Source organism: Rhipicephalus sanguineus, chromosome 10, assembly GCF_013339695.2.
Source record: "Rhipicephalus sanguineus isolate Rsan-2018 chromosome 10, BIME_Rsan_1.4, whole genome shotgun sequence".
Lineage (NCBI taxonomy): Eukaryota > Metazoa > Arthropoda > Arachnida > Ixodida > Ixodidae > Rhipicephalus > Rhipicephalus sanguineus.
The window spans coordinates 149347400-149491578 of record NC_051185.1 but is presented as its reverse complement, the minus strand read 5'-3'; the positions used below and the strand labels follow the sequence as shown (position 1 = coordinate 149491578).

The 144179-nt window shown below is 46.0% G+C and overlaps 3 protein-coding genes across 3 annotated transcripts in view; 2 read left to right on the top strand and 1 right to left on the bottom strand.

Moving 5' to 3' along the window:
• LOC119372573 (heat shock 70 kDa protein 14) overlaps nt 1-19659 on the top strand; it is a 57151-nt gene extending 37492 nt beyond the window's left edge. The window contains exons 11-13 of the mRNA XM_049420221.1: nt 14686-14844; nt 17470-17528; nt 17850-19659. Of these exons, the coding sequence (XP_049276178.1) occupies nt 14686-14844; nt 17470-17528; nt 17850-17958 (327 nt within the window). The 3' untranslated portion in view covers nt 17959-19659. The remainder of the gene's footprint in view (nt 1-14685; nt 14845-17469; nt 17529-17849) is intronic.
• Nucleotides 19660-24679: 5020 nt separating this feature from the next.
• Nucleotides 24680-55334, bottom strand: LOC119372572 (quinone oxidoreductase). The gene is made up of 7 exons (XM_037643051.1): nt 55144-55334; nt 49771-49923; nt 46858-47033; nt 35878-36082; nt 33365-33466; nt 28256-28351; nt 24680-25730 (listed from the first exon to the last, which is right to left on the bottom strand). Exons 1-7 carry the CDS (start codon nt 55237-55239, stop codon nt 25563-25565), a joined length of 996 nt encoding a protein of 331 aa, XP_037498979.1. The 5' UTR covers nt 55240-55334; the 3' UTR covers nt 24680-25562.
• Nucleotides 55335-55778: 444 nt separating this feature from the next.
• Nucleotides 55779-138861, top strand: LOC119372571 (POC1 centriolar protein homolog A). The gene is made up of 13 exons (XM_037643050.2): nt 55779-55817; nt 55955-56050; nt 67463-67542; nt 70318-70409; nt 78408-78516; nt 80463-80533; nt 83278-83385; nt 123648-123763; nt 124821-124954; nt 127563-127631; nt 129454-129621; nt 137642-137752; nt 138483-138861. Exons 2-13 carry the CDS (start codon nt 55966-55968, stop codon nt 138597-138599), a joined length of 1260 nt encoding a protein of 419 aa, XP_037498978.1. The 5' UTR covers nt 55779-55817; nt 55955-55965; the 3' UTR covers nt 138600-138861.
• Nucleotides 138862-144179: the final 5318 nt, after the last annotated feature.

Sequence of the window (144179 nt, the reverse complement as noted above, 5' to 3'; positions counted from 1 at the left end):
GACGGCAGTCTCGCCGTCGAGTGTGAAGCCTGTGTGGCGAAAACAGTTCCGCAGAGTCTCTTGCGTAACCGCCTTCCACGATTCCGCTAGCATGCCGACGGCAGACCTGAGGTCAACAGCGTAGCTTTTCCCGCTGTCGGAGCAGAGCACCATGCAGCTGAGCACGCGTGATTTGTGATGATGCTTCAAGTTACGAATCACGCCTTGGTCCATCGGCTGCAGGATTGCTGTTGTGTTCGGCGGCAGAAATTCACTCTGTACAGCCTTTAGGTCCTTGATGTGGCCATGCGCAGTTATCCACAAACAGCAGAACTCTTCGATTCTGCTGCTCGAACCTTCTGTCCAGCTTGCGCATGTGCGCTTCGAATAGCTGCTGCGTTACCCACGCCTTCTTATTAGCTTCATAGAGAACAGGCAGAGTTACTGCCCCCTTGAAACATCTTGGATGCTTTGACTTGCCTATTACTAGTAACGGAAGCTTCTCGGTGCCTGACATGTTGCTGCCAACGAGGACAGTGAGCCGCTCCTTGCTGTGCTTTCCGCCGTGGCAGGGGTCACCAGCAAATGCAAGCGTTTTCTCTGGCAGCAGCTTTTAAAACAGTCCAGTTTCGTCGCAGTTGAAAATATTGCTACATGTAGGCTGCCGGAATTCATATGGTCGACGCGCGTGTGCGCCCGACGAAGAGGACGAAGGTCGCTAGCTGCTCGAGCTCGGAGCCGGTCTGGTCAGCGCTGCAGCCGCTCTTGCAAATATATCGTGTGAATAACGACTTGTAAAAGCGACTCGTCACTCACGTAACATATTTGGTGGAGGTGGAACGTTCCCCGTCCTCACCACGCAGCTCCGCAGTGGCCGCGTCATTCAGCGTCTCGCCATGGCTTCCAATGACAACCCGTTCCCATCTCCATCTGCGGCTCCTACGGCAACCTTTGTCGCGGTCCCCACCCCCCGCGACCCCGGGACATTCTCCGCGCAACCTGGCCTCGACGTTGACTACTGGCTTCGCCTGTATGAACGGGTCAGTCAAACTCATCGGTGGGACCCTACCATGATGCTCGCTAATGTTCTCTTCTACTTGGACGGAACCCCGCGCATCTGGTACGAAACACATGAGACCGAGCTCACCAGCTGGGACACATTCAAGGAGAAGCTACGTGACATCTTTGGGAACCCGACCGGTCGCCACGCAGCTGCACGACAAGAGCTCGCTACCCGTGTCCAGTCGCCTACTGAGTCGTATGTCTCCTACATACAAGAAGTGCTTGCTCTTTGCCGGAAAGTGGGCGAGGCAATGCCCGAAACTGACAAAGTGGGTCACGTTTTGAAAGGCATCGCGGACGACGCTTTTCATTTGCTGGTCTACACCAACGTCTCGACTATCGACTGCATCATTCAAGAATGCCGCCGTTTCGAAACGGCCAAAAGCCGTCGTGTGCACCCTCAATTTTCTCGGTTGCCAAACACGGCTGCCACGTCCACCTGCTCCGATTCCGCCGCTACACCGCCCTTTGAGCGGTGTGTAACGCGTATAGTTCGACGGGAACTTGAAGCGGCAAGTCCAGCGTCGTTCCAGCCCTCTCCTTTCGACCATGCCACTATACAACCAACCCCCGCGGTCTCCGTTATTCAGGCGGTCGTACGACAAGAATTCGCCAACCTCGGGTTCCCTGTCGCCTGCCCCGTCTCTCGCCCCTCGTCCCGACCAATGCCCATGAATGCATCTCGAAGTGACCCATTCGTTCCTCCACGATCTCGCAACCCAGCGGAATGGCGAACTCCCGACGACAGACCAATCCGCTTCCGGTGCCACCGCGTTGGTCATGTCTCCCGCTACTGCCGCGCCACTTGGACGCCGCCCTATAGGACCCCACTTTTCTCGCCTTCCCGACCATATGAAGATCTTCGCCGGTATCCTCCCAGCCGTACGGACCCTACTTGTGACACACCTAACAGCCGCCCTCCTGCTCGTTCACCGTCCCCTCAACGCCGTCGTTCCCCGTCGCCCCAACCACGCCGCCACCCCTCGCCGCCCAACTTTGCATCGTACCCGACGGAAAACTAGATCGTGCAGCTCCTGGAGGTAGTGCTGCATCATCTCCTTCTGAACCAAATCCTCCGTTGACGCTTCCTACGAACAAGAACCTCATCGATGTGCATGTGGACGGTATTTCTTTGACGGCTCTAGTCGATACTGGAGCTCACGTGTCCATAATCAGTGCTCGCCTTTGTCGCCGACTGAAGAAAGTCCTCACGCCTGCTACTACAAAAGCTGTACGCGTCGCCGATGGCGGAACTGTTCCTGTCACTGGAATGTGTACAGCTCGCATAAGCATCGCCGACCGTTACGTTCCTGTCCTATTCACGGTGCTCCATAATTGTCCTCATGACCTCATCCTAGGGATGGACTTCCTATCGACCCATTCTGCCCTGATAGACTGTTCCGCTGGTACTCTTTGCTTGGACCTTCCTCTTCAGCCAGATATTCACCCCGACCTTCCACACAGCCTCTGCACCACGGATTTCATCCGCCTACCGCCTAAAGCCCTAACATTCGCCGAATTCACAACGACTTCATCCGTGTTGGATGGGCACTACGTCGTCACGCCGATTACTGATGTACTCCTGGCACGTGACATCACTGTGCCTCACTGCGTCATTACTGTAGCCGCTAACCGGGTACATCTCCCCGTCATAAATTTCGGCTTCACGAAGCAAGTCCTCCCTCAAGGCATCTTAATCGCCACGTTGCGGTCCTTAGCCGATGACTACGTCACCTCTTTTGCAGCAGACGTATGCTCCAATCTTCCTTGTCGCCCACCCGATGCCACAAGCCTCGACATGGCATTACGCCCCATGATTGCCCCAGACCTCCCCCCAGCGCAATCAGCTGCCCTCATCCGCCTTTTGGCTTCTTACCGCGAGATCTTCGACCTTGACAATCGACCACTCGGCCAAACTTCTCTTGTGCAGCACCGTATCAACACAGGTGATGCTGTTCCCATTCACCGTCGACCGTATCGGGTGTCCGTATCGGAGCGCCAGATTATTCAAGAAGAAGTAAACAAGATGTTAGCTAAAGGCATTATTGAGCCCTCATCAAGCCCTTGGGCGTCACCCGTCGTCCTGGTTAAAAAGAAAGACAACACGTGGCGTTTCTGCATCGATTACCGGCATCTAAATCGAATTACGAAAAAGGACGTGTATCCTTTGCCCCGCATTGATGACGCTCTCGATTGTCTCCATGGCGCACGCTACTTTTCATCCATAGACCTTCGCTCCGGTTATTGGCAGATTGCCGTGGACGAGAAAGACCAAGAAAAGACCGCCTTCGTCACTCCCGATGGCCTGTACCAATTCAAGGTTATGCCCTTCGGTCTATGCAACGCCCCAGCCACGTTCGAGCGCATGATGGACTCTCTGCTACAAGGGTTCAAATGGTCAACATGCCTTTGTTACCTAGACGACGTCCTCGTATTTTCACCTACATTTGAGACCCACCTTGAGCGTCTGTCGGCTATTCTCGACGTCTTCCGCAATGCTGGCCTCCAGTTGAACTCGTCGAAGTGTCACTTCGGCCGCCAACAGATTACAGTGTTGGGCCACCTCGTTGATGCTTCTGGTGTGCGGCCGGACCCTGAGAAAATTCGTGCCGTCACCAGTTTCCCAGTACCCCAATCTGCCAAAGATGTTCGGAGTTTTGTGGGACTCTGTTCATATTTCCGGCGGTTTGTGAAAGACTTTGCAGCAATCGCTCGACCACTTACTGATCTTCTGAAGAAAGACGTCCCATTTTCGTGGGGGTCCACTCAAGCTGCCGCCTTCTCTCACCTCATCACAATTTTGACGACGCCACCTGTATTGGCCCACTTTGACCCATCCGCCCCGACTGAGGTCCGAACTGATGCCAGTGGTCACGGGATCGGAGCCGTCCTCGCCCAACGTCAGCAGGGACACGACCGCGTTATCGCCTACGCTAGTCGCCTCCTTACACCTGCGGAGCGCAACTATTCGATCACCGAACGAGAATGCCTTGCTCTTGTGTGGGCGGTCTCCAAGTTCCGTCCATATTTATATGGCACTCACTTCTCGGTAGTCACCGACCACCACGCGCTCTGCTGGCTTTCATCATTAAGGGATCCCACAGGTCGACTTGGTCGCTGGGCTCTGCGACTGCAAGAGTACACTTTTGCAGTGACGTACAAGTCTGGACGCCTGCATCAGGACGCCGACTGCCTATCTCGCTATCCGGTTGGCGAGTCGCGCACCGTCCCTGACACGGAAGCTTGCGTGTGCACCGTTTCCCAACTGACCCACATAGCCGATGAGCAACGCCGTGATGCATCCTTACGGGCTATCATCGAGTGCCTCGAATCCTCACCTTCGGACCGATCTCATCGCTCGTTCGTACTCCAGAATGGTACACTATACCGCCACAACTTTCATCCAGACGGACCATTTCTGCTGCTTGTTGTACCCAAACACCTCCGCTCGGCTGTACTCCACGAACTTCACGACGTTCCAACTGCCGGTCACCTTGGTGTGTCCCGCACATACGACCGAATCCGCCGTCGCTTCTATTGGCCAGGTCTCGCACGCTCGGTCAGACGATACGTCGCGGCGTGTGAGAAATGCCAACGCCGCAAAACACCGTCGACGCTTCCGGCTGGGTGCCTTCAACCCCTCGACATTTCGTCTGAACCCTTCTTTCGCGTCGGCTTGGACCTACTCGGCCCTTTTCCCCTGTCTTCTGCTGGCAACAGGTGGATAGCTGTGGCCACAGACTACGCCACACGCTACGCCATCACACGAGCTCTTCCAACAAGCTGCGCCACAGATGTCGCCGATTTCCTTCTGCGCGACGTGATCTTGCAACACGGTGCTCCACGCCAGCTGCTCACGGACCGTGGCCGCACATTTCTATCGAGAGTCATAGCGGACATCCTGCGTTCATGTGAAACGCGGCACAAGCTCACTACGTCGTACCATCCGCAAACGAATGGCCTCACGGAGCGTCTGAATCGAACCCTAACCGACATGCTTTCAAAGTATGTCTCCTCAGACCACTCCGACTGGGACCTTGCTCTACCGTACGTGACATTTGCCTACAATTCCTCGCGCCATGACACGGCTGGTTACTCCCCATTTTTCCTGCTGTTCGGCCGCGAACCCACATTGCCCCTCGATACAGTCATTCCGTTGCCAGCAGCTCCGACCACTGAATACGCCCTGGACGCCATCAGCCGGGCCGCTCATGCACGCGAAGCCGCTCGTACTCGCCTTCTGACCTCCCAAGAGAACCAACGCCGTCGGTATGATCAACGACACCGCGACGTACACTTTTCGCCCGGCCCCGCAGGGGCGTCTGCGCAAGCAGGCGTTTGGTGTGTAGCGACACCACGGACCCGAGCTAACGGGGGGGTTTCGACCCCCTCCCACGCCTAGCCGTGCGTGGCATTGCCGTGTCCGGGGAAAAGGGGATCCTGGGGGTTGAGCCGACGCCGGGTGATTGGACCTTTAAGGCCCCCCGGCAGAGGCAACACACCTCTTTGGCCCCGGCTTCACGTAGACGGCACCCCTGGGCTGACCCACCCAGGGGAAACCGGCAGTCGCCTTTTCCTGTCTCTCCCCCCCCTCATCTTCGTCTTTCTCTCTGACTTTTAATCTTTCCTGTCTTCTCGTATCTTCAGTTCATTTCCTATTTTCGCGGCGGCAAGGGTTAACCTTGTGTGGCTAACCACCCTGAGTTAAGCCATATTTGGTTATAGTCGCGGTATACAGCTGGCGCGGGCAGGACTTGCTCGCGAGTTCCTGTCCCGTCCCCTCGTTGGGCTCCGTGGTGGGCGGCTGGTACCGAGGCCGAAATACGTACAAATTTTATGGACACTTCGCTTTCTTCGCCTGATCGCCATCCTCAGAAGAGGACGCGCACCGATGTAACAGCCAAGTTCTTTACGAACAGCAAAAGCACCTTTCCTAGATTCCACGTGATTCACAGCGAGCACTCAGAAATAACAGCAAGGCATGTTTCTCCCTTCAAAGTCTCCAGAACCCTAACAGACACCTTAGGCCAAGGATATAAGATAAAGAAGCTGGCTAACGGGGACCTTCTTTTAGAAGTGCTCTACCAACACCAGTACGAGAACCTTTCAAAATGCACAGCCTTCGAAGACATTCAAGTATCCATTACCCCTCACCGATCACTAAACACCGTCCGTGGCGTAATTTCTGATGATGACCTAAAATACATGAGTGAAGAAGAACTCCAAAGCGGATTGAAGGACCAAAACGTCACGAATGTGTACAGAATCAAAATCAAACGAGAAAACAAGGAAATCGAGACAAAGCACTTCGTTCTCACATTCGCATCGAGCATACTGCCGGACACTGTGGAAGTTGGTTACACCAAACTCAAACTACGTCCGTACATACCTAATCCGCGACGCTGCTTTAACTGCCAACGATACGGCCACGGCTCACAGAGCTGCAGGGGCCAAACCACATGTGCCAAGTGCGCTTCTCACGAGCACAGTTCTGAAAACTGCAAAGTTGAACCGCACCACTGCGTAAACTGCGAGGGCAGTCATCCTGCATACTCGCGTGCTTGCCCGACATGGAAACAAGAAAAAAGCATGGTCACACTCAAAGTTAAAGAAAACATCAGCTTCAGAGAAGCGCGAAAACGTCTTTCGTTCATGGAAAGCAGAAGCTACTCCGTTGTGCTGCAACAGGGCGCGGCAACACAGCGGCCTACAGCGCCTGCCCAGGGCACACCTAGTGACGCCGGGGCAGGGCATCCAGCGCCCAAAGTGGACGCAGCTCGCGCTGCACCACTACCTCGAACTCAGGCTACGCGGACCGCAGGGTCAGCGAGCCTGAAGGCCTCTCTCCACGCGGCGAGGCTAAATGCTAACAAATCCGTGCATTCAGCACGGACGTCCAGCGTGTCAGGCGATGCGATGGACACGAACCAAGGTAGTCCTGAGCCGTCGACGTCAGGACGGCGGGGCTCCTTGGATCGGAAAAAAGACAAGCCCAGGATCACTGGGCCTGAAAAGAAGACCTAAGTTCTCACCCTACCCATATAATACAACATGGCTTTTATACACTGGAACTGCAGGGGACTCCTACATAACCTAAGCGACGTAAAGGACATACTAGCCACTCTTTCACCGGTAGCCTTGTGTTTACAAGAAACAAACTTAGGTCCTAAACACCGAAACATCTTAAAAAACTACAAAGTATTCCGGCACGACCGAGAGCAGGCAAGTAGACTCTCAGGGGGTGTTGCTATTATAGTTAAGAGTGGAGTTCCAGCGCGGGAACACAAACTTAAAACCAGAATAGAAGCCGTCGCGGCCATCATACACGCATTTAAAACTATTACAGTGTGCAGCGTATATTTGGAGCCGCACCTTAAAGTAACTATCTCTGATTTAGAACAGCTTATAGAGCAGCTGCCAGAGCCGTTCCTGGTAGTCGGAGATTTTAATGCGCACTCCAACTTTTGGGGTAGTGAAAGAACTGACAGTAGAGGCCAAATAATTGAGGATTTTATCTTAAGCAATAACCTTTGTCTACTAAACACAGGGAAACCAACATACTGTTCTCCTAGCTCAAGAAAAATGAGCTGCATAGACTTATCTTTCTGTTCACCGTCCGTTTTCATGGATTTCAAATGGGATATCCTAAACGACCCATACGGAAGCGATCATCTACCCATAGTAATCAGCCTAACAACCTCACCTGAAGTCATCCAACGAAAACCACGACGTTGGAAGCTACATTTAGCCGACTGGGCCCTCTTCCAAGAAAAGGCTAGCCTAGAAATTATAGCGTCAGAAAACCTCAACATAGATGAACTAAACGAGTGTATCACAAACTGTATTATTACAGCTGCGCGCCTATCCATCCCTCAGACCTCTGGACTGGTAAAGCAAAATCACAAAACATGGTACACATACGAATGTAGAGAAGCAAAAAAGAAGCAAAACAAAGCCTGGGGAACCTTCCGCAGGTACGCGACGGCGGAAAACTTTGTAAATTTTAAAAAAGCCAGAGCGAAAGCCAGATACATCCGCCGATGCGCTGAAAAATCTTCGTGGCAAAAGTACGTCTCTTCTATAAATAGCACCACTACATCAAAAGAAATGTGGGAACGGATCCGAAAGATAGACGGCAGTTTTTCTCCGTTCACTGTACCCTTACTCACAACCCCTGGCGTACAGACAAGTATCGAAGAACAGGCAAATATTCTAGGTGAATTTTTCTGTGCTGTTTCCAGTTCGTCACATTACACACAATCATTTCTGAAACACAAACATACAGCCGAAAAACAAAGGCTTCCAACAAGCGGCAATACAAACGAACCCTACAACTGCTTAATTACTTTTCAAGAAATCCACTCTGTATTGGCTGCAGGTAAGCAGACTGCACCCGGACCTGATGACATACACTATCAAATGCTAGCCCATCTCTCCGAACCTGCCACAAGAACACTTTTGGCTTTCTTTAACAAAGTATGGATATCTGGAAAATTACCTGAAGCCTGGAAGAAGGCCATTATCGTTCCTTTTCTGAAACCGGGAAAGCCACCAACAGATCCTAGTAGCTACAGACCTATAGCTCTCACCAGCTGTTTAGCAAAGTCCTTTGAAAGTGTTCTTAATATTAGGCTGTCATTCGTGTTAGAATCCTGCAAACTTCTCGACATTCATCAGTGCGGTTTTAAAAAAGCATGCTGCACAATCGACCACCTAGTACGCCTCGAAAATACTGTCCGTGAAGCGTTTGTACACAAACAAAACTGTCTGGCCGTCTTTTTTGATTTAGAAAGGGCGTACGACACCACCTGGAGGTTCGGAATCCTCCAGGACCTGGCTGAGCTAGGAATCCGTGGCAGGATGTTGAACTGCCTGAAAGACTTTCTCGCTAACCGTTCATTCCATGTGCGTCTAGGCTCGACATTATCGAAAAATTTCACGCAGGAAAATGGAGTGCCGCAAGGATGCATTCTAAGCACAACACTATTTGTCGTGAAAATGAACTCGATCAGCAAAGTAATACCGAAGTCAATCATGTATTCACTCTACGTAGACGATCTCCAGATAGCTAGCACATCTTGCAACACATCAACATGCGAAAGACAGGTACAGTTAACAATTAACAAACTGACAACATGGGCAGACAGAAACGGTTTCCGCTTTTCTGCGCAAAAAACAGTGGCCATTTTTTTCTCTCTTACACGAGGCATACAGACAGACCCTACCTTACACCTAAACCAAACTGAATTACCAGTGAAGAAAGAACACAAATTCCTAGGTTTAATTTTTGACAAGAAGTTGACATTTCTTCCACACATAAATGCGCTGAAGAAAAAAACATCCCAGTCTCTCAACATACTAAAAGTGCTGTCCCGCAAACACTGGGGTTCAGATAGGACAAGCCTACTACAAATTTACCGTTCAGTGGTACGATCCTGCTTAGATTACGGCAGCATAGTATATGGGTCAGCGAGACAATCATACCTGAAACGACTGGATCCGGTACACAATCTCGGCCTCCGCCTCTCAACTGGTGCATATAGAACTTCACCCATAAACAGTCTCTATGTAGAAGCCAATGAGCCACCATTGACAGACAGAAGAACAATGCTCACATACTCATATGTTCTAAAGATCCGTTCAATGCCGAAACACCTCTGTCACCCTATAGTAAATCACTGCCCATCTAGAACACTATTTATCAACAAGCCCCGGACAGTAAGGCCACTCATTCTTCGCTTTGAAGAGATGTGCCGAGAGTTAAATATACAGGATACATTGCCTAAGATCGCAGAGAGACCCAATGCGCTCCCACCTTGGTACTGTCTACCCTCTGTATGTGACTTCACGCTGACACAATTTCAAAAAAAGCAAACACCCCGCGAGCATATATTACAGGAATTCTTAGCACTTCAAGCAAAATATGCAAAATACACAGCATTTTACACCGATGGTTCCAAATCAACAGGGTACGTTGGAAGTGCCGTACTACACAATCAATGGGAAAAAACAATTCGGCTGCCCCAATGCGCATCCGTCTTCACCGCAGAAAGCTATGCAATCTCAGTCGCTCTAAAAAAAATAACAAATGAAAATGTCGAGAACAGTATAATTTACACAGACTCATTGAGTGCACTAACAGCACTTCATCCCAGAAACGCGTGTGTACCAATAATTGGCGAAATCCTACACAACATAATAACAGGTATAAGACAAGGACGTAACATAAAGCTTTGCTGGGTGCCGAGCCACGTCGGAATCTGTGGAAATGAGAAGGCAGATGAATGTGCAGCACAAGCAAGGCATAAAGAAATCAAGAATGTCAGCATCCCCTACCAAGACGTCATAAAATCAGTGCGCCACAAACTCAGAAATAAATGGCAGTCTAGATGGCAGTTACAAGTAAATAATAAGCTCCACCTTGTAAAGTCCACCATAGAAGAATGGAAGTCATGCTCACACCAAGAACGTTTCACAGAAGTTATATTATGTCGCTTACGCATCGGCCACACACATCTCACACACAATTTTTTACTAGCAAAAGAAGACAAACCTCTGTGTGAGAGATGCAGATGTGAGCTCTCGGTGAATCACATTTTACTGTCATGTACAAAATTGGAAGAACTAAGAAAAAAACATTTTGCCGTATTTTATAGTGAACATGTGCCCCTTCACCCTGCACTGCTCTTAAGCGAAGACGCGTTAGTCGATAACTCGCACGTTTTTAGCTTCCTCAGAGAAGCAGGCATTTTAAACAGACTATAAATTCATACCCTGCGCCGTCTAAATATAGTGACACCTCGTTAAGCTTCTCACTATTGAGAAGAAGATCGAGGTCTTTTTAGCCTGTCGGTCTCCTCGGGGCCCTTGCCTAGACAAGGACTCGGCGAGGTATTCCGACATTTTAAGAGAACCATACCATGCGTTTGGTGCATGATAGCCTAAGTTGCTTATGCACCATTAAAACCAACCAAACCAACCAACTTTTCGCCCGGTTCTTTGGTTCTGCTGTGGTCTCCGACCCGGCACGTTGGCCTGTCCGACAAACTGCTCTCTCGGTACACAGGGCCATACCGAGTGCTTCGTGCGGTGACTCCCGTCACCTATGAAATCGCTCCTGCTGCCTCGCCGTCTTCATCCACCCCGCATGCCAGCGACATTGTACACGTCGCACGCCTGAAGCAGTACCACTCGCCCAATGACGCTGACGTCTAGATGCGCCGAGACGGCGCCTTTGCCGCCGGGGGTTATGCTACATGTAGGCTGCCGGAATTCATATGGTCGACGCGCGTGTGCGCCCGACGAAGAGGACGAAGGTCGCTAGCTGCTCGAGCTCGGAGCCGGTCTGGTCAGCGCTGCAGCCGCTCTTGCAAATATATCGTGTGAATAACGACTTGTAAAAGCGACTCGTCACTCACGTAACAATATCATTAAGTGGAAACTGCTGAAGCAAGGACTGCAGCTTTCCATCCCGATATTTGGCGACAACGGAATCGTCGACGGCGCCGCTTTCTCCGCACATCTTCTTGAACTTCAAGTCATTGCGACTCTTGAAATTGCGAAGCCAACCATCGCTGAACTTGAAGTCCTTCACGTTCATCTGAAGCGCGAAAACCTCCGCCTTCTGCTTCAGGATGTCACCTGACACCGGGATTTTCTTAGCAATCATGGCACTGAGCCACACGAGGAGCGGGTAAACACCCTGACTCGCATTCTTCTTTCCAGCCCCTTTTGATTTGGCAGCCACTTCCAAGATCTTCGCCTTGTTTTTGATGAAGTCCGAAACAGTTTGCTTCGAAATTCCGAACTCCCTCCCCACCTCTGTCTGCGACTGACCGCTTTGGACTTGTTCAATGATGGCGGCTTCTCCATCGTGAGCCTACGAGGGAGCTTTGTGCACTTCGAAGGCGCGGACGAAGATGAAGGAGCAGTCGGTGCCATCGCTGTAAACGGCGAATCTGCTCGACGAAAAGCGCAGCACGAAACAGCTAGGAACTCGGTGGATGCTGAAGGTTGGGAAACGTGATCACTGAAGATAGCGTGCAGCAGCAAACGATCAACCGCAGACACGACCGCAGAGCTGGCAGAGCTGACAAAACAACACGTGAACGAACACAGTGAGGTTTGGCTTGGCTAAGCTACGGCTGGCAACGGGTTGACTGGTGCGGTTTCGAGGTTACGGCAGCCACGGCGCAATGCGGCGGTGCTGCTGGCCACACCTGCGATGCGAGTATGGTGGGTTAGAGGATATGAAAACAACCAAAATGGCGGCGTCGGTGGTGACTTTGGGTAGGCGGTTAACAGTAAAATGTCCGGGAAATCGAATGGCGAAGGCTATAAGCATCCGGAATTTCGGACTTTTTAATACATTGACTCTATGGGGAACTTGACGGTGCCACAGATGAGTCCGGGAAATCAGGCATGTCCGGAATTTCGGGCGTCCGGGAAATCAGACGTCGACTGTACACCATATTTTTACTGTGACCATGTCTGAAGTATTCGTTGTAAAAGTAGGAGGCTTTGAAAAATGTTCGCTATACAGTTGAATCCCGCTATAACGAATATCGCTACAACGAAATTTCCGCCACAACGAATAATTTTGGATTCCCCGTCAGCCGCCCATAGAAAACAATGCGAAAAATGTCTCGTCACAACGAATACTTTTTCTGGGTATTTCTGCTTGAACGAAGTTTTCGCGAGTGCCACCACGTAAGGAAAAGAAGCTTGCCTAGGATTGCTGCGAAATTCCGCTAGACACTCGACCATTTCTAGTTGCCAGAGCCGTGCGGCCGCATCGCAACACCCGTGTCTTCATCGGAGACATGTTTTCTGCCACCACACGCACATCCCAGTAAATTATTCGCCACTGAGATGCTCGGCAACAGATCGTCCACCCGCCATGATGGTGCCGGCGGGTTTGATGCGCATGCGGGCCGCTCGTTCTTCAAAAACTCCCGCCATTGTTTAGCACGTAGCACTGCTCGTCGTCACAAGCTCTGCGATCGTGAATGACATCCACGGCGTTTTGAAGGCCAGCACGCACCTAGTCCAAGCGTAACTACATTCTGCCGCAACCGCTGCGAAAACAAATGCGGTTGTGTCGACGCGATCATGGGCGACCACGAAAGTACGCGCACCGACTCAAAGCAATGCTGCGGTCAAAACCACGGTAGACGTGATCACAGATAGCAACGACGCAGTTTTGAAGGCACGCGCACGGCCAGCGCGCACAGATTGAAAACGGAACTACCGTTTGCCGCAACTGCTGCGCCGAAAACCGCGGTCGCTATCGTCGCGATCATCGATAGCGAATACGCTCAAGTACGCAGCTAACACACCGGAAGAAAGATTAGAGGCAATAAAGTCGTGGAATGGCACGAAGCGTTTCGGCTTTCCTTTCGCTCGCTTGTGACTGTGGCAGTGCGGAGCTTCGGCACTTCGTTTTCAATTAGCCTCTAGTGAACTTTGGCACGCTCCTTCGCGGCGCTACGCGCTCGGCAAACTTCGAGGGTAGCCTGCATATCGTATTTGCTTGCGTATAACCCACGTGTACAACTCGCGTATTGACGCAAGGCCGCCTTCCTTGCATTACCGTGAAGCGAACTTGCGCACCAAAATTCGCGTATAACCCGCACCCCGAGTTTACCACTAAATTTTCGGTATATTTTGTGCGTGTTATACGCGAGAAAATACATTCACTCGGTGTGCGGCCAAGTACGTTCGAGTTAGCGAGAGTTAAATGCAAAGGACAATGCATGCGCTTGCCGGGACCAAAGGACGAGTCATGATCATCAGATCTTCCTAACTTTTGTGGTCTGTAGACGAAACTTTGCTGCAACGAAATTCCACAACAACGAATTTTTTCACGCAGCCCGTCAATTTTGTTGTAGCGGGATTTCACTGTATGTGGACGCAATTTCAATGGGTAGCATAGGAAAATCGAAGTGCACCGAAATATAGTCGTTATAGCCGATAGATCGTTATATCTGGGATCGTTATGAATGGGTTCGACTGTATTTGCATGCCGATTTCAAATATGCAATTACTTTTCTGTTATGTTGTGTTGTTTTTAAAATACAAAATATTTCATGTGCCGTTTGGGGAGCAAGATTATTTCTAAACTGACTGCGTTACAAAGTAAATCAGCATATCACAATAATCTGCAATCGCAACTGTGTGCAGTGCAACAAAAATGGATGTTCTAAACCCATTTGAACAAAAGTTATGGTATGTTGAACATTCACGAGCGAGTCAATTTCAAGCCGGGATTTTACTCGGGACCAAACCTGCTTTTCGTCCACTTTACTTCCTTCACATTTACATCCTAATTACTGCAAATAACTTCCCCTATACTTTCCTTGGCTTTCTTGCCTGGTAGTTCTAGTTAACGTCGTCATCGACGAAGGTTCATTGCAGCGCCCCCCCCCCCTTACTAAGTCAATGTACGAGGCAGATTTTGCACCCCTCCTCTTAGGCGACTAGGGGGGGGGCACCCCCACGCGCACGCCTATGAATGTTGTGTATAGCAAAAAAAAAGATCCCTTAAAAATCCCCCATCTGTCGCTCTGTCAAGTGTGTAATTTATTACAAGACTTGAGGTTTCCATCTCAGTACAGTCTGGTTTGCGGCGTGGACGCTTTTCAGACTGGTGCAGAAGGCTCACTGACTGAGGTGCTAGGCCAAGGAACTCCAGTGCCTGCACGGTGGCAGCAACCGGTGGCTCGGGCGGAAAGCGAGAGCAGCGCCATGCTTGAAGTGTACGAAGGGCGTGGCGACGGCCAAGATGCCGCCCTCCTGGCTCGGGTGAGCAATCACATCACCGCCAGTATCTCTAGGCTCTCTTTCAGGAACAAGGCCCCTCATGGCAATTTCTGATTACAAATCTTGCATTGGTCAACTCCGTCTGTTGCGGGGAAATTTTCTCATTTGAGTGCAATGCCTAGGACAGTAGAACCCTGCTACAGTATTAGGTTCCTCAGTGCTGCATTTTTTTTTTTTTTTTGACTGTTAAAAGGGCCCTGCAACACTTTTTCAGCATGGTCAGAAAACGCTGACAATCGGTAGCCAAGGCTCCCAAGAACATGAGCCAAACATTACAGCGTAACATGCAGCCTGGAATTTAAACACAAATCTAGCAAAACTCAGCTAAAAATCGCCTCCTCTTCTCTCGGCAAATGATGCTATTTACTCAAAATCACTGCGTCATTGACTCAAGTTCCATGCCATTGGCTGATTTGAGCATGGTGGGCTCGGTAGTTACTGCGTCCGCTGTGGAAGGCCACCACGTGTGTGCATGCATTTGCACTGAAAGTTATGGCACGTTCAAAGAAAAAAAAAGAAAAAGTGCTCAAGGTCACGAGGCACACTTGACGTCACTTATTTTCCCCGTGCCATCGCTCCCTGCTTCTAGTGCTTTCGTTGGGACAAGAGAAGAGAGAATGCAATTGTAGCACGCGACAAATCTTTGTAACTCCGCTCATACTGTACGGATTCTAAAAATTTTTGCGGTGGTCGATTCGTGCGGCAATAAGCCCCCTTACCATTAAATCACGAGCAAGCGCCCCCCCCCCTCCTTTTTTCGAGAGATTTGAAATATGCATCAATGACAGAGCAAGCACTCCCACCCTCTCCTCCCGCCATTTTCACTATTTTATTTACCGTTTTGGAAACAGTGAATGCATGCTTACTCAATAAAGCATTTCATTAGAAGCACGGGTGTGCATTTTTTTTATTCCTAGCGGCTCTTCTGCCGCCATCTTGAATTTTGATCTGTGACCGAGCAAGGCCCCCCCCCCCTTTAAATCTTTTCGGATTGTCTTTCACTGAAAGGGGGCGCTTGCTCGGGATTTTACGGTAAGTCATTTGCAGCCAGTCTATAAGTGTACACTCAAATACCTTGTTATGACGAAGCTGATGAGAGAGCCAAGGTCAGTTCGTTATATCCAATATTTCATTATACTCTTGAGTGCCGTGCCTGCCCTCTATTGCAGTATCTTGCCAGTAAGGCACAAAAGTGTAAACATGCAAAGGAAAAGACGCCATTGTGGCCTACAGTAATATTGTAGAGCCAAGTATGCAATGAAGTTTGATCAAAGTAGCAAAAAAAAAACAACGACAGCATGAGCATTGTGAAACAGCCTATTTGATAGCTGCATTCTGTTTCTACGCGATGTTCTTTCGCATCTGTTTTATGCTTGGCTCGCCCAACATTGCCACGAAGGCAGTGAAAGGGTGACGCTGTCAGAAAGAGACGAGAGCAACATAATATCTGTCCTGAAGAAGCTGCATGCAGCATGTAACTCAGTGCGCAGACTGTTCTGCTGATCCAGCCCGCATGGTGTAGCTGAGGCTTAAAGGACCCCTGACACCGAAATTGAAACCTCGAGATGTTTGTTTTGTTTGACTTTCCTGTATACGGGGGCACATCTGACCAATTATTAGTGACGAACGTTGCCTTTAAGATATCTTAATTTGGTTTTAAAGTAAGCGTGAGTGCTCATTTGAGTTGGCTGCACCTCGCGACATCCTGGTATGACGTAGATCGAGGCCACGCGTGACGTTCCACGAGTAAAGCAAGTATTGTGGACGTCACAGAATGTTTGCGGGGCGCACACAATACGACGACTGGCATCCGGCGAGGCCTATTGTTCCTCACCCCTCTCGCTCTGTTGTCGGGCCGCTGTCGAAGTAGTTTTCGTGAGGGGACACGCGCTTGATAGGTTTAACCCATACTCCATACCCATACTGAGGCACCCACATACTTTCAGTCTCTACCGTGCACGGGAGCCCGAACGTCGCCACAGCTTGTGTGCACGTGATCTTTGGTGCTCCATCGCATATTTAGGCGTGCGTTTTGAAGTGACGCTAAAATGGTCAAAACTAACTACGATAGAATTAGTTATACGATACGTTCGAGCATTTACGATTCAACTTGGGGATTACCAGACACAAAGCTACAAATTACAGTAAAAAAGTCACAAGCAGAAATTTTGCTGTCAGGGGTCCTTTAAGGCAATGCTGACTTGGATTAGCCAGCTTGCAACGCCCATGGTTGATCCTATGTGAATGCAATCTTGGAGGCGATGCTTAGCCTCATTGGCCATTCAGCAGCGTTTGTGGACGGCTGTGGTGAGAGTAGTGGATGTGCTAGTCACTTGTCATTGGTGCACGCAAGCGACCAGTTTCCTACAATAACATAATTCTCAAAAACTATGCGAGTAACCATCGCATTTATCTCTCATCTTTCTACTGCTGGGTGTCCCACTAGTACCTTTGTTATTGAGGAGTTCAGCTGTATAATACAAGGTGACCTTTTCTTTACCTTAAGAAAATGGAACTATAATAATATATATGTAACTTTTTCGCATTGTTAGGAGGAAATTCTACGTCGGGTGAATGCTTTGCATTTTGTTGTTTGTGCGTTTGCAGGTTTGCATGGATGGACTGGAGGAGGAGTCCAAACTTGTTGCCAGTGTGAGCATACGCAGGTGAGTTGGCCTACATCAACCTTGTGAGGGACTGTTTAAAGTATAGGAAGCACTGGCCACCTATGCATTCAGCCACTACAACCGTCGCAGCACAGAGCACGCGCAATGCTCTCCTAAACCTCCCCCTGCCCAGCTTAACCACGCACATGCCTCCTCTGCGATGCCACACTTGCCGAACTGATTAACAGATTTGAGGAGGAGACGAGTTTTCGCTGTACTTTTAAGTTTAAACTTTTGACTACGCTGTCTTTCATAGTACCTGTATTGCTTAGAGAGATTTAAGAAGTCATCGTTCTGATTAGTCGCTGTTCTCGATTTCAGTGATGGCTCAGTCCACATTTCGTGCACGGACAAGCACAGTGGCCGCACTGAATCTGTCACGCTGGATCCAACGGCGACGAGTGACGCATCGGACACCTCAGGAAGCTGACGATGCTGCTCGTCTAACCTAGGTTTCTCGCTTAAGCAGCCCTGCTCGGCTGTTGTAGTCAGTGAACATGTTTTTCGCCAACCTCCCTGTCTGTAAATTGTTCTTTGCACCAGTCAGCGGCGAGGGCGTCTGTGCCCTTTGTGAAGCATGAAAACTTGGCGAAAGAAGCGACGGCAAGTGCCCCAGGAGAAACATTTTTGTAACGTCATTGTGATGGTGTTTGTTGGCTGGCGGTCATGTGTTTTGTTTGTTTGTTTTGTTTTCAGTGTAAATACAGTTAAGCATTGACTGACCCATCAGTGCTTTAAGAAAAGTGGGACGTGCTGCCATTTGTCGTTTGCCTTTGAAGACACGCACATTGAGGACCAGAGCTTGTGATTACATACAGTGCTGAAATGGCCACTAGGTTTTTCTTTATCGTTTTTTTTAGACTTCAGAAAGGTAAAGACCAAAACTGCTGACGGTGACCACCATGGGCAATTGGAGCAGTGCAGGATATCCTTCAAGTATTGGTATTATCTTGTAGACTTGGCCTGCATTGCTGGTCAAGCCTGCATTGAGTCGATAGACGCTGCTTCAAGTTTCTCGTTGTCATGGCCTGGCATAAACACGGAACAAGGCTAGGTCTTTCGTCATTTCATAAAAATTCATTCTGTAACTCTTTTTGTTAGGGCAAGACGTGTGTTTGTCACAAGACATGGTGGATTGATCGACTGATTGAATGCGATGTGTCATGCTTACTGTGTGCAAATTTTGCTCTGTTTAATAATGTAATGTTTCAACGCTCCATATTGCAGATTCTGCACTTTTGCCATCCATGCATACAGTCCAGAGGATTTTTTTTATTTTAATGATGGTCCAAACCCTCCAAGCTCTAAAAGAAATTCTTGTTTCATGCAAACAACTATCGATACGCAGGAAATGGATACATCATGATGATGTAATCAGTGACTAGCTCCTTTCTTGCAATTGCTGTGGTGATTATGCACCAGCTGTGCTGATGAAATACATAGCACTCGCGTTCTTTTTATTTATCATCGTTGTTATCATATGCAGCCATGTAGCTACATGTTGCCATAAAATGCTGATTTCAACAACTGACATCAGTGGTATGTAGTCTGGAGCTTTGAAACTAGCTTTGTAAATGTTTCCTCACTATATTGTCTTTCCAGACAGCCTATGAAAATGCATCATAGGTAGGGATGTGCGAATACTAAATTTTAGTTTCGAAGCGAATATTGATCTGGTTGAAAAATTTTGAATTGAATAGTTCAAATAGTATATATCACATATTATAAAGAAAAATGAGCACATTTGTCATGACCCAGTTAACCTGCACAACATGTTTACAAAGTTGGAACAACGCATGTGTGAATGTCATTCTTTTTTGGTTCGAACTGATGTGGAAGCAATTTTGAATAGTAGCAGGATTTGAACTTTAGTAGGATGCAAGTGAGAACCGGTAAAGTATGTTATGTTTTAAAATTTTTATTTTGCATGGAGCATATAAGCCTGTATAACAAGCTTTTAAACTTAAAAAGTGAGTAATCGTATGGGGGTAATCTGCGCTTATATTTGTTCAAGATGGTAATATGTGCGTTTAACCTTGAAGTGGGGCTTCGCGACAGCGTGGATTTTTCCTTAGTAGATGTTTTCACAGCATAGCACTTCTACAATGCAGTGAAACCACCTTTGCAGGGGGTTTCACAGCATTGTAGAAGTGCTATGCTGTGAAGTGCTATGCAGTCTAATACACATCTATTCGTTCATTTCAAATACTTCGAAATTTCGGATAATTTAACTTCGTGTTGAAGCGAATTCGAATACTGCAATATTCGTTCGAATATTCAAAGTGCTCGAATATTCGCACATGCCTAATCATAGGTGGTCTGGAACATTAAAAAATGTGTGTCAGTGATTAATTTTGCTGCAGCTCGTAAAGTTTAAACAGCAGACGACAGTTCTTTTTCTCTCATCAAAGCATGAAATGCCAGTGCAGAAGAGTGTGAGCAGCCGCAAATATGCACATTGTGCCTGTCACAGGAGCTACTTAGGTTGTGAAATTGTTGGGCTACACAGCGCTACTTTCTCTACTGAAATACAGCCGCCATAGCTGGTACATTTTGAAGACGGTGCTAACTGTAGCAGTAGAAACGTGAAGAAAGTGAAGAGAGAAATGTTTCGTAGAGACACATTTCACGTCTCTCTTTAAATAGTGCCTGTTCTCCAACACCTTCATCACTTTCTTCACCAGCAGAGGAACTTTCGCTTTGCTGCAAACAGTGAAATAAAACGCACAGAACGCGTACTATGTACAAGATATAGTTAAGGGGGGGGGGGACATGGCACTTTTAAAAAAAATTATTTTATTTCTTGATCGATTTTGATGAAACTTGGTGAGTTTATGTATATTTGTGTGCCAATTTCAAATGTGCAATTATTTTTCTAATATAATGTGTAGTCTTTAGCCCTGTAAAACCCAGTGTATCATATATGATACATTAAAAATAATGCCTCAAAAGAGGTAATAAGCCCGTCAAAGCTTCATGGAAAAGCCATTATTGCATATTTAACATGTTATAATGAAATTACGCTGAGTTTTTCATTTAATCAAATTAATTAATTAATTTTAATTAAGAGTAATTAAGTTATGATCGAAATAAAATTTCACCTTTTTTTTTTTCTTAAAATGAACTCTACAAGAAGAGTAAATATGGTGAGTGTTTTTTCAAAATTTTTCTGAAGGCAGAACGCCTTTTGGGGCATTACAGGGTTTTAAAATGCAAAATATTTCATGTGCCTTTTGGGGGTCAAGATTTCTTTCTAAACTGTGAGTTACAAATTAAATCAGCATATCATAATAATCTGAATTCAGAACTGTGCATAGCGCTACAAATATTCATATTATAAGCTCATAAGAACAAAAGTTATAGTACACTGAACGTTTGTGAGTGAAAGCCCAGCTTCAAATTGACTCGCTCGTGAATGTTCAACATACCATAACGTTTGTTCAAATGGGTTTAGAACAGCCATTTTTGCTGCATTGCACGCAGTTCTGATTTCAGATTACTGCGATATGCTGATTTAATTTGTAACTTTCAGTTTAGAAGAAATCTTGACCCCAAAAAGGCACATGAAATATTTTGTATTTTAAAAACTACACATTATACTAGAAAAATAATTGCATATTTGAAATCAGCACACAAACGTACATAAACTCGCCAAGTTTCATCAAAATTGATCAAGAAATAAAAAATAATTTTTAAGTGCAGTGTACTCCCTTAAATGCTTTCTCCCAGCTATAGCTTTCATTACACCGTGCACTTGAACCTGTACATTTTTCAGATTCTGCATTTACGGGTGCACATGCCAAGGTGATGTCCTAATAATTGAGGTCATAATCACCAATGAAAACGGTACGTTTAACAGTTGTCAAATAGGGGTTGTCTCCGGAGCCTATATCAGAGCATCAGCTTTAGGGATATCTCTTACTCGATCACTTGTGATTGCCTGAAGTTTTCATCTTGCTGTGTACCTCTGTCTTTAACTAAGCTGAAGCACCTCTTAGTTTTTGTGCTCCAAAATTTCTTGATATGTGCCAAGAGTGCTTCAGTGCATTCATACTGGCAAGTTATGGCCATATGGCCAACTCAGTCTGAAATAATAGCTGTGCTATGTATTATATATCATGTGTGGCAGATGCTCTTGTCTTTTATGCATTTTGACAGCAACTATATTCGCTGCAAGCAAATTTCTGAAGTGACTCGCTGTTTTTGAAGCACATCATAAATTAAATTATCATTCCCAATCCTCAAATGTTTTTTTTTAATTAGGGCCTAGTGTTCACGATGGGGAATGTGACAAAGCTCACCGATAACATTCTAGATTTGTTCTGCTGACGCGCATTTTCAGTGGACTGTGGAATATAGTTAAAGCTTAACAAATGCTTAATCAACACAAGAGAGATGTACTATATTCACACGAGAGCACCATAGTGAGTGTTGCAAACAGTTACACAAACCAAACAAGCCATTCAAATACGCCCTCGTATACTATATACGTATGACATCTATTTCATCACGTAATAAAACTTCCGTTGGGAATTGGCATTTGATTCTTTTCTTTTCATGCGTGCCACTTCTAGGAGTACAACCAAATGCCATTGCACAAGTGTTTCTATTAGTTTAAATGAGAGCTCTCCACGCGATGACAAACTGATAATGTACGCACATAATGGAGATATTTCCACAGAGAGATTGCCACACCTCAGTAATTGTTTGTAGGTGAAAATCTTGCAGAATATGTGAGAGAGCAGCTGTCGCAAAATCGGAGTGTTTCTGAGAACATGCTATTTGTTGAAATCGTCTTTCTGACAAGTTTTGTGTCGCTCCTGTTACAAATAAAGTACATTGTGACTGAACTGTGACGTCTTTTCTTTTTTTTTTTTTCAAGCTTCCTGCCTGTATTTAGCACTCATGATCATGGATTATGCGAAGGAAATTTTCAAGTTGACATGCCCTGAACTGTCCGAAAGTAACTATTTTGTGATTCTCGATCATAGGGAAATTTCCAGCAAACTACAGTTTCATTAGCATTTTGGTGCATGCGCAACAATCTTTTCCCCTATATAATCACCCTCTTGAGATAATCTAGATAATCTTTCAGTTGGAAGCAAGTCCATGTATTATTTCCCTTCATCTTTTAATCATTTGTAATTTTCGACAAGATCTTTCAAAGGAATGGAATGCATCATTAAAAACATTTCAGTATAGCAACGGCTTAGCATTTTCACCTTGGTCAACACATCTCACTTCTACTATTTACCCAATTATTTCCACCCTGGAAATTTTCTTGCAATTCAAATCATAATCACAGCATATATCACCCACAGTGGTAAAACTGTGCCGTGTGATGTGTTTGTGAAAACTCCATGCAGAATCTTCTTTTAGAATTGTCTAAATGGTATGCTGGTGTCTGCTACTAATCACTTGCTGTTTCATCTCATGTGATGCTGTGTTGAGGCTAGTAGTGCGCTCTTTGTTCCCAGTGACTTCCAGTGTCACGCACTTGCATTTCTGCGATCGCTCTGCATTGTGACAGTAAGAGTTTTGTCGTAGGAAACTGTGGTTGCATCCTTCCCTGGAACATTGTTGTCTGCATCTTTTATAACCTTGCGTCCATCACTGTCTGGAACAACCCAACGGAAGGCACACCTCACGACCAAAACAAGTGTTTTGGATTACATTTTCGCTAAGTTGGAATATCCCTGACATTTACAATGTTCCATGTTGGCTTTAAATCGTCGTAGAGAGAGCTTTTATGCCACCAGCACGAGACAGTTCAAGAAAGCCTTCACAGAAAGTGTCCATTTACAATTGCTTTGTACGATCACCGGTACAATGCATCATTTGTATGGTTCAGATATACTCCACCTTCTGCAAGCATGTGTGTTCAGCCCGGTGGGTAAGACTTGTTTTCTGAGTGTGGGGCAGTAAGTTTGAAACCCACAGCTGCTAACACAACTTATTCAGTTTTATGCATTTATTTATTTATAGTGATTCGTCTTACGTGAGACAGATCTGCAGGTTTCTCATTGAGTCTGCGCAGAAATGTTTACACATTTAAAAATTGACTGTTGGACCACAGAGGAGAACAGTAAGATTCTGTGTCGTCAAAACAGCAAACAGCTTTATTCAAAATACATATTGGACAAATAAATGTGGACAGAAAAAAACATTTTGCACCTTCCAAAAACATATTGCATCAATACATTGATAAATGAAGTTAACATCAAGCAATGTATGTATGGTAGCTCAGCGTCAATAGTACAGTGGAACCCCGCTGATACGTTTTTGAAGGGACCGTAGGAAATAAACGTAAGAGACGGGAAACGTAAGAGCCGAAAAACAGGAAAAACGGCAAAATATTTAGTGGTACAGAATTTTATTTCAATTCTTACGAGCAGCACGAAAATTGGCTCGCTCAGCCGCGATCTAGTCGATGGATAGAAACGCGGAGCTTAGGAGGGCCTTATCCACAGAAATGGTAATCAACGTATGTGATTTTTTTAACACCAACAGCTGTAGGCATGAAAGAACTAAGCACACGCAATCACGACCGGCGCGGCGAGTCCGACCGCGAACCGCACGCACGACCATGCGAGCTCCAACCAGCTCGAACTCCTCCCGTTCTCCGACAAATAACGATGATGATGAGTCTACGCTAACGCGATGGCAGAAGTGAATGCCAATCTCGAAGGCCTTGCTTTCGCAAGCAATTACGTCATACACGCCATGTTTGTGCAATGCAAATCTCAGAGGCTATGCTTTTGTCAATAGTAAATGCCAATCTCGAAGGCCTTGCTTTCGCGAGCAGTTACGTCATAGACGCCATCTTTGCAATTTGAATCTCGAAGGCCATGCTTTTGTTTGCATCAATTGAAAGATTCTGTTGCTTGCGCCTCTCATGCGGTTAATATTACGGTCAAACGAGGCCAAGCTGCGTGAAAATGCACCATGGCCGCTCTCTTTGGTAGTCACTCGGTCGGCTCCGGGCGCACTTCGCGACGTATCATACGGGAACGGTCCGACAGTTACGACGTAACAGCGGGGTTCCCAATACATTGTATCCTATGGGAGCTATGCCGGGACCGGCGGAAAACGACGTAACAGCCGGGAAAACGCAACAGTGAGGAACGTAAAAGCGGGGTTCTACTGTATTTTCATAACCAGCTAGCAGCATGAAATAGTCGCTTGTTTAATGGACATTTTGACGCTTTTTAAGCAATCTACAAATCCCCCCCCCCACCATTCAGGGGCCATTTATACAGTTGAACATTGATACTGAGAATGCAGATATTGCAACAAATTATTTGATAGAACTGATTAAACATGATATGTTTTACAATAGGGTCATGTAACAAACATGTTTGTAATGAATAGCATTGGTACAATGACGATATTTTTGCGCTGGGTACAGCAGGACCACTAGTCAACTCAGCTTGTCACTTTGACATGCAGCTAATAGTTGCTTGTAAGACCAACTAGTTGATTAATAGTGTTCGCTGTAGTTTCTGTGCTTGGTTCTTTACTGGCTGTGGTATCTTTTCCACGCATAGGGGGCCAAAGGGTGAGGTAAGGATACAAACGAATGGTCATTACGAACCCCTTCCTCGTTAGTTTTAACGCCCAGAATGCAATGTTATAAATGCTGAAACAGCAGCATTATTACTGTTAATTGGAATGCAAGCATGGTAAAAATTCTTAACGTGCAGCTTTCTGTACTGAAAGATAATGCTTTTTCATCAAGCGTAGTTTCTTGTCATTCAAGGATTTCATAAATTTAGCACAATCTGAATCGTGTGCCTTGTGCTGTGCCTTCAAAACACGACAAGAGCCTTAACTGTTTCTCTTGTATTCTGGTTTCTAGTACACGGTTAAACTGTGCAAATACTGAACATTATAACACGAACGCTACAATCCTGCAAATCTTACACCTTGCTTCACAAAACCTTGTAAAATAAAAAAAATCTTGATAAATGTGGCAGTGGAGTACAGGAATGCCCGATGCCATAAAAGCATGCAGTGGCTTTGCCAGTGATGACATCACAGATCTGGGTTAATAATGAGCTTGCCCTTGGCGCCCTTAGAGTTGATGATGTCGTGGTGAGATGCCTTGGCATCGCCCAATGGGTAGGTGCGATCCATGACGGGGTCCAGCCAGCCGTCTTCGATACCCTTGACGACGGCTTCCGCTGTGGCTTGCCATTCTTCCTGTAATGGTTGTAACAGGCATGTCGTCAGACACAGACTTACGGGAAGGCTGCTCTTTCCGAGCACTTGGGCGATGGAACCTCGCCAATGTGTCTCGTATGTTGTGGGACCTCAATGAAGGACACTTAAACGTCCCTACAACGAACACGAATATAACCAATTAGCATATATGAAGTAGTGAACATGAATAGCCTCACCAAGGGCCTGCAAACTCCTTGCTCGTAACAAATATTAAGACATATTTCAAGGCAGTTCCATGTTGGATATGATTTTGTTATAGTGAAATGAGAAACTATGTTTTCAACAGTCTTCTATACTCCATGTTGGAAGTTCCCCTCAGCACTGTGGAGGCTACAGGGCCCTTTAGCCAATAGGAAGGGCGAAAATTCCTTGCGATGTATTCATCCGCGCCACGTCGTCTGCTCAGTGTCCCTATGGCGTCTGCGTGCCCGCATTGGGTGTGTAAAGCGAACAGACGGCAAAAGAGAGCACATGGCTCCACCCATCAACGTTGGTGCCGTCCGCCTCAAATTTATCACGTCGACGTCATGTGCTGTGTGGCCCATAAGTTCCAAACTGACGCTTCTATTTCCTTTAGATTTATGTCCTAACGCTTCCACAGCAATGTATTCGCTGCCAGTTCTTTAAGGGTCAGAGGCTTCACATACCAAGTATCAGGAAATTTCGTTGATCCAATGTGGCCAAGATAAGGAACAGCATTTTGAAATCTCTGATGCCACGCTGTGTATGTGAGCCAAATATTGATCCATAATAACAAGATCAATAGTATTTTATATTGATGCAAAAGAATACGCTCAAATCACATGGTCTTCAAACTTTGAACAATGAAAATGTACCTTGCGAAATATTACACCTTTCTATTCAATACTAGTCCTAAAAAAGAGTGAATGCTTAGGATAACGTATTCCTAATGTTAAGTGTCTCATCATTTTAATGTGTTGTTTCTGGGTGGCATAACCTAAAGAACACTTAATGGGGCTCTGCAACACTTTTTCAGCATGGTCAGAAAACGCCGATCGGTAGCCGAGGCTCTCGAGAACATGTGAGCCAAACATTATAGTGCAGCACACCGCCTGCAATTTACAGTTAATTCTCAAATTCAGCTATGAATCACTCCTTCATCTCGACAAATGATGCCATAAATCCAAATGACCATGCCATAAACCCAAAGTCCATGGCCACTGGCTGATTTGAGCATCGTGAGCTGCATAGTTACAGCGGCCACCATGGGATGCCGCCACGTGCCTGCGCTCACGATCACATTGAAAATACGCCACACATTTGAAGAAAAAAAATAAAAGAAAGTGCTCAACATCACGATGCACACTGACGAAAGGACGAATTTTCTTGCCTCCTTTTCATCCACTCCTGCGTAGTTTTCGGCACGCTCGCAGGTACGAAAGGAGAGGGAAAGCGCTTAAAGCGTGTGACATATCCCTGTAACTCCACTCATACTTGACGGATTCTAAACATTTTTGCGGCAGTCGATTCATGAGGCAATAAACTCCTTTAATGAAGCCATTCGATGATTCTTTGGAAAAGTGTTGCAAGGCTTTTTTAAGTAATCTAACTTGGCAATACCTGTAGCCAGGGTGTGTTGGTATGCACTCAGGAGGGAAAAGGAGTGCAAGCTAGAACACGGACAAGGAAGCACATCATCTTTCTTTGTTCATGTCCTAACTAGCGCTCTTTTTTTTCTTCCTGAACACACAAAATCGCCGGAAGTGTTGACACTGAAGTGGCCGTTCTCTTTTAAGCGAAGCTTTCATGATAACAGTAAAGGCATAGTTCGCGAAAGACCCAACACCGGTGAGAGTGCAGAAATGCGGTTGTACACAAATAGGCTCTCAAAGGTGTGCTGGTCGATGCGTATTCGCATGTGCTGTTTTATAATAACTGATGCTCTCTCGATCGTTTGTGATACGGAGACCTGATCTTTTTGTCGAGGTCACTTGTAATTTCACGTTACTTCATTGCTGCCTTCCATTGTTGCACTTCATTGTTTCACGCATGACTGTCGTTGCTGCCTGCAGCAACAGAAGTGTTGCTACAGGCAACATAAGCACATGGGTGAAGGTCCCATTCACGGAAGGAAAAAGCTGAAAGGGAGCATTGTGCAGGTAAACAATAAAGTTGTTTACCTACCCATGAAACAATGAAATGCAACAGAAAGAAAATAAAATAACAGGTCAGGCATGCACACGCGACACTTCATTTGCCCCCATTTTCCTGTTAAGAAAGGGCTCCAGTTTTTTTTCCCCCATTTGCAGCAGTCGATGCATAGCACCAACTTCCACAGTTCTATATCCCTATTCATTAATCCCCATCATCTAGTGTACACTGCTGCTACCCTCGGGCATGTGCAGAGTTGACCACCAACCACTACATGTCGTGACAACAGCAGATGACTTGAAGGAGCACAGCACAGGAGCCGGGCACTCCTGGCATCAATCTCAACGTGTTAGCACATTTAAATAAATCTCGGCTCATGCTAGATGTCTTACGGGAGTAGAGGAAAACAACGATTCTCCGATGATGGATGTCTCCTTCCCCATCATGTGCCTGGCATCAATTTTCGTGGGGCCACGGTTTCCCACGACCTGTGCAAAAGTACGGCACCATGAGCAACAACACCCTGCAGCTTGCACGTCAAACTGTGATACATGCATCACTGTCAGCATCACTGGTAGTACTAAAATGATACGGTGAGTATGAGAGGATTTTACTAGGCTTGTGCAAATAGTAAATTTTAGGTTCGAAGCGAATAGTGATTTGGTCGAAGTGAATTTCGAAGCGAATTGGAATAGTTTATATCACATATTATAGAAGATTAAATGAGCATATTTGTCATGACCCAACTAACCAGCGCAATATTTTTAAGGCTGTGGCTAGGGTTCCAGAGAAACGGCGCAGCGCCGTTTCTCTGGAAGCAACGTGCGTGAAGCGAGCGCTCATAGCTCCCTTACAGAGTTTTCATCTTGCATTAATCTCCGCTGTGTTATCAGCGCCTAGCTGTGATGCAAACAGAGGGCGGATAGAAGAGCGTAGCTCCAGTCACGGCCGGGCTAGACCGCACGTGCGCGCGTGTAGTCTAGCCCGGCTGTGCTCCAGTGCACGTGCGTTCAAGTCACCCGAGAGGTGTTGCTGTTTCGAACTCAAATCGGTCTGAGGACGCGAAAACGAGCTCTCACTGCGCCGTCTCTTACAGCGAGCATCTCGGGTGCGCGCGCGCCTGCTTGGTAGCCCCGCGCTCGTGGCCGCTGCAGTGACCAAATAATTACAAAATTAACGTCTTCAGTGCCGCCGACACCTTTTTCGGTACTGCTGGCCTTTTAATTAAAAAAAATTTTTCGGTACTGCTGGCCTTTTAATTAAAAAAAATTCAATCCTGCCTGCATTTTATACATTTATTGGGCAAGAAGTCGGAATTGCCAATCCTTGCCTAAGGGTCTAATTGGAGGGGCCGTAGCTATTAGTGCAACAAAATTATGCAACATGTTTTCAATGATTGCGAAAGCTGATGTGGAGGAGAATAAGTGGACAAATTTTAAGAAATATAAAAAATGTTTTTTTTTTAATTGTCGTCAGAAGTTTCCACTGTTTGGTGTTTTCTTGAAATTAGTCCGATCGTATCTCTTTACTGAAAAGTTATATAAATATAAGATTCGGCAGTTTGGCAGATAAGTATGCGAAGAACGTAACGCGGAATTTTTGTCGCTCTGCTACAAGGCTTTTTTGAGATAAAGACCTTCAAAGTAAAGAAAATAACGTTTAATCCTTGGCCATTTTTGAGTTTTTTTATAAAAACATCTACACTACACATAAAAACTAAAAATACCTGAGCAGAAGCAAAAACATGCATATATTTAGTTAGAGAAATTTCAGCTACCTAACTTTAATATATTTTGTGCAATTCATAACGAAAGTTGGCCAAAACAGCAGAGTGGATGAGCGCTCCACTCCACCTCTTCGTCATTATTGATTTCCTGTGCTTCGAAAAAATTTTTTTCGGCAAAACAAATTGCGGATCTCTTCTTTCCACTCATCAGGCAATAATATATAAAATTTTGAAATAAATTTGAGAGGTCGACCAGCCATCGTTCATTCGATCTTACGTGGAATCACCCTACTTCGAAATTTCCTAGAATTTAAATTCGTTTCGAAGCGAATTCGAACACTGTAATATTCGTTCGAATATTCGAAAAGCTCGAATATTCGCACAAGCCTAGATTTTACATGTTGGGAAAAATTAGGAAAGCAGATGTTGATCTTCTTTTCTTATTGCTGAAAAAACATCACCTCCAAAATGAACCTAGTAGTCGCATTTTGTAACAATAGGAGCCTGAAAAGACTCAAACAAAAGTCAGCCATAGTGCTTAAGCTCCTGGTGACGCCGCGTGGATTCAACAGTACCTGCTTGTGACCAATTACACTTAGTATCATCATCATCATTATCAACCTGTTTATGTCCACAGCATATTTCATCTCCACTGCAAGACAAAGCGCCTCTCCCAGTAAGCTCAAATTTGCCCTGCCTCGTGTGAGCTGATGGCATTTAACCCCGCAAACTCCTTAATTTTATCACTCCATCTAACTCACTGCCATTCTCGGCTGTGTTTCCCATAACCATTCCATTGATCTAACTGACCACTGGTTGTCCATCCTACACATTACTACGTGGTTGCTCCAGGTTTATTTCTCTCACTTAATATCAACTAGAACAGCTGCGACCCCTATTTGTTTCCTGACCCATTCTGCTCTTTTTCTATCTCTACAGTGACGCTCTCTATAGTCAAGCTCTCTGTCTTCCAATCGTTTACAGTGACATCTATCATTTTATGTTCCACTGCACGCTGTAGTGTGTGGTCCTCAACCTTTTTCTACAAAGAACCTAATTATAATAAACCTTAAAAATGTGATGATTTTATTCTGTTATAACCATTACTTCATTTTATGTCCTTGCTGCCCTCGTGATCAGCATAGGCTGGTTGTGGTGCATATTATGCACCATGTAAGCCAAAGCCAACATCCTGCAATGCACTGTTAAGACTAAAGGAAATGAAGAATTGGAAGTGGGCTTTACTTAGGTAAAGTATCCTATACTACAATGAACGTGAAGCATTCAATGCACTAGGAGATGTTTTCAAATACCTAAAATTCACACTAATTAAAATTAATATTATTAGTACTTGAAACTAGGGGTGTGAGAATATTATAAATTTCGAATATTTTTCGAATAATGTTTGCTATTCCATTCGATTCGCGCTAGAATTTTACTATTCGAACTTCCCAAAAACAAATATAGTCAATCTGATTGAAAGTGACCCCTTCAGATTTTCAATACGCTTCACCTCATTACATTCTCGTATTGCGGCAAAGCTGCCTTTCAAGCTCCGTTACGGTCGAACTTTGCCAAGACACAGTCAACGTCCGATTGGAAGTGGTCCCTAGATTTTCTATATGCTTCACCTCATCACACCCCGGTATTGCGGCAAAGCTGCCTTTCAAGCTCTGCTACGGTCGCAAATGTATTAACTCAAGAAAACGCTGGTTCCAACATGGAGATGAAAGATGTGGCAGAGGTGGGGGCTCTATTAAAGCTGTTTTGGACCTGAAATTTGGGCAGGAAGTCAGAAAAATTGGAAGCCGAAGCTTTTCAGCATCCAAATTTTCAGATGTTCTTATATATTCGAAGTCTATGAGGCAGATCTGGAACTCCGGACTTGAAGGGAGCACTTGTCCGCCACATCAGTTGGGCTTCCACAGAAGTTGAAATAGGAGGAGAGGCTGAGGAAATGGCATCTTTGCCTATCACGTGGGAAATGTTGTCGGCAACACTTTAGTTGCACCAAATCATGTACATAAATAGAATTCGGACTCTACATTGCCTCATTCTTGATAAGAAAACTATGAAACACCAACCTAGCGAAAAGAAACACTTTCATGTTGTTATCTCATAAGAATATGCTTAGGAATCCTCTCTAACTGCAATTTCACTTCGAAGTATTCGAAAAATATTCGATTCGATTCGCACTCACACTTCAATATTCGAATTTGCTTCGCACCCAAAATTTTGCTATTCGCACAGCTCTACTTGAAACCATTTTGTGGCACTCTATTATAGTCAGTACAATTGTGATGCGTAGGGCCAAATGCCATGGTTGTTCTATGGTATGAGGACGCCAAGTTTAAGATTGGCGGTCTTTTGCATCAGTGACTTCAAGACTGTAGTGTGGTTACTAATGAGGAAATGTCAGACTTATGAAAATTAATTAGTTCAGGTGATACATGTGCCCAAACACCTTTTTCTCTATGCTATGAAGGGTGGAACCTTGAACTCGGTAACCTTGAACATCATTGATGTCACAACTTCCAATTCACCAGCTTTGTTTTTGTTTCATTAACGCAATTTTAGACGGTGGTGAGTTGTAAGCAGGACGCAAGCAGGTGCACTTTTGAATGTTCTCACCGATGTATGTCTTGCTGGAGTACTTTAGTCTGCTTAGTGTTGTGTGTTTTGTGTGTGTATACTCTGTCTGTATTACTCTGTTCTAGTATCATGCTGGAAATACTGCCTGGTGAATCTTCCCAGTACTTATTAAGGAACCTATCTTTCTCTAAACAGCACAAAGGGCATATCCTTGTGCTAGCATCTTGCTGTGAGCACTGTGTGAAATCGGAGGTTTGCAGCAAACTACTAAGCAGGTACTCTGCATGAATTAGTGTAAATTACTAAAAAACTCGTGGTGCCACCTTTCCTTAGAATTTAAAAACTCGCTATGCAAGTGCAAATTTTGTTTAGGCACTTATAAAATGCCACACTTATAAATGTCGCACCAGACAGGTTGCTTGATTATAGGTTATCATATGATTCCACGAGAGATCAACATAGGTCTGAAAATCGATCTTTTAGATTTGAATGAATCTTGTGCACATACCACCCAGTAGCCCAAAAGTGAACTTTGTTTTTTTATTAACTGCACAGCTGATGAGGGAAAAAATACTGAACTTATTCAATACGGAGGGACCAATTTTGTCACCTGTGATTCTTGCCATTATGATGTGAAGAAAGCGTACAGTGCTTTATATAGGCCACGTGTATGAATACAAAAGACGCATGCATCCAGTGGGCCTGTTAATTTGTCCTCGTGTTATTTGCACTGTTCGGCATGTTGAACAAAAACCTGCTAGTCCAGTTAAACTCTAGTTCTGGCACGGAATCATGCTAAAGTTTTATTCACCACAATATTTTGCCAAATAGGTCAGTGACCAATGCCATGAAACAAAAGCTTACATTTTGAGATCTGAGCACAGTTACGGAAGTAATGCTTCCAGATCTGTGCGAGTCTCCAATTGTCAACTTGCATTTCGTGACATTCGTCAAGCGAGCTATTCCACTAACGATGCCTTTGCCTCACAAGACAGGTTATATACTTGAACTCCTCATTAGCTCTCAGCAGTAGTGCACAGTATTTCAAATCACACAAACAGGTCTGTGTTTCTCATCTGAAAGTTGTTATTGGCACACTTCACTAAAACAGTCACTGCTCAGTAAAAACAGTGCAGTAGATTAAATGAAGAAAGCCACTGTGGAGGTGCTATGGTGCACTCACAATTACGACGCCGTTCTTGCCCAGGAGAGTGAGGTCGTTGTCCAGGTTCACATTCGCAAGCATTTCAATGATGACGTTCAGTCCCTGTCCTTCGGTCCATTCCTGAGCAATAAGCAAGGTGCCGTCAGCCACAAGATGCCACATTCTTGCCTTTACAGCAGTACTTTAATTGACCTTGCCACACATTACATACAAAGTCGATTCCTGTTGCTGTGGTGGCTTTAAAATTGATTTAAGGTATTATTCCATAATCTTCGAACTCAATGTCAATATCAATATACAGTCAAAGCAAAACTTTACAATTATTTTTATTTGGCAAAGTGCTATCAACTATAGAAGAGGTGTTTCATAGAACCTGAACATCTTGAAAACATAGAACCTAAAGCATAGACAAGCACGGAAAAGCATTGAAAAACATGTTTCATAAACCTAAAGCATAGAAAACCTTTAATAACGAAGAAAACTCAACCACATCTCACATTTAATGAAGCTTTGGTAAGAAACACAGATGAAAGATACAGAAGATACCCAGGTTTCAGATAGGGGTGTCGTCTACGAACTGCGTCGCGCAACCACTAGGCGGTTCCAATGTAAAAATGCTGCCTGATCGTCTGACTTTGCAGTAACAATTTTAAGTAAATGTGCTCCTAATTATGAAAGCTAAGTGGTGCTGTTGATGTCAACCATCGGTATACCAACACAAATGGCGACAAAGGATTTAAAAAAAAACCATAAGCAGGCAAAACATTCCACAAACACAGCTAACTGCTAACTAACTTTGGTGTCTTCAAGTGATGGCCAGATAGAGCACTTATGGATTCATATTAGCTATCCCTTTGTTACAGTGAAGACATTCTCATTATAGTAACTCTTGGGTTTCCCCTTATCACTTTGTGCTATACTTAGGCAATTTCCGGCATTCTTTGATGAATCTTCTACCGTTGTGCAAGTTACAATGCACCCATAATTAGTCGATGTTTCAGCACATAAAGTGTTGTTCAATTCACTCTCACACTTCAATCTGTGCTTCCTGGAAAAGTATCATCACGGAGGACATGCACTTGTTCAACTTGTATTGCAGTCAATTGAGTGAATGTGCATCTTATATACAGACACACACACACACACACAGATATATATATATATATATATATATGGTGGGGTGAAATTCAATGGATCCGGTGGAAAATGCGGTAGAAAAACAGGTTGACAAACATGCGAAACACAGGTTTTACTAACGTTTCGGCAGGAGGGCCTGCCTTCGTCAGAGTGAATGGTTACAGATGCCACGCAGGGCACATTTATAAGCCGCTTCTTTGCGTATCACACGGCTAAGTCGTTATCAGTCGTTTTAGTTTAAGAAACAAGATTATACATCACCAAAGGCACGTGGCTGTAGAGTACATACAACTGAACACGCGTATCATTATACAGTAGTGAATTGGCACGTATTAGATACCTTAGAACTTGTGTGCAATGAACTAGGTCTACAAGATAAACTGCGCACGCAGTCGCTCACTTGGCCATAATTGCAGCGGGATAATCGCAGTCGAAAGACATTCAGCAGGCCTTTAAAAAAGAAAAAAAGTTAGAGAGATAAAAAGAAAATCAAAAAACACGCAAAGCGAAATGGATGCGAGTAAAATCATGAAGCGATAAAGGCCACGGACATTATGTACGTAATAACTGACAATAGGTCAAGATGATGCAAAAAATAGACACCAGCCAGTAACACAAAACGGCGATTTACTAAGGCAACATGGAAGTAAGCGTACCCGGGCTCTCGTTCATGCCGTCAGAAAGTGTTTTGAATTTATGAATTAGGAATGACTCTTTCACTTCACGTTCATGGTGGGATTTAAAACTCGATTCCAGTATTGTAGCCATAATGTTACTGAAAGAATGACCTGCCTCAGTGACAGTGACAGTGACCTGCCTCGATATATATATATATATATATATATATATATATATATATATATATATATATATATATATCGAAAAATGTTTCTGTGGATCCAGTGCTTTGTAAACGTTCAAAAATGACGGATGAACGCCGTGTGAAAATGTTTATTTCTTCCAATGTTTCGGCCGTGTCCGGCCTTCGTCGAGGTATTCCCTGACATTATCACCTGAACACATCAGAGGTCCTGATGCAAACATGGCCATGCACCTGCGTTTGGTGGGCACATTGAAGAGGAGGGTTTGCCCATTAAACAAATAACCTTTTCTCAATTACTTTGTCCCAAATGGAGGGCATGCAGCCCTTATTTGAGTATCTTCTACAGTATATAATGCAGTAGACCTCGCAATTCTTTGTCTGTTAGCAGTTTGCACAAACATTCAGAGGTGCAAATGATGATTACCTTCCAAGAACAAAACATGTCTTGACACCTATGCTGAACAATGTCATGAAATTTGGAGGTCAAACCAAGCACCCTGGAGCAGCCATGCCCTTTGAAACAAGGCAAGCAAGCTGTCTTTGACAAAAAAACATGTAGGCACAGACAAACCGTGATTTTTGACAGGTAATCTCGCTGCTTGTGGCAGGCGGTGAAGTCGGCACCCAGACTTTTTACGAGCTCCATGCCATAGCTGGTTCCCGCCGTGCCAGCAACGCGGCAGCCCACTAGATGTTTGGCGATCTGAACGGAGGCCGTGCCCACCGACCCGCTTGCACCATGGACAAGGAGCCGGTGAGAGGCCTGTGCCTTGGCCCTGCACGTGTCACAATTGAGACGAAGAACTCTTTGGAAAGAGACAAGAAATCACGCAAGTTCCACACGTCATGGAAGTCGGTCTAAGCGAAGCTGCGGTTAGCTGGTAAGGCAAGAATAGCGCATCTTGGCAGAAAATTAGCAACCGTTTGCTGGTCACCTGCCAAGGCCCTAGAGAAATGTGACAATAGTGCAACCACGTGTAACAATCGAATGGTCGGGACACTGCAAAGTGTATGATGTGAATTGTCCGTAATGATTCAAAGAAATCCAAAGAGCCAAAGAAATGTCCTAGCTGTAAAAGTGTGAGTGGTTTGGCGGCAGGAGTTAAGAGAGATGCGACAAAACAGGTGCTCACTGATAAGTGACATGCATTAGAAAATTGTTCACGAGAGCACTGACTCATGCATGCACAGTCAAACACATTTTTCTTCACTCCTGTCGTCAGCCCGCTCATGCTTTTACAAATATATGTTGCACCAAGTGGCCCAACAGACAACTATCTCAAAAGGTGCTTGCTTTATCAAATAACGATGCATTTCAAGGCAAATATTTGTTGCAGTGAGGATATTTAAGTAGCATTTGATTTCACTGCCACAGGAAACAAAATCAGCCTGTGGCATATCTGTAGGTGTAGTAGCACATTTAAGCCAAATCATATGGGCGCTATCCCATGTTGGGCTATTGGAAAGACGGCTGCAGCATCCTGCAACAACAACCACATTGAACGAGTCCAGAAATGTTTGTTAATAAACCATCACTTTTAGAGTTGAATCTTTCGCAACTTGGTGCTTTGACAATACATTTTGACAGCCCAACATCACTTTTTACACTGACATTACTTTTTGACAGCGCAATGAAACAGCACATCAGAAAGGAAGCTGAACATTGCACCTGTGTTTGTCTTCCATTCTGTGGTCCCTTTTCACTGCGCTATTTACAATGAAATGAACATTACTTTTAGGTGTGTGCAAATGTAGTAGTATGTATAATTTCTGAGATTGTTTCGAATACGAATCAAATAATGCTAGAAGCAAGTGAAACAAGATATTGAATACTTTTCTGACATTGAACAATCGTTCTCACAATGTTCACATCGAAGAATTCATAATATAAGCACACTACAAACATAAAAGCAGCTTCTTCACATGCACAGAGAGTGCGAATGGTTGCAATATATAGCCAGTAAAACTTTGCTTCAGGATGGATGCAACCTGCTGCATTGCACAAGCTCTCAGGTTTTACGCCCATGCTATGCCCTCAGCAATAAAATTCATTGTACTGTAACACCGATTTTCTGTTTATTTGGGTACAGTTGATGTTTTGAAATATTCCAAAAATATTTATAATTACATAGAGCAGCTATCCTATTCAAAACTGTATCCAATAGGACACTATTTGATCCAATAATCAAGATTATTATTACTTGCATGCCCTTAATCACTCAAAAAGGTGGTCGTAGGTGTGTTGCTAGATGTGACCATTTCATTCAGGACTTTGGTTCCTTACCAGTGTTACAGGGACACTAATGTGAAGCAATGATAAAGTGTACTCTGAGAACTCTAATGCCATTCCTTTCACCATGATAAGTTTATTAATAGAAGAGAAAATCAAGGTCAAAGTTTCATAGAAGGGTCTGGCGCTGGGCCTGCTGGTACATAGGTTGGAAAATTGACAAACCCAGCCTTGAAGGACGCGTACACAAGAGGAGAAAATTTGATGAACACACACATGTTCGTCAAATTTTCTTCTCTTGTGTACGCATCCTTCAAGGCTGGGCTCGTCAATTTCTGAAAGTTTTGTTTTTAAACTTCACATCGAAATTCCCACGTGTGATGTCACGGATTTTAAAGCGTATTTGTAATATTTTGGTGACATTGCCTCAACAATGAGGCGATGTCACCTCAACTTATGTTACTTCTGATAATGTTATAGTGATATTTGTATATGTATGTATATATCTCTGCAACGCGTTCCTTTTTCTGGTTATGTTTCTGTTCCCCCCCCCCTACATAATGCCTCTATGGCGATGTAGGTAATCTGTAAATAAATAAATAAATAAAATTTCCTGAAACTTGGTATGTCAAGCAAGTCTATGGCCCCCTTAGAGGACAACATGTACTTAATTTTTACCGATTAGGAACTACTACGTAGGAAGTCACGGCGTTTGGTGTGGTTATTTGAAGGCGGCGGCGCCATCCGCATTTTCTTTTTGCATGTTTTCTCGCTTACCAAGCATATTCTCACGGCAAGTGTGGCGATTTTGGAATTGTCAATGTGCAATTGTGGTTTTGAAATAGGAATTTACTAATATGAGAAAAATCATTTTTCTCTTTAGTGTCCCTTTAAGATGTATGTGTAATGTGAACGTGAACTATTCGGCAACTTTCCAATATGAAGAATCAGCATGAAGGGGAGAGGCCAGTATGAGGTGCTTAGTAGTAATTCACTCGATTCAAAATCTTGCCCAACCACACCTTCTGCATCTTCAGAATTGTCACACACATCTGCCGCAGAAGTATAGGTTATAAGTAGGGGTGTGCGAATATTCGAAAGTTTCGAATATTCGTCGAATATAACATTCGAAATATTCGTATTCGATTCGAAAATCGTGTATTCGAAAAGTTTCGAACATTCGATAACTTCGAATATTCGAAAAATTCGAATATGCAATTCGATTATCATGCATAAAATAACTCGTCTTCCACATTTCTGCTGCGTTCGTATAGCTAAAAACGTTGCCGAGAGGAGCGATACACATAGTAAGTACACGGAGGCACGATATCTGCCTGCGACGAGCGCCCCAATTCGTCTGATTTATTGCTGGTGCATCTCCGACGTGCAGCGCTGTTGGCGATCATGTAACCGTACATTTTCAATATTATGCGGCCGTAACGTGCCGCACTACGACTCGTGCACTATGCGGGACCACTTCTGAAGAAAGACAGTGACCCATGTGACTGGTGGCGGACTGTAGGCACCTTCAGATACCCAGTCTGGCAAAGCTTTGCCCCATGTACCTCCCTATACGAGCCACTTCTGTTCCGAGCGAGCGTGCCTTTTCAGTGGCAGGGAGGGGGGGGGGGATGTCTCTGTTAGAAGCAGAGTGTCGGAACGGAACGAAAACCGAAAACGAAAAACGAAAAAAACGATATTTCTGACCGGAACGAAAACGTAACCGAAACGTTATTTATTATTTCGTTCCCGAGTGAAACCGAAATTTTTTCAATAGTTTTTTCGGTTCACGAGAAAATTTCGCAATCCGGAACAACTGAGCTCATGCAATGTGAGCATATCTCAGGGTATAGTATTAGCGCGTACCTCAGACAGGAAATCCAAAGCAAAGATATGTTGAAATTGTGCGAAAAACGAGAACAGTGGCAACCAGATATGTTCATATTAACGCAAGTGGACTTTTGCGCGCCTGTCAAGCAGGCCAAAGTGGAGAGGAGAGAGCATTGTCGGCGCTGAAGTTTGTTACAGCGAAAGCTGTTATGAGATTACAACAGCCGATTTTGACTCCATAGTTGTCCGCAGCCGCCGGTGTACGTGACCGCTATCGCGTTGTACAAGAAAAATTAAATGAGAAACAAATTTCTAGGATCCGCGCCCTCTGCGTGGCAGTCGGGTCTTCCACCACAGTGTCACTCTACACAGGCGTCATGTCGCGCAAGGAATCGCGTTAACATATGTAATATAGCGTGGCAGAAGAGTAAAATAACAACCAGTCATCACACAATGCTAATAGCGCAAAGACTGTGTGGTTTAACGCTTCCCACCAGTGTTGCGGAGTTAGCATTCCGGAATTGGAATGACTCCGGAATCTTCAACATATTCGCGACCCCGTAATGGAATGGGGACAACGCTCGGAAGAATGGAATGGGAATGGATTACGTCTTTTTTCCGAAAATAGAGGACGTTTTCGTCTACGTGGTGTTTTTCAAGCTTCAAACGTTACTAAGTCAGAGCCTCGCAAGTTAACACTAAAGCAGTATTTTTAAAATGGCTTAGCTTATTACAAGCACGGTACATTTATAAGCAACGCGCCTACTACAAACGGAGGCGTAAGTTAGTGTACAAACAAATGCATTGTCCCAGCAGATACCGAAGGGAGAAACAAATTACCCCTGCGCGTTGGTTCCCATTGATACCCTCACACGAAAGTGGCGAATACTCTATGCACAGCCTGATCTTTATCTCACGAGCAGTTTAGTACCTGACACACGTAAATAACCTTTGCGACAAGGAAGACATTGCATGCCTGCGCACAGGCGAACACAGAAAGTTCTCCTCACCTCCTCCATGCTTGCGAGGCGCGCTTGACAAGCGTGAGTGCTGACGGGCAGTGCGGCCCAGTGCTCCGTATTCGATGCAAAGGCGCTTTTGTCAGCATAAAAATACGCTATGTCGTCATTTTAGCATTAACAGATTTAAGCTTAAACAATATTGAAACACCACCATTCGTTCAAACTTCTTGACCACGCAAATACTACCGGTAGCGGGAGAACTGCCCCTATGGGAATTAGTAGGGTGGTTGTACTACACGAGATATGTCACCAAGCTACTATTCCTCGACCTTGGCAACGTGTTTTGCGTACTTTTCCAGTTCCTAATGCATTCGATGACATCAGCTTTATGGGGCGTTCATTCTCAACTCGATAAAACTATCAAAATGCCTTTCCTACGTTGAGGAATTACAGGAATGGAATCGGACTGCCAGGCCATTCCCTTAGTGCCAATGGGCTAAGTTTTTTTTTCATTCCGAGGAATTGAAAGGAATGGAATTGCGGCAAGTTCTAATTCCCCGGAATGTAATTGGTATCGAATGGAGGCGCCCATTCCGCAACACTCCTTCCCACCCACTGCAAAGTGCTCAGTCATAATTCTTCATTATCAGCCACAGCACAAAGTGCAGATAATGCCTTACAGATCTGTAGCGGGTACCGCGATTCTCCGAAGAATGAAGAAAAATGGCATAGTGGGAACTTCGCTACTTCAGAAAACTTGCGACGATTTATAACGTAGTGGGTACGTTGCATGTTTAATTGTATTAGTTGCCCCAAGAGATAACAACAGGCTCTACAAAGTCCGCTCTTCTAGCTTTTGCTGTGACTTGCTGCGTGTTTCACGCAGGCCTGGCGATCTTTGTTATCAGAACAGCGATCTCGCACATCAGAGAGTACACTCAATGACGTGCTACTTCTGCGATCGTGCTCACTCCCTTGACAAAAAGAATTAAGCCAACTAAAAAAATTCGTATTTGTCTTGTGAGAAAATAAATACTATGACTTTGAAATTAATACTGGTTTGTGCTAGTTGGTAGAAATTCGTGGTACAGTTACTTCCGCTCCTGTGAAGAACGTGTTTTACCCTTGTCCCACTTTCTTAAGAGGAGGGCAAGTAACTACATCACAAATCCAATGTTTTTTTAATGATTGCTTTACCTTTTTCATACTTTCTTTTTATACAAAGAAAAAAAAACGTTACGAACCGTTACGGAACGTTTTTTTTTTTTCGTTCCGGAACAGAAACGAAACGGAACTTTTTGCGGTGAAACGAAACTAAAACCGAAACGAAAAACATTTCGTTCCGACACCCTGGTTAGAAGGGAGCGCCTGCTGCCTGATCATGTGGAGCAACTTATATTTCTTCATGATAACATCTAGTCATTACTTTCATTGTGCCGTGATATTTGCTTGTGTTGTGATGCGCATCGTGCTAGCCTGGACATTGTGTTCTGGAGATAGCAGTGTATGTTATGTTGCCAGTCAGACTGTTAATCCCTAGCAAAAATTCCCAATAAAAAACCAATAGCCTATTGGGTTATTGACACCTATTGGTCTATTGGTTCTATAGGTCTATTGGAACTGTATTTGGCTATTGGTCTATTGGTTCTATATAAGCCTACTGGATCTATATTGGTGTATTGGTTCTCTATTAGCCAATTGGAATTATATTGGCCTATTGGTTCTGTATTTGCCTGCTGGCATTGTATTAGTTTTGTATTTGCCCACTTCTCAGCCCCATTAGAATTAGTCTTGCGCAAGTGTTTTATGGGTGTCTTGTCGTCATGCAGAAGGCCCACACTGTGGCAGCGCCCCTGCAATGATAATCACAGTGGATGAATGAGACATATGTTCAAATATATTCTCATAATCAAAACTACAAGTGCTTCTTCTGGCCCTTGATGATGTTGGCGATCTTGCGGGCCTCATCCGCACTCGAGGAAGTGCCTGAAAGATTCTGTAAATAAACAGAGCCATGAAATCAGAAACAGTAACACATGTTTAATTAAAGTTTACCTTCAAAGCAATGTAAGTAGACGGCACAGTGAGAAATTATCTAGACCTTAATTCACTGCACATGTTCACAATGTTGCAGGAGCTGAACTATAGCAAAAAACTGAGTGAAATATTACACACCCAACTGAGGCTTATTGCGTGGAAAGAAAACAGTATATCGGCAAAATTTTGCGGCAAAAAAGGAAGGAAAAGAAAGGGGCAAAATTTTTTAAAAAATTAAGCAGCACCTTATCCCGTTTACACGCTTGCGTCCTGTGTTTTTTGAGCTGTACCCAAGAATGAACTGCAAACTCGTCCTTAAATTACAGCAAACTCAATAATCACTTACTATCTGTGACGTGCTCTTTTTCACGATGGTGGTGCGACTATCATACTAGAGCATGCCACTAAATCTCAACTTAAAGATGGCATGAAATAAATTAAGCTAGGGTAGATTCACGATGAGGCAACGGTAATATGTAAGACAGTAGTAAAGGCAGCCTAGATTCCATATCGTTGCAAGCCCAACACAGCAGTCAGGCTGCAATGAGTTGGATATAACACACGTGCTGCATGCTACGTGCTTATGCAATTAAGCCAACAACATTAATAAAGCCACTCCTGCGATAGCCCTAATTGGGCTGCAGTATGTAAGAATAAAAAAATATGAAATAAAAAATCGCACCAGTGCAGTACATATGCTATGCACATTTTGTATAATGAATTATCATGTGGCCTTCTGTGGTTCTTGTGACATTATGTCGAACAAGTATGATAAGCCGATTGGCGCGCACTACAACACACAAACAGCATCGACTAGAGCGTTTTACTATGAGGCGATAAACGCGTTTTCGGCTTAACACGCACGTTGTAAACACTTACAAAGGGCTTGCGAGACTCCAACTACACTCACGAGCAGGGCGCCTGTCCTTTACCTCTAATCTATGCTACGTTTTTTTGTGCATACTGACAAACACAAAAACAAACTGCAATAATATATGCGCTCAATCATTCAACTTCTGAGAGCGTGTGGACTTGCAATCGAGGCGTTGCTGGTCTCGCTGTCATCAAATACCGGAGACAAAGGACGAGGGACTTGTTTTCCCGACCTTTCAGCTTCGTCCCAAGTTTGAATAAAAAAAAAAGGCGATATCAAATAAATACTAAATAGGAGTAACTACCATGCCCACTCAACTCACCAAACAATCGGAGCACATGGGCCTTGTTGCTCGTCTTGCCATTATTCTTGGTGCCACTTTGTAGAGTCGAAATCGGTCGAAATCCAAGACATTTATGGCTCAGAACGTCTCCATCTGGTGCACGCTGAACACAGTCTTCACGTTATCGTCGCGGAAGCACACTAAAGCAAACATCGTGTAAGCAGGCTTACGTGAAGCATCGAGATCACACAAAGCGCGCGTTATGGCGACAGACACAACGTTTTGGCTTAGCTTGGCCGCAGGCTGGGCTTGTCTTCGTATCGGCCGAGCGCGGATGGCGCGCCAAACGCACGGTCGGTCGCGTTTGCAGATCCACAATTCTTTCTCCTGTATCTTTACAGCACTACTTATATTGCTTAGCATAAATAGTTATAAACTTTACATATTATCCAAAGCTTATCTTAAAGCTTAGCACATGGCTTAGCCTGCTTAACCAAGGAACGTGTAAAAAAAAATGTTCACACATGCAGCGTCGCCACGCCGCGCACCGTCTCACTTTTTTTTTTTTGTTCGTCACCTGGCTGGTTCTATGCCGGTTGTGATCTCATGGCGGTTTCTTTATTATTATTCTGTGGTGTCTGTGTTGCCGATTCGTTCGCAAGTTCTTCTTTAGCGTGTTTTACTATAGTGCCCGTTTACCGCACGGCATGTACGGAGACACCGTACCGCCGTGGTCGACACGCAGCCTTTTTATATAACTCTTTTACTCGCGTGAGTTGCACACGGTGTCTCACGGTGTACGATTAAGCTCAATCGGGATCAGACTTATCAAAAGTGAATTGATCCCGTCTGCAGCTTGCGTATAATATAGCCAATCATGATCAAGAAATTTGATCGGGATAGGGTCCGACGCGCTCAATCAGTCATAAGATGTTATAAACACCTACCAATAGGCGGTAGCTGTTTGAACAATAAAACTCCTGTTGGCCTTATACATCTTCTGTTAGTACATTAAGAAACCAATAGGAGTACTTATTTGACCAATACAACTCCTATTGGCCCAATAAGTCACCGATAGGCAGCACCGATTTGACCAATACAACTCCTATTGGTCCAATAAGACACCAAAAGGCAGCCCCTATTTGACCAATACAACTTCTATTGGTCTAATAAGACACCAATAGGTGGTGGCTGTTGGTGTCTATTGGTACCCATAGAAGTCTTATACAACCAATACAGCTCCAATAGATGTCCTATAGAACCAATAGTGATTTCCTATTGGACCAATAGGAAATCCTATTGGCATTTTTGCTAGGGATGTCTTTTTTTTTCAAAAAGCTACATGTTAAATAAAATATTGTTACTGTGGAGGCATTTTTCCTCTGATATTCGATATTCGATTCGATATTCGAAGGTGGATATTCGTATTCGATTCGTATTCGAAAAATTTGATATTCGCACACCCCTAGTTATAAGTTCTCTACTCTTTCTTGAGCTTTGCCAGGTCTTGAATGAGCTCTGTCAAAATGTTTAACGATGCAACAAACATCGCATAATCTCACAGGTCACACAGAGGAACTGGGCATTCCAGGTCATGAGTCACCACATGATGTAATGTCTAAAACATCGCTGATGTAGTGTGAAGAAAAATATCCACATTGTGTGCACCGAAATTTGCAACATATTCCACACTGAAATCAAATCTAATAAACATGATTTATTCCGGAAGAATCGGCTAAAACGGAAAAGCTGCAATCCAGAACTGCAACAGCAAAATGCAAACAATGCTCTATGCTCGAAGCAACTGCACTGTTACATTAATGTTTAATTCCACAAAGAGTGGCAAGATATATTTGCGATACTCTCATCGCTGTGATCGTCAGGTTCCACAAGTGTACTTTTGCGGTGCTTGAGCTCTTAATTGGTGGCGAAATAGGCCCATAGAAATCAAACTGTTTGCACCCGGCAAATACTGCAGCAGACAAGTAACATCAACTGTACTGACACGTACGTCAGATGAATAGCCATCAGCCAGATTTAATGTGATTTGACTTGACGACTACTGTATGCTATTGCCCCTGCTATTGCACAAGTGTTATTCTTTTTTATTTTTTTCACTTCGCTTTAGGCAAACTTTTCTGCAATACAGTTCATTTTTTTTTTTTAATTTGTCATTTCTGCCACTGTTTTTGCTAAAAGCGACACTTCAGTGCCCCCTTCTTTTTTTTTCTTTATCTCATACAGCAGATAGCAGTCCCCTTTTGAGTGGATTCCTAATGCACAGAGTGAGATAAGAGGCGTAAAAATAAGGAGTTCCCTCATATCTTTTGTGCTTGCTTGCACTTCGTGCGACTTGGTTCCATTCACCCATGTGTTATCTTGACAAAGAGTATTACCCTATCTAATGTGCCAGGCTCGTTGCAGTAAAGGACTTTGCTACAATGGGAATGTTGTCTCATAGATGAACGGCATGTGTCTATGCTTAAAAGCACTGTGAAAGCGTACTTGAGCTACCCCTTCAAGCTGTTACCTTTTATATCCACGTATGTTTATCCTAGTCTACAGAACATGGGCGCTTTAATTGTTTCAGCTGATAATGTTGGATATACTTGTACACGAGACTGAAAAACAGTGCTTCAAAGGCTTACAAAACACACGACATGACTATGAGCGAAAAAGTGTCCTGTTGTGTGCCTTGTGGAACTATGCATCGCTTTTTCCCAATCATGCCATTTTAACTAGCTTGTATATTGTACAAGCTTTTAAACAGTGCATATGAAAAGTTCTAGAGTTTGTAAAAAAGAGGATAAAGTAAAGAAAAAGAACAACACTTAATTGGCACATAAGTAGACCTAAAAGCAAACAAACATCAACGTGAATGTAAAAACTCTGCAACCTCAACTGGCAGGTGACCATTCCTCCAAAGTGTCCCAAACTACAAACAGCATTTTACTACCCTATTTTCTCGCTTATAAGCCGCACATTCATAAAAACTATGCCCCCGAATGCAAACCGCCAAAATAAAATATTTGAAAAACAATCCCCGCATATTTTCATGAAGCTGCCTTTCTTGAATTACCGTGAAGCAGTACCATGGAGCCAACTTGCACACCAAAATTCATTTACAACACTCCGCAGATTTATACCCCCCAAACCCCCCCCCCCCCCCTCCAAGAAAAGAAAAAAAAATCAAAATTTCGGATAAACCCCTGCAATCCACACCCCGAAATCAGCTCCAAATTTTCCGTATATTCTGTGCCGGTTATGTGCGAGAAGATACGGTAATCCAGGAACTAGTGTGCGTATAAAATAACACATCACACAGGTAATCTTACTTGAGCACGATCGACCGGTAAGCGGTGAAGTAGGGGATGCCGAGGGCGGCCCCCTTTTCGAAGGACATGCGCTCGGGCAGCCTCCACACGTCGGTGTCGTTGATCAGGCAGTACTGGGCGTACGTGCCGTGCGTGTTCTTCATGTCGCTGTTCGAGAAGAACACACGCTCGCCCCGCTGCACAGTGCATTCGGGAAACATGCTCAAACTCTCCAGCAGTGACACTGCCATATCAGTGATTCCACGTACCGTATTTTCTCGCATATAACTTGCACCAAAAAACTAAAAAATATGCTTAAAAAGTTGGATGTTGCTTATGTGCATGTTTTCTTTTCTTTTTGTAGAGTTAAAGTTAGGGGTGCGGGTTATATGCGAGAAAATACGGTAATTTTTTAAAGGCGAAAGCCTTAGATGCCACACCAAGCACAAAAATTGACTGTCGACGTCAACACAAGTGATGCAAAAGGTCATCATGGTGTGACGACATCACCATATGATGTCACTATGACGTCACATAACGTGACGTCACACAATTACGTCATCACGTGACATTGTTGCTTGGTCAAAGATGGCCCAATCACGGAGGCAGTGCAAAAGCAGGCGAGGTGCAGAAACCCTTTGCATGCGGTTGAGGCAGGACAGACACATCCACTGAAGAAAAAAGAAGAAGCAGATGGCTTTTGCCTTCGAGTCGTCTTAGGCAAACGCATAAGGGACTTTTTTTTAGACGTACAAATAAATTTTCACTACATGCATACTCACACACTACGCACACGCACCTTCCCTAGCAATACATGTCTATCATTTTTAAAAATCTGTGCGTCTCCGAAATGACTTATTGATGACTCGATAACTTCAACATTACTATCGTAGCACTTTGGATAAATGTTGAAGAAAGTTGAAACTTTACATGATGAACAAAGACATGATAAATTGTTGTATAGTATAGTGAAATAATTCCAAAAAATCTCATGAAGACCATGTTGATGTGACTGTGAGCAAAAAACAACCATGATGATGAAAAACACAGACACGGCACTGAGCCATTTTTTTGTGCTGGTCGCACTAGAATGCCATACAAGTTCACCCGGTACCAGCAAACCATACTTCTCATAAATAACAGCATATAACAAATATCTACTTTTCGGAGATGAAGCAGAAATATTTTTCGTATGTATGATGTGAGTTATTTGTTATCATTAATTTTAGCTGTGCCAGTTGCATGAACGGGCTCCCCACTAATTTTCTGCCATAAGGGTTCTGCATTATCATGTGTATCATGTTCCCCCAGATGTGTTTACATGTATTAATAACCCTTTATTGTGATCTTAACTATTCTTACTGTCATGGTTTGCTATGAGAGACAAGACAGCACCTTAACTGGGCGTAGCAACTACTTATAGAGCAATTTTTTTTTCAAGAAAAACAAGCGACGACCACAGCACAAAAATAGCAGCAAGAATGGTGTTGTCGGTTGTCAAAATGTAGTCTAGGGGGTCAAGTGCGTTGGTTATTTATACACAGCTTTCCTGAGCTTACCAACATTAGCTGCAAGTCTCTGATAAGCTAAACAATTCAAAGATGTCAGTTACTTTCTCACAGATTCAATGCATGAATTTTCAAGCTAAGCCTCTGATAAGGCAATCGAGTCATTTGAGGTCACATCATTTTCCACTTAATTTGAAATTCACTAATGAAAACTGCATAGACATATCACAGGTGATAAAGGAATGACAATGTCAAAAAGTGCATAAGAGATAAAGGTAAAGATAGATCAAGATAGAAAAGATAAGGCAGCCATTATTAGATGCAAAGCAACAGTTCCTTTCCAGCAACTCTTTTTGTTTGTGTTAATATAACCTAGGATAACTCATATTGTATAGTTATTGCAACCTATAGTACAATAAAAAAACTGTGCTGCCTTTTTTGTATTTCTATATATATTTCTGCTCTAACGTGTTACTGTACTCTGTCTCTTGATAACTATTATTGCATAACTACGACCATTTTATGGCTTCTTTGTATTTATATTCTTGTTTTACTGTTTCTCTTTCTACTCCATTCTCTGATGTGTATTGACCCTGGGGCTATAATTAATTAATGAACTTGCTAAAATGCAAAAATATGCCATCACCTATAAAAGTTGTGCCCACTTGCCCATGACACACGCTCTTTCAACAAATAGAGGCAAAAGCAGTCGTACCTTCATGTCAGTACATGATGCACAACGTGAAAAGCATGCCATTTATGCTATCTGTTCAATGTGCTTCCCTGCTGACCTTACTTACTAAGCAAGCAGTTGCACTGACTGTCCCTGCCAAGTGCCATATGACATTGAAAGAACATAATGGCCGACGTTTTGTAAAGACAATAGCGATTATTAGATTGATCTACCGAGGCGACAACCGAATGCAGGTTTGCTGATGACTTTTGACCGTGTGGTATTCCTTAATTCTCAATTAAAAAAAGACTTAACGTCAAGGTGTTTTCCGATTCTGTTTTCATGAAAGTATGATTGTTATAGACGGGAAGCAAAAAAGAAAAAACAAGGACTGCAAGAAATAGAGAAAGCAGCAACTTCTTTCACGGCAAAATCTAAACCCAGAAAAATTTAGTGGGCCATAAAAGTTAAAATAATCCTGGAGCCATCCATAAAAAAAAAAGAACTTCCTGACAGTCAAGGGACATAGTATCTTGATTCAATATAAATGTTCAACTGTGTCTCTGCGTTTAATGTTCACATAAAGTATATGTCGCACACCAGCACTGTGCATAAATGCGCAAGAACAAAAATTTTGTTCTTATTGCACAGCCAGCTTTCACAATCAGTTAGTGCAGCCATGTACGGTAAAGGGCAACGCAGTTCAAAGCTTTCGAGCGAGGCTGACCGCACAACTGCTTCCAGGGAGCGTACCTTAACATTGCTGACTCCCTCGCCAACCTCTTCTACCACACCTGCACCATCCTTTCCCGGTGTATAAGGCAGCGGAAAGGAGTGACCAAAATTGCCTTCACGGATGTACGTGTCGACAGGGTTGACGCCGGCCGCCTTCACACGAATCAAGACCTGCACAGAAGCAATTTGCAGTGTAGACTAAAGTTACAAAGCATACAACAATCTGCGACATGATGTTTAGTGTGGTTTGCAAGCCTGCACACTTCACACAACACTGTATACTGCTTTCATTGAAAGCGAGCTGCACGTGCATTGTGGAGGGATAACCAGAGCTCAGACTTGGCTCAGTACCAAAAAGCAAATGACATGTACAGCAGTGGACACAGAAACGGAGCCTTATACTATTATACTACTATTAGATTTATATTACTATACTATTATGTCATTAGATGGCATGAGAAGTGACACATGTGACCATGTACCACTGCTCCCATCCTGACAACAAGAGGCCATGTAGAAAAAAAAAGTAAAATTATGTACTTCCAAAATATTTAGTTTTATGACTGTTACAGTAGAAGCACTACATGTACAGGTTTCTAGATGTTTTTGTTAATCTGTGTGACTGAAATGTCCACAAGTGTTTTGAAGCAAACTGTATTACAGTAGGCAAGCGAAGTACAAATGTATCAATTCAAACAAACAGCAGTGTGATTCATTTGCACTTCTAAAGAGTAGTAATGATGGAAGGCACTTACTCCTGAGGTAAAGTCAGGAGCGTGTGGCACAAACAAACAGCAAGAACTATCCAAAAGCAACACTGGTGGTCTTGGCCACACTGGTGGTCCCAGCAAACTCACTCATGAGCCAACTCGCCCAGACTCAGATCGAGCCAGGAGTCTGAGTGAGTCCGGGTGAGTTCGCCTGAGGAAGATTTTGGCGAGTCCGAGTCTGAGTGAGCCCTAAGCGCAAAATATATTTCTGGGGTAAGTCTGAGTGAGTTCCACATTTCTTGCCAAGCTATGGTCCTATCTACTCAACTTCATCATTACTTCCAGCCTTATGTCAGCTCACGTTTATACTCACGTCTACTCACACATACTTCCATGCACTAACATCCATACGCTAGCTCAACATTTATTGATCAGAGGCATGAGTTACAAAGGGAGGGGAAAGGCACCTTGACCTCCGCACGCAAACTCTCTTTCACGGCAAGTTCTTTATAAAAATATCTTGTGTGAGTCGTTTCTTTCAATAAAAATGTCCTTACTGGATTGCAACCATATCCAGAGCCCTCCACTACGGCATCCCTCATAATCATATCGTGGTTTTGAGATGTTAAACCCAAATAATTATTAATTGGATTGCAACCACTGATAATTCGTACTTAAAAGCATGAGATCAAAAGGTGCCAAGTATAGCACCAATTATGCAAGATAATGGTGTTAACAAGCATAGACACAACGGTCGAAAAAGATAATTATACGCTAACGGACTGATGAGTCAACTCATTCAGACGAAGCCGTGAGTCTGAGTCTGAGTGAGTAATATTTTGGTGAGTTTGAGTCCGAGCAAGTTCAATCGAGAAAAATTTTAGTGAGTCTGAGTCCGAGTGAGTCCACTTGAGGAAAATTTTGGCGGGCCTGAGTCCAAGTGAGCCCAAAGGGCAAAATATATTTCACGAACGAGTCTGAGTGAGCTACACATTTCTTGCCGACCTATGGTGCTGGGACATGTCCATAACTCGTGCCACCAGTTAAAAAAAAATGTGGCCTGGCAGTTCTGTCCTCAGTTCTAGAGAAACTGGCCTTCATAGGTTCAGTCGTCAATGGTGCAACCATGAAGCTCCCCAGTATTAAAGAGGCCCTGAACCGGTATTCACAATTTTTTTCACAAAACTAGTGTGCCTGTAGTGCCAAATCCTCGGGTCATCAAGTGACCAGTTGCAATGGCCTGCATAAAGTGTACTTTATTGTACGGTCTTAAACATGTTGATTGCTGCAGATCACAGCACACCGCCAAGTTAAATTTACAGCTGTCCCTGTTTTAAGAGACTGCATTGTTTTGGCACATCACTTGTGGGATCGATGTGACTGGCTTCTCAGCATTCATACACACATGGTTCTGTGAGAGAAAACGCAAGCGGCCTAAAGTCACTGGAGCGACTTCAGAGTGGCCACCTTTGCAGCAGCACGCAAAGCTCAAGCAGAAAAACACGGATAGTGGACTCCTAAGTTACAGCATGTTGGCAGAGGATCGCAGAAAGTAGACTTTAGCTCCAACCGCTTGGTGAAGAGTTGAGGGGAAAAATCACGGCTTGGGAGACGGGTAATCTTGTTGCATCCGTAGCTCCCTTGATATAAAAGGTGCTTTGCTGATATTGTGGTGTAAATCAAGTGCTTGCGTTGTAGCCTACCCGCTCACATACCCGATTGCAAGAAAATGTTTCAGCGATCCTTTAAGAAAAAGCCACTGTGCTTGAACCCATGTAGTGCTGATAGTGCCTGGAGTACAAGATAGCATTCTGGCGTGACAACTCGTCATATTGGTCAGGCTATAAGGTGCCTTGGCATACATGTCGAAGCAATAGCAAGTATAGGGCACCTTGGTCATGACCACTGTTGCAGATGCCAGTGCAGCCTGCTTTTTGAAAGCACTAGCTTTAAGTGTGCAGGTTAAGTCAGACTGTCATAGATTAATTATGAGGTGCTTTGCTGAAAAAAGAAAAACTATGAATTGATGCATTTACAGCACATATAAAACCGATATTAGAGTACACATGCCCTGTATAAAAATCATAGAAAACCACTTTGATTTCTCCAATAGAACATACTCAAAGGAGAGCAGCCAGATATGTCCAGGGCAAGTACGGAATAACAGAAGCCGTGGTGAAGCATGAATTGAATTGGGAATCGCGGTATTTGCAACAAGCTTAGATAACTAAGGTTAAAGCTGTTTTTAGTAGTATTCAGCAATAAACTTAGAATTAATAAGGAAGTTTATGTCAAGACCAATTTATATTTCCAAGTGCAGTGATCATAGCTTAAAAAGATGTGAATGTCAGCCCAGGGTGGGCGAGTTTACGATTTTTTTGTTCCACACTGCAAGTGGAACAAAATGCCTGAAGGGGATCACACAGGCTTCATGTGGAGTTTTCTTCAACTACCCAGCTGGACTAATTAACTCAGCCTGCCGCAAGTAAGTCAAAATGAATTGCTGTTTCTGTCTGTGCTGTCATTCTTGAACAAACTAAAAAGAATCAAAGGAAAGACAACAGTATGAGCACTGCTTCCACTGACACTGCACAGAAAGAAATTTACTCTCAGAGGATGAGTGGCACATATGCACGGTGAATGTGCTGTACATTTTATGGCCATCGTTTTGCGCTGTCTGTTGTGTATAGTAAATTTCATCTGCAGTCTCCAGGATTGTGGCACGGGTGTGCGTCTCCTGCTCCCTTTATTTCGCGCAGGCATAAAATGTTAACCGGGAATACGGTAGCAACAAAATAAGGAAACGCATCGGCCCTCCTATCTAGGCTGTGCAATAACTGCCGCAGCTGGCACCTAAATTCCTCTTGACGTATGAACTATTTACATTTAACTGCGTGCTTGCAAGTCCACATGTGTTTTACTGCTCAGCCGTTGGCACACTTATTTTTTATATACTATGTATATATGGTGGTACAGTTTACAGCACATCTTTCATATCAACCTGCTGAAGCAGCGCAATCAGAGATGCGTAGCCAGAATTTTTTTTTAGGGAAATGGGGGGGGGGGTCTGACCATACTTTTGTGTATGTCTGTGCATGTGTTTGCATGCGTGCGTGTACATATATAGATGCAAAATTTGGGGGTGGGGGGAGGGTTGAATCCTACTAACACTACCTGGCTACATCAGCACAGTGCAAGGTTCAATTTCAATTTGGCAGAGCGATGAATTGGGCCAGTTGGTTCATGATCTCTCGTTGCACTCCGGCTTAAGAGATGAGGACGAGACAGGGACTACAGGACAGGTGGTGCGCACCACCTGTCCTGTAGTTCTTTTCTCATCCTCGTCTTGCAATGCGAAGCGCAACAAGAGATCATGAATCAATTTCAAGCAAAAGTAAACATTCGACGTGTGACATAAGGCTTCAAATGCACTGCTATTTAATCTATTTTTAGACACTGAACATTACTCTGTACTTGCAGAAATCTGCAAAAGCAAGACAGTTGTACCCATGTACAAATTTAATAGTGCCACCATGCAACTTTTTTTTCCAGAAAGCCTAGAAATAACCCAGACCCCACCCACCACAGTCACCCGTATATGTGATGACTGCAGATTGTGTGTGTCGCATCGGAAGCGTTATTCGAAAGTCGCAGGTTCGGTCCCTGCAGGCAGCAAGTTATCTTTTCGTGCACTTTACTTTCTTCACATTTGTATCATAATTACTACAAATAACATCCCCTATATATACGTTCCTTGGCTTTCTTGTCTGTTAGCTTTAATTAATGTTGCGTCTAGCAAAGAAAAACGAGCCCTTAAAATTCCCCTTCTTTCGTTTATATGTATACATATAGATATTACAATTAATATTTCGTTTTTGCTTAAATATTCCAAAAGTGGCTGATAAACAGTCCTCTGCGAAAACATAATTTACCTGGTACCAACCATCGATATATCAGCCGCAAAAACCCGTCCAACACCTCCTCGCGCCGTGCATACGCGATCGCACAAGCGTAATGAATGCATGCATGGTCCGTGGAATTGCTCTTTCCGATATAACAGCAACGTAATGCAATTATAATTGCCAATCACGAGTCGTTGTTGTGCATAAGCGCTGTGCCTGTCCCGAAAAGGCATGCATCCGCCTTAGCGATTGCCAATATAATCCTCGTCAGTCGATCTGGCTCGAGAGGCCGGCGAGGCCGACGCGCGCGTTACGTTAACAATATAACGAGGTCATATTTCTCCAGAACAACAACCTGCACGCCAAGAATTATCGCTCAAGTTTGCAGCCCAGTATGCATCGATCCGTTCCAAACTGCAGACCTTGGCACACGCGTTAAGTGCGCATTGAGTAATAATAATAATAATTTTTATTTGCACAACAATGTGAGCCCTCCGGTGGCGTGCGAGGCTAGACAGAAAGGAAAGACCCTTACGCGCGTGCGTCTGCTAGCCCCCCACTACGCGCGCGCAAGATGTTTACTATATACATATGCGCGCAATTACACACCGAAAAGTAGACGCACGGCGTTATCGCAGAGCTAACTGGCACGACGTCCGCATCAAATAGCGCAGGTTTGGCCCAGAATTTGCGTCAATTGCACTAGTTGTAGTTTTGTGCAATTTAGTGTCTGCTACGCGTGGAGTCCACTAGCAGACGACACAGGTGGCCATTATTACCTTGCGTGGTTCCACTTCGGGGATGGGCACGTTCTCCGAAAGTTGAAGAACTTGGGGACCGCCCAGCTTGCTCACTCTGATCGCTCGCATCATCATGTCTATCAGGCGATCGTCGAAAAGAGAGCGCTCAGTAGACGGGCGTCCTCGTTATATTGGCGCCGTAAAAAGCGAAAATACGATAACAACAGAGCCAACGCAGCTCGAGACGATAGCGATACGACGCTCGCGAAACGATCATTTTTTCTTGTTCTTTGCTCACGACCATTTAGTGGGCTACCGCAACATACGCACGTTGTTCACCATTAACAAAATATATTCTCGTTTATACGTAAATTTACGTCGTATTTTTTGTGTAAAAAGTGTCCAGGCTAGTTGACAGTTTTTTTTTTCTAAGTGTCAGTTACAAATCTCAAAGGCTACGTCTTTGCGTACAACAAATTACAAATTACGTCAGGGCAGCCACCTTGTCTTGGTCGTCATCTGTGACATTACATCTAGCCAACAAAAACCACAAGCCGTTTCAAGTCGAAACAAGCCCGACTCTTGTATTTATTAATTTTCGTTGCCGGTACATTTGAACTATTTGAACCGTGGGAGAAACAGCGGTGTTTTCGCGCGTTTCTTTCACTGCGCCAAACTCAAAGCAGATCGCCCTGCGATTTCGACCAGTAAAGGTAAACGCGGAGACGTGAAATCGAAAGATTAGTTCGAGGGCGTTTAAAAAGCGTTTCGAAAAATGTTCGCTTCGTTGCGCGGGAACGTTTGACGTTGAGTTCGTTTGAAAGTGTGTGTTCGATCTTCTGTTTTGCAGCTTTCGTAGTCATGGAGCCAGCGCTTAAACGAGAGCTGAAGGGCCTCAAGGGACGTATCACCGGCATTCACTTCAGTCCGGATGACAAACAAATGGGTAAGAAGCTTCATGGTTCCTCACTTCTTCAAACGCCCGTTCTAAGACCTCCCTCGTTGTACTGCGTTGCTCACATATATTGCCTATCGCGAACGTGAATTTCTTCAACTTTAACGTCTCAGAGATGCGTTTTGTACACGCGCAAGCGACGTCTTATTAGAAAGTGTTGCGTCAAGCCAGCGCACCGTCGTTTTAGAGTCGTCAGATAGCGTGCGTGCTAGTTTGTGTAGGCACTTTCGCATTCCGCTCGTAGTTCAGGCACTCATGGTGTGTTCCAACGTATCTCCCTAACCTTGGCCTTGAGCATCGGTCACTGTCAGGGGCGGATACAGGAATTTTCCGAGCAGTGGGTCAGCTTATGGGAAGCCTGACGCCTACATGTGAGCCTACATGTCAGCACCCATACTGAGCTTATAAAAAATTAAGGGGGACAGGGCATCCCCCCCCCCCTTGTATCCGCCCGTGGGGCTAGCCACAAATAAGATTGTTCTTAACTATTATGTAAGCCCTCTTTGTCTTTGATTAAACTTTATTTTGATTTCATTTCATTAGGGTGCAAGTGATGAGACACAGCTAGATCTACTACATATGGCGTTATAACCCTTAATTACGTAACCAGAGTCGCGAACATGTGCCCTGAAGCACAGTTACGTGGCTCTGGCCAGGTGGTGGACCTCAATTCTCCATGAGAATCAAGTCTCCAGTGGGTACGTGATCTAGCGTACCTGTTGGCGAGTGCGTTCTCCAGGTTGGGACCTGCTAGCCGGTAGGAGGACGGTGTGTATCCTCGGCCGCACACTTGACCGAAGTGCATTGTCTCGGGCCAGGTCTGCTTGTCAGCTTGGCTTTGCTCCAGCCCCATTCAAATGACCAACCAGAGGCCGAGTATTTGGCTTAGTGACTTGATGAATAGGCGTTGGTGTCCCGTTGACATTTCTGTCCTGGTTTGGACAGTGCCATGCCATGACATGACATGACAGTGCCTGCGAGTGCCACTGACTAGCACTGCCAGGATTTCACAAACATAAATACCCAGTAAAGTGGATGGAAAAGCGACCGCCACTGTAACTCAATTGTTGGAGCGTCGGACGCACTATTTGATCTTCATATTCCGCCTACCACCAAAAGCACTAGCGGTGTGCCAGCATCATTACGAAATGTTTATATGCAGATAATTGCAAAGCTTTACAAAGGGTGTGGTCTGCAAATTAACTGTTGTGCAAGCATTGGTTCATGTTTACTGCTGGACATCATAATTAATATTATTCCCCTGCTGTATTCCCTCGCTCATTCCTCAGCGTAATTACACCTCTTGAAAAGTAGGTGCATATTCAGGGACAACAACTGTACTCGACAATTTCGACAGCCAAAGCAAGGATAGGCGAATGGAGAAAAAAAAAGTTGGTGCATGTGGTGAAGTAAGCTTTACAGGAAGAGACCACGGCACTATGACAGCTCACAAGAGGTGCAGGTGGTGTTCTACTGCTGGAATGAGATCCCCACAACTTTCCTCAGCACAACTTGAGAAGTGATACGGTGTGCCACTTGCTTCGGCCGTTTCATCTCGGATAACCGTTGATGCAATCTCGAGGTGGTGCCTTCATTAGACAGTGGGACAGTGTTTTCCCACTTTTTGAACACACCCTCATGAGTCAGTGGGACATATACGTCCCACTTTATTTCAGTAAACTACTGACTTGATTTCGATGAAATTGCTTTTATACTATTTCTTTGTAGCTTATATGAATATACCACAGCCGGTTCTTATATGATTGTGTCAAAAATATAGGCAAATCCGCAAAGGGTTAACTTGATGTAGACCAATATTGGCATGGGAGGGTAAGAGGATTTGACGAACATGACTGTCAAGTCACTACGTGAATAACTAGAAAATCATGTCGCGTACGTCGTCAAACCCTTTCCTCCAGACATGTGTGGCACATACCCGTTTACCACGGGCCGTGACGTACAGGTATGCGCCATAGGTGATCGACAGTTTTATCTACCCAGGAACGGTGAGAACAGACATTGGTAATTTAAATGCGAGAGCGTTAAAGGCCAACTCCGGCGATTTTTTGGCCATGTCAAAGTAATGGTGCTTTTATGTTCCTCAGACGCTCCTGTTATGGGCCCGATAGCAGAAATACTCGGCAAATTGGAGAATAATTTTAAATAAGCAAGAAAGCGCAACACCGAAACCGAAACCCAACCGAGTGTGCTGTCTACGTATGACGTAGACGTTGTTACGAACGAACCGGAAGTCGTGCAAGGCATGCCGGTCACGCCGGCGCGGAGTATGAAAACTGTGACAGCCGGGATGACCAGCGAAGCGCCGGCCAAACCAACGCTGTCTGTCGCCTTGTGACAGCAGACGCTCGCTGTAGCGGCCGAAGCGCCGAAGTTAGCGGTGCCGTCGGCTGCGTCACTTCCGCCGCCTTCCCGATACTGACGTCACAGACGCAATGTTGCCAATAATTGTGGGAAGCCAGGAGGGCGTTTGCAGACAATTTTAAAATTCATTTGCAAACAATCTGCGCATGTCTCAAGCCTGTAATTTGGCATAAATGACGGAAACGTGCAAAGGAACGTACCCAGCGAATTTCATTGAGATCCATCGACCTCAAAAAATTGCCGGAGTTGGCCTTTAAGAAAAACCGACATCGGCAGCGTTGACCCGACAAATGGAAAGAATAAAAATTAGGATCCCAGCAGGAATCGAACCCAACCATTCTTCTAGGCAGCCAGGTATTCTACCACAGAGACACGCCAGGTCTATAAAATGGTTTGGAAAAGCAGCCTATGCAAATGCCGTTCAAGATTTCACAGCACAGTCGGGGATTTACACAATAGCCACGGTTCCAAAGCGTAATAGTTAACCAAAGTAGGCCCCATTATATTTTCTTGTGTATTATTAATTTAATTTTATTTGATAAGAATTGATTTAACCCCCTTTTTTATTGTCAGAAAAATAATTCTGATAAAAGATCTAAAATTTTTGTTAAACAAAATGACAAATTATTCTCTTTTTTATATTTTAAACATTTTTTCTAAGCTAGCCGATTCTTGGCCAATCTACCTGGGTGGGTGCTAGCCAAAATTTTAGGGTCTACATCTGCATCTACCAAAAGCACTAGTGTTGTGTCTTCTTCATTACAGAATGCCTATGTGCAGATAACTGCACAGGTTTACAGAGGGTGTGGTGTGCAAACTAACTGTTGTGCAGTCAGCAGTATGGACATCACAGTTGATATTTTGGCACAGCTCAGTGAGTGGCATTTGCTGCCGTATCTAAGATTACAGGCTGCATTATCATCCACATCAGCCACACTATAGAGAGATATGGAATGCTAAAATACTCAAGCGTTGTGAGTTGGGCTGGAACTCAAGGATAAAGGATGTTGCTTTTTTTTCTCATCTTTATATTATTATGTAGATTTCAGAGAAGAGAGGTAGAATTCAGAAATGCAGTTATAAAAAAGTAAATTGCTGGTGTTACAGTGTTTGCTGATAACACAGATATCTTTCTTATGGAATGTATTGATAGGCAACGCTGATTCTAGTTTTTTTAGTGATTACTAGAGACCGGATTTTAGGCAAATGCCTATTTCGTTCCTTGCGCTCCTGTTCCACCACTTTGATATATGAGCATGAACTGGAGGTTAAGACGGGCTTTTATTGTGTTTTTTATAGTGCCTATAAATGCCTATTTTTCGCGTTTGTGCCTAAATGCTCACGAATGCCTATAAATGCCTATTTTCAAAGCTGGCGCCTATATGAACGCTTTTTAGCCTCAAGTTTTGCTCCCAGGAGCAGTTTGAGACCGTTATTCATGTTACCGCGTAACATTGACTGTTCGGAACTATGGCGTTCAACCTTGTCCTCTAGTTGAACCAACTCCCGGAAAGAACCGCTAGCGGCCGTGAAGTGGGACACGCCGGCAAGCATTCGCCACTGCAACGACATGGAGCGAGCGGTTGGCGAATGCGAGACCGTAGACAGCCGTCAGCGGAAAAAAAAGTGAAGAGGAAAAAAAGAAAAAAAAATTTGACATGCACAGGGCTTTTGTTTTAGTAATTTACATTGTAAGGTGTTCACTGCAGTAGCGTAGCAAGACATCTTTTTCTGAGGGGGGGGGGGTTCATCCATACTTTATGTATGTTCGTCGTGTGTGTGTTTGTACGGGTGCGTGCATACATACAGATGCAAAACTGAAAAGTTGCGAGGAGATAGAGGTCAACCTCCCGAACCTTTCCCGCCACCCCCACCCCTGGCTACGCCAGTGGCTCACTGCCAGGGGAGAAATTGGCTACATGCGATTCGACCCAGCCAATATGAGGAATCCGTTCCTTCTAGTCTTTTAGCCATCTGGCTATCTGCTCCTACTCTGCCCTTCTCAATCATGCCGTGAAGACACCCAGGAGTGTGTTGATTCGACAGTGCACACTTGACTCACCGTGCAAAACACGGAAGGGAACGGGTTCTGCGAGTCATGCGGGACAAAGCACAATTGCACGGCTACATTCAACTGTTGGCGCCTTTGTGCCATCTTAAGCGATAACATTTGTGTTTTCGTGTCGTATATAGAGGTCGTGCACGTCTTCGTTTGAAATTATTTGCATTTATATGAAAATTTATTGTGCCTATATTTATGGTTTTGGAAGCCTAAAACGTTGTTTTGCCTGCCTATTTCTGGCACCTAAAACAAACTTTTTTAATGCCTAAAAATCCGGCCTCTAGTGATTACACTCTTGCACCAATTGTGCCAAAGTGCATCATATTAGATTTACTGCACCATCCTGATAAAATAGACGTAAATTGCACCAAACTGCACCAGAGTTTCAAGTCTGATGGTGTCTATTACCGGCAATAGTATCACAGGTGCTTCATGTACAGCTTTGAGGCCACCAGAGTCACAGCCACTGACCAAGGATTATTCTAAAGACGAAACAGGGCTCCCACGCAACCTTTATAGATACTAGACTGTCTCCAGCCATGCAACAGATGCAACATTTATAGATACGTTGCTTGCGCATGCGTGCCGATTAATCCATGACGCCATGCACGGTGCTGACTCAGCTTCTCTTGTGTAGTGCTTAATGTCAGGGGGACCTCAGGGGTTCTCAGGCACCCCACCAGTATTGATGAGGCATGTGAGACCTCCCTTGCTAGAACGTAGAGTTGTGTATTTGCTAAATGTACGAGCTGCTATGTGTACCATGAACCGATCTTAAAAGTTCTGTCCATGCAAAAAAAAGTGTGCACTGTTAGCTCAGCATTACTTGGTGAGGAGGGCTTTCAGCCCCATGTGTCTTGCGCTACTGAGATTGGCGCCGAGATTACCTGCGAGGGCACCATCGGAAAACATTCAAGGCTCCTGCACGTGCTTCCTCGCACTTAAATCATCCCTGCGCAAGTCTCTGTCACACCAGACCATCGAGACTGTTCAGAAAAGCTACCTTTGTCCTTGATGTCATGACTACTCTAAAATAGTGGTTTCACCAATAATACCACATACGTAGAACCGCCAACACTTTGTTTTACTTTGAGCTCTTTTACGTCAGATACCTCCAAGCACCATGGCAGAGATTGGGGATCGCTTGTTTCAGGTCTGCGTCATTAATTGAGCAAAAGAAGAAAACACCTTTAAAAATTAACTTGCCTGCTTGTATGGAATCTTGCGTAAAGCAATCTAACAGCTGTCTTTCTCTCTCTCCCTCCTTATTTCCCTCTCCATCTCTGCTCTAATAACTAGAGACCCCACCTTTGATAGAGCCAAGACTTTAAGCACTGCTGTTGTGCAAGTCGGCTCGCCACTCTACATAGAGGCTCGTCACTTCTAAGCCAATCAGTGGCGATCAAGTGTGGTGGCGATTCGTCGGCTGGCGTCGTCTGTTTCAGAAACGCTGTTAGTAGCTCATTCCAAGTGCCACACGGCATCTAATTGAGGCTATATTCAATACTAAATCAAAAGAATCAATACAATCAACTGAGCAGAAGAAGCTGGCCTTGAGTCATCTTCGGTGAATGCAGAAGAAGGGACCTTGTGACTTTTTAGCATCGAGGCACTGTTGTATGTCGTGGCGTTTCTCGGCCACTTCTGCTGATTTAAAGTGCAACATTTTATTAAGATGATTTCTGGCAGGAGCCCTGCACATTGACGACTACATAATTGCGTTTAGAATGTTATTTCATAATATACAATTTTATTGATCCAGTATTCTGTTTCTTTGATTGACTTGAAGAAAGCTGGAGAGATTATTTCACGACATCCAAATCCATGACGCCCTCATTTTTGCATGATCGAGTGAAGTAACGACCACTCTGAAGAGCGTTTTCTCCGTCAGATTTGCAATGAATCAAGATGTTTGTCTAGCTCTTCATAAGAGCCCCAGAATGTAAATGTAACTTGCTCCTCCACTGTACTCCGGACTGTGAAATTAGCTGCTCCAGGGTGCTCCTAGATGCAAAATTACCTGCTCCAATATGAAATTTTCTGCTGCACCCAAGGGCGCCAAAATTAAAATTTTGCTGCTCCAGAATTTGCTCCAAATCGGAAGTCCTCGGTAGCATCACTGCATAGCTAGATCTCTGAATATGTAACTTGATAACTTGATATGGATTGCTTGCACGTGACGTCATGGATGCAGCTTCTTAACTTACCGGTGCTCCAACATGGCGGCTTTGATGACGTAAAGGCAGCATTGTCGCATTGCGGTTAACCTGCTTCAATGTGATAACGACACGGTCAGAATGTTATTGGTGTCTGTGCTTAATAACAAAAAATCATGGTTGATCCCTCCATCATAGGAATCGGAATAACACGAAAGTAAAGCGTGCCCTTACAGAAGTAGTTGAATGTTTGCTGTACATTGATATAAGAGAGTTTGCACCATGTATATTGATGTCTGGCAGCTATTGGCCTCGAGGCCCACCTCTGGAAACGCCGGCGCCACCGTCGGCGTGACGTGCTTGGCAGGATCACGTGGTCTCAACGGCCGCGTCGGCTGCTTGTGAAGCGCTGCCGCGTGCTTTGAAAACGCGTTTCAAGTACCACATGCGCTGCGGTCTGTTCAAATACGGAAGTTCGCTCGCATTTTCTGCTCAACTGAAACCATTTTAATAGAGTGGCTGCCTCTGAAGCCGACGAACATGGGGCACTATCGCTCGGTGCCGCAGTGCCGGGCTTACGCAACGGAGCCCAGTGTCAGCCTGCACCGGTAACCGCGGGACAAGAAACTGCGTGAAGCGTGGGTTGTAAAGCTAAGAACCGGCAAGTAGCCATCGGCTACGAGTCTTGTGTGCAACAAGCACTTCCGCGACGAAGACTTTCATTACTGCGTCGGGCCTGCGTTGTTCGATGAGTAGCAGACAGTGCGCACTGAGACGATGGCTCGTGCGTGCTTCCCGCCGGCAAATGATGCTTATCTGCCACAGGATGGATAAGGCGCTACCTTTCACCACGTGCGATACCATCTCAGAACCCTCCCGTGCGACCTCTTGATCGTCGGCCCCGTGCTCAGCATCCACAAAATCGGCTGCAGATGCGCAAGTAATTGTTTAAATACATTGAATTAAAAACCTCACAGGATCCTTAAGATGACTAGAAGGCGAAAGCCATCTTCTTCTTTGAAGTCGATGTATTGATTCTCCCGCGCCTCCTTCCAAAAGCGTTCTGCACCTAACGCGGTTTTGCACGGCCTCCGTGACCGATCACGGAGGCAATGCAAAGCGATGATGACGTTGAATACGTCATCATGTGACGTCACGTTATTTGACGTCATAATGACGCTACATATTTTGGCGATCTGTGACGTCATGATGACGTCATATGATAACGCCATCACCGATCATGGAGGCAATGCAAAAGGACCATGTCGTGTAAATACGTCATCATGTGACATTACGTTATATCACGTCATGGTGATGTCATAATGAAGTTACAAATTTAGGAGGTCTGTGACGTCATGATGACGTCATATATTGACCTCATCACGTGACGATTATTTTTTGCGTCACTCTTCTTGACGCCGCGACGGTCAATCTTCCCGTTTGAAGAGGCATCTGGCTTTCGCCTTCATAAGCTGGTTTAGCGACAATAAGCGACGTTTGCTGGTGGATGTATATAGCGAGAGAGTCATATGCTGTGGCTGTGTGCTGCATTTATGTTGGCAATAAAATTTTTTCAGTCAAGCTTGCGTTCCCCTGACACAAACACTATGTCCCAAATTTATTTGTGTCACTCTCAAACTCACGTTGGGCCTCTCCAACCCCATGTATTTTCTTGGAGCCTCATTTATTTACATTGGAAAGATGCCACCCTGTTCGCGTTAGACACGGCACTGCTGCCAAAATTGCTGGGGTACTCGCCAAATAATTATTATCCTGTTTTGCAGCTGCTGGTTGCTGCAATAACTTCTATTTTATTCACCGCTATTTCAAGTTCATGTGGGTCCTAGTTCACAGCCGACGCTTGCACAACAAGTCCGTCAAATGTTACTGTATTTTCTTTCTTTTCCTAGGCGTCGCATGCTACTACATGCTCGGTCTCGTAGACTGGTTCTTCTTCCACCAGCAATCTCAAAGTGGTGAAGCTTTGGTCTATGAATTTGTTGATGACAGAGAGCGGCAAGTTCACTGGAATGCAAACGGAACGATAATTAAGGAGCATTAAAAAAGGGCGTGGCATTTTCTCACGTTTTGTGTGAGCACCAAACGAAGCGAATGCGCTGAATAAAGAAACAGAAGCAGCGGCATTTGCGCGCTGAGAGATTCTTATTTTATTTTCAATTCTCGCTTGTAGTCCGATTAATTCAATTACTTTTGTCTAAATTCTAAATTTCCATGTAATATTTACCGCCGGTTTCATGGCCAATCCCCCTTTGTGGGTAAGAGCCAGTAGAAGAGGATCAAGCAAGCAAGCAAGACCGATCATTACGCAGCGCGAGACAGCTTGTCAAATGACATTGAAACGTACCTGAATTTAGACCGAAAAAGAAAAAAAACACACTGAATCGTCGGGACGGCAGATCACAAAGTTGCCATGCGCACCGAAGCCGCAGTTGTAAGGAAATTGTTTTTGAACTGCTCTGATAGCGTCCGCGCAACAGTGGTTGTTTGTTTACTCACAAATTCTCATATTTTGCGGCCTAAAGTTCACAGCGTGGTGCCAAAACGCGGTCGTAGCAAAAGCGAAACCATCAGTACGAGCATATATGCAGACGCTCATACATGCAGAGGCACCGTCAGTCGTCGCGAACTCGTGCGATCGCTGGCTTGAGGCTTTTTTCTGTTATGCTCCGTTTGGTTATACAGGCAGTCTACTCTAACGAGATATTTCACATATTTTGCACTCAGCGAGTGACTACCTTTCACGCAAGAAGCCGGTTCAGGGGTCTCAAACGCGGTAATCGCGTGAAGCGGGTGCTCGCTTTTCTGCAGAGAGACGGCGACTGTAAACTATCTTGTGCTTTCTGTTCGTCGAAAATTATTCTTTTGACAGGAAAGTACATATTTCTTTTCGAAAGTACCCGCAGAAATGTCCCGGAGGGCTTCCGCGAGGTGATTTTGTAGAGTGCCGACAGCAAAACCTATGGGGCGCGCGCCAGCGGCATCCTGCCTAGCACGCAATCGAGGCACGTCCGATAGAGGGCGACTCCGTAACTCCTCACCGCCAATAGCACCGTTTAACGTGGATGCACCCACTTTGATGATTGGTGGTACATCTCCATCCCGACGACTAACGTCCATGTTAAATGATTACACAAAACCTTGTGGTAGCTGTAGTAGTTAACGGTGAAAGCATAATCAGAGAACGAGGTGTGATAGCCAGAAGAGCGTCGCATGTTGGACGTAGAACTTCGCCATCCCACGGCATGTTAAAGTGTGATTGAACCTGACGGGCGGACTAAAGGGAAACGCAAAGCGCGTCGTGCCGATCCCGGCCGCGATTTTTCTCGGGGTGAGCGTGTGAGCGGGGAATGCGGTGTAACAGCCAGGTGAGGCAAGCGCGCGTCGCAGAGCTACTTTTCGTTTGGATTATCGTGATGCTATGAGCGAGGCCGACGCTTTTACGACGCTTGGACTAAGATCGCCACCTCGCGGTGTGTTAAGGCATTGACAAAATTGAACTTCTGTTGAAAATGCGCCGAATGCAACGGACGTGTAAGGCGTTGCAGGTGTTAATCGCAGAGGCCACAGTAATGATGAATTACTTTACTTTACTGCTCCCAGAGGGCAACACCAAACCGCCGACCGGGAGAGCGGTAGATAAAAAAGGCGCGTTTGTAAAGCCTCTAGAGTCTCTGACCGTGGCACAGTAGATAGCGTGCCCGTCATCTGTTGTTGCGGGCCGAGTGGTCGTGGGTTCGATGCCCGTTGACGGAACTTTTTTTCTCTGCCATCTGATCATGTAAATTTTTTCGACGTCATTTCAGTGACGGAAATACGTCACTGAAGTCTTGGTGGACACCGGCATAAAACACTTCCGCGTTTAAAAAAAATGGCGTACGATGTACTGATACATGACATCACAAACTTCGTGTCCCACCATGCAGTGTTCCAACTTGGTGGTTTGAGTGATGTCCGTGCAAGCCATCTATATGGTTTTGAACAGTGATCACACAGGTACGTATAGCGTTATGACCCTTAAGTACATAACCAGAGTTGTGAGCATGTGACCTGAAGCACAGTTACATGGCTCCGGCCAGGGGGTGGACCTCAATTCTTCACGAGAATCAAGTCTAGTGGGTACATCATTCTAGCGTGCCCGCTAGAGTGCGAGTTCTCCAGGTTGGGATCCGCTAGCCGGTGGGAGGATGGTGTGTATCCTCTGTCACATACGTGACCGAAGCATATTTTCTCAGGCCAGGTCTGCTTGGCAGCTTGGCTTTGTTCCAGCCCTGTTCAAATGACCGACCAGAGGCCAAGTATCTGGCTTAGTGACTTGATGAAGGGGGGTTGGTGTCCCATTTACATTTTTGTCCTTACTTGGACCACACTGATTCTGTGCAGAGAACACCATATGTGTGCTTGATGCATCCAGTGAATCCGTGCTGGATAGCACGGATTCACCACAGGAGACAAGAAAAACACTGATGCACAGGGCAAGTGCTACTTGCACTTTTCCTGTGCATCAGTGTTCTTTCTATGCCTTGTGATATGCGTGCTATCCAGCATTTAAGATTATTAACCAATTATCCCAGCAACTTATTTTGTTAAGAGAGTATGACTAATCTTACCAGTCATTTCATGGCAGTGAAAGAAAGGCTGCTTGTGCTGCATGACCCCCCCCCCCCACATCACTGCCTGCGGATGCACCCCCCTGCAAAAAGTTCTGTAGAAGCCCTTGCACACGAATAGTTGCATGTGAATTAGCTGATGTCTTAGCCTGTTCTTTTATTTTTTCTTTCCCAGCGGCCAGTTCAGCCGACCATTCGGTCATGATGTGGCACCTCAGCGAGGAGAAGCGGGCACTACGATTCACTGGTCACACGGTGAGTCGCCACCTGACCAGCGTTCTGTTGCAGTGAATTTCAGTGGGTGTCACTGAGCGTTTACCTGAATTCCACGATTGTGATCACAGTCTGCTGTGGTAGCTCAATGGCCGCAGCATTGCATTAATGACCACAAGCTCGTGGGATTGACTCGCTGTCATGCTTCAGTGGGGCTGAGATGAAAGAATGCTAATGTATTTCAATTGAAAGACAGGTTACGTGACTGCACATTACGGCTGATGCTAGGCGATTGTGCCCCTATGTTAAAGGGACACTAAAGGCAAATATTAAGTCGACGTTGATTGTTGAAATAGCGGTCCAGAAACCTCGTAGTGCTGCTTTTGTGCCAAGGAAGTGCTTATTTTGAAATAAAATCACGTTTTTAGTGGTCCGCATCGCGTTAGCGCGCTTCAAATCTCCCGCCTGAAAATACGACTTTCATACGTCACTGCTGCCGTGCCCAACGTTGCCCGCTTTTACTGCGCGGCCGCCGACACTAGTAGCAGCCGAGCGGAAGTAGCGGGACCCACAGTAGCAACAACGGCGCTGCGGCAAAGACTTGCTCGGATGGGCACATTCAAAGCCTTCACCAAGTTGCGGTTGGTCTCGTAATCCGCAGTACGAAAGTGCAGCGAGCACACACGCAGAGGTTTTGACTGTTTAGCACACTGGCGCAATGGCATGACACTAAGCCACTTCGAGCGTAAGGGTTCATTCCGCGGCACCCAGTGAGAAGACACACCGGTTTCCTTGCTGCAGCACTGGCGTTGTGCACCATTCGGGCATCCGGCAATATCACACGCATGTGGCATTTGGTCGAACTTTCTGTCAGAGCGACTTTCACGAGCGCGCAAAACACGCACGGCAGTACGCGATCCCGAAACTACCACTGAGACGGGCGAGGCGCAGTTCGGCGAAAACGGAACCTTTGAACCACGCGCGCCGTTCCCCATGGCAACGCCACGGAGGTTTTGTTTTCCATGAATCAAGCGGAAACGAACAAACAGCATTTTATTACGTCTTTTGATGCTCGGAATGTTCTTTTTTTACTGCTGCTAGTTTGATTACTAGTGATTTATTGTAGGCCGACTTCCATACGTCATCGGGATCACTTCGAAAATGTCCCACTCGTGGCGCTCATCATGTGATACATTTAGCTTAATTTCTCGGTAAGTAGGGCACTGCTGTTGATAATATTGCCGTTTTAGAAGTTGTCATACATTGGGCTTTCACTCTGACATAAATTGTTATTTGCCTTTAGTGTCCCTTTAACAGTCAGCACCAGCTGACAAGGTTGACAGCACATATAGTAAGAATGAGACGTAGTTGTTTGATGTTGGTAGAGAGGCTGCAACCCGTATGTGTGGCACGTTATCGTGGTGGGGAGGGAAAGATCTGGGAGAGAGAGGAAAGGAAAGACTATCTTTCAAGATGAGTAGCCGTACACATCTGAGCACCAGGTTGGGGTACCTCTCTCCCCTTCAGAAAAGCTAGTGGGTGCCTGGCAGCACTGGCAATCACACCCAGTGCCTCCCTTATTGGATGTGAACAATGTGCCACTTCCCCACCCCTGCCATCCTAATGGGCTGCTGCCTCTGGAAAAAAAAAAAGAAAAAAGTCCCCCTCTCAGTTTTCTCTCATTGCTTACGTGCTCGCCATGAGCTGTGGTTTCTGTGTTTTTATTTTCACTCACACTGTCTCTGTGTACCTCCACTCAGTGCATGTACAAACGAAGGGAATTGTTCGAGAGCCTCGTTTCTTTGTTTGACACAACCAATGAAACCAGTAGATAATTAATCGAAGGAAAGCATAGGGGACAGTAATTGTCATTACTGTAGTGTACTAATTATGACATAAACTTAAATTAATGAAAGTGGATGAATAAGCACCCTTTCTGTTTGTGGGATCCGAACCCATGACTCCAAATTATGCATCCAATGCTCCAGCAATTGAGCAACAATGGAGGGCACCCCATTGTCCACTTTCTGGAATGTTAGCCAGCAACATTCATAGCCATGACAGCAAGTGTGGAACACCCTTTTTACCAGGGGTCATCATGTGTCGCATAACTAAACGCACACAAATACCCAACAAAGTGGACGAGGGGGCACCCCTAATTGTAGCTCAATTGGTAGAGCATCAGATGCATAATTCGAAGGTTGTGGGTTCGGATCCCATTGCGGAAAGGGTGTGTTTTTGTCCACATTAATTAATTTTAATTTACATCACAATTGCTACACTGCAGTTAAAGGTCAACACTTCTTGTGCAAAATTTCTTAGACAATGGACGAAACAGACACAGACAGGCGCCCATCCGTGTCTGTTTCGTCCGTTGTCTAAGAAATTTTGCGCAAGAAGTGTTGATCATGGAGTACCAACTAGCTCGAACCCACACCTTGTTATGCAGGTAAAGACAACAATTATGCTTTTTTTTTGCTTAATTGTGCGCTGCCTTCATTGGTTATGTCCACTCAGTGCATGAGGCATCCGCTCTCTGTGCTGTGGCGTCTGCTAGCTTGTCTCTTCAGTCACCCTGAAGGATGGAAATGTGAATATATAGTACTGAGGCAGCGTTAACACAAGAGGGAAACTACGTAATGATCCTTATTCTGAAAATGCAGTGTTCTGAAGTTTGTTGCAGAGAATCTTTTTTTTTTATTGAAGCTATTAGGATTCAGTGTGGGATACTATAAGTAAACTTTCTTACTTTCAAGTGTTTCTCAGTGCGGTGTTTGCGGTAACAAGGTTTCACTGTGCCATGTTTATTTCCCTCAGGGTGAAGTGTATGGCGTCAGATTTGCACCCTCGGGAAACCTCCTGGCATCTGCATCACGTGACTGCACTGTACGCCTCTGGTTCATAAATAGGTGAGACATTGATTCATTAACCCTTTGAGGGCCGATTTTTTTGGCCAAGTCCTCCATTGCCAATTGTTTCAGTGCACATTTGAAATCTTCAGTGCAACGTATTTTAAAAAATTACCCTAATTTCTGTTTAGAATGACCACAAAGTGACAAATATTTTCTATAGGTTAGATGCATGGCTTATTCATAAATAACAAAAATAAAAATGAGAAAAAATCCTGTTGTAATGACGAAAAGTAGGTTCATTGGAATAAACTTGTTTCACAGGCTCAGAAAAACGCGCACACCAAGAAAAAAAAATGTGCAGGCATGGTAGCATCCACTTCTAACACCGTGGTAACATAATTTGTATCTTGCCTGCGAGCAGCTGAAATGGCACTCTTTGTGGCAATGAGCCAGCTAGTATGACTTCAATATGGCTTCAGGCACGTGACTTCAGTAAATTATTTTATGCAGACTTCATCATATGTATGATGCGTATGATACGTGTACTTCATCATACGTATGATACGTGTACTTTCTGTGGCGTGCGCCACAGAAAGTACACCACTCAACAAAATTGGCTGTGGTCTTGATGTAAATGGGACGTGGGCCTTCAGCTGTCCTATGGGAGAAGGCAGAGAGAATATGCCATTTGCAGATGCAAGCTGAGGTAAAGAGAGAGCCTAGGTTGGCAGTGAGGCCTCCTGGAAGCATGACATCATCATATTTGATATACTGTAGCCTCTCAATAAACGGAACTGCTGCTCAACACTTTCGTGACCACAGAAAAATCGGTTGTTTTTGGCTAGACCAGGAAAGATTTTTTTTCCTGCCATAGAAATTGATTGATGCTAAAGTGCATGGTATCAAATAATAGAAGAAGAATTGGTCTTTCCAGTAGTATTCATTTCAAACAACAGATTTATTTTGAATATTATCAAAACAAAGAAAAATGTAAAAAAAAATAAAGAAAGCTCATTAGAACATCAGTGCTACTCTGCACAGGGTAAACATTTTAAAAAATTGAAATAGACGTTTTAAACACAAAGCCCTTATAAAATAATACTGCAAATATAAACTCTGTAAGTGTGAAAGTTATTGACGTGCATACAAAAATATAAGCACTAGGGCCTATCATGCCACCGTGCGAAGCAGTTTCCCAACACGGGGAAACAAAGGTTGGTTGCACATGTTTTGCAGAAAACATTTCTTTTCTGCTCAACTTTTCTTTCTTCGGAGCATGGTTTGCAGTTCTGGCATTTTTCAATTTTTTGTGGTTGGTGCTGGGCACCCCGAGGTGCCTTCCCATGTGTACGTTGAAATGAACAATGTACCCAGTTTCTAAATCTGCCAAAACCCACAATTTGTGTTTCTCATTTGACCACTTTGTCTCTCACGTACTGCCGAATACCAGACTGACCTTTATATTTCACTATTTTCTCATCCACGGAAAGGTTCCGACGCGGTTAAAAGAAATAGCGCGGATGAATCGTTTACGTGTTGCAGTAGAGAAGACACATGGTGAAACTTCCCGTGGGGTGCGACGGTTGTCTTCTCCGGATCAGAGACGTTCAAGAAGGCAAGCAATGCCTTGAACCTTTTGCGTGGCATCACTGACGGTGGAAGAAGGCCTGAAATGTGTGTTGTCGACTCCGATAGCAATGCAGGTGCGGGACTTGGACGATTCCTGTGTACACCAGAAGTCTGACGAACATGCAAATCTCCTCGTCAGTGGCCTCCCTCAAGGATCCGTCCCTCTCACTGTGCATTGGCTTTTCGAAAATATGCATCCACGCATACTTATTTGTGTGGTTGCATATCTCTCTGACGACTTCTGTGGTATAAAACAACACAAAGAAGCCGCCGCGTGGCACTCCGGAGTGCTAGGTCAAGGTCCACCCCGCACTGTCTTCGCGGAGAGAACTCCGTTCTTTCTACGGCCGGCGCCAAATGCTCCCGCCTGAATGAAGTTGACACCTTGTAGATAAGAACTGTGGCCTTTAGTATGCACTGAATACGTTTACATCAACACGCGGCAGCGATAAAGCGGCCCAAGGAGAGAGCGAAACTTACTGGTGGATATCTGCTGATGTTCCGGGGTGGTTTGACACACTATCGCCATCTGCACTGAAGTATGATGAATTGAAGTAGTCTTCCATGTCTGTGCTGCTACCATCACCCAGAATTTGATGCTAAGATTCATCAGAATTTGTCAAAATTCACCGTTTTCGTGGAGCACCCGCGAGCGACATCGACGTCACAACCAAAACCAGGAGCACTCACCTCCTTGACTGCGAAGGAGCTTTAAAAATCCCCTTATGGTGAGAAAAGACACTCAAAAGCGAAACTGATAAAATACTGCCTATTTTACCCTTTAAGTAGCATTAGATGTCCAGAAGCACTCAGAGAGCGCCAAAATTTGAACTTGAAGTCATCTTTAGCATACTGCCACGCCCACTTCTTGTCTTATTTTGATGTTTTTTGGGTTTGACCAGCAAGGGCAGTTGTCAACGCTCGAGGCTGTCCAGGAAGCAGTGTTCGAGAAACTTCTCGATTGTAGTAGATCGTTTTGTTAAGATATCGCGCCGCACGCGAATGTTCCAGCTTTATCGAGAGATAACGCCGCCACCAGCGATATCGATGGAAAGTTCGATAGCACCTGTATAAAAACCGACGCACTTGACCGCTTGTCAGTTGATCGACGGACGATGCCCTGTTCGCCGCTATCATTGTACAGCGTGTATTGCTGTAGTTCTAGTTCTCATTTTCCCGGCCACAAGTTCGGCCAAATAAACAGTTTCATTCTGCAAACGCCGACTGCTGTCTTCGTCGACGTCACGACCACGTGACATCTGGTGGAGGTGCTGCTCTTCCATGATCCGGACGCCCCCGTCAAGCCGTGAACCCAGCCCACATCGCGAAGAAGACACCGACACCATCAGCGGCAGTCGAGCCAGCCGCAGACTGGAAGGACTACCCCCACAATACGGACCCCTACCGGACAAGACCAGGATCACAACGAAGAAGACAACAGCCACAATGACAGCCGCTGTGGCGCCTGCAACGGTTGTCATGCATCAACCGAAGGAGCCGCCGACATTCCGCGGATCACCATGTGAGGATCCAGAAAGCTGGCTGGAGGCATATGACCGGGTCTCCACGTTCAACAACTGGGACTGCGACGAGAAGCTACGCCATGTCTACTTCGCCCTTGAAGATGGCGCAAGGACCTGGTTCGAGAATCGAGAGTCCACGCTAACATCATGGGACCTCTTCCGCACCGGATTTCTCAACACCTTCACGAGCGTCATCCGGAAAGAAAGGGCTGAAACCCTTCTCGAGACCCGTGTACAGCTCCCCAATGAGAACGTCGGACTGTACACCGAAGAAATGACTCGCCTATTCCGTCATGCCGATCCAGCCATGTCCGAAGAAAAGAAAGTTCGCTTCCTGATGCGGGGAGTGAAGGAAGAACTCTTCGCCGAACTTGTGGCCGGGAAAATGAGAACTAGAACTACAGCAATACACGCTGTACAATGATAGCGGCGAACAGGGCGTCGTCCGTCGATCAACTGACAAGCGGTCAAGTGCGTCGGTTTTTATACAGGTGCTATCGAACTTTCCATCGATATCGCTGGTGGCGGCGCTATCTCTCGATAAAGCTGGAACATTCACGTGCGGCGCGAAATCTTAACAAAACGATCTACTACAATCGAGAAGTTTCTCGAACACTGCTTCCTGGACAGCCTCGAGCGTTGATAACCGCCCTTGCTGGTCAAACCCAAAAAACATCAAAATAAGACAAGAAGTGGGCGTGGCAATTTTCACGGATCGCCGAGCCACTGACGCAACTCACGAAGGCCGACGTCGAATTCAGGTGGGAAACGTCGCAAGTTCAGGCATTTCAAGAATTGAAACGACGCCTGCAGACGCCTCCGATACTTGCGCATTTCGACGAGCACGCCGATACGGAAATCCACACGGACGCAAGCAGCGTAGGACTCGGCGCCGTCCTTGTGCAGAAGACCGACGGATTGGAAAGGGTCATCAGTTATGCTAGCCGGTCGCTATCAAAGGCAGAAATCAACTATTCCACAACAGAAAAGGAGTGTCTGGCCAAAATCTGGGCTACATCGAAGTTTCGCCCCTACATCTACGGCCGGCCCTTCAAAGTTGTGAGCGACCACCACGCCTTGTGTTGGCTAGCCAACTTGAAGGACCCTTCAGGTCGCCTCGCACGGTGGAGCCTAAGACTCCAAGAATTCGACATTACTGTCGTTTACAAGTCCGGAAGAAAACACTCCGACGCCGACTGCTTGTCTCGTGCCCCCGTCGACGCACCGCCGCAGGACGACCACGATGATGACTGCTTCTTGGGAACCATAAGTGCCGACGACTTCGCTGAACGACAGCAAGCCGACCCGGAACTCAGGGGCCTTGTGGAATACCTCAAGGGCAGGACCGCCGTTGTTCCAAAAGTATTCAGGAGGGGATTGGCGTCATTTCTCTTGAAAAACGACGTCCTCGTAAAGAAGAACTTCTCTCCATCCCGGGCCAACTACCTTATCGTTGTACCTTCGACACCGCGACCAGACGTTCTGCAGGCCCTGCACGACGACCTGACGGCTGGTGCACCCCGGCTTTTCCCGCACGCTCGCGAGGATACAGGAAAAATACTACTGGCCACGCCTTCCTACCGACGTCGCCCACTACGTTAAGACTTGCTGAGATTGCCAGCGACGGAAGACACCGCCGACTAGGCCAGCGGGACTTCTGCAGCCAATCGAACCACCTCACCGGCCATTCCAGCAAATCGGGATGGACCTACTGGTGCCGTTCCCGACGTCGACTTCCGGCAACAAGTGGATCGTCGTAGCAACTGACTACCTCACCCGCTACGCCGAGACAAAGGCCTTGCCCAAGGGCAGTGCCGCCGAGGTAGCCAAGTTCTTCGTGGAGAACATCATCTTGCGTCATGGCGCCCGAGAGGTCCTCATCACAGACAGAGGTACCGCCTTTACTGCGGACCTAACTCAGGCGATCTTAAAATACAGCGAGACGAGCCACCGCCGCACCACCGCCTACCAACCGCAGACCAATCGCCTCACCGAGCGTCTAAATAAGACCATCGCCGACATGCTGGCCATGTACGTCGACGTTGAGCACAAGACGTGGGACGCCGTCCTTCCGTACGTGACCTTCGCTTACAACACGGCCGTCCAAGAAACGACGCAGATGACGCCGTACAAGTTGGTCTACGGAAGGAGCCCGGCGACGACACTGGACGCCATGCTACCGAATGTCACCGACGAAGAAAACCTCGACGCCGCCGCTTACTTACAACGTGCCGAGGAAGCTCGACAGCTCGCCCGCCTGCGCATCGAGACCCAGCAGCACACCGATAGCCGTCGCTACAATCTGCGACGACGCTTCGTGGAATACCAGCCCGGCGACCGCGTCTGGGTCTGGGCGCCGATACGCTGACGTGGCCTTAGCGAAAAACTCCTTCGGCGATACTTCGGCCCCCTACAAGGTTCTTCGACGTCTCGGCGCTCTTGACTACGAGGTCATCCCGGACGGCATTACGAACTCCCAGCGACGCCGCGCACGACCTGAAGTCGTCCATGTCGTGCGTCTTAAGCCGTTTTTTGCACGTCAGCGAATCTGGGGACTCTACTTTTACCTTTGTTATTGTAATTTGTTTATGTATGCACTTGTTTTTTTTCTTTCTGTTTTCTTTCTTTCACAAGCATCGGGACGATGCTTTTTCAGAGGGGGGCAATGCCACGCCCACTTCTTGTCTTATTTTGATGTTTTTTGGGTTTGACCAGCAAGGGCGGTTGTCAACGCTCGAGGCTGTCCAGGAAGCAGTGTTCGAGAAACTTCTCGATTGTAGTAGATCGTTTTGTTAAGATTTCGCGCCGCACGCGAATGTTCCAGCTTTATCGAGAGATAACGCCGCCACCAGCGATATCGATGGAAAGTTCGAAAGCACCTGTATAAAAACCGACGCACTTGACCGCTTGTCAGTTGATCGACGGACGACGCCCTGTTCGCCGCTATCATTGTACAGCGTGTATTGCTGTAGTTCTAGTTCTCATTTTCCCGGCCACAAGTTCGGCCAAATAAACAGTTTCATTCTGCAAACGCCGACTGCTGTCTTCGTCGACGTCACGACCACGTGACAATACGAACGATGAGAATAGGTGCAGTCACAAAAGTGGTAAATGGAACACATTTTCCCGGTCTGCTCAGGTTTCGTTTAATGAGAGTCTACTTTGTTTCACTTCATCCCGTCTCATCTGATAATTAACCAAGTTGAAAAAAACCCGCAGGGATATGCTCTTCAGGCAACACCCTACAATTTCCAGTGTACATTTTCTTTGGGTGTGTGTGGCTAGCCTTTTGCGTTGTAGCTCGAATAAGGATTTTTGATTACACAACCTTTCTCATGCAATTGACATATAGCATAGTCTGCTAAAAATTATCTCTGTTGTTAAATTACACATAAATGCTTGCTAAGGTAGTAAACTTACGACTGCATGAAGGGCATAGAACAGATGAATGGTGATCAGTCAGAACAGGGTTGCAAGGGAAGGGTTTACGCACTTGGGGCTAGTAAAGCTCGCATGTCGTGGCAGAATCAGTAAATATGCAGGCACAGAATTAAGTCAGCTGATGAAGAGTTGCATTATTGGAGATCGATGACTGAGACCTGTGTCGTGTAGCATTTATAATTTAGCCTGATGAGGACAAATAATGTTAAGCCTAATGAGGGCTGGGTAAAGGGGATGCCGGCAGCACCAGAAGAAAACCGGAAAAAAAAAAACAAGACAAGAAAACAGACAGGAACAGGAAGGATGCTGGTCTATCAACGGACTTTAATTTGAACAAAATGCGAACAACAAACCGATATGGGCATGTGTGGCAACAACAGCAGCCACATTGAAAGGCACCCTATCACTACATGCTAGAATCATTGTCAAGAAACCGGAGTCCCTTGTTATTCAAAGATATTGATGGCACGCTCATGCACTTATCAGGACCAAGTTTATGGATCTGAAACGCTTCAATAATTTCCCACTCTTTCTGTGTTTAATAGGCTTGTGCGAATATTCGCGCAGTTCGAATATGCGAACAAATATTACAGTATTTGAATTCACTTCAAAACGAATTTTAATTATTCTAAATTTCGAATTATTCAAATTGAACGAATAAACATATATATAAACTGCATGTAATCCCTGTAAAGCTGGTTTCACTGCGGTGCAAGGGTGCTGTATCGTGAACACACCTTTCCAGGGGAAATCCGCACTGCCGCGAAGCCCCACTTCAAGGTTAAATCAACAAATTAGCCTCACATCGATTCATCATGTTTTAAGGTTAAAAGCTCATTACACTGGCTTATATGCTCTAAGTAAAGTAAATTTTAAAACGTAACATATTTTGCAGGTTATCATTTGCGTTCTACCGAAAGTCAAATCCTGCTACTATTCAGAGTTGCTTCCACTTCCCTTTGAACCAAAAAGAGTGACATTTGCACATGCCTTGTTTCAATTTTAAAAAATTATGTGCAGGTTAGTTGTCTCATGACAAATATGCTAATTTTTCTTTATAATATTTGATATGTACTATACGAATTGGATTGGAAATTATTCGACCAAATCGAATTCGCTTCGAATTCGCTTTGAACCTAAAATGTACTATTTGCACAAGCCTAGTGTTTAGCCCTTCCAGTCACCGAAACGTTACTGAATAGAGGGGCGCAACCGCACACCTTGCAGTGAATCGGTAGATTGCCACCCGTGCCCGTATGGCGTAAATAATTGGCGTGCTAACGCATTCTATCACTGACGCACCTGCCCGATTGCCCATTATATTCCACAGGTGCTTTTGGCACTGCTGGCTTCCCCTTTACCTAGAACTATGTACCAACTTGCCCAACAAGCCACCCTGATGAGGACCAATGTTGTGAAGCAAAACTAGCATCGTTTTCTGTTCTCTCCCCTGTCCCTCCAGGAAGGACGAAAGTCAAGTGTTGCGGGCACACACTGCGGCCGTGCGTTCTCTGGACTTCTCTCCCGACGGCCAATCACTGGCCACTGCCTCGGATGACATGACCGTCAAGGTAAGCGGGAGTATGTGAAGTTGTAGTAAATCGGTGCTGTTCCGACACAACCAAGAATGTAAAGGAGATCAGGCTCCTAAACAACACTGTTACGCATACTAGTTTTCTTTTCATCCTTGCCGCGTATCACTGGCTAAAGTGTGCTTTCGCTCGGCATAGGCCACACCATAATGCATGGGAACCTTCACGATTGTTCTGGAATGTTCTCATCAGGTTGCACATTCGATGCGAATAGTTGAGTTTATTCTGGAAGTAACGGGAGTACCTGCAGTGGCACTGGAATTTTCGATCACGCCGTGTAAACGCCAACATGTGTCACTGATGATCAGATTGTCGACAACACCCCGCCACGGTGGTCTAGTGTTTATGGCACTCGACCGCTGACCCGAAGGTCGCGAGATCGAATCTCAGCCGCGGCGGCTGCATTTTTGATGGAGGCGAAAATGTTGGAGACCCGTGTACTTAGATTTGGGTGCACGTTAAGGTACCCCAGGTGGTCAAAATTTCTGGAGCCCTCCACTACGGTGTCTCTCATAATCGTATCGTGGTTTTGGGACGTTAAACACCAGATATTATTATTATTATTATTACATTATCGACAACCTTACTCTGCTATCATTGCACTGCAAGTGTTGCCTTCGCTGACCCGAAGGTCGCGGGATCAAATCCTGGCCGCGGCGGCTGCATTTTCGATGGAGGCGAAAATGTCTGAGGCCCGTGTACTTAGATTTAGGTGCACGTTAAAGAACCCCAGGTGGTCGAAATTTCCGGAGCCCTCCACTACGGCGTCTTCATAATCATATAGTGGTTTTGGGACGTTAAACCCCAGATATTATTATAAAGTGTTGCCTTCCTTGTAATGTGAGTGTTCCTTTTGCTGGGTCTTACTAGACTTCATTTAGACTTTACTTAGCAAGCCTAGACTAGTTTTTACGTATTCGAAAGTTGAAATGGCATAGGTTAAAATGCGACACTACTCTGTCTTTGTAGCTGCCGCCTATGTTTTGCACTATATTAACCCTTTACCTAAGCAAGTTTCAAGCTCTTTTTCAGCGTCACAACAGCCAAAGCATTATAAAGAAATAGTACTTTAAAATCTGTGATAGTGCAATGATACACTGCAGCTAGAATTCTATGACAATATCTCAAAAATGGAACTTTGACCATTTTCTCTTCCAGTAATTAACCCATTGCCATGAAATGAGTCGTGGTAGAGTTTTACTTGTCTACACAATAAATTAATATGTCTTAGCTATGTGTGAATATCAACTTTTTTTGTTAAAAGCAGTGTCAAAGCAAATAGTAACAGTATCAGATAATTTCATAGAGAGTAATGCTATCAGTGGAATTTGTATCAAGCCTTGATAAAAGTTCCTGATGTTGAGAAATCATTAAAAAAGTTGTGTCTTTACTTGCCAAAATAAGACAGCTGGATCAATAGAGTCACTTCATTTTCAAAGTTTGGTTATTCATATAAATAAGTGTATGTCATTATTTATGCCAGTTACACACATGTGTCCCTGCCCCCTCCTCTTTGTTCTTATTGGGCATGCCAGTTTTTGTTATTATTTCTTTTTTTTCTGTCGCCACTGTGGCTGAATGGTGTTGGTGCTTGGCTGCTGACCCAAAAGATGCAGGTTTGATCCTGTATACGGCACTCGCATTTTGATGGAGCTGAAATGCTAAGAGCCCATGTACTGGGCAATGTCAGTGCATGTTAAACAACCCTAGGTGGTTGAAATCATCTGGAGCCTTAGTCGCTTTGGGACATTAAATCCCGTAAACAAACCAACTGTTCATTTCTTTAATTCGAGTTCTACCTTCGCCAGGTTTAGCTATGTTCTGCTTACTGACCAAGACTTGAGCCTAAGTGTGAAGTAAGAGATACAGGTTTGGAGACATTTGTCTGCAATTTGTCTTGGGTTTCCTTCATTCTGTCTGCCCAGGTGTGGTCGGTGCAGCGTCAGAACCTGCAACAAACTATCACCGTGCACAGCAACTGGGTCCACTCTGTGAGGTGAGTCAACTGGTTGAACAACCACAAGTGCTTCGCTTCTCTGGACCACAATCACTTTGGTAAAGTCAGAAGTATAGTAAACAGACACTCACCAACACTCAGTTTGATAGTGACTTTCGTTTTCAGTTATCAAAACTCACACTGATACTTGCATCCACTACCACGCTTTGTCCGCTCAATAATGCTCTGTTTCACACCCAACCTAACTTAACTAGTACTTGCGAGTGAGTATGCTGAGTTGTTTGCAAATGTTCCATACATTCAAACCTCTATGTGCAGTGATCACAGGCGCAACAAACTCTTCGCTGTAATGAAGCATATTTGCTTTTTTTTTTCTTTGAATGTCACTCGTTAGAAACATGTTTACGGCGAATAATGGGTATGGTGTGCAATGATTTTGTTAGAATCGAGTGCATGACCGTGAGGTTTAACTTTTTATGCTCTAGAGGTTGCAGCTCTTGGTCTTTCTTCTTCTTGCAGGAGCACTAGTGGACTATAATTCCCAGTAAAACTCGTGAACTAGCTCTGAATAGCCTAGTAGTTTAGGCTAATAGAGGCACTTGGGAGACAGGCAGCAACGCAGTCAGCTAATCCCTAGTAGCACCAAATGTTGGCACAACGTTGCCGCCACATTGAGAAAGTTGCTTGAATGTTGGGGCAACATTGCGTGCTACTAGGAATGCTAACAGCTGAAAGCTCTGGCATTGTGTGTCGCTGACAGGTGATGGCAGTTCACCTGAAATTCGTGTTTGTCTGCTTCATGACAGTGGCCCCTGAGGCTATGGGGAGTCACCCTGGCAATTCAGAGTGAAAACACGATGATGAGGTCGCAACATGGTGTGAGGTGGCTGCCATGGGTTGTCATTTAGTCGTGATGGTATTAATCAGGTGCGGGCTTCTTTGAATCAGCTGTGTAGTCCAGTGCTAAAAAGTAGGGATAGGCGAGTGGTAAACTTGAGGTTCGAAACGAATTTGAAGTGAATAGTGATTTGGTCAAATAACTTCTAATTGAATGGTTTGAATAGTGTATATCACATGTTATAAAGAAAAATGAGCATTTTCGTCATGACCCTACTAATTTGCACAATATTTTAAAGAATTAGAACTAGTCATGTGCGAATATTGCTTTTTTGGTTCAAAGTGAAGTGGACGCAACTGTGAATAGACCTTTTCACAATCCGCAAGTACGCTTCCCTGTGCTGCATATTTGCCCAACTAATAGCGGCACCTGTCGTCCTTGCAAGTGGAGATGAAGTCCCTAGTTGCACGTGCTGGGGCTTGTCTATTATGCGTGTTTATGTCAAGAGCGCCGAGTCTACATTTTCCGCATCATAGTGTAGTCAAACTGCGCTTGAACACCCTGTTTTCACTAAGCGACTAGTCGCCATTAGTTGGGCAAACTGCATAGCAGGAAAGCTAGCTTTACAATTATGAAAATGTTCAATTGTAGCGAGATTTGAATAGCAGTAGGGAAGCGCGACTAGACAGGAACGAAAAAAGAAAACAGACAAGGACACAGCGCTTGTCTGTTTTCTTTCTTCGTCCCTGTCTAGTCACGCTTACTCACTCTTCATGGATGCTAACCAACTAGCCCACCAACGTGCTTTAGTGCAAGTTATAAGTGGTAAAATGCATTATGTTTTAAAATTTGCTATATTTACACCATATAAGCTCATATAACAAGCTTTTAAACTTAAAAAATAATGATGTGAAGGCAATATTTACATTTAACCTTCACGGGGTTTCACGGCATTGCAGTCCCATGCTGCAGTGAAACCACTTTGACAGTGTAGTTATGTGCAGTCAAATATACTATTCGATCCTATTGAATATGTACTTCGAAATTGCAAATTATATAAATTCATGTCGAAGCGAATTCGAATAGTACTGTAATATTCGTTCCAATATTCAAAGAGTTCAAATATCCGCCTGTACCATATTCGCCTGTACGCCGTAGTAGAGGATTGGGTACATTGCAAAAAACATGGATGGACCAGATGGTAGCCAGAGGCAGACAAGAGTGTCATTGATAACGGTGGAGTCAGCTTTGTCGTCATCACACATGTAGTTTTGTCAACTGTGGCTGTCTTATAGAAAGCACTGTGTGAGCTGACAGCATACTTCAGGGTGCTTGGCTTTGTCAGGAGTGGTTTGTATTTTAAGGGTTCAGAATGGTAGGAGTAGGATTGTGTCAAGTGTATGTGGTAGTTCATGACTGTATAAAAGAAAAAAGAAAGCCTAATAATAGCTTGTAGTGACATGTGTGGTGGTATTATACGCAAAGGGAGCACAAGGAAGAACTCTGTCAAAGAGGGGGTGCTTTGAGAACACACATCTCAAACATGCTTCCAAGGGTACAATTGGTGTACGTTGCGAGGTTGGGTTGCTTAGGTATGATAGGCAGTAGTCACATGGCCCAATGCGCAGCGCTTGGCCGAACTGAACTACATATTTGCAAGGTGCACTATTATGGAGTGCAGTCTCTCGCTCATATGCTGCTACTTTGATGAGTTTTGTGGGACTCTTTTTGCTGCAATTGAAACTCAGTATAACAAAAACTGATAAAATGAATTATTTGGTGCTACAAAGCAAATTTTCTTGCCAATATTACTGTGCATGGAATGTATATTTATAAAGATTATTAGATCGTTATGCCAGACGCTACAATGGTATGGCAATATTTGACTGTACGTTGTTTACTGCACTACTGGTAAAGAAGCTTCAAACACATTGACGCTGCGCAGGTACTCCCCAGATGGCCGTCTTTTGGCAACATGCAGTGATGACAAGACCCTGTGCATCTGGGACACAGTGTCCAAAACCAGCGCGCACTGTTTTGCAGACAACAAAAAGTGAGTCCCGCATGCTTCATCCGTGTTTCTCTTGCAGGCCATGCAGTAAAATGCTAACGCTACCTACCTGCCACTGCTCGTAAAGGGATCATGAACCACCCCTCGGGTTTGGTGAGAAAACACATCCTGCCAATAGCAGACACTGCTGTGAACGTCTCAGCCAAATCTTGCAGCCATGCGTGGCAAGGAGAGCTGACAAGCAAAGCGCGAAGTTGCCATTTTCTCAGGCGTCCTCTCTTTATGTGTTCATCACTCTCATCAGAGCTGCCAGTGCCTTCTGTTTGACATCGAACAGCAAGTAGCATGCTATTGGCCAATAGACATAAATCAAGAGCGGCGTTTGGATCAGGTGCATTTCTTGCCATGGGGTGCGGCAGCGTGCCAGTGCTGTGCTCCATAGCCTGCTAACCTTACACAGTGAGCCGCACTCACACGCGGGAATCGCGGTGGGAGAGAGTGATCGCGTTAGTCGCATTTCATAATGCACACTCAAGGTCGTGACGCACACTGACGTAACTTTTTCCCCAGTGCCATCCCTCCCTGTGTAGCTTCCGGCATGCCCATCGTGACGATAGAAGAGAGAAAGTGCTTAAAACACGCGACAAAGCCATATAACTCTGCTCATTCTTGGGGGATTCGAGAAATTTTCGCACCGATCGATTCGTGAGGCAATAAACTACACTGGCAGGGTTTGTGGTACATATCGTGGTTTTGGGACATTAAACCCCAGATATTATAATTCTTCTTCTTCTTCTTCTTCTTATTATTATTATTATTATTTGATAATTACTTGGAAAAGCGGTTCATGACCTCTTTAATGGCCAATGACGTAGGGTAACCAAGTGGAAGACTGGTTCACTACCGACGTGGATGGAACAATAGGAGCTGTATGTTAACGTCAAAACCTTTCTCGACTAGATGGGTGAAAGTGTGCACCCGAAAGGTGTCCACAGAAGCCGTGTCCGGAAAGCAAGTGACTTCTCTCACCAGACTGACTTAAAGCACCAACGAGTGCTTCACTGGCAGCCTCAGCGTAGGAAAGGGGAATCCCCACGGCAAAAAAGGAAGTCCCAACTCGAAGGGGAGAAGGAAAGCGGCACATTGTGTAAGCTCGCTGACATCTTCAACACGTGGCCACTGACATAGCATCTATAAAGGGTGCGCGCCCTTGTCTGCCTTATCACTTGGCCTTCAACTTCTGTGGAGGCAGTGTCGCAGCAGCATAGATGGGGATTTTTCAATGCCCAAAGAAATGCTTTCATGTCTTATAAGAATGTCTATGGTGTAACAGCACAAAAAAACATGGACGAGAACACAGAAGAGAAGAACACAAACACGTGCTGACTGTCAAGTGAAGGTTTAGATAATGGTGAGGAAGACCCCCATCAACAAAAACTGATGACGCATCAACCATGGCACTCCCTTCAAACAAGTCCAAGATAACTTCACTCTTTTTCATGCAGAGTGACAGAGGGGACGCTGATGCAAGACTGCAATTCTTTGTGTATATGCCCAGCCTCAACAAGTTCATGCCTGTTTGTGTTCCTTCTCCATGGCTTTTTTTTTTTCCTAAATTTTCGTTCGTGCCTCTTATATATGCAAAAATCTTGCATGCTTTTGACCAATAGGTGCATATTTTTCAAGGATACAATAAACCATACACAGCAGCATTCTCAGGTTATTGAACTTTACTTTAGCAGTGGAATCATTGTGGCGACAGGTATCAGATTCCTGCTGCATAAGCAGTGCAGCTGCTGTGGTAAAGGCATTACTGTGCCTGCTATGTTGTTGTTAGTATCCTTTCCTCGGCAAAACATTCTAGAGTCATCGCATTTATGAAATATACACAGTCTGTATAAAAAATTCGTGTAACTTGCACTGAAGGCGCAATGCTCCAGTGCAAGTGGGCCGATGGGCGCCTATGTAGTCCTGGCTTTTGCCATCTTGCAAATTTTCTCTTTCTTCCTCTATGAGACCACCATGGGACCCTGAGCACCATCAAAAAAACTTGTATGTGTGCCCTTAAAAGACATTCCGAAATCTGCCTACCAGGGTACATTAAATTGTGGAAATGCCATCGGCAAAAGCGTGTCGATGCTCAAGGGATATAGTTTGAAGATATTTGAGGCATTACAGCAATAGCTTTAATAAATCTATTTTCCCGTTCCCGATGCTTCTTATACAAGCCCTGCATTTTGAAAAGGTACCACAATTTTTCACGATTACTACATTGTAGTGCCTGACATTTGACAAAAAAAGAAATTGCACTGCTTGGTTGGTATCCTCGTCAGTTTCCATAAGTCTTGGCAGTCCAGTGGTAGCTGCAGCTTGTGGCTTCTGGTCACATTTCTATTGCATGCGTTGCATTTAGGTGCCTTTGGGTGTTATGTGGTCATTGTGCATTCATCCCAAGCGCATATCATGCCACAGTGGCAATACCAGTGATGTGCTTCAACGTGCTTACAATGCTGCATGCCGGGGGACCAACAATGGTTACCCAGCAGTGCAGCTGGCCGAAGTGTCGGAACTTTTCAATAGTGCATTGGAAGATGCGGCCTTCAATGGTTTCGAGTGAAGTGCAATAAATATTGGTTATTTGTGCATTAGAGGAGTAATAGTTGCAATACTTGCTCTGGTAGAGTTTGTAGCTTGTAAAAGATCATGTTTACAGGAATTTAATACTGGCCACGAGGAGTATTCTCAATGAATGTATAAGTGTGCATAATCCACTTTGATTATGTCAACAGAGGTGTACTTCTTATTTACCACTTTTCCCTGTGAGAATGACAAAAAGTTTGAAACTGCGAGTTACGCTGAAAATACAGTACATATAACCAACAGGGAAGCTGATAAATTCATGCCATCTTCTGCATTTACAAAGCATGATGGATAACAAGGTGAACAGATATATGTATGCTTAACTGCAGGCAACTTTCTATGTATATATCCATTCTTCCGTGAATAGGCTCCCCTATTAGTAATGGTCCTAGGCATACCTTGGCAAAAAAATTGGAGCTCACTCAGACTCACTCCAGAAGTATATTTTGCTCTGAGGGCTCACTTCGATTCAGAATCGCCAAACCTTTTCTTTCTCGGACTCAAACTCACCAACATTTTACTCAGCCGGACTCACTCAGGCTCGGGTCAAGCCGAGAGTCTGAGTGAGTCGACTCATGAGTTCGTTAGCATAAAATTAGCTTTTTCGATCATGGTGTCAATGCTTTTTAATGCCTATATCTTATGTTATCGGTGCTCTACGATACACCTTCTGATCTTGTACTTTGAAATACGAGAGTTCAGTGGATTCAATCCATTAGGACATTTTTATGATATACTTGACTCACCCGAGATATTTTCATTAAGAACTTCCCGCGAAAGAGTTTGAGGGGAGAGGTCATGGCACCACCGTACCCCTGACTCTTGCCTCTGATCAATAAATATTGAGGTGGCGCACGAAGGCCAGTGCGTTGAGATATGTGTGAATAGGCTTGAATATAAACATAAGCTGATATAAGGCTGAGAGTAATGCTGAAGATGAGTAGATAGGACCGTACGTTGGCAACAAAAGTGGAGCTCACTCAGACTCACTCACGAGATATATTTTGCGCTTAGGGCTCACTCGGACTCAGACTCACCAATATTTTTGTCAACCAGGCTCACTCGGGCTCAGGTTCACTAAAATTTTCCTCAACTGGACTCACTCGGACTCAAATTCACCAAAATATTACTCACCCGGACTCACAGCCCGATCCGAGTCTGAGCGAGTCGACTCGTGAGGGAGTTTGCCGACGTATGGTCCTACGTATACATATTCTTGTATACACTCCAATGCATAGTTTTCATTGTGATCTCTTTCTCTTCCGCCGAAATGCGCAGAACAGTAAGAGCAACAGAATGGTTACCAAGAGATGGGAAACACAGTCGAGGAAGGCAGAGAGTTATACATGGAGTGACGAAATTATGATGTTCGCAGAGATAATATGGAATCGGCTCGTACAGGATAGGATAGATAAACAGGAAGTCTTTGGGATAGAGGCCTTCATCGTCCAGCGGACAAAAATAGGCTGAAATGATGATTATGATTTATATCTACGCAGTAGCAGACTTGTTCAGGCACAGCAGCACTGCTTTAGGAGGGCTTATCGGCGGTAGAACCTTTTATTATTAGAAAAAAAAACACACAAAATGAACAGAGCAAAAAAAAAGAGAAGCGAACAAGTGAATGATGGTGGAAGCAACATGATAATGTTGACAATGACACACTGATGGGGACACACACATTCACGCCAATGCGTAACGGAAGGTCTAGCCGAAGCGCCGTTTCCCGAACATCTGCCGAGCGACCTTCGGGTAGTGCTTCTGGTGCTGTGCCGCTGCTGCTTTCTTCGCCTGGGATGATGAGCTCGAGGGCACCGGAGGCGAGTAGTGCTTGAGAGCCGAGCGCAGAGTACGTGCCAACACGTTTCGTGGTCCGCACATGCCCATGTAGTCGTCGGCCGCCACGTCCATGAGCGCCGCACCTCCCAGAGTCTTGTTGCGCAGAAAGGCCACCTGCACGCAACATTGGCACACGTGCGCTTGGGCATTCTGTTGCTGTCCTTTTCACTGCGCGTGTTTTCCACATTGCTCGCCCAACTATACCAACTCGCCCAGTACTCTACGTTATATTTACGACGTTGGAGGCCTAAAACGTTGTTTTACCAGCCTATTTTTGGCGCCTAAAACGCGCTTTTTTAGTGCCTAAAAATCCTAGCTTTAGTTGTTAGGAATAAAGCTTCGGCTGAAAGTCAGCGCTTGTTTGTGTTCTTTACTCTTCCTGTGCTTCACCCGTTTCTTTCTTCACTGCACTTTAAAGAAGTGCTGACACAAAAATTTTCCTTTTTTTTTTGTTGCGATAAGTAGCTAATGAGCCACTAATTACGGCTCTAAACCTTGTTTGATCGAGCGCGCGACGGTGAATTATTTGAAGACACATTTGTAGCGTCCATTCATAGTTTCGTTTTCAAGGAGCGTTGGAATTGGTGGAACCAGGTGCTTTTTTTTTTGTTTCGTAAGTGCAACTGGCATCGTAAGCACACAAAACTGGCGCATGCCGCTGTGCACAGACCTTTTCTGAAGCTGCCCTCCTGAAAATGAAACTGGCTGTAAAGAAATGATCGTTAAGGAATTATTTATTTCATTTTTCGAGGTTTATCAGTCTATAGCCGGATACAACTTTAGAAGTCAGTGGCATTGCCTCCTCAAAGGCGGATGAACACAAGCCTGCACCAATGGGCGCGTACTCGGGACTGACGTCATGAGCGGGACTCCCGGCTGGTGGCTCCGCTTTCGGAGAACATCGGCGCGTGCATGCGCGGGACTATTTCTTTAGTCGCGGAGGCGATCGGCTGCCGCGCTTCGGTCGTCTGGGCGGAGCCTCTCCTGACTTAAGTTGTATCCGACTATAGGATGTTCATTACCCAGCGTCGCGAGTGAATATCAGAAGTCGTTGGGCACTCTTAGCGGAGGAAAATAAATGTACAAACTAAGTTATACCGTATAGCTCGAAATTCATGTTTTTCGATGCAAGAGAACTGGCACATAGGCGTAGGAAGTAATAGGGCCCAACCAGGCCCGTAGCCAGGAATTTTTTTTTCGGGGGGGGGGGGGGGGGCACTTGCTGAAAACTGACTATTTGAGAAAAACACGTATTTTCATCATTTATTTCTGGTAAAAACACCTAATTCACAAAAATTTCGGAGAGTGGGGGGAGCCCCCCCCCCTTGGATAAGGGCCTGGGCCCAGCCCTCACAGCCGTACCTTTGCCCTGACCGAGTCGGCATCGTCATAGGTTACCCACTCCTGGCCGCGGTAGGCGTACGGGCACGACGTGGCAGCGTCGAACACGCGCGCCCAGCTGTTGCGGTACACGTTGTAGCAGATCTCGAAGTAGGCCAGCCGGCCTGGCGTCAACGTGAACGGGCCAGCCTGACCGCGGCCATCGCCGCCACGGAGAGGGGCACGCACGTCGGTGTCAGCCCTGGGAAGAGCGATCCCGACCGAACGCGAGATAGTAAAGCTCATCGAAACATGTTGTTGGCCTAGTAGGTTCAATTCTGCAAAACGCGTAACGACGAAAAACGGTGATGGCGCTCTTGGCTGTCTTTATTTCTTCACCTTGTGTTGCGTTCGGTTGCTCCTTGAGTATAAGGCTGTGTGAACACGAAAGTTTTTGAGCACCGCTCGCTTCGCAATTTCAAAACGAACATTACATTCAACTCGGAAGAAAGCGTCCACACCTGCGAAATGTAGCTTTTCTCTGAGTGGTGCTCTGCTAAATTCGTGAGCGAAATCTTTTAACTACACATACAATACAATGTGCGATATGTGCCTGCAGAAGAGGAATCACAGCGACGGCAAATGCAAAGGTTTCTCCTGCGTAACTGCTAGTGCTCTGCATGGTTACGTCATAGCTCACTTCGGGTGGTCGTTATGACGCGCCGTCGCGGCGGGATCATGTAGATCTGAACGTATACATAAAACCACGTTGTAATACATCACAGGGAGCTTGCTATGCTGGAATGCACATTGTTTTAGCAGTACGTCAATTTACCACGAGCGCCACGATGACCTTCGTGATTAGGTGACGCGACCTCATAGGTAACCTGCAATAGAGTTTTTGAGATGCGACAGAGCACACAAGCTAGCGAAGCAGTAAAATCTGGCTCGGCTCCAAAATCTGGCTCGGATTTTGCTGCTAGAAGCAGCAAAATCTGTCTCGGCATTTTTAGAGGGTCACGCATCCTTACAACACCCCAGAAAGGATTATGGCAGCACCCAGGGAGCCTTCATTAGAAGGGTGCATAGGAAGGACACGCTTGGGCGCGTCTATGTATTCTGCGAACGTCTTGTATTCTTGGTAGCCCTGGCGGCCGATGCCGGCGATACTGAGGCAGTAAGTGAGAGCTACGTCGCACCTTCTGGCGGTAACTGTCCCTTCTACCACCTCTGGCAGAGACAGCAGCCACTGCCAGCCTCGTCTGAGATGGCGTTTTATACGGTGTTCTTGCGCGTCGCCTGCTTAGCTGCACGCGCAGTGTTCGTTCAGCATCCGATAAGCTGCAGTCACCTGGCGAGCGCGTAGCTGTAGCCAGAGGCGGTGACGGCCAGCAGCAGTTTGCTGCTCGGAGCTCCACGGTCCAGCAGCAGGACAACCAGTTCGTGGATGCTGTTGATGGGCGAGCGGTCACCGATGGGCGGCCGGTTGTACAGCGGGCTGGCCACCTCGGCACGGCCGGGCTCTACGAACCCGAACGAGCCCATGACCGCGTAGTGCACCGCACGCAGGGCGTTGCGCAGTTCGTAGCCCCGGTCCACCCGGCTGTCCTCGTGCGGAAGGTAGAGGGTCAGGTGCCACCGGCTGCTCTCCGCCTGTGCGACGAGAGAGGCACGTTTTCGGCCCCGGAACAAAAGCGCTCGCGCGTGCAGTACGTGGAATTAAAACGAAGGCTGCTGGAAATTGGCGCCCATCCTGTTGCCTGTCTTTTTCCTTCCTTGCGTTTTCTTGCTCGTACTGAGTTGCGCTAAAGCGGTACAAAAAATACGATGCACAAATTCACCCAATCAACAGTACTTGCTGTTGGAGAAAACTACTTAGATTTCTTAATTCGCGCGTTCGTACAAAATGCAGGCAAATGCAAGAAACACGCTCTCACTAGTTTGTTCCACCTCATCTCAGCATGCATAGTCTCCGAGATTCGGTGATGAGCGATCTCAGAGCTCACGTTTAACCTATTGATGAAGTTCTTTGGTCATCAGAGGGCAAAAAGGCGCTAACTTAAGGTTTTGGTGAAACATTGGGGGAGGAGGGGGCGCAATCTTCATTGTTAGGAAATGAAAGGTGACACTGCCTTCTTCGCCCTTCAGATCTCGTGTGCACGCCACAGTGAAGGAAAATTATGAGTAAGATAAATAAAGAAAAGGCAGAAGTTCGGGCTGGTTCGTTTTCCATTTTTGTGACGATAGTGGAAGGGCTCGACTTCGTCGTTTATGTGCCTTCGTCTTGCTTCGCGCTACGCCAGAGAAGTTGAAACCCCGTGCGTAGTGGGCGTCCGAACGTCTGCGACCTTTATCGGCCACCCGGCAAAGGCCGTGTCCGCTGGTGACGGCTTCCGCGGAGCGACACGCGCCTTATACTTGGTCCTTTATTGTTATTAGCCCTGTACAGGAGGGAAAAAATTACGCCATCTCCCGTTAAAGGGAACCATGTGTGGATGCGAAGCAGCGGGGAGCCAGTGTCAGCGCTGACGTTGACACTGGCGCTGATGCTTGCGCTTTTGCTGGCGCTAAAGGCCCGAACACGCGTACGCGTTGCAGCGCGTCAATGCGTGACTTTTTGACGCGGCGTTGCGCCCTCTCCCTATGGGGAGAGAGGGCACGTGGCTACGCGAAGCTGCGCGCCCTCCCTCTGCACAGGGAGAGGGCGCGACGCCGCGTCAAAAAGTCACGCGTTGACGCGCTGCAACGCGTACGTGTGTTCGGGCCTTAACTCTGTCATTTGCGGCGGCGTTGACGCTGACGCTCATCGCGGCGTTGCGCAGGAGAGAATGAGGCGCGCGCGCTCCGTCATTTTATACCGCGGAACTACCGTGGCGCCCCCGGCGGAGTATGCAGCTGTCGCACCACCTGTCGTGCGCGCCGCTCCGTAGAGTAGAGGATTCCTAGAGGAGAGAGAGGGGAAGGGGACGCGCATGCGCAGTGGGGGGTGGACGACGCGGGTGGGAGGGACAAAGCCCCCGCCATAAGCTGCTTCGCATCTAAAGAAGTAAACACGCAATCAGCGCACTTGCCCTGAAGGCGTTCCTGATCTGCGCGAGCAGCTTCGGGAAGTTCTCCCTGTCCGAAGGTCGGCCATTGCCCTCTCCCGGATACATCCACTGGATGTGCATGCCGTCCAGGCGGTGGGCGCGCAACCAGCGGACGCTGCGCTGAGCAAGGTGCTCGCGGCGGCCCTCGGTGATGAGCTCGTCCGAGAACGACTTGGAGTCCACCTGCGAGGGCAGCACGGACTCGTGCAGTTAGTACATGAGCTGAACGCATGCTACGGGCGAGTCGAGAAGGCCAGGCGACAGTTTTATTTGGAAGCAATTTGTTAGCCAGTAACGTTTCGCAGACGGCATGTTTTAGACTCAACTGATACTTGGTGTCAGGCAAGCGCGCTTATTTTGGTCATAAAACCACTTTCCAGGCCTGTGTAGGCGCTGGCGGTGATCACGTGACTAACCGCGTAAGTGCTGGTGGGGATCGACAAGCAAGCATCGAATGTGCTCATTTGCGACATGACTCGCGATGACATTGCAAAGTCAGTGTGCTCAGATTTAGGTGCACGTTAAAGAACCTGAGGTGGTCGAAATTTCCACAGCCCTCCACTACGGCGTCCCCGATAATTATACGTGGTTTTGGGACGTAAAACACTAACAATTATTAGACATCGCAAAGTCTCCGCGGCCTTAGATCCAACCCCATCATTGGACTCGATCAGATGTCATGAACCCACGTGCAATCCAACGCTGCAGCTACAACAAGTGGTAGTTAAAAGCACTGCTGACCTTCGGTCCACCGACACCAACGAGCACTCTCAGCGTCGGGTACAGCTGCTTTAGCTGCGTCATCTGCCGGATGCGGCGTTCGGCGTCCGCCACGGGTCCCGCCTGGGAGGATCCGCCCGACGAGCCGTTGTTCAGGTCGGACGGGCTCACGAAGCCGTACACCAGGTGCGAGCAGAACCTGCGGGATGACATCATCGACGTCCTCGTCATATTGTTGTACAGCCGTCACGGCGAAAAGCAGCGCGTTGTTTAGATCCGCGTAACTCAGCAGCGCGACGAAAGCTTTGAATAGGTGCTCAACTGCTGACCCCAAGGTCGCGGGATTGAATCCCGGTCATGGCGGTCGCATTTCGATGGAGGCGAAATGCTAGAGGCCTGTATACTGTGCGATGTCAGGCATGTTAAAGAACCAAAGGCGGTAGAAATTTCTGGAGCCCTCCACTACGGCATCCATCTTATAAATCATATTTATTTATTTATTTATTTATTTATTTATTTATTTATTTATTTATTTATTTATTAGTATACCCTCAAGACCCAGAGGGTGTTACAGAGGGGGTGGGTACAATATGAACGTGGCAAAAATAATAACAGTGAAGGAAATATAACAAATAACAATAGTTAAAAAAGAGAAAAAAAACAAGAAAAAGAACACGAAAAACAATAGTGTGCAGTTACACCATAATGTGTTTGGACACTGCGGACTTGAGCAGCCCTTGGTCCTTAGTGGCAGCAATGGAGGGGGGAAGGTGGTTCCAGTCCCTGCTTGTCTTCGGAAGAAAAGATTGCAAAAAGTGGTTGGTGCGGCAGAAAGGAATGACTACTTTATTCGGGTGGTCAACACGGGACGAGATGTAAGCAGGTCCTGAAATTAATTCCTCTCTAAGTACTTGATATGAAAGAAAATTTTATGAAAGAGCGACAGAAGGAAAATTGTTCTTCTAGTGACCAGATCTGGGAGTTGAAGAGTAGATTTCGTTAAAGGGGCCCTGCAACACCTTTCTTAATTATATTGGAATAGTCTCATTATTGACGTATGACTCTTCACGAGTCATATGCCGCAAAAATTTTTCGAATCCGTCAAGTCTAAGTGGTGTTACGAAATTATAGAGATCACGTTCCGCAGCTTTCTCTCTCAACTCAACGCAGCGAAGGGAGGGAGGGCGGAGGTGCGAGGAGGCGACGTCAGCGCCGGCGGCATTTTTTTTTCTTTTTTTTTTTCATTTTTTTCTCTCTGGCGTCTCGGCGCAACCACGTGGTCTGTGCCGCCACTTCCGGTCGGCTTGCGTCGTTCTCGTCGAGCGGAGTCGATCGCGCTGTGTATCGCGCGTGCTTGAAAACTGCGCGTCGGTTTGGTAATGTTGGGTGTGCACCTCGAACGCCGTAGTGTTTTCATCACTCTGCCAACCATGGAAGCAAACGTGCGCGCTCGTTTGGAACGAATGACAGCTGAGATCGGTTTCGGCCCATACTCCGATACACCGCCTCGTAAGACGGCACTGGCAGACGACCCCGAAGCGCCGCCATTACCGGACGCCAGCATTGTTATCGGAGACACGCTGCGCCCGTGCCTCGGTCGGTCGTGAGAACGTGCCGACGATGCAGTTCTCAGCTGACGAGGCAACACTCGAACGGCTGCCACTCTCAACGGCAACCGGCGACGGTCAAAAGCACAGAAATATTAACGTTTTCGGCACTGCGCATGGCGAAGAAAACGGAACCACGCAACTACGAGCAGACGAGCTGTCGGTGAGACCGGAAGTGCTAATATTAATGTTTGTTCGGTGTTTTTAACGCGATAACATAATATAAACGTACATATTATCTACTTATTGAACTCAAAATTAACAACGAAAGTAATAATGAGGGTGTTATCGTGATTATAACATCAGCCAATGGTGGAACTGCCGACAATCGCGTCATATTTTGCGGACTAATGCATCATTTGTCGAGAGAAGAGGGAGCGATTTTCAGCTGACTTTGAGAATTTATGGTAAATTCCAGGCCGTGCGCATCGCTATAATATTTGGCTCGTGTGTTCTCGAAAGCCTCGACTACCGATCGGCAGCGCTTTTTGAGCATGCTCGAAAAGTGTTGCAGGGCCCCTTTAAGGTCACACTGGCAGTGCGAGTATAGTCGTTATGAATGAAGCGGGCTGATCGGTTTTGGACAGCTTCTAAGGCTTCAATTAATGTTGATTGAGTTTGGTCACATATGGCAGACGCGTACTCGAGATTTCGTCGGACTATTGTTTGGTAAAGCTGTAATTGTAAGGTCTGTTGGTGCGTGGCGAAAGTTTCTGCGGAGGCAACCAAGAGAACGGTTGGCGTTGTTTATAATGTGGGCAATGTGAGAATGCCACGATAGATCATTTGTTATGTAAACTCCAAGGTATTTGTAGCTGCTAACCTGCTCTAATCTAGTTCCATTTAATGTGTAGTTGAAAAGTTTCGGAGTGATGGAAGAACGTGTGATTGTCATGCTTTTACACTTAGTAGCGTTAAGGTTCATTAGCCACGTATTGCACCAGTCAGAGACGCGATTAAGAGCACCTTGAAGAAGTAAGTTGTCGTCTTCGTTAGTTGTTCTGCGGTACAAAACGCAGTCGTCTGCAAACAGTTTTATGGGTGACTTTATGTTACTTGCTAGATCATTTATGTAAACTAAAAAGAGTAAAGGACCTAAAACGGAACCTTGCGGCACGCCAGATCTAACTGCACAGGGATTTGAGGAACAATTAGCGGTAACATACTGAGTGCGGTTACTAAGAAAGCATTCAATCCATTTCAGAGTGTTAGGGTCGATATTCAGTGTGCTAAGCTTAAGTAGTAGTAATTAGTGTGAAACTTTATCAAAGGCTTTTGCGAAATCTAAAAAAATGCAATCAACCAGCATTTTGTTATCTAGTGCTGAGATGACGTCATGTGTAAAAGATAGAAGTGAGTTTCGCACGAATGATGCTTACGAAATCCGTGTTGGAACTTAGTAAAGAACGCGTTCGTTTCAAGAAATCGTGCTTTTGTGACGTAAAATTTCCAAAATTGTCATTAAAGCTTTAAAGAGAAGTGCATAGGATGGTGTACTAGTGATGCAGAACTATCAGTGGTACTATCGACACTATCGATGGTAATAATACTATCGATAGCGCTATCGATAGTAAATTCAAGTGGCACTATCGATTGTGTAAAATCAACAGCGCGAACTCATTGCAGAATAAACTTGCTTCTCCGCGCACGTGGTACGTAGTGGAACCGGAGGAGCAGGCTGAAAGGCAGGAAAGTTGATATGCTTGTGTTCTTCACCAGAGTGCTTTGCTGACACATGATCATAAAGTCAAACTGTTATGCTGTAGCGGAAGGGAGGCCGTTACACGTGGTGGAACTGGGCGGCTTCAAATTTATATTGCGTTTTCTGATTTCAAGATAAAAAATACATTAAGAGCTACGTTTGTTAATTTAAGGTGTAACTGGTTGCTTTTGGATATGAATTTATAGATGGACATAATCCGCCGTTTTCACTGCTGAAATAATTCATTTCTCTCGCCAAAAATTGGTCATAAATTAAGCGATGCTGATAGTAGGCTATTACAAATATTTTGGCAATATGACCGACCAACATGGCCATTCACAACACTATCGATAGTATCGTCACGTGGTTGTGACGGTGAAGAATGCTGCAGCAAGACTGGGAAATACGGGGCTCTTTATTTGGGTGAACTTCTGCCCAGCAAATCAAAACTCAAGACACAAGCGATACACCCTGCGCACTGATAGCCGCGAGAACAGTCGTCGGCCGTCGAGTAATCTGATCATCGTTGAAACGCATCGTCTTTTGTACATCAATCATCGTACCTTTCAGCGTTATCGCTGGTGCTCGCGTAAGCTCTCGAATAGACTTCACTATTCGCGTCCGGCGCGTAATCTTAACAGAATGATCTCAAACAATCGTGAAGCTTCTCAAACATTACGGCGCGGTCTGCGCCAAACGTTGCTAACAGTCTCTTTGGGTGAAACCCGAATACATAAAAACAAAGCAAAGAAAGGGAAGACGAACACAAAGGAAGACAGACGACGACAGACGCTGCCTTCTTTGCACAATGAACCAACTTGCCCGAGCCTTAACCCTAGTAAAAAAACAAAGCAATAAACACGCTTGGCAGTAATATCGCTAGTAATATTAACGATGGTACTACCGATTGCGCTGTCGATAGTTTGTCGATGGTAGTACTATCGATAGTTTGTTTATACTATCGATAGTTTGAAAAAAATCACAGCATATCCACAGAGTGAATGACGATTAGTGGGCGAAGCTGCGGAGGTTCATCGGTAAACCGTGAATCTTCCGTGAATTCTGCCCAGTACATCATCACCGACGTGAGATCGGGCGCGTTTATACTAAAGGTTCGATGAGTTATGATGACTTGCAGCTCACTTTAATTTTACATGTACGCTGTGAATTTTCATTGTTTAGAAAACCATTGCTTTAGAAAACATCTGGCGTCTTTCGTTAAGCAGCTGGCGTCTTTTCGTTTTGCTTTAGAAACATCTGGCGTTCTTTCATATTGCTTTTAGAAAACATCTGGCGTCTTTCGTTTGTTTATTTCATCAATCAACGGCGTTTTGAACAAAATTTTTATTGTTTAATCACGCACAGGAGAAATCTCACCAGGCACTACCTTGGAGGTAAACAATGGCTGCTAATGGGAATGAGAGACAGAAGAAGTTGGCTTTTAGCTAACACTTACACTTCTACTTCTACTAACGTTTCCTACTGGAACATGCCAATGGCTGCTAATGACTAATGAGAGACAGAAGAATTCGGCTTTTAGTTAACGCGCACGCTGCGAATTTTTTATTGTTCAACAACGCACAGGAAAAATCTCCCACCGGCACCACCTTGGAGCTCAAGATCTGGCACTAGCGTTACGACTGGTTACGCACTACGACTACAACTACGAGGGACGAACGGGTGCCGCTTTAAGGAGCTCCGCCCCTAAAAAACTATCGATGCTATCGATAGTCAATTTACCGATAGTTCTGCATCACTAGCACGAACACCTTTGAACCAAAAGCGGGCTTCTCCACACTGGGGGTCCTATTGCGGAGAAGCCAACTTTGAAGTGCAACAAATGTTGAAGTTGGTAGTTTTGAACAGCGCACCAATGTTAGTTTTGAGGTGCCTGTTCAAGGGGACGCTATAGACCTTATGCAAAATCTGCTGCCATCTAGCGGCCGCCGTGTGCATTTCCGCCATCTTGAAGGCTAAGCGCGCTCCGCATGTGCACACTCGGAGCGTACGTATCAACGTGTGGCGGCTGATCGGAACGGCAATGCCGACATATTTTCGTGAGCCGCGTTGCTCAGGTTGAGGAAGTTGGAATGCTGAAAAAAGGTTTGCAGGAGACTAACCCCCATGTTATTAGATTTCCTCGCGGCCGACGAGAAGCAGCAGATCGCTCCGTTGCTTCGGCTACTGCGTATGACTAACGCCGTGTTTACGTCCGCCGTTCTTAATAGATGCGGTATGTAACAGAATCGTCAAAGAACACTCTTTCGTGTCATGCATGCCGGAACGAGATAGTTTTCGCACCGTGTGCTTGCAGGCACAGACAAACCGGCTTCGTGTACGAGCTTCAAAGCTGCATCGCTGGTATACTCGCGCGTGCCTGCGCTGCTGTTTACGTCATTACTCTGTTGCGATAACATGTAACAACACGTAATTGTTAACATTGCGACAATTGTATGTATGTTAGACAGGTACCATGTGCGCGTCATCGCTTGTCAGCGAACGGACCGATTGCGCTGGAGCGTGTTGTTCGTAGTTTGTTATCGATTGTGGAATTTAACAAAGTAGCCTTTGGTTGGATGCAGTGAGCGCGTATTGCTTCGCTATGCGTATTTTTCAAGCATTTCATGTGTGAGCAGTGCTCGAGCTGCGTCACCAGAGCAGGAACGCTGCGCTGATAAACCGGACACACACACACTCCGCACACATCCCCGCGCGTCGCGTCGGATCCTTGTTCGGTGGAAGGGGCTGTGCAGCCGGGGACGCGAAGGAACGCGTCGATGAAGGAGAGAGACAGACGAGAGCCACGAATGGCGTCGGTCAGAAAAAGCTACCGTCCGTGTTCTCCACGGAATAAGCTGAGCGTTCCAATTAAAATAGTTTTTTTCTAAATTCAGACAATTCGAGCTCTTGTAATTATTAACCACTTGGTCACCCCCTCTGACACATGTGCTATCACTGGCAAATTCAGAGGTGCGGCCCGGATGTACTGACCCCCCCGCCCCCCTCCTCTATTTATTTAATGTATATCCCAAGAGGAGGACATATCAGGTTCTCCAAAAAGCTGATCCCCCTTCGGAAAACCCTATATCCGACCGTGTGTGCTTTGAAATGATAACAGATGCTTCAAGTGTGTGGTACTTTCGTGTGAAATGGAAAAAAAAATGCTGTTCCGGGAAATGGGTTGCATTCGACCAGGGGGCGCTATCGTTGGTTACGCGCGGAGGTGGTTTCGCAAGCGTTCAGTCAGCGACGCAAAACTGTCTTGCTTCACCGGGTTGAAATTTTAAGGTGCCAGTAGGCCCCGAAAGCGACGATGTGAACGCGAACATTATTGTCGTACCGTGTTATTTACGAGCACATGTCGGAAGGATATTGCATAAAATACCAGCTAACGGCACCTACTTCTTGGAGCAACCAACACTTTTCATGTTCACTTTTCACGTCATGGAAGGATCGTCATCGTACTCAGCTCCTAAAAGAATCGTCTCTGTGGACATTTCGAAGCTTCAGCGAGCCTTAAATGCTTTGAAATTGGCCAACAGCACTTTCTTACTCGCCGTCATCGCAGCACCTAGCCGCGTCGAGTGCTAAAGCCTCTTCCCAACCATCGTACACTATGCGCAGGGTATTCAGATAGCTCACAACGCTTTATTCGCTACACTGAAAAGAGAGAGACGGAATTTATAACCTAGCGCATAGCTTCATTCTCAACGACGGCAGGACTACGTGTGACTCGTTGACAAACTTGTACCTTCGATCTCGTTGTGAGGCAGTTCTTTACACGTAATAACTGTCTACGCAGTGACTAGGCAATGCCGGTAACGTGTGCAGGTCCTTACACACTCGTGTGATATTTCCATGGCCCGATTGATTACTGTCAAAGGAGATGCAAGCAAGAAGTTATAGCAGCAACAGCAATACGTTTCGGACACAAGCCTCCAACATGGCGCCGAATCGGTAGCTTCGTCAAACCTCCGACAGATGGCGGCAATTTTGCATTAGGTCTATAAAGAGACTACAGCATTTTAGACTTATTAAGTAGTACAACAGTTACTCGCTGGGCTAGTTTGTTTACGTACATTATGGCTGTTTTCTGTGGCCCCCATACATGGCGAAGGAATGGAGGCGACAACGGAGATGCAGTATAGACGCCTTCTTGCGTTAGGTAGGTACGCACCATTTATCTAGCGCTTATTTCCCGTCATTTTTGTAGATGATACATTAGGCACTCCGGCGCGGTGGCAATGCTAGGTATTCATAAATTCCGAGGGAAGCCAGGTCAGCTTGTATAACTTTAATATTTATAGCCTCATGTTCTAGCCTCATGTCCTGAACTCATGTTCTGCAAAAAGGATGCCAATTAAGTGCGTTATTCTTCCTTCATACGAAAAAATAATAAACTCTTCAGCCACGACTTCCGATTTACAAACAGTGACGGCTCAACTAAGGATTTCTGTGCTACATCGAGTTTTCACCTCACCTCTTGCCAGTCCAACGCGGTTGCAACGAACGTTTCGCATCTACTGTCGGCAGCAAAAGCTTGCGGGATTGCGTAAGGTGGCCCGTGCGACAGGCGATGCTTGAGGCTGTGTGTTATACGTATTTAAGTTTAGGACCTAAATTGGCATGACTGTTTGATATTGTTACGTGAAGAGACGAAGACTAGAGGCTGTAAACAAGTGTATTTACAGGAGAGTGCTCGGGCAAGGCAGCGGCACACAACAGTCTCCAAATCGTCGTCGTCGTCTTCAGCCTAATGATCTTTTGATGGCTGTCCGCAGCATGACCCCCGGCGGTAAAAGCGCCGTCCCGGAGCATTTAAAGTTATGGGTCAGATACACTGGAGTAGGCCTTGAGTCGACTGACGTGCACGATGTCACTTGACACCGCGGCAGAGGGTGAAGGAGGACTGACCAGAGTAATCTCGTAGGTTACGGGTGTTACTTGGCGGATATGACGCGGTAAGGTCCTGTGTACCTAGACAGGAGCTTCTCCGAAAGTCCCACATGACGGGAAGGCGACCAGAGCAGCACGAGCGCGCCAGGCGAGAACTGTGCGTCGCGGTGGCGGGCATCGTAGTAATGTCGCTGTGTGTCTTGCGAGGCAGTCAGCCGAGTACGGGCAAGTTGGCGCGCGTGATCGGCAAGTGCTATGGCATCACGTGCGTACTCGGTAGTTGGGGTGGCAGCCAAAGGAAGAGCGGTATCAAGTGGCAGGGTGGGTTCACGACCGTACAGTAGATAAAACGGCGAAAATCCGGCAGTGGCGTGTCGAGAAGAATTGTATGCGAACGTTACGTAAGGGAGAGCAATGTCCCAGTCATGGTGGTCATTCGACACGTACATCGACAGCATATCCGTGAGGGATCTTTTGATGGCTGTCCGCAGCAATATGAAGCTTCTGAAGAGCCGCAGTATGGGGCTGTTACGTTAACGCGGTCGTCTCCAGCCGCGTCAGCCAATGCGTATTAGTAGCGCTCTCTATTCGATCGACTTGAAAACGCTTTTAAGTACTTCAATAAAACTTCGGTTGGGCCTAGTTACATAATTACGTAACTTTTATACGCTTTGTTGAAAGTAAGATAAATCAGTGCTTGTCTCCTCCTTTCAGTCCGTCTTGGATTGCACTGTCATTTTTCACCTTAAAAATTTTACAGGTATACGCCCCGTGCTTCGCCTCCATGTTTATGTACCTTCAGCGCAAAATGTATGGAGGTGATGGTCGCATGGATATGAAACACGCAGGGCTATTGCCCTGCGTTGCATGTTTCGCGCACGCACACACACACACAAATATCGGTTTTGTACATGCGCACGCACGATGTTCGTGTACATAGCAGCCCAGGATCGATGGCAGCGTTGAAAACAGAGAATAATTGCCTAATGTGATATGACTAACAGAGGGGTCGTGATGGCGCCGCCGCGGTGGTATACAGTGGCATGTTGACCCGAAAGTCGCGGATTCGATCCCGGCCGCAACGGTCGCATTTCTATGGAGGCGAAATACCTGTGGGCTTAGGTTCAGGTAAAGTTAAAAAGAAACCCAGGGTAGTCGAAATGTGCGGAGCCCTCCACTACGACGTCCCTCATAATCATATGAACTAAAGGAGGGGAATGAATCGAGGGCTCGTTTCGTTTTATTCGACCCAATGAAACGAACAGACAATTTAGGGGAAATTATTTGTAGTCTTTAACTGTAGTATAGTAATTATGACGTTCGTTTTGGCACGTAAAATACCAGATCTTATGGTTAGGGGTCGTTCAGGTGTCACTCGCCTGGCAGGCAGGTGCTTCAGCAGTTGGTACCGCACGGGCTCCCTCTTTCGCTCGGTGTTTCGGTCGTAGAGGCACAGCAGTGGCGCCCCCTCGCTCGGCATCGACCCGCTCTGGCGCGAGAAGATGAGGCCGTGGGATCGCCTCACTGTCCGCTCGTTGGCCTGCGTCAAAGCAGGCGCTGATCCACGCTAGCCTCCAAGCGGGAGATAATGCAGTCCTGCCCTTATATAAGCCTAGCTCGGTCATCTAGGTGCGTATATTTCTTGTTATGCAGTGAAACATCGATGATACGATGTTCGAGGAAACCGGGACATAAAACGTATGATCCGAAACAAGCTTCGGGAGGTCTGAAAATAGGCGCTACTCGGTGAAAAACTCAAGAGCGCAGGTTTATGGGCCGTGGAGTGACGTCGATCCACCTCGATCGTAACACTTGGTTTTAAAAAAAAAATGGCGTAGGCCGCTACTCGCTGACTGCTTCGCATGAAATTGATTCCCACAATGCGTGGGATCTGCCCATTTTTCTGTAAATAAAGTTAATTTGCAAGTTATGAAAGAAGCTGCCTTTTGCTCACTCAGCTGAGCAGTTTGGATAAATGTCGTTTGAGCTAGCACACTGACATAGAAGCCTATGATTTTTGTATGTATACCATTAAAAACCCACTTCGGCAGTCGTATATTATCCAGATTCGTGTGAAAGCGCGACAGCCTTCACTGTATGTAAATACATTGCCTCTGTGGGACGTTGGCCTGGAAAATAAAGCGATCTGTCCCAAAAAGGTATTATGCAGAATCGTATCAACAAGATTCCATTCCAGGTGTTTAATAGCCAATACTTTATGACCACACCCGTTTTGCGAACCGAGTGCGAACGCATTACGCTGTAGCTTGTCTTACTTGACACATTAAAGAAAACGGCAGGAAGTGGAAGATGGAAGCTTGCGATGAAAAAATCCGTAAGCAGGGGGTGGGTGCTCGAGCCGACGTTTCGACAAGTGGACTTGTCTTCTTCAAGGCTGGAGTTCCAGCCTTGAAGAAGACAATAACACGAAGACAAGAACTCCAGCCTTGAAGGCTGGAGTTCCAGCCTTGAAGAAGACAAGTCCACTTGTCGAAACGTCGGCTCGAGCACCCACCCCCTGTTTACGGATTGTTGACACATTGCAATGTAGTGGAACGTTACTGGAAACGTCTATTAAGAAGAGGGTTGAAACCCATTGTTATAGCTTATCAAGAAACATGTGCTGAGACGCTTACTTTTACAGTGAACGTCTTGTTTCTGTACACCTTCATACGTTGTTATCAGTAATGTTCTGAACGAAGGTAGAGGAATGAATAACGGGGCTTTGTCCAATGATGATGTAGTAGTTTTAAAGTACAAGCCACTAATTTGCCACTGTTTTGTTCTAAGTTCTAATTAAGCCACTCTTTTGTAGTTTGTAAATATTTTTGTATCGTAACTTTCTTCATCGATATTGTCACGTGGTCATGACGTCAGTAAGGCGGCAGTCTGCGTGTTCCAGACGAAACTCTGCATTGGACGAACTTGTGCCCGTAAAATGAAAAGTCAAGGTACAATCAATTCAAGCTGTACGCTGATAGCAGCGGGAACAGTTGTCGGCCGTCGAGTAATCTGATTAGCGGTAAAGTGCGTCGGCGTTTTATACATGCAACATCGAAGATTCCAGCGTTATCGCTGGTGGCCGGGTTAGTTCCAGAATAAACTCTTCTGTTCGCGTTGCGCGCTCGAGCTTATCAGAATGTTCTAAAATAATCTTGAAGGTTCCCAGACATTCGGGCGCAAGGCAGTGGTTATACGTGTAGCGGACCGGTTACATAAAAATACAAGAAGTGCGCGCGGTAATGTGAATTAAATTAAATTGAATATATATCCTGCGGCTCGAGTTGTTTATACATAAGTATAACCGACGGTGTTATTCACGTTCGCAAGCAACTTGTGCCTGACATTCTTCGCCTCTACAAGTATACCGGTAAATTCGATTTCGTACTTGCACTTTTTCTAAAGGGACTGACAACTGATTTTTCTCGACCCAGTTTTTTACGGCTCAACGAAAAGCTCCCCCTCAGTAGTGGTTAAACCTGCAGCGGTTCATTCCAAAAACGCGTGAATAATTTGTAAGAAGAACTTTTCCAATCTGAGAAGCCACTAAAAAAAGTACGAGTGCGTCCTCCAGCAACACTGATAGCAATTCCGATAGCCCTCCTTGCAAACTGTTCATTACGCTCAACGTTCTGCTTTCACAGGAGTGAGTGCAACTGTGGTAACCACCTCCGTTTTGCCATTTTCAACCGTTTTTTAAATATAAAAAGCCGGTAGAATGAGTTTTCCGGACGCTCGTCGTCGCGTGAAATCCCTTTACCGCCTCGCGGGCCAGGCGCGCGGGGTACTTCTCCAATTTGTCTGCAGGTGCCGCTGCCTGTGGCCTCCGCGATTAGCTCCAGCAACGGCGCGTCCGGAGCTAATCACAGAAGCCACGTGCTGCCGTTCGTGGACATCGGATCATACGTCAAGCGAAATCGGCGCCACTGTTCTGCTCATTACAAACGAAAATCTATCGGCACATTTTAGGTTGGGAAAAATTATAATAAAAAAAAGTGTACTGTATTTCAAAACTGATATAGAGACCATCACCTGCGTGCACCAGTAAAATGTCACGTGAACGCCATCATATGCACCTTCCTTCGCTTTCTTGCCGCGTGAGGCGCGAAAAGTGACATTAATGAAGAAATAAAAAATATAAATCCGCGTCTAATGAGAAAAACAGGACAAGTTTTAGCCAATATGATATGCTGTCTTTCCATTAGTGGGGTTATCTAAATTCGAGTTCTGAGTGGTTGTCTGTCCCTTTAAAAGGAATCATATTGGTAGGAATCCACTGTTGTATACACATTGTCAATGTGGATTTTTCTCGGCGCTTGCTATTTCCTCTTTGCTGGCACTAAAAATTAATGAACTGGCTGTAGCGATCAGGTTGTCCGTCTCGTATCTGATCATGGGGCACGTCGCCCAGCTGACGTGTCGTGCTGATTCACCGTAAGCGTACCCGCTGCGCGGCCACAAGCGGCAAGCGGTGGCTGCCCGATGTCCGAGAGGACGGTGTGAGGATGGCAAGCACCAACATGAAAGTGGCCACAGCGCCGCCCACGAACACGGCGCCGTACAGCACAAGCGAGTTGGCCGTCCGGACGCCCATTCCCTTCTTGGCCGGCACACCTGCGTCACGTGACCGCGTGTAGCGTTAGGTTATACCGAGGGTTCCGTGCTTTTGGATAATTCCGAAAAAAAAAAATCCGATAAACACTCGCCGGTAAAATTTTCGACAATTCGGATTTATCCGACAAACTGCGATTTTAAATGGGCATTTTCAACGTTCAAAGGGCATTTTCAAAGGTGAGAATCATCGGTCGAACGGAGCGTACCTCCATCAGCAGCAGCAACTTCGTAAAGTATGCTTGCATCTATTACAAGTTTTAAGGTCTTAATGCGAACGAACGTAGGTATTTTGTATTCAAGTATTTGTACTTGTGTGTGTATGCCTCTGTGTGTTCAAACCTTCCAGACATGTAAAATACACTTAGTGTGTTCGCATGTTTTTGTGTTCAGATATAACTTCAACTAAGATTTCGGAGTATTGAGAATATTAATAATAATAGGACCTTTATTTTTCACCAAGAAGATGATCAAGAAAATGAAGCAAGCAAGCGAAAACAACACGGAGCCCTAGTTAGACCACACGCCGCGCACGTATTGCACTCTTAAAAAAGAGACATTTGACTGCTTTGCCATATATATGACTCTCCCGTATAAAACTCTCTTTAAAGAGACGCGTTAACTCTCTTTTCGAGAGACGTGGGATGCACGTCTCTGCGTCGCACCTAATGCCTTTTCAACAAACGTCGAATGCTATACAGCTGTAATTGGTGCGGACGTCCTTGATTAATTGAAGAATCCAAGCTCTGGCTTGCCAGAGCTTGGATTCTTCAATTAATCCAATGCAACTAATGCCAGAGCATGGTGGGTCATGCCCGACTTCCGTTATGCCACTTCCTGTGGCACAAGTGAATTCTGGTTTCCACTACCGGTCTCTTAGTTCAGTTCTGGTTGTAGCCTAGCTGAAGGCCTCCGAGACCATTTTGACCAGAAGCGATCATCTACAGACATGATCGCCTGCCACATAACAGAAAGTGCATGGAAGACACGTCGCGTAGTGCGCATCAGAGCGCTGTAACGAGCTTCACTCTCATGTAGGTTCCAACAGGGCGCGTTGGAAGTAGAGTGGGTGGAAACTTGGGCATGTTGGTAGGGCATAATAAATGGAAGAGCAACGTAACGGACAAGGTCTGGTGAAGGTAGCACACACAGCGCTGTGTGCGAGGGCGTCCGCACAACTTTTTTGATGGGGGTGCATCCGTGGAGGGGGTCATCAAGCACAGGTGTAGCGTTTCCATGACATGATTGTATTATAATGTCCAAGCTTGGCTGGCAATGCAGAAGACCGTTTACGGATATGCGGGACCTGAGTGTGCTAATCAAGCTGTGTAGCTTATTGCTACTGCACTAAAGCACAGCACAGTCGCAGCGGAAGCTGGAAGAGCGGCATTTCTAGAGCCCGTTGGAAAATCTCTTGGGGCTACTAATGCAAGTACACTAGCAAGGTACCCACTACGCCATAAATCATAATTTTTTTGAAGTTGGGAAGCACCCACTACGCCATTATTCGTCATTCGACGGAGAAGCCAGGTACTCGCTTCACATCGGTAAGACACTATGTGCATTTTGTTGACGCGGCGGCTGATGACGATGAAAGAATTATGGCTGAGCCATTTGTAATGGGTTGGAAGCTTTAAACGACCCACTAGTTACGTAATTCGCATTGTGTGACGCCCGGTCATTATTTCCCTCTCTCACCACGATATATTATAAGATATGTCAACGTGAGAAAGAGATATAGAGAGACGGGGAGAACTTTATTGAGACCTTGAGGAAATGGATCATGGGGGCCTTATGGGCTTCCTTGCAACCAATACAAGTGCCCTTGCGAGGTACCCACTACGCTATAAATAATTATTTTTGTGAATTAGGGAAGCAGCCCTATGCCATTTTTCGTCATTCTGCGGAGAACCGTGGTAACTACTAAACACCTGTAAGGCATTATGTGCACTTTGTTGATGCTCTGCCTGATGACGAAGAATTATTATGGCAGAGCCCTTTGTAATGGGTTGGAAGCAATGAACAACCCACTCGTTGCGCAATTCGCATTGTTTGACGCCTGGTTGTTGTTTTACTCTGCTACGACACTACTACATTACATATATTAATGTGGTTCCTTCCCGACATGAAGCCTGTATAGGGTCTTTTTTGCAAAGAAGTTTCAGACATCGGCATGGCTCTGTGGTAGAACACTGGGCTGCCAAGCAGAGTGCCCAAGTTCGAACCCCGTTCCATCGCGGATATTATTTCTTATTTCGTTTTTTTTTTTATTTCGCGCGATAGCAGTTACGGACACCGGCGTGGCGGACACCTACGGCGCCAAAAACGGTCGTTGTTGTGATATAATAAGAGCTTACGCTGTAATATCGGAAATTACAAGAGGGGGGCGGGGGACACCCCCGCCCTCCCCCCTCCGGACGCCCATGGCTGTGTGTGTGCGTGTGTTCTTCGCCGGTCCTTGTCTGTTGGCCCACAGAGTGACAGAAACATAAATGTGTACTTTCGCGCTTCCACTGCCATTTCTCGAGCTCCAAGCGTGATTGAATTGTGTGTACCTTTGCTGGTGCCGACCCGGAAGAGCGGGTCCAGGTGGGTGCGACGCCACCGAGCCAGGGTGCGATACAAGCCGTCGACGTGCATGGCCTTCTGCCGGCTACACGTTGGTCACCTTGTCCTGCTGCTGTTCGAAGCACCTGCGTGTAAATGGAGGCTGTAGCGGAGTAAGCAGAATCGTCGCCGCCTCCTATAGCAGTCGAAAATATCAGTAAACGACAGTATCTATGAAAACCGGCGCAAAATATTCAACGCCAACGAACAAGTTCTACAGCGACGCTGTCTGTGGCTGGGATCGGGGCTTTCGTGGCGTCCGCTTGGAAAATGAGTGTGTAGGAGCCATCAACAAAAGCAAACGTGCGCAAATCGCCGCTCACGTCGGAGCTGGGTTTGCCTAAGCCAGTAGCGAGATAAGACGCACGGACCGCTTCGGCGTTGAACCGTGTCAAGTACTAAGCATGGCCATGAAGGTTATGTCCATTAACGGTAGCGCATGGACTTAGCACTGGCCAAGAACACAGTCAGCGTTGTCCTGGAGTCATTTGCGGTGTATCGTAGCGACCGCAAGACCATCATCACTGGCGTGACAGAATAAAAGAGACGAAAACAGAAAATTTCGAAAACATAGAACAAATTTTGTATCTCGCACAAACGATATACATATGTTCTCATGGGTACATAAAATTCTAATTACATATCGTGTAAATACAAAATAGGCAGTAAAAAGGATAGGTTCTACCAGATGTCAGCTAACGTTGCCATTTTAAAGACCTTTTTAAGATTTCATATATTGGTCATTTCTGAAGGGTATTTGGCGGCAAGTTTGCACCAATATATCGATACCTATCTCCGAAATGGCTGAACCCTGGACGCCAATTCTGTAATACAAAGTTTTGTTTCACGGTTATGTACCAACGCATGGTGGCTGCAGGTGGTGCTTCACGAAAAAAAAAATGCTTTAGACCTGTCATGTCTGTGCAGCTCAAGAACGTACTTATAAAAAAAAATAAAAAAAATGGGACGAAGACAGTCATGTGCGGGCCGCGGGCCGCTAGCGAGAGGTCCGCGGGCCGCGTGTTTGAGACCCCTGCAATTATAGTGCGAAAGCTACATGATGCCGCCACAACAGCGATGGAATGTGCAGGAACAGCATAGGTCCAATACACATGTATATTCATGTTTAAAGGCAAAGTATATTAGCTTGACCAAATATCTGGCTTGAAATAAGAATCGCGAATTCCATGCCGGGGGATGTCCCCTTACCTCGAATCATATGCATCCAATGAGTAAGCGTCGAGAACCTTATTCGCATCTTTATTACCAAACTGGAATTAACCCCGGAAATAGATCGCAATCGCTTCGTCCACCTATTGCCAGTCCTACCAGTGTAGTCTTACCAGCGTAGGCCACCATCTGCCGGCACAACATCGTTAGAAAGGCATACACAATTACAATATGGAAAAAAAGAGCCCTGTGCAAGCCGTGCATAACAAACACTGCTGAAAAGTGGAGGGAGAAGCCCTCAGAGGCATTTATAGATTATATTGAAAAGTGGCACAACGTTCGGGAGCGAGAGAAATGAAGGGATCAGCTGGACAGCTATTTTCATTCTGCAGAAGTCCAGAAAGACATCCTAAATTTGCTCCAGTGGTGGAAGTTAAGAACTACGACTGCCGACGCCTTCAAATTTCTCAAGGCAGATGTGCGCCCCTGCGGCTAGCGCAAGCAGTGCAAGAAACTTTAGCGCGGCAGGACATGTGATGCAACGGCGCATGGTGTGCTTATAGTGGAATCTCTTTAGAATTTGATTTTTTTTTTTGTACAATAACATGCGAACAAATAAATTATTAACTTTGCCACAAAAACTTATAGACTGTATATAATAGCAGTGGTGTGATATACGAAAAAAAAAATGCTGACAAAATAGTTGCTTTTTTTCCATTCGGCTTCTTCTACATATTTCCAAAGTGCACGTGGTGCGCGCGGTTCGTTATAATTTTTATCTAGGTTAGTCTATCTACAACAAATGTAATCAATTTGACTTTTTTCCTCTACTTCTCTTGATGTGGCAAGGTGCTACTATGACGAAGATTATGTGCTACACATCCAGAAGGGTGCACTTTTTCGTTACTGCATGCCTTAGAGGGACACTAAAGGGAGAAACGATTTTTGGCGTATTAGCAAAAAACTCACAATTCCAAAATCACCACGCCTGCCTCGAGAAGACGCATGGGAAGCGCGAAAACACGCAAAAAGAAATTACGGCTAGTCACGCCACCTTGAAATTCCCGCATCAAGCGCGTCATAGATTTTGACGGCGTATGCTAGATCCTACGCAGTTCCTAATCGGTAAAAATGATGTGCATTGTCTTCCGAAGGGGGTAGCCTTAACATACGAAGCTTGTGGAAATTTCGACAAGCCAAAGTCGCCAAAATACTAAAAAGAAATCACAGCATATCCACGGAGTGAATGATGATGAGTGGGCGAAGCTGTGGAGGTTCATCGGTAACCGTGAATCTTCCGTGAATTCTGCCCAGTACATCATCACCGACGTGAGATCGGGCGCGTTTATACTAAAGCATACCTGCCAAGTCTCCCGGATTACCCGGGTGACTCCCGGATTTTGAACGTTTCTTCCGGTTGTACGGGTCATAGGAAAATCTCCCGGAAATCCAGTTTTGCCCCGCGCGTCCAGTGCATTGCGCGCCCTGTGCGTCACGGTGACGCGAGGTAGGACGTTTCGCGTACAGATGCGCTACACGCAATTTAAAAATTGATCCTAAATGTGTTATAGGTTGTATCAGCCGTTAATATTTCGTAGATGATGCATTTGTGTACACACAAATCTATCCCACAAGTTATCTCGCCTTCAAAATTTTGTGTCACTGCTGCTTTAAGTGGAGAGCCCAGCACTTAAAACGGTAGCCGTTACTGACGTCTGTCGGGATAGCGTGTTCACCAGCGCTTGCGACTGTCCCCGTCTCAATGGCGCCCCTTATGGTCCCATTGCCCGACTAAATAACTGGTAAGCAAGCGACGACAGGCCTCGCACGCGGAGCGATGTTATCGCATGTGCCCTTCGCACGACGGTGACGGCCGGGTCGTTTCATCTCTGCTTCAACCGCGTTCGTCGCTATCGCTAGCGCGCATTTACTCGCACGTTAAACAGACGATGCGTAAGCGATGTTATCGATTTGGACTCTACAGATCAGCGCCGACCGCAAAATCCCCCTGACAGTGTCCATATAATTGCTATCGCAGTACCCCCCCCCCCCCGTTGAGTAGATCTCCCGGATTCCGTTTCTCCAAACTTGGCAGGTATGCTAAAGGTTCGATGAGTTATGACGACTTGCAGCTCACTTCAATTTTTACATGTACGCTGTGAATTTTCATTGTTTAGAAAACCATTGCTTTAGAAAACATCTGGCGTCTTTCGTTAAGCAGCTGGCGTCTTTTCGTTTTGCTTTAGAAACATCTGGCGTTCTTTCGTTTTGCTTTTAGAAAACATCTGGCGTCTTTCGTTGGTTTATTTCATCAATCAACGGCGTTTTGAACAAAATTTTTATTGTTTAAAGGGGTGGTGCCATCAAACTTCGAGGCTATAACAAGCCTGTTGTGGGTTTCCTCTGCATGCAAGGACACTCCACACGAAGGGTCGGACACAGAAAACGTTTAGAATATATTTTAATTCACTTCCAAAGTGTACCTAAATGCCCATTCTCCCGATCGAAACCCATCGCTAGCGCGCCAACACTGACGTAGATCTGTAGGATGGGCAACGAAAGTTGTAGTGACGTCACGCCAAGTCTGCTTAGCAACGCGAGTGACCTCCGGACCTCCGCCACTTCCGCAACGTACGTACCGGCTGTAGTGAACTAGAATATATTCTGGTTCACTATAGTACTGGCAAAGCATCGGTTGCTACATCACTCGCCGAGTTTCGACCGCTGCCTGGCTATGTGCGTCACAGCCTTGGGTGGTCACGTGACCACGCCTCCTACACTTCTACGTCACTGCCCAACCTCGGCGCCCAGAAACCAAAACCGAAAGTTGTCCAAATCAAAAGGTGTTATTTATCGAGAATACATGAATCTTGATGCGTGCATTATGCTTCCTGGAGCTATAAGAAACGCTTACAGCAAAGAACGTGCAAGCCACAAATTTAGTGGCACCACCCCTTTAATCACGCACAGGAGAAATCTCACCAGGCACTACCTTGGAGGTAAACAATGGCTGCTAATGGGGAATGAGAGACAGAAGAATTCGGCTTTTAGTTAACGCGCACGCTGCGTATTTTTTATTGTTCAACAACGCACAGGAAAAATCTCCCACCGGCACCACCTTGGAGGTCAAGATCTGGTACTAGCGTTACGACTGGTTACGCACTACTACGACTACGAAGGACGAACGGGTGCCGCCTTAAGGAGCTTCGCCCCTAAAATACGCTTCGAAATCCGTGTTGTGAAGCGTGGAGATTTTGGCGCGAAATTTAAAAATGAAACATTGACCTGCATTTTCTCCTTTTTAATGAATCTCTGTTGGTGAAACAAACGACATTAGATTTCTCAGAGTACAATTTATCAATCAAAGCCGATTGGTTGTTTCACTTTTGTGACCATTTAAATTTCAATAGAGAGCTCAATAAAAACAAAGTGAAGAGAGCGTTCTGTTCTCTGTCCCCTCTGTTTTTTTTTTTTTGTCCTCCTTATCAAAACCGGACTCATGCTGCAAATCACTTTTCTTCCTACAATATCTGCTACAAAAGGCTCTTGATGATCCCGATTGCATTCCTAGAAAATTGGGTACAGTATACCACTGCCGAACAAACGTTCATCGTACCCAGTATGTCCGCTCAACTGTTTCCACGGTGAGCCAGCCCCTTTTTACAAGAAAGTACCGTACTTGCTAGCGAAGCATGCGCCAAGCATGCGTAGATATTTGCCGCTCGAAACGCCATTGCGTTCTATTCTATCTTCGGGCAACACCACCTAAATTATTGGCTCGGGCCTCTGTCGGGCCCGATCTGGGGTCGGGCCGGGTAGGCAAAATTTTTTCTCGGGTTCGGGCCGGGCCCAGGCGGGTAAACTTGAACGAGTCCCGGGCCCGGGCCGAGAATCTCGGCCTGTGCAGTGCTCTAATCGATGTTTCTCGAATCCTGGCGCTAAATGCCCTTCGGAGATATGAAAAAGGCCTTCTTTGAAACCCCCCCCGCTTCTTCTCTAGCCTTCTCCACTGTCCTCGCGGGTCTTAATTTCGTGATTAAGTTGAGTTTGAGACCCCATGCTCTACACAATCCCAGGAAACGGCAATCCCGACTTCAGCATGCATTTAACCTTGAAGCTCAGCCAAGCTCAATTTCCTCCTCGAACGTGCCTCGTCATAGCAACGGACATGCGCAGTGTCGGTTTGTTCTCTCTCCGTCGGTCGGTGAGAGTCGCGAGCCGGCGGGCGCGCGCGTCTCGAGATCTCAGCTCTTGTCAAGTGACTCGCGCCGGCAAGACGGCATGCTTTTCCGCAGTAGTTGGTGCTATTGCTGAACTAGCTTGGTTTCCCCGCGCTTTATACCGGAGTCCCTACCACTGGCTCAACTTCCTGTATTTCAAGCGTTCCCTGGTTTGCCACTTAGTCTAGGTAACTGTATCGCTATTCTCCAGACAGTCCAAATGTGGGTTTTGACCTTTGGCAGACAGAACTTTCGGAAGGAGCACGTGCCATGTTGTGCCACCTGGTTTATGTTGTCGCTGGAGGCTCTTAGATTTAGGTGCACGTTAACGCACCCCAGGTGGTCGAAATTTCCGGAGCCCTCCGCTACGGTGTCTCTGATAATCATATTGTGCCCCAACATTTATTATTTTATTTAGTATTGTCGCAGCCACATTGTTTCGTTCCTTACAGCACGTGCGCTGCTGGTTCAAAAAGCGCGCTTTCAACGTCATCGGAGTTTGAGCGCGCGTGATCTCATCATTTTTAAAATCTCCGCGTGACTAATAATTTTTTTTTTATTGGCGTGCGCTTTGGAGCGAATTCGCAGTTGACCGTTGTTTGCGATGCCGGCATTAACGTAGCGTGGCGTCACGTTATATCATTTCGTTTCGCGATTACGAGGCGCATGCATGTCTACTCACCAAGGCATAATAGTCCCATGCAGTAGTTTTATAAATTCAACGTAATGACCAGTTGCGAGACGGCTTCCAAGTCGTTCTTTACTGCGCGTGTCGTTCCATTGATTTCGTGTTCTCTTTCGCGTACGCATCAAATGTGAGCCTGTTAGCCCTATAACAAGTAAAGTTACCTACAAATGGTACACAATAACGTGGTGTACTGGGCGATACCCGCCATGGTAATCTAGTGGTCCTGTTGCTTGACTGCTGACCCGAACGTCGCGGGATCGAATCCCGGCCGCGGCGGCCGCATTTCGTTGGAGGCGAAATGCCAGATGCCCGTGTGCTTAGATTTAGGTGCACGTTAAAGAGTCCTAGATAGTCGACATTTCCGAAGCCCTCCACTGTGGTGTCTGTCATAATCATATGGTGGATTTCGGACGTAAAACCGCAGCAATTGTTATGTAGGGGGTGAGTTATGGGTTGATATAGTGAGACATAGCGCAAAGAAAACTGGACCCAGCGAAGAAGGCCCGCCCTGTTCTCCCTTATGTACACTTTTCTTTGCGTAACGTCTCGCGATGAAGTACACAATACGCTACTTATACCATCAATTCGGAATACCAGCAAGCATTTTTTTTTTTGTAGGAAATGCATAACGTTGTACGATCGCGCCAACTTCTTCACTGTCGTGCAACTATTTCTTGACTGATCAGCTGCAGTACTCACGTACCGTCCGTCAGTCGAAGACGAGTTGTGCCGACCAGCGTGCGGATGCCGGTGACACGCGGCAGGTCGTGGCCGGGCTTCTCGTAAAAAAAGCACCGTCGACTCGAGCAGCAGTTCCCGCAAGTGCGCCGAGGCAGTCCGTGTCAGTCGTCGTCCGAACCTGGTGGCGACGTCGCCCCCGGCAAGGCCCTCACGCTGATGGGCGCGCTTCTTCCACGACGGCGATGCGACCGCGGAGGCCTCTCGTAGCGGGAATCGGTCCTGCTCGGTTCGGTCCGAAACCGTTGGCCTCGGTGGGCGAAGCGCGCGCTGCAGCCGTCTTCGTCTTCGCGAGGTTGTCCTTTCGGATTTTCGTTTCTGTCAATGATGATGATGATGGCCATTGAAGCATGGAATGTACCCCACTGGAGGGATTTTCGCAAAATTGGGGAGTTCCTACTCGCTTATAATACTTGCGGGAATGAGTGTTGACCTGGAATTGGTAAAAGATGGAACGAGTGGCTGTAGTGTAAATGAGAAATCAGACCAAATGAACATCAAATCAGTGTTCCTGCCGTTATCACGATGTTGTTCGCTTTGCACTTTTTGTGACAATTTGTGCGACGATGCTGGTTGCATATAAGGGACGTTTTCCAATAAAGAAACTTCAGTTGTGAGTATAGCGCATGTCCTGTGTTCATCTCGTCCTTTGTATCGTCCTAGCGCTGCCACCTTGTCCCTTCATTATGAAGCTAAACCAACTCGCCCACCTATTTGTGATTCTGGAACACAAAGATCAGCTTAACGAGTACATTAGTGTGCGAGAGATAGAAGAGGGAAACGGTAAAGGAAGAGGGAAATGGTGCCTTGCGTACACTGGTCTCCCGCGACTGTACTGCTATTTTGTGTGGGCGTCAGAGTAGCCAGGCAAGTGCTTTCGAGTTTCAACAAAACCACTGAATTCCAGCAACCACGTGCTGTACAGATGGCATTGTTGAATGGTGATGGCTGGTGGTGATGACCAAGCAATTCTAAGATGAGTGGCTTTTACCGGCTTCAGTTCATATTGTTTTTACGATGTTTCCAGGATTGGATTCGCTTTGCTTTTGCACTTTTCCCAGCTTCAATCAACTTGCTATTACGTTGTCGCCGGGTCGGTCCACTTTGTTGTTACCTTGTCTGCGGGTTCAGTCAACTTTGCCACAGTGGAATCTAGTTGATGCGATTCTCCCGGGCATTAAAAATAAAATCCGAAAATCGCATTATCTAAGAAAGGGCCCGAAAGATCGGAAACAGTACGTACTTGACGCAGAACTTGATTTTATTAGAGAACTAAAATAGTCCGTCACTTTAAGCTGAACTTTTTTTTTTTTGAAGCTTTTTTGTAACTCGTAGAAACGAGCAGCAGTTTCATCACTGAACTCCTCACTTGCGACAGGGCTACGAAACGTGTCTAAAGCTTCGAGTGCATGGTCAGTAGTTACTTGCCCACGATCGCCGTTGTCACCTCCCGCCTCTTAGTTGTCGTCATCGCACTACCGCAAGCGCTGGGGTGCTTCGATGGGCCAGCGCCGCGTCAAGAGGTAAGGCCTCTTGACGCGAAAATTGAAACCACGCGAGGTATTTAGACGTTTTCGCGAGTGTATTACCCAGGCCCACGCGGAAATACGATCGTATTAGCCATACAAAAATCCATTACCTCTATGGGGCGTCGGCCGGGAGCAGACAAAAAAAAAAGCCGCACCTCCCCGAAGGGGATCGTGAGGAAATGCGAATGCATTTGGGTACACCCGATGAGTGTGTGATTAATAAATGAAGAGAGACGAGAGTGTGCACGTAGATGCGTAATGCTCGAGTTGCATTGTGTTACACTTCGTCCTAGTGGTATCGTTGCCGCGAGAGATTCGACTTCACAGACTTCCATCGCTTCAAGACACCGAAGCGCGCGCTCCCTGCATGATATGTATAGGTCCGAGCGCGGAGATGAGGCGCGCCCGAGCTCTCTCCACCGAGCGAGCTCCGCGATGCGAGCGCCCTCACCGGGTACACTCCTCCTCTCCCTTACCCTCCGCTGCTCCGCGATGCGAGCGCCATCACACACCCGCGCGCTCCTCCTCTCCCTTACCCTCCGCGGCTCACCACCTGCTCCGGTTGCTAGGCGCGGCGCAGCTGTTGCTAGGGGCGAGGAGGAGCGCGCGCGGAGAGATAACACCTGTGCGCACGCCGGCCAGGGACGCAGGACAACCCCCGACTAAGAAATGCATTCGCATTTAAAACGTATTATGCCGACAAGCGTATGAAACAGGATTGTATCAATGGGTCCACTTTGTTGTTACAGTGTATCATGGATTGACCTGCTTTGCTTTGGCGCTTTCCCTGCGATTGCTCCGCTTTACTATTACACTTTTCCCAGGTTTAGTCTAATTTGCTATTACATTGTCACCGTGTTCGTCCTGCTTTGCTGTTACAATTTTTCTAGACTTGCCCGCTTTGCTGTTGCCCTATTCCGGCTAAGGTCCACTTTCGTTACGCTGTCTGTGGGATCGGCCCACTTTTCCACTTTTCTCGAGTTCAATTCCCTATGCTGCTACATTGCCGCGGCGTCAGTCTACATTTTTATTAGTGCGCTGTTCTCGTGATCGGCTATTTTGTCTTCAAATGTATTTTGGTTTCTCCACATTGCCATTACGTTGCGGATGGGTTCGGTCCATTTTGTCATTGAACTGTCTGAGGTTTGCTTGTACTTTTCCCGCGTTCAGTCCATCTTGCTGTTATGTTGCAGCCGGGTTCGATCCACTTTGTCATTACACTATCTGCGGGTGCAGCCCGCTTCGCTTGCACTTTTCCCGGGTTCAGTCCATTTTGCTGTTATGTTGTGGCTGGGTGCGATCCACTTCGTCGTTACACTGTCTGCGGGTATAGCCCGCTTTGCTCGCACATTCTTGACTTCAGTCCATTTTGATGTTGCGGCCGGGTTCGGTCCACTTTATTATTAGACTGTCGGCGGGTACTACCCGCTATGCTCGCACTTTTCCCGGGTTCAATCCAGTTTGCTCTGTTGCGGCTGGGTTTGGTCCACTCTGTCGGCGGGTACAGCCCGCATTCCTTGCACTTTTCCCGGGTTCAATCCATTTGGCTCTGTTGCGGCCGGGTTCCGTCCACTTTGTCGATACTCTGTCGGCGGGTACGCATTGCTTGCACTTTTCCCGAGTTCAATCCATTTTGGTCTGTTGCAGCCGGGTTCGGTCTACTTTGTCGCTACTCTGTCGGCGGGTATACTGCCCGCTATGCTCGCACTTTTCCCGGGTTCAATCCATTTTGATCTGTTGCGGCCGGGTTTGGTCCACTTTGTCGCTACTCTGTGGGCGGCTGCAGCCCGCACTGCTTGCACTTTTCCCGGGTTCAATCCATTTTGCTCTGTTGCGGCCGCGTTCGGTCCACTTTGTCGCTATTCTGCCGGCGGGTACAACCCGCATTTCCCGGGTTCAATTCATGTTACTCTGTTGCGGCCGGGTTCGGTCCACTTTGTCGCTACTCTGTCGGCGGGTACTGCCTGCTATGCTCGCACTTTTCCCGGGTTCAATTCATTTTGCTCTGTTGCGGCCGGGTTTGGTCCACCTTGTCGCTACTCTGTGGGCGGGTGCAGCCCGCATTGCTTGCTCTTTTCCCGGGTTCAATCCATTTTGTTCCTATGCGGCCGGGTTCGGTCCACTTTGTCGCTACTCTGTCGGCGGTTGCAGGTCGCTTTGCTTGCACTTTTCCCTGTTTCAATCCATTTTGCTCTGTTGCGGCGGGTTCGGTCCACTTCGTCGCTACTCTGTCGGCGGGTGCAGCCCGCTTTGCTTGCACTTTTCTCGGGTTCAACCCATTTTCATCTGTTGCGGCCGGGTTCGGTCCACTTTGTCGCTACTCTGTCGGCGGGTACAGCCCGCATTGCTTCCACTTTTCCAGGGTTCAATCCATTTTTCTCTGTTGCGGCCGGGTTCGGTCCACTTTGTCGCTACTCTGTCGGCGGGTACAGCCCGCTTTGCTTGCACTTTTCTAGGGTTCAATCGATTTTTCTCTGTTGCGGCCGGGTTCGGTCCATTTTGTCGCTACTCGTCGGCGGGTACAGCCCGCATTGCTTGCACTTTTCCAGGGTTCAGTCCATTTTTCTCTGTTGCGGCCGGGTTCGGTCCACTTTGTCGCTACTCTGTCGGCGGGTACAGCCCGCTTTGCTTGCACTTTTCTAGGGTTCAATCCATTTTGCTCTGTTAGCCGGGTTCGGCCCACATTGTCGCTACTCTGTCGGCGGGTGCAGCCCGCATTGCTTGCACTTTTCCAGAGTTCAATCCATTTTGCTCTGTCGCGGCCGGGTTCAGTCCACTTTGTCGCTACTCTGTCTGCGGGTACAGCCCGCATTGCTTGCACTTTTCCCGGGTTCAATCCATTTTGCTCTGTTGCGGCCGGGTTCGGTCCACTTTGTCGCTACTCTGTCGGTGGGTACTGCCCGCATTGCTTGCACTTTTCTCGGGTTTAATCCATTTTGCTCTGTTGCGGCCGGGTTCGGTCCACTTTGTCGCTACTCTGTCGGCGGGTACAGCCCGCATTGCTTGCACTTTTTCAGGGTTCAATCCATTTTGCTCTGTTGCGGCCGGGTTCGGTCCACTTTGTCGCTACTCTGTCGGCGGGTACAGCCCGCATTGCTTGCACTTTTCCCGGGTTCAATCTATTTTGCTCTGTTGCGGCCGGGTTCGGTCCACTTTGTCGCTACTCTGTCGGCGGGTACAGCCCGCATTGCTTGCACTTTTCCCGGGTTCAATTCATTTTACTCTGTTGCGGCCGGGTTCGGTCCACTTTGTCGCTACTTTGTCGGCGGGTGAAGCCCGCTTTGCTTGCACTTTTCCTGAGTTCAGGGTCATTGTTCTCTTACTTTGCGGCCGGGTTCGGTCCATTTTGTCGTTACACTGTCTGCGGGTACAGCCCGCTTTACTTGCACTTTTGCCGGATTCAGTCGATTTTCTCTTATGTTGCGGCTGGGTTCGGTCCACCTTGTCATTACATCGTCGGCGGGTACAGCCCGCGTTGCTTGCACTTATCCCGGGTTCATTCCAGTTTTGCTGGTGTCGCCGGGTTCGCTCCACTCACTGCAATGTTTCCAGTATCGGCTCGTTTTGCTGTTTGATTGCGATAGCAATTATATGTACTTCCGACGGGTTTTTGCTGTCGCTATCATGTTTCGTATGAAGTTCAAATCGAAAACATCGCCCCGCGCATCGTAGTTTCTTCGCGCTCATAAAAGCACTGAGTACAAGCGCGGCTAAAAAAGAGATGAAACGTGCCGGCCATCTCCTACGCACACAGGGCACATGCGATAACATCGCCCCACGTGTGAGGCCCAGCTGGCGCCAAAGGCTCCTCAAGCAGAGAAGAAATGCCCCGCCCGTCTTTCATCGGGCGAAGGAGCATGAAGGGGCGAGGGGTGGGGGGGATTGCGTCGCTCGAGCAGCAACTGCGAACTTCGATCATAAGGGCGTGGTCGTGAGCGCTCGCGCGCGCTCTGTCTTGACAGACATGTGTAGACGGCTGATATACGTTCTGTGCTCTCACTGCTAACTGCACGTTGAGGCGGCAGACAGCTCGAAAACCACGTCGTTCCGGGAGTACCTGTATTTGCTTAAACAAGCGTTTTGTAGAGTTACGCGAGGTCGGTTCCAAAAGAGTTAGCTGTTAGCCTTACTTCGTATATAACATTCAGATTTCTTGCTATAGCATTCATTGCTTCGCCCTTCGGGCGATACTGTGATGGTCTTTTTTCTTTTCAGCTGTTTCAGGCCATTATGCTTGCCTTCTACATGATCAGCCTGCTTAAGCTTTTGCACTTGTTCTGGATAAATCCACTTTTTTAATGCTTTCTCTGAGATTGGCCTCCGTTAAATCACTTTTTTTCCGTTTAAGTTACATTCCTGTTGTGCGAAAGCATTACATGCCCTATGAAAAGAAAATCAGGCATCTCACATTAACATCCAATGGCAAGAAAGCTCACGAGAGCTAGTGATGACACGACGAGAATTTCGGTGTTTCATTCGATAATTGAGTGGACCTACGTTCAAAACAAACCTGGCCCACTCCCTATAATGGCCTGGCGAACCTCCACAATTGACTTTGCCCAGTTCCAAATTGAGTTCACCGATGCCCGAAACCAACCTGCCCTTTTTTCAAAGCTGATTCTGCCCATGCCCAAAACTTAGCTGGCCCTTTGTCAAATGACTTGACCTGCCCCGAAAATTTGGGTTGCCCACACTGAAAATTGATTTTGTCTGGTTCAAGGACTCGACCAAGTGATCACGTCATGGGACAATTCAAAGTGATGTAGCCGTCGAAATGGACGACACGTCATGGCCTCGTCAGTAGGCTTCATGTCTCTCTGTACTCCACTGTGTTTTCACATTTAATGCACGTGATGACCCTTAAGTGCTTCCATTTTTTTTCTCTCTGGGATAAGCCTGCTGTGCTAGCCCACATTGGGGCCAAGTTTGGTGCACTTTGGTATTGGCCTGCTTTATTATTACACAGTTTTCTGGTTCAATGCACTTTGCAATTGCATTGGTTTTGGTTCATTCCACATTGATTTGATTTGATTTATTGATTTTCATTTACACACACATGTACAACATAGTGTTAAATAAAGGTGGATGAGGGAAAAAAAGCCGCACGCCCCCTTTGGTGAGGTTTGGCTACGTAAGGTAAAGCACATAATACATTTTGTATAATACACCAATATAGTGACCATAAAGTATGACAGTTATACAATGAATAGGAAAAAAGAAAGCATTTGCACAAGGGATTACACTACTCAGACAAGGCAGGAACAAAATAGACGTGCACTTCATAACATGCAAGAAAACTAAGAAAAAAACATTGCACATTTATAACTTCCAGAAAACGCTCTAGAGAGGGGAACACATTAACATTTTAAATTCTGACAATGTTGAGTGCTGTAAATTATAGCCTGCTCTATTGTATGAGTTAAGTAGTCTAGAGAGAATATTACATAGCATTTGATAAGCGTAGTTTGTCCTAAAGTGCACAACTTTCCATACTTCTGCTGTATGAGTGCTATAAATTGAGTGTATAAAATGAGTGTATAAATTGACAGACTGGTTGGCAAGCTCTGCCAATAAAGTATTGTTGCGTTTAGCACTAAAATAATATTCACGTAAGGGTTTTATAGATGTTATGGACTTTAGATATATTGTATTTTTCAAACAGGTTTTCGGTATGAGCGTCATATGGTACGTTAGTGATGACACGTATTATTTTCTTCTTCATACGAAATAATTAAGTTAAACTGAGTCGTGGTGCCCCATACTAGATACCCCTAATCAACATGAGATACAAATACAGCATAATAAATTAACAGTTTTACAGGGACAGGTAAAACATTGCTGTTACAATCTCTGAGATAGGCTGCCTTGCTTTTAAAAACACTCTCCTCTTATTCAGTCGACTTTGCTGTGACACTGTCTCCGTGATGTGCCCGCTTCGTTGTTGTGTTACATGTTTCTTATGTTCAGGACACATTGCAGTTATACATTTGAAGATCGGTCTGCCTTGCTTTTACACTGCCACGCACAGTGGTGGCTTAGCAGGTGCTGCATAGCTTGAGGTCGTGGGTTCGATTCCCGGCCATGGGGGCCACGGTGGAGGTCAAATCTAAGGACACTCGTATGCTTATATCTAGGTGCGCGTGAAAGAAACCGAGGTGGTCAAAGTTGATCTGAAGTCCCCCACTGCAGCTTGCTTCATAATCGTATTGTCACGTGGTCGTGACGTCGACGAAGACAGCAGTCAGCACGTCCGAGATGAAACTGTTTATTTGGCCGAACTTGTGGCCGGGAAACTGAAAGTCAAACTACAGCAATACACTGATAGCGTCGAACAGAGCGTCGACTGTCGATCAACTGACGAGCGGTCAAGTGCGTCGGCGATACAGGCGCTATCGAACTTTCCAGCGATATCGCTGGTGGCGGCGTTATCTCTCGATAAAGCTGGAACATTCGCGTGCTGCGCGAAATCTTAACAAAACGATCTACTCCAATCGAGAAGCTTCTTGAACACTGCTTCGCGGACAGCCTCGAGCGTTGATAACCGTCCTTGCTGGTCAAACCCAAAAACATAAAATAAAACAAGAAGTGGGCGTGGCAATATGATTAAGTCAAATCACAGAACTTAAGGTAAGTTAACACTTGACGAGCACGGATGCAGCCATTGCCTAATGTGGATCCACATTTTTTAAGTGCTCTGCTTTAGTTAAGTGCTTGATTATCATCTAGCCAGTCAGTATGTATTATGAATAAATCACAGGTGTAAGCAACACGTTAGATCATGGTCCCCCAGAATAAATTCTTTTCGAGATCTCTGCACTAGTGCGGTTTCATGCACAAGAGTTTGTGAATCTTTCTTTAAGGCACTAAATTGCTGGCCCCTTTTCTACGCTTTGTGTGCGAGTGTACATTGTTGATGTGATACTTGCAGGCAGCTGCGTTGTGCAGAGTTTCACCCAGATGGTGTCACAGTGGCTGTCGCTGGAAGGGACAGCGCTGTTCGTGTGTATGACGTACGCAACAAGCGCCTCTTGCAGGAGTACAACGGTGAGCGGATCTGATGAAAGCAAAGCTAGAAACCAGATTCACAGAGGCCCCTTGGGCTGACTGCAAATACAGTTTCCAAGCATTCGGGCCATTAGGGTGCGTGCGACTGGGTAATGTCGTCAACAGAGAAGTGAAAAGGTCACTGTCAAAAGCAGGCAAGTGTGCAGAAAGAAAAAATGAAAAGAATAAGACCAAAGCCAGAATTGTGAGCGAGGAGTCTAGAGCTACAGAGAAAAGGTGTTGGTAACAAAGAATTTAATAGGTCAGAAATGAAACCTACTATGTTGGTTGCCACTTGTTGCATCCTCATTAATTGTTTTAATGTCGACATTCATCGTGAGATGGGTTGTGCTGCATTTTTTGTTGTTCATTCAGGGGGCTGGTGGCTTCAAGCACCTCGTCGCTTACATTGTTACAGGTCACACAATTTGCCAAAATTCGCAAATGTGGCACATTTCAAATGCTACAAAAGGTCATAGCATGTAGTGCACAGCATTCGCTTTGACACTGCATGCTTCCCAGTGCTGACGGTCCTTGTCAAGCCAGCATTGTGCCGTGATTGGCTGCACAGCGTTTGTTTATGTTCTTGGGCACATAACCGCACACTTGCATAGTTAGCTAATATTTACTGCAGTTTTATGCTGCCCATGCAACTACTTGCCTGATGTGATGTTTACATAGCTAATACACTAATTTCGTTGTCCTTCAGACACTACAGTGCTTCCTTTGAATACCTCCTTTAATATCATGTTAACTCTAACTTAAAACAATTTTATATTCGAAAGAAACCAAATTAGTGGACTGTCTTTAAAGCTTTTTATTATTGGGTGTATTTCGATTTCTTCTTGCTCATAAACACCCAAATGACCATTAATGAGACTCAGTAGTTGCTGGAATGAAAATCGTGACTCAGTTTAATAAACTTTTCAGTATTTTGGCGGAGATGAATAAAGCTGAAAGCGGCTTCATTTGCAAGCCAGTAACATAGCCACCGCTGTACAGCTAGATTGATGTTACTCTCCGTCTCTTTTCCAAACTGTGCCTTTTCGGATGGCAGCTCATGAGGGCATGGTGAACTCGATGCACTTCCATCCGTCGGGTGACTACCTGGTGACTGGTGCGAGCGACTCCCTCACCAGGGTCTTTGATGTGCTCAAGGGCCGGCTGCTGTACACACTAGTCACACACATGGTGAGTTTGAGGCTTTGAATCTCGATTTCCATATATGTGTTCAGAGAATTTTTAAAAAGTGCCTCAGTCAGATGCTACCTTGTAGAATTCTGCGTCTTGAGTTGAATTACACAGAGGTAGGCATCGGTTGCATAAGAATTTTAGATGTACAGCTAACTGACGGAATTTAACTAACTTTTTAAATAACCACTTTGTAGCACCTACTGCAATTCACGAGTTATAGGCAGTTGGATATTGAATAACTTTTACAAATTCCTCAAGGTAGTTGGGCCCAAAAATTGATTTAATTGCAAGAAAACATGTGCACACATCTTTAAAGGAAGCCACTCAAACACCACGATGAAAGAGAAAAGTACAAGAACATACAATGTGCATTAAAACCACTTTCAAATAATTTACAAAGGCCACAAACAAACAATCATCATCATCATCATCAACTTGACTATGCCCACCGCGGGCAAAAGGCCTCTCCCATGTTCCGCCAGTTAACCCGGTCCTGTGCTTGCTGCTGCCACGTTATCCCCGCTAACTTCTTAATCTCATCTGCCCACCTAACTTTCCGTCTCCCCCTCACGCGTTTGCCTTCTCTTAGAATCCAGTCTGTTACTATAATAATGACCAGTACTCTGTGAGTCTTAAAGGGGCCCTGCTACACTTTTTCAGCATGGTCAGAAAACGCTGCCGATCGATAGTAGAGGCTCCCGAGAACACGCGAGCCAAACATTGTAGCGCAGTACGCTGCCTGGGATGTACAATAAATTCTAAGTCAGCTAAAAAGCGCTTCCTCTTCTCTCAAGAAAAATGATGCTTACGGCGTCAGTGACGCAAGTTCCACGTCATTGGCTGATTTGAACATGGCGCGCTCGGTAGTTACTGCGACTGCCACGGGAGGCCGTCACTTGCCCGCGTGCACAATCGCAACTGAAAGTACGCCGCGCGTTCAAAGGAAAAAAGAAGAAAAAAATGCTCAAGGTCACGAAGCACGCGTGACGTATCTTCTTCCCCCGTGCCACCCCTCCCTGCTTTGCTTCCAGCGCTTTCGTCAGGACGAGAGAAGAGAGAAAGCAATTACAGCGTGCGACAAATCTGTAACTCCGCTCGTACTGGATGGATTCTAAAATTTTTGCGGTGGCTGATTCGTGAGGAAATAGGCTCGTTTAATGAAGCCATTCCATAGCTACTTGGAAAAGTGCTGCAGGGCCCCTTTAATGACCAACATTTATCTTGCCTATGCGCTACATGCCCCGCCCACGTCCATTTCTTCTTCTTGTTTGTGGCTAAGCTGTCCCTAATACCTGTTTGTTCCCTGACCCACTCTGCTCTCTTCTTCTCCCTTAAGGTTACATCTATCACATTTCCCTTTCCATCGCTTGCTGCGTCGTCCTCAGTTTAAGTTGAACCCTCTTTGTAAGCCTCCAGGTTTCTGCTCCATGGGTAAGTACCGGTAAGATGCAGCTGTTATATACCTCCCTCTTGAGTGATAGTGGTAAACTACCATTCATGATTTGAGAGTGTTTGCCGAATGTGCTCCATCCCATCCTTATTCTCCTAGTTACTTCAGTCTTATGGTTCAGCTCCGCGGGTACTACCTGTCCTAAGTATATATATTCCTTTACAAATTCCAGTGCCTTGCTACCTAATGCAAAGCGCTGTTCCCTTCGAAGACTGTTGCACATTAGTTAAGTTTTCTGCATACTAAATTTCAGGCCTACCGTTCTGCTTTCTCTGCCCAGTTCAGTAATCTGAGTTGCAATTCGTCCCCTGATAGAATTAAGACAATATTAGAATTCAATCAACCAAAGCACCAAGCAGGATTTTGTGCATGCTACTCGACAATAGACCACAAAGGGCACATGCGATAACATCACCCCACTCGGAAGGCCTGCCGTCGAAGCAGAGAGGAAACGCTCCGCCCGTCGTGAGCGAGCATGAAAAGACGCGAGGGGGGGCGGGGGTTCGCTAGAGCAGCAACTTTGAACTTTGATTCTAAGGGCGCGGTCGCGATCGCTGGCGCGCACGCTATCCCGGCAGGCATCAGCAGACAGCTCGTATACCCTCCTACGTGCTGTGCTTTCAACGCGGAGAGACTGTGGGAAAACCGCATCTCTCCCTGGAGTGGCCGTATTCTCTTATACCAGCATTTAGTAGAGTTATGCGAGATCAGATCCAAAAGTGTTCACTGCCAGCCTCACTTTGTATAATACTACAATTTGTTGCTATCGCATTCATTGCTTCACCCTGGCGGTGAAACTGTGACTTCTTTTTGTTAACGCCACTTAATGATACTAAGTGCATGTGTGATAGTTCACTTTTTTCATTGCCATTTTTACATTATTTTGGGTTGCCATTATTCGATATCTTGCTTTGTTTTTCCACTCCTGACTGTGACTCTTTCACTGTGTCCTCTTAAGTATGGAACAAGCAATCAACTTGTCATACCCCATTGACGACTTCGCACCGATAACGAATGGGTGATGTACAATTGACAAAAAAAATCTACACACATTACCTGGTGTTCTGTATGTTAGATTTAGTTTCATTGCCCAGAATGATATCTTCTTGGGAAGGCTGGGCAATGCTTTCCTACTTTCATGTCTATTGTGTGCAGAAACCGGTGCATGCTGTTTGCTTCTCACACAGCGGAAACCATTTTGCCACAGGAGGGGACGATTGCCAGGTGATGTTGATGCTTTTGATCCTATATGCTAATCTATACTTAAAAATGCTTGCATGCATGTCATTAAATATTGGCCATGTATATATATAATATATATATATATATGTGTGTGTGTGTGTGTGTGTGTGTGTGTGTGTGTGTGTGTGTGTGTGTGTGTGTGTGTGTGTGTGTGTCATTCCATATCAAGCGAGCATGACGGTTTTTCGACCATCTCCAATCATGCTTGTATACGCGAATGTGAGTAGTAGTTATTGCGGCATTATATTTCGGGAAAAAAATTTTGTGTCGCCTAGAGGGCGCTTCGAACTTTGCACCCAGAAGTGAAACTGTGTTGCGCTAAGTAATTTAATAAAATTGCTGGTTTGAGCCATTACTACGAAACAATTTCTTTCTTAATCAGAAGGTGTCGATCCTTCCTAACTATGATAGTTTCATTTTTGTTTTAGCTTTCATTATTTTTTACCGTGACGAAACACTCCAAAATGCTGCATGTTTTACGTTTTTTAAAAAACCACAGATTTTTTTTTTTTTTGCAAGTGGTATATTCACATTGGGACTTTAAAGTTCACATAAGAAATGATAAAAATGCTGTGGAAGCGAATGAAATAGAAACGTTGTCACAATATTTTGACAAAGTTGGGAAAAACAGCACTTTGACCTATATTGTGGCTTCATTTTCGCAATGTAGTGGTCCAAGTAAAAAGATGGCTTGTACATTATTGTGCAGTATGCTTTGTTGGTATAATCTACAGAAAGTTTGAAAAGAGCAATTTTTTGTTTTAAGCAATAAAAAAGAATTTTCGAACTGAACACCCACAAGGTTGTGCGAAGTTTGCCTTTGCCTTTCCTTCACCGCATAGCATGTCAGCGCAGGATTCCAGCAGTGGCCAATGAAAGTCATACAACTGCTTGCGATTTATTTATATAATACTACTGTATACGATGTCACGGCTCTCAATATTCCAGTTTTTCCATGAACAGTCACATTTTCAAATTATCTTCTCTTGTGCCATTGTTTCAGTGGCTGAGAATTTATCCACGACCATCTGTATGCATATATCAGGAACTGAAAATATAGAATTGTGTCGCCTTTTTAAAACTGTTATTGCTACATGTTCATGCTGATTCCGTGTTTTTATTTTATTACTCTCCCATCACACCCTGCCTCAGCCAGACCCTGTAATATACCTTTAAATGAACAGGTAATTTCTTTCAGGGCAATGCCATGATTGACAAGCCTGTTTAGCATCAATACCACCTCTGTCTCACCTGTACATACCATTATCAGAGACTTTGTAGCCCCTTTGTTCCCCTTACCCACCCTCTTCCTAGGACCGTCCTGTCCCCAAACCCATTCCTCAGGTAGAGGAACACATATACAGTGCTGACAAAATTATTAAGGCGAAAACCTTAGATGGCTCATGAAGCATGAAAAGATGCTGTCAACACAAAGTCCAAAAAGAATCATGTGATCATGATTGATGCCATGATGGCGTCACAGATCACCAAAATTTGTGGTATCATCATGGTGACACGTTACGTCGTCATATGATATCATCGCTTCATCGAAGGCGGGCAGATCCTGGAAGAAGGGCGACACCGCGTGAGATGCAGAAAGCTTTAAAGTGGGGTGAGGGGAGAGATCGATACAGTCGACTGTGAAGATAAAGAATAAGAAGGAAAACAGGGCTTAGGCGAACGTATAAGGGACTCTGTGACTTTTTTACATTCTCTCTCTTTCATTTAGTCCACAGTGGCACTCTACGTTAAAGTCAGGCGCAGCTGATAGCTCTGTAATCTTCTTTCTTCGTGCCGGGTGCAGGTGTTCCTGTGGAAGAGCTGTGATACTGAAATCGCAACGGCAGAGCAGTCCGGCAATGCTGATGCTGGCACACGGAGCTGCAGTAATGGCGAACCGGCAACCACGACACCATCCACCAAGCCGGTGGCTGTAGTGCACTCTGTGGCACAAGTTTCTTCTCTGAATCAGGTGTGCGTCACTCTTGCTGTGCACTGGTTTCCTGCCAAAAGAAATCTTTAAGAAAAAATCATATTTGAAGGGTCTGCATTCTGCAGCACTTGAGTGGGTGTAGTGCTGAATACTGAGATGAATGCAAAAAGAATTATCGAAATCGATGCACGGCAACAGATGTTATTAGCCTTCAAACTTCAAAACCTCAGCAGACGACAAGAACAAAACGTTCCCTTTCGCATTTCACTCTCCCACTGACGTCAAAAGCCGGTTCCAATCACCGCGCACCTCTTACTGAGACATGCCGGAAGACGCCTCGTGACGGCCGATGTACAGCGCTTCCAGCATCGTTTTGCAGATGTTTTCAAATTGTCACATTTAAAAACAGAAATTCTTTTGTATCTGAGGAAGTATAAAGAGTGCTTTTGTAATTTTTAGAGCACAGTAGTGAGGCCTATCTGTGACCATATGAATATTACGTGCGACTTGTCGTCTCAAACCACTCAAAATGCACGGCCAATGTCGTCATTCCCACAGGATGAATCGTCGCTTCCGATCACAAAAATAGCCGTTGTGTGTCGCTCTAGTTCAAAAACAATGTGGTTTCTGCATCGAAATAAAATTATAACAGCGTTGTTTTTGGCGTTGCCACTCACGCAACGATATCGGCGCAATTCGCAGTTCGAGAAGAAGCGATGAAAACTGCACCCTTAATTTGTATTGCAGGGCCCCTTTAAGCGTGAAGAATGAAGTCGCATAATCTATCTCCACCTTTTACTGCTCAGCAATTGGCGCTGCTGTTCCTTCCCTGAAATGCATACTTGTGCCTGAAAAGAAAGCCTCCAGAATCACATGGGCGCAGCAATTTCTCTTGCAGTTGGAGCTAGTTTCATGACCAAGAAAAGCTACCAATGCACTATACGTTAACAAAACCAGTGAAATGAAAGTGTATGGGTGACAACCACAGCCTTGCATCGTCTTCTAGAGGTTAAAGTGCTTTAGCAGTGCCAGTAATACCATACCGCTTACACTACAATATTTATGCGCCGTATTTGCGTACCACAGTCCGAAAATTGTTTTAGCTGTGCGAGTTGCTCGATGCACACAGTAACGTGACAATCATGATAGTGGCCAATACAGGTCTTGTGGACTGAAATAGCTCTGTGCCAATCACTAAATAAGCATTTTGCCAAGTGTCCTTGATGTTAAAAAGTTTTAAAGCCAACACATTCGGAATTATGGCACTGCGAAAAATGTACAGCAGCAATGGAGCAGAGTACATTTGTTTACATTATGTGCTGGCCTGTTCGATCTCTTTACTGCCAGATGGCAGTACCTGTCCAAGCCACTCAATCATGTGGTTACAGTGATCAAGTAAAACGCTAACACTAAGAAGCTTGCAGGCAAACTAAAAATGTCTTATATTGTTATGGGAAGAATGGATAACTTAGTGGGTAACAGTATTTAACATTGTGACGATAGGATAGATAAAGCTTATCGCATGCTAACTATGAGGCAACTTTTGCCTAGTGTGCAGCGTACCGTATATGGACGAATGTACTATGCATGTGCCATAGTTTATTTATGGCAAACTAGCACTGCTAATAGATTATAATATGCCCTCAACACTGTAGTCGCAACATATATTCAACTCCTGCAATTTCATTTGGTACTCGCCGAACTCAAAAGTGTAGCCTTTAAGATTGGTGGCCGTTATTGAGAGGAAATCATCACTGGAAAGTGAGTCTGTGCACAACGTAGGCTGACGTGAAATAGACATTTTATCCAAGAATCAAATAGAAATCAATATTGCCACGTGCGTTTCTTTATTACTTTTGCTGTATTCGGTTTTCAGCACAAAAGACTGTCAGTAACGCCTCAGCGCGAACCGCGCCTCATTGTTCCAGAGCCTTCGCGATCATTGTAGATCGTTTTGTTAAGATTGCGCGCAAGACGCGCACACTCGCGCTTAGTCTAGAATGTGCACAAAGACAGCCAGAATAACGCTGGAATATTCGACGGCACATGCTTAAATGCCGACGCGCTTCAGCGCTGGTCAGTTGATCGACGGACGACGCCCTGTTCGCCGCTATCATTGTACAGCGTGTATTGCTGTAGTTCTAGTTCTCAGTTTCTCGGCCACAAGTTCGGCCAATAAACAGTTTCATCCTGCAAACGCCGGCTGCTGTCTTCGTCGACGTCACGACCACGTGACATCTGGTGGAGGTGCTGCTTCCATGATCCGGACGCCCCCGCGAAGCGCTGACCCAAGCCCAAGCCGCGAGGAGGACGACGGCAAAGAAAACCCGGATCGTCGAACTAGCCGCCGGCAGCAAGGACTAAAGCCAGAGTACGGACCTCTTCCCGGCAACGCCAGGCAACCTAACGCCGTGACCTCGACTGTAACGATGACCGACCCAGTAGCTCCAACATCGATCCGGCTGCATCAGCCCCGGGAGCCGCCAACCTTCCACGGGTCGTCGGTCGAAGATCCAGAGAGCGGCTGGAAAGGTACGACCGGGTCGCCGTTTTCAACAATTGGAAAGTGAAGACAAACTACGGCACGTGTATTTCGCGCTAGAAGACACCGCTCGGACATGGTTCGAGAATAGAGAAGCCACGCTGACGAACTGGGACCTTTTTCGCGCCGCATTTTTGGACACCTTCGGCAGCGTCGTCCGCAAGGAAAAGCCGAAACGCTGTTGGAGACCCGTGTACAGCCCGAATGAAAGCATCGGGATGTACACCGAAGAAATGACCCGACGTTCCGGCACGCGGACCCGGCTATGTCAGAAAAAAAGCTTCGTTTCCTGATGCGGGGAGTGAAGCAAGAGCTCTTTGCCGGACTTGTACGCAACCCGCCCAAGACAGTCGCGGAGTTCAGTTCGGAGGCCACAACGATTGAAAAGGCCCTAGAAATGCGTACGAGGCAATACAACCGCCGTATGCCGAGACGAACTACGGGAAGCACATTCGCTGGGCTCCGACGACTTGCGTGAGACGATAAGGGCGGTCGTGCGCGAAGAGCTCCGAAAGATGTTTCCTGCATCGCAATCCCAAGTGAATTCCATAGCCGACGTCGTTCGCGAGGAAATTCAGCATTCGCTGGGAGTTGCTGCACCGCCGCCACCTGCGCCGGAAGCCATGAGCTAGCTGCCGTTGCAGCCATGCTGTCGCTACTCCGGGCTATCACCAACGCCCCGCGCATCGCAGTTCCGTCGCCAGACACCGCGCCACCTCCGACGCCTCCCGCCCGCCTGCACCAAAGCTACACCCCCCGAAAGACCGACGTTTGGCCGCGCCCCGCAACCGCCCGCTGCTACCACGGCGGAGCCGGACACACGAACAACCCCCGCCCGCTGCCAGTACGACAGATGGGGCTACGCGGATTCGCCGTCAACGCGCCGCGCCCGCAGCCAGGCGAACGGCCTCGCGACATCGACGACTACCTGACCGGAACACAGTGGCAAGAACGACGACCTTCCCGCTCGCCGTCGCCCGGCCGCTACATGTCACCGCACCGTCGGCAGCACACTGGCCCAAACCGGGGCCGGTCGCCTAGCCCGTATCCGGGAAACTAAGGGCAGCAACCGATGGAGGTGCGGTTGCTGTGCGACGAAATGCCGAAGATCCTCCGCGGCCGCCGACGACGACTACGCGACGAGACCTGCCGAACACGACGCGAAGCAGACGAAGCCCTGACGACGAAACCTCGGTCCCTGAAGAAGACCTGTCGACGCGACGTACAAGCAGCGGGACAAGCCGACCTAGCCGTGACCCGACGCCGCGATTTAACCGCAACGCAAGACAGACGGATTAGCGACCTCGACGTACTATTCGACGGCCACAACGTCACCGCTCTCGTCGACACTGGAGCCGACTATTCCGTCGTCAGTGGACCATTCGCCCAAAAGATTTGAAGAAAGTTAGGTACCGCTTGGCAAGGGCCCGAAATCCGGACCGCTGGGGGCCATCTAATAACTCCGGCTGGAGTCTGCACCGCAAGAGTCACCATCAATAACCGGACTTATCCTGCGAGCTTTGTAATCTTACAGCATTGCTCCAGGGATGTGATACTTGGGATGGACTTCCTAAGCCACCACGGCGCCGTCATCGATCTGAGATCTGAGTCAATAACACTAACCTCAGAAAAAGCGCTGCCGCCACACACGACGCCAGGAAACCCCGTGTTGAATGTGATAGAAGAACACGTCACCATTCCGCCTCTCTCCAGCATCATCATTTCCGTCGGAACTCAAGAACCCGCAGACCTTGAAGGTGTCATCGAGGGCGATCAGCACCTACTTCTGAACCGTCAGATTTGCGTCGCAAGAGGCATAGCCGAGCTGCGTGATGGCAAAGCTAAGGTAGTGCTGACAAACTTCAGCCACGAATATAGGCACCTCAACATTGGTACGACGGTCGCCTACATCCATGAATTCGTGGATGCCAGCAGTTCTTTCGCCCTCTTCGATGCTACTGAACCTGCTTCGACGGATCGACGAAACCAACCCGATTTCGACGTCAACCCGAGCCTCCCGAAGCACAGGCAGACCAGCTAATAGCCCTGCTCCTACAATTCAAGGACTGCTTCTCGTCGTCGTCAAGAATTCGACAGACCCCAGTCGCGAAACATCGCATCATAACAGAAGAAAGTGCCCGACCAATCCGTCAGAGCCCGTACCGAGTTTCGACGCGAGAACGCGAGGCCATCAAGAAACAGGTCGACGAAATGCTACGCGACGACATCATCCAGCCGTCCAAGAGTCCGTGGGCGTCACCTGTGGTGTTGGTGAGGAAGAAGGATGGAACCCTACGTTTTTGCGTCGACTATCGTCGCCTGAACAAGGTCACGAAGAAGGACGTGTACCTCTCCCACGGATAGACGACGCCCTAGATCGACTCCATAACGCCAAGTACTTTTCGTCGATGGACCTCAAGGACCGGCTACTGGCAAATCGAAGTAGACGAGAGAGACCGAGAAAAGACTGCCTTCATAACACCAGACGGCCTGTTCGAGTTCAAGGTCATGCCCTTTGGTCTTTGCTCGGCACCCGCAACTTTCCAACGTGTCATGGATACAGTGCTGGCTGGCTTGAAGTGGCAGACTTGCCTCGTGTACTTGGACGACGTCGTTGTGTTTGCCTCAAACTTCGACGAACACCTACGGCGGCTTGAAGCTGTACTTCAAGCAATAAAGAGCTCCGGACTCACCCTGAAGCCAGAAAAGTGTCGCTTTGCGTACGAGGAACTTTTGTTCTTGGGACACGTGATAAGCAAGTCCGGAGTACGCCCTGACCCCCAGAAGACAGTCGCCATCGCTACATTCCCGCCGCCTACCGACAAGAAGGCCGTGCGTCGATTTCTTGGCCTGTGCGCCTATTACAGGCGGTTCGTCAACAACTTTGCCCGCATCGCCGAGCCACTTACTAACCTTACCAGGACCGACGTCGAGTTCAAGTGGGAAACGCCGCAGCGGGAAGCATTTCAAGAACTAAACGACGCCTGCAGACGCCTCCGTTACTCGCGGCATTTTGACGAATACGCCCAACGGAAGTGCACACCGACGCAAGCAAGGTAGGACTCGGCGCCGTTCTGTGCAGAGGACTGACGGAGTGGAAAGGGTAATCAGCTATGCTAGCCGGTCGCTATCAAAGGCGGAAGCAAACTATTCTACGACAGAAAAGGAGTGCCTTGCCATAATTTGGGCTACAACAAAGTTTCGCCCCTACCTTACGGCAGGCCCTTCAAAGTTGTGAGCGACCACCACGCCCTGTGTTGGCTAGCTAACTTGAAGGACCCTTCAGGTCGTCTCGCACGATGGAGCTTGAGACTTCAAGAATTCGACATTACCGTCGTTTACAAGTCCGGAAGAAAACACTCTGACGCCGACTGCCTCTCTCGTGCCCCCGTGGAACCGCCGCCGCAAGACGACCAGGACGATGACTACTTCTTGGGAACCATAAGTGCCGACGACTTCGCTGAACAACAGCGATCCGACCCGGAACTCAGAGGCCTTATGGAATACCTCGAGGGCAAGAACGCCGTCGTTCCGAAAGTGTTCAAGCGAGCACTGGCGTCGTTTTTCTTAGGTACGGCGTTCTCCGAAAGAAGAACTTCTCACCGAATCGAGCCAAGTACCTTCTCGTGGTGCCTTCAGGATTGCGGCCAGAAGTCCTCCAGGCCCTGCACGACGACCCGACAGCAGGACACCTCGGTGTTTCCCGAACGCTGGCAAGAATACAGGAAAAGTACTACTGGCCGCGCCTTGCCGCCGACGTCACTCGCTACGTAAGGACATGCCGAGACTGTCAGCGACGCAAGACACCGCCAACAAGACCAGCGGGCTTTCTTCAGCCGATCGAGCCACCTCGGCGACCGTTCCAGCAGATCGGGATGGACCTCCTGGGACCGTTCCCAACGTCGACTAGTGGTAATAAGTGGATCATCGTAGCTACCGACTACCTGACCCGTTACGCCGAAACAAGGGCCCTACCTAGAGGCAGTGCCGCCGAGGTAGCGAAGTTCTTCGTTGAAGACATCGTTCTGCGTCATGGCGCCCCAGAGGTCCTGATCACCGACAGAGGTACGGCGTTTACTGCGGAACTAACTCAGGCGATCTTGAGGCACAGCCAGACAAGCCACCGCCGGACCACTGCCTACCACCCTCAGACCAATGGCCTCACCGAGCGCCTAAATAAGACCATCGCCGACATGCTGGCCATGTATGTCGACGTTGAGCACAAGACGTGGGACGCCGTCCTTCCGTACGTGACCTTCGCTTACAACACGGCCGTCCAAGAAACGACGCAGATGACGCCGTACAAGTTGGTCTACGGAAGAAGCCCGGCAACGACGCTCGATGCCATGCTACCCAACGTCACCGACGAAGAAAATCTCGACGCCGCCGCTTACTTACAGCGCGCCGAAGAAGCACGACAGCTCGCCCGCCTACGGATCAAGAACCAGCAGATGACTGACAGCCGCCGCTACAACCTTCGACGACGCCACATGGAATACAACCCGGTGACCGTGTATGGGTATGGACGCCAATACGCCGACGGGGACTCAGTGAGAAGCTTCTTCGACGATACTTCGGACCGTACAGGGTACTTCGACGCCTCGGCGCACTCGACTACGAGGTTGTCCCTGACGGCATTACGAACTCTCAGCGGCGCCGTGCACGACCTGAAGTCGTCCATGTCGTGCGCCTCAAACCATATTACGCGCGTTAGCAAATCTGAGGACTGTCATTTTGCTTGATTATTGTGCTTTCTTGTGCTTATTGTTTATTGTACTTTGTTGCTTTATTCTTATTTATTGTTGCATGCATCGGCCTGTTCTGTTTAAGCATCGGACGATGCTTTTTCAGAGGGGGGCATTGCCACGTGCGTTTCTTTATTACTTTGCTGTATTCGGTTTTCAGCCACAAAGACTGTCAGTAACGCTCAGCGCGAACCGCGCCTCATTGTTCCAGAGCCTTCGCGATCATTGTAGATCGTTTTGTTAAGATTGCGCGCAAGACGCGCACACTCGCGCTTATTCTAGAATTTGCACGACAGCCAGCGATAACGCTGGAATATTCGACGGCACATGCTTAAATGCCGACGCGCTTCAGCGCTGGTCAGTTGATCGACGGACGACGCCCTGTTCGCCGCTATCATTGTACAGCGTGTATTGCTGTAGTTCTAGTTCTCAGTTTCTCGGCCACAAGTTCGGCCAAATAAACAGTTTCATCCTGCAAACGCCGGCTGCTGTCTTCGTCGACGTCACGACCACGTGACATATCTAGCATTTCATGCGGTCTTACTAGTGCACTGCAATGATTTTTTTTAGGAGTGGTTCAGCACTGGTGGCAGAATTATATTGTGCTAGCACTAGAATGTCTTACAGGAGTCGCATTTGTTATCCCTACGTTTACTTTAATATCTCGATAACTAAAGTGTTGTTGTCTATAATATGGATGGTTTCAAGTGTTAATCTGTCATAACAGTAGAAGCACGTCATTTTGACCATCTTAATGTTCTTTTGCTTGCAGGCCTCCAATGACCATACGCAACAAGTGACTCCTGCCAGTGGATCCAACTTGGAAGCCAAGCTTGACCGAGCAATCAGTCAAATCAGCGCTCGATTAGATCAACTCAGCCAGGTGTGTATCGTAGCAAAATGCTCGGTGTGTAACCTTAACAAATAGGAAACCAAACCAGGCAGAAATTCAGGGAAAGATGGACGTTAAAGTAATGAGTAGTCACTGCACTGATACAGCATCGTCACGGCTAAGGGACTTGCCCTGAAAAAAACAAGCCCCGTTGTCAGAACATTGGCTGCACTCTGTGCTTGCAGTAGGCACCCTATGAGAGCTTACAACAGGATCTTAGAATGCCACTTCACCAGGTTACATTGTGATTGCGCTGTGTGTTCAAGTACTTTTTATTGACATGCCTTGTGGAAGGAGTAATGTACAGATGACACATGCAGTCATTGAGCCTCATGAAATCGCGAGACGAGGAGAGAGTTGTGCCAGCACACTCATACTGTCTCCATCCAAGAAAGAAAGTGATTGTGTTTCATGTGTACACTGTGTTCCAATCAATGCAGATGTAATTAGCTGTTTTCTCTTTTTTTCATGTTCTTTTTTCATTATCGTAATGGCGTCATTCAACGTGGTGTGCAGTCATATGTGCTTATGTGTTCAACAGACAATACTAGTAGGGAGTCGGCACTTGCCATCGTCTTTGTCCCTTGTCGTCTGCTTCCACGTTGTCCGTGAAATGTATGCACAACAATCTAACTCATGTTCGCGTCTTCTTGTTCAGCCACCTAGTATATATATTTGTGATTTGCACCTTTATTATAGCCATGCAACTTCTCTTGTGCAGATCGTGTCCACTTTGAGCTCGAAAGTGTCGGCACTTGAGTCAGTTGTGATGGAGCAACGAAGCACTGAGCCCAAGTCATGTCAGCCAGAGCACAATGGCACCACCTGTGACAATTGAGATCTGTCGTCCGTCCATCATCATCCTCGTTTTAGTGGTTTTTTACAACAAGTTGTCTTGATTAACCAGTGACTACAGTGTACTTCAGTTTTTAGCAGGCGACTGCATATCTTCCAGTTCGTCACCAGTGGCATGTTGTCAGAAAATACCAAGTGTTTTTAATAAATTTTTATCAGATTTTAAAAGTTATTTTTGGGTGCTTTGTGTTCATTTTACTTTTCATAAATGATTTTCGGCTGTAGGCAACAAAGCGAACATTTTTGTATTCTTATTTTCAGTTTTCAGTATGAATACTTAGGTGACATTTGTTCTTGTGAAGCACAGGTTTGTCATATCTAAGAAATATTAAAAATCAGTTGGAAGTCGACACTCTTCTCGCCTTCGTCCACGAACAGTTTTGCGCTGTTGCCTCAGTATCGTGAACAATGAGCTGTCCCAATGTAAAACCTTGTTTCACTATTCAATTTTTCGCTGAATGTCTTACACCAACACTGAATGACAGACGGCATGCACAATTTGCCACATCCAAGCAGAAAGAGAAGATGAAGAAAAAGACATGGCTGACTACTCCGTCATAGGCGCTCTCTTCGGCGACAAACTTACCGCTCATTAATATGTTTCATCATTTAATACCGGCAAACTTGCGAAAAATTCAGCTGTTATGGGTACCAGGCCACTGTGGACTATATTTAAATGAGATAGCGGACTCATTCGCCACAATATCTTAAAGGGGACCCATTACTCCGATTATACCCGATACTGCTTACGCGACAGCAATAAGATTTCGAAATGCGTGTCTGCGTAATGAAATAGGCAAATTTTCATTGGATCAATTCAGCGACTTTGCAAATCTAAGATTTTGCTGGAATAAACAGTGGTGTGTATCACGGCAAGTAGAAGTTACTTTCACCAGACTACGCTGCAGAATTCCGAAGTTGAGTTATTACTTACACAAAGCTGGACTCAGCGCGTCTCCGTTATGTCAGTTTTGTGGAGAAATAGAGACAATGGAGCATTTCTTTTTATTCTGTCACCGGTATTCTAATCAGAGGAAAAGATGCCTCGTCGCTCCCCTTCAAAAGTTAGGATTACAAGTCAATGGAGCTGTGCGAATAGCAAAATTTTGGGTGCGAAGCGAATTCGAATATCGAAGTGTGAGTGCGAATCAAATCGAATATTTTTTCGAATATTTCTCGAATATTTCTAGGATATTTTTCGAATACTTCGAAGCGAAATTGCAGAAAGAAAAGTTAAAGAGGATTCCTAAGCATATTGTTATGAGATAACAACATGAAAGTGCTTCATTTCGCTAGGTTGATGAAGCACTGGCGGGGTGGTGTTTCATAGTTGTCTTATCAAGAATGAGGCAATGTAGAGGCCGAATTGCATTTACATACATGATTTGGTGCAACCAAAGTGTTGCCGACAACACTTTACACGTGATAGGCAAAGATGCCATTTCCTCAGCCTCTCTTCCTCTTTCAACTTCTGTGGAAGCCCAACTGATGTGGCGGACAAGGGTGTGCTCCCTTCAAGTCCGGACTTCTAAATCTGCCTCGTAGACGTCGATATATAAGAACATATGAAATTTTGGATGCTAAAAATCTTCGGCGTTCAATTTTTCGGACTTCCTGCCCAAATTTCAGGCCCAAAACAGCATTAATTGAGCCCCCAACTCTGCCACACCTTTCATCTCCATGTTGGAACCAGCGTTTTCTTGAGTTAATACATTTGCCACCGTAGCAGAGCTTGAAAGGCAGCTTTGCCGCAATACTGGGGTGTCATGAGGTGAAGCATATGGAAAATTTAGGGACCACTTTCAATCGGACGTTGAGTGTGTCTTGGCAAAGTTCGACCGTAATGGAGCTTAAAAGGCAGCTTTGCCGCAATACCGAGGTGTGATGAGGTGAAGCATATTGAAAATCTAGGTACCACTTCCAATCGGACGTTGACTGTATTTGTTTTTGGGAAGTTCGAATAGTAAAATTCCAGTGCGAATCGAATCGAATAGCAAACACTATTCAAAAATTTTCGAAATTTCGAATATTCGCACACCCCTACAAATCAATGTTCCACAAATTTTATTATTTGGTGGCATTACATTAGGTTATAGCCACAGGGAGGTCCACTTTGCAGTGTTTGATTACATACAGGAAACAAAAAGATTACCATGCTAGTTTATATTGGCTTATTTTCAGTACTAATTATAAACCATTGTTACACCCGTCAAACATCACATCTGATAGTCTGACTGTGTGCTGGGCAGAATTTTCAAGTATTAGCTATCTTTTTTTTTTTCTCTTTTAGTCTAAAAGCACATCGTTTATCTTTAGCTTCATAAGTATTTACCTCAAAGATCCTGCCGCCCGATTCTTGGCCCATCACCCTTTGTGGGTGAGCACCATCAGTAAGAGGTCATCCTCATCATCAGGAGTTGGTATAACACGAAAGTGAAACGTGTCTTCACAGAAGTAGTGCTTATTGTGTAGTGATATATGAGAGCTTGTCCAATATCTATTCGTGTTTGGCAGCTATAGCACCGTTTAACGTGGATGCACCCATGTTGACGCCTAGTGGCATGTCTCCATCGCGACAACTGATGACCATCATCATCAGCCTGTCTACGCCCACTGCAGGGCAAAGGCCTCTCCCATGTTCCGCCAATCAACCCGGTCCTGTGCTTTCTGCTGCCACGTTATACCTACAAACTTCTTAATCTCATCAACCAACCTAATTTTCTGTCTCCCCCTCACGCGTTTGCCATCTCTTGGAATCCAGTCAGTTACCCTTAATGACCACCGGTTATCCTGCCGACGTGCTACGTGCCCGGCCCATATCCATTTATTCTTCTTGATTTCAACTATGATGTCCTTAAGCCCCGTTTGTTCCCTGACCCACTCTGCTCTCTTCCTGTCTCTTAAGGTTACACCTATCATTTTCCTTTCCATCGCTCGCTGCGTCGTCCTCAAGTTGAACCCTCTTTGTAAGTCGCCAGGTTTCTGCTCCGTAGGTAAGTACCGGTAAGATGCAGCTGTTATATACCTTCCTCTTGAGGGATAGTGGTAGACTACCATTCATGATTTGATAATGCTTGCCGAATGAGCTCCATCCCAACCTTATTCTTCTAGTCATTTCACTATCATGGTTCGGCTCCGCGGTTACTACCTGTTCTAAGTAGACGTACTCCTTTACAACTTCCAGTGTCTCGCCACCTTCCGCAAAGCGCTGTTCTCTGCCAAGATTGTTCCATATTACTTTAGTTTTATGCATATTAATTTTTCAGACCTACTCTTCTACTCTCCGTATCCAGTTCAGTAATCATGAGCTGTAATTCGTCTCACGCGTTACTCATCAATGCAATGTCATCAGATAATCGCAGGTACTGAGATACTCCCCATTAACTCTTATGCCTAATTCTTCCCAATCTAGGGCCCTGAAAACCTCCTGTAAACACGCGGTGAATAGCATCGGAGAGATCGTGTCTCCCTGCCGTACGCCCTTCTTTATTGGGATTCTGTCGCTTTCTTTATGGAGGACTATAGTGGCTGTGGATCCGCTGTAGATTTCTTCCATTATGTTTATATAGGCTTCGTCAATGCCCTGATTCCGCAGTGCCTGCATGACTGCTGATGTCTCCACCGAATCAAATGCCTTCTCGTAATCTATAAAGGCTATGTATAGGGGTTGGTTGTATTCCGCGCATTTCTCTATCACCTGATTGATAGTATGAATATGGTCTATTGTTGAGAAGCCTGTACGAAATCCTGCCTGGTCCCTTGGTTGATTAAACTCTAATGTCCTATTAATTCTGTTAGCAATTACTTTTGTGAATACCTTGTAGACAACAGACAGTAAGCTGATGGGCCTGTAATTTTTCAGGTCCTTGACGTCCCCTTTGGATCAAGATGATGTTGGCATTCTTCCAAGATTCTGGTATCCTCCCCGTCGAGAGACACTTCGTATACAGGGTGGCCAGTTTTTCTAACATAATCTCTGCACCGTGCTTCAACAGGTCTGATGTTACCTGATCCTCACCAGCTGCTTTGCCTCTTTGCATTCCCTTTAGGACTTTCTTTACTTCTCCTGTCAATGCTGATGGGATGTCGGATTCCTCTGGGCTATTACTGCTTCTTACGTTGTCATCCTGACTGTCTCGGATGCTGTACAGATCTCTGTAGAACTCTTACGCTACCTCAACTATTCTATTCACATTGGTTGTGACCTTGTCTTCCTTGTCCCTTAATGCATACATCTGATTTTCGCCTATGCACAGTTTTGTCTTCATAGCTTTGAGGCTTCTTCCGTTCTTCAGAGCATGCTTAATTCTCTCCATATTATGCTTTCTTATATCGGCTACTTTATGCCTATTGATTAACTTCGAAAGCTCCGCCAGCTCTATTTTGTCTGTTGCATTTGAGGCTTTCATAGCTTGACGTTTCCTAATGAGGTTTTTCGTCTCTTGGGATAGCTTACCAGTGTCCTGTCTAACGACTGTACCCCCGACTTCCACTGCACACACCTTAATGATACTAGTCAAATTATCCTTTATTGCGTCAACGCTAAGGTCGGTTTCCTCGGTTAAAGCCGCGTACCTATTCTGAAGTGAAACTCTGAATTCCTGTACTTTCCCTCTCAGAGGGAAAGTACAGGAGTTTGTTGGGCTAACTGTTGCATTCTTCCTTTTTTTAGTGGAAGTTGTGTGTTGTGGGACTTACCCAATTTCTGTGGCACCTACGTGTTTATGATGATGATAGTTTTCTGATAGGCCGCACAGATTTCTGTGGCACACACCCGTTTCTGGGCTAACTGTTGCCTTCATTTTCAGTGGAGCTGTGGTGAGTAGCGGGATTTACCTAATGTCTGTGGCGCATACCCGTTTACGATGCCCACAAGGGTTACCACAGATCCCGGACATGAAAGGCTCAACCAAGAACAGCTTCCTTCTTAGAAGTTTTTCATGTGAATCGCTTTATTTTTAAGACACACTCGGAGGTAGAAGACGAATCCGAAATCCCCATTCACACAAGTATCACGCAATCAATGTAAAGAAAAATGAAATTTCATCATATGCGATGTGTCACTATTAAAACAGAATGCTCTTGCGATGAAGGCACTGTAGCCGAAATGACGAGAAAGATGGCACATTCTTCCTGATTATGTCCCATCGCCTTATTATGAGAATGCATTGTCACTGCCTTAGGCACACCTCTTTTTCATATCTGATGGCAGCTGCCTACGCAAATTCCACATGACTGGCTTGGTACAAAAGCTTGCCATGTCTTTTCTGCTTTGTATTGCATGCACGCAACAAACCTATTGCTAAGAATGTTCTTGAAAGATATGTTTACTTTTTGGTGAATGCCCATATTGTCAACATACTTTGGACATTTCAATACAACTCGGAAGATTTTCTTAAGAGAGAGAAAAGACATTTATTTGGTCCGGAGGGAAGAGTATGAGATGTTTACACATCCATATGTGAAGCAAAACGGAAAGGCGAGCTGGTTGGTACCGATTCATAATGGCGTAATAGATGTGCAAAAAAAGACGAAGACAAGAAAGTGAACACCAGAAGTGCTT

Excerpts from the sequence above, each read along its gene's own strand:
- LOC119372572 (XM_037643051.1), bottom strand. The coding sequence starts at position 55,239 with ATGATGATGCGAGCGATCAGAGTGAGCAAGCTGGGCGGTCCCCAAGTT. Across the intron at positions 49,924-55,143 it reads CCGAAGTGGAACCACGCAAG|GTCTTGATTCGTGTGAAGGC; the intron begins GTAATAATGGCC and ends GCTTCTGTGCAG. Across the intron at positions 47,034-49,770 it reads AGGGAGTCAGCAATGTTAAG|CGGGGCGAGCGTGTGTTCTT; the intron begins GTACGCTCCCTG and ends TGCACTGTGCAG.
- LOC119372571 (XM_037643050.2), top strand. The coding sequence starts at position 55,966 with ATGGAGCCAGCGCTTAAACGAGAGCTGAAGGGCCTCAAGGGACGTATC. Across the intron at positions 70,410-78,407 it reads CGCCTCTGGTTCATAAATAG|GAAGGACGAAAGTCAAGTGT; the intron begins GTGAGACATTGA and ends CTGTCCCTCCAG. Across the intron at positions 123,764-124,820 it reads CCTCTTGCAGGAGTACAACG|CTCATGAGGGCATGGTGAAC; the intron begins GTGAGCGGATCT and ends TTCGGATGGCAG.